This window comes from Aythya marila (assembly GCF_965140915.1).
Source record: "Aythya marila genome assembly, chromosome: 23".
NCBI lineage: Eukaryota > Metazoa > Chordata > Aves > Anseriformes > Anatidae > Aythya > Aythya marila.
In genome coordinates this window covers 3,566,009-3,706,600 of record NC_139064.1, presented here as the reverse complement: position 1 = coordinate 3,706,600, position 140,592 = coordinate 3,566,009, and the positions used below count along the sequence as shown (strand labels likewise).

At 54.2% G+C, this 140,592-nt stretch overlaps 1 protein-coding gene across 2 annotated transcripts; it reads right to left on the bottom strand.

Annotated features, from left to right (window-relative positions):
• Positions 1–33,168: 33,168 nt before the first annotated feature.
• Positions 33,169–114,263, bottom strand: NECTIN1 (nectin cell adhesion molecule 1). Of its 2 annotated transcripts, XM_082778110.1 has the most exons (9): positions 113,134–114,263; positions 75,686–76,036; positions 74,734–75,036; positions 74,264–74,381; positions 71,101–71,252; positions 46,582–46,729; positions 45,240–45,327; positions 44,762–44,872; positions 33,169–33,825 (listed from the first exon to the last, which is right to left on the bottom strand). In XM_082778110.1, exons 1-9 carry the CDS (start codon positions 113,213–113,215, stop codon positions 33,607–33,609), a joined length of 1,572 nt encoding a protein of 523 aa, XP_082634236.1. In that variant the 5' UTR covers positions 113,216–114,263; the 3' UTR covers positions 33,169–33,606. The 2 variants fall into 2 exon arrangements, with proteins under 2 accessions (XP_082634236.1, XP_082634237.1); XM_082778111.1 differs by lacking the exons at positions 33,169–33,825; positions 44,762–44,872; positions 45,240–45,327; positions 46,582–46,729 and adding an exon at positions 63,398–64,129.
• Between the last annotated feature and the right edge of the window lie 26,329 nt (positions 114,264–140,592).

Below are 140,592 nucleotides of genomic sequence, written 5' to 3'. Positions count from 1 at the left end.
CCCCTTGCTTGCTGCAGAGATGGGAAGGCACATCCTCCTGGCTTGGTGAGTAGCTATATCTCTAGACTCAAAAAGGGATTTCGTGATTGAAACAGAGTCTGGGGCCCAACCCCGTGCTCTCAGTTTTGGATTTCCGTGGCCAGGCTGTGCTCCAGCTGCCTTAGGGCCAAGGAACTGGAGAGGTGGTGGAGGAGGAGAGGTGCTGAGAGCCGCTGGAGCATGCACTTGCCCAGCTGCAGTTGTTATTTGGGGGGTATGGGGGATGCTGGTAGAGGCTGGATGAAAGCTGCCTTCGACTCCAAAGGTTCAGATTTTCCTGGCAGGAGGCAAGGTGAGCGCAGGGAGATTTTCGGATTGAAAGAGAGGAGGCTCAAACACAGCACAGGCAAGGGGAGGATGAGGAGCTGCAAAAGGGGCAGGGACCTCTCAGAGCAAAGGGAAAAAAAACAGGGGCAGAGACAAAGCAGCAAAAGCTTCCACATGTCAGAAGTTGGGGAGTGAAGTAATGTGTTGTTTTGTGGGCTACTAGAGAAATATTTCCTCCTACGTGGAAGAGCAGAAGGTTTTCCACCGAGACAGGGTGCTATCAAAGCAATATTGCTTTGCACCAGCCCAGCATCTCCCAGCAGAGCTCATAAAGCATTGCTCCGAGGTACAGCTCCATCATCTTCCTCAGCCACAGGGTCAGCCAGTGTCTCCATGGCTAAATGGGGCCAATGGGACTGTCACCATGGGCCACCAGCACCATCCAGCCCAGTGCTCAGCCTCCCCACTCCTGGCTTCGTTCTGAACCACTTTCCTGTGGGGCTGGGTGATGCCATACAGAAATCTGGGTCTGCAGCACATTTTTCAGTCCCCTGGTGTTGGGAAAGCAGTTTTCAGCCTGGCGCTGAGGTGGCAGGCACCAAAACGCTGCAGGTCAGTGATTTTCAGCCTGCAGTCTGGAGATTGTTGGGGGTCGACAGATTATATCTGAGGAGCTGCAAAAAGGAATGCGGAAAAGCCAACTTGTTGTCAGCAGGCTTAACTGAGGTCTTCAGGGGTCAGAAAAATGATTCCTCAATGGGAAATTTAACAGGATCAGAAATAAAAAAAAAAGAAGACTGAAAGCATGGTATGTGACTGAGGCTAAGTGCTCAAACAGAAGGATAATGCAGGAGAGCCTTGCAGTCCAGTTAATTTTAATTTCTTTCTATTTTTTTTTTCCAGGCTGGGCTCTCCTCAACAGGACCAGGCTCTGTGTTGTGTCCCACGCCAGACCTCCTGAGACAGAGGAACCAGCCCTGAGCTCCCACACTAACACAGCAAATTCAGTGTATTAGGGTCAGGAAACCATCCTCTGCCACTGGCTCTACCTTGGACCAAAATTACATCCCTGCTCCCCCTCCAGGACCAGTCCCAGGCTGTTTGTGCCAGGAGCAGCATCACTGGGAGCGGCAAGGAGCATCCATCCCGTGTTGTGCCTCCCACCGCAGCCCCAGGGGACCCCGCTGCATCTCCACCTTTCCACGCAACTCCATCCTCACCCGAGGGTGCAGGGGGCTCATGTCCTGAAGCTACACGTGGTCCTGGCCGCCTCCATCCCACAGAGTCCCCCTCTTCGTGTCTGTACTAGGTACCCAGCCGAAGGGGAGACGGGGATGGCAGGCTGATAAAATCCTCCAGCAGTTTCAGATGTGCTAACACGTTCTGCCTGCCAGGCTCAGGGTGATGGGAGCATCTGACAGACAGCAGCTTCCCCGCGTGTTAAACATTAATAGCTTTCCAGCTTTGCCTCTGGATTTGCTGTTGCTGAGACCCGAGCTGCCTCTCTGGAGGTGTCAGCCCGCGACAGAGCAATTACTGCCCAGGCTCAGCACTTCTGAAGGGGCCCGACGGCTGCAGCACAGAGAGGGAATGGATCGCCCCGGAGTAATTAAAGGAAATATTGGGGCATGAAGGGATGGAAACAAGGTTGTGTCATGCAGCGGGGGCAGAGGACAGCTGCTGGGATGGTGAATCAGTCTCCACCGAGGAAGGTGAGTGGTCTGATGGTCTGATTTCGGAGAGATGTTATCTCCAAGATCAGATGGCTCAGGGGACCTTGGACACAAGCTGGTGCCAAGTCCAACTCAGCCACTTTCCTCCCCCTCTTCCCATTCTGCATCACCTCCCAGGAACACATCCTCACCCTCACCTGATGCATTTCTGCACATTTTGGTTCTTTTTTTTTTTTTTTTTTTCTTTTTCCTTTTTCTTCTTCTTCCTCCTTTGTATATGATTCACAATTTTGTCTTTTGGGATAGCTCATGCCAGTGAAATATGTCTTTTCTGTGAAATTTCGCCAAGCTGAGGGTTTTCCCTGCTGCAAATATCTGAAGCTGCAAATGTTAGAGGTTTTGGTACAAATCTGCCTTCGAGATTTTCACCATTTGGAACCCATTCAAGATTTTCTTCATGGCCACGTGATCTTTCACATAGGCTAGATCTGAAAACAAACTCATTTTCTCTGCCAAAAAAGGAGGAATCCTTTCATGAAAACAGGATAAGTTCCAATTCAGCAACGATCCATGTAAACACCAAAATACAGGGTGCCATCTTTCATAAATCTAGGCATTAAAAGATCAGCTAGCAGAAAATGGCACGATTGCTTTGAAACCTACACCATTTGCACTGTTGCGTGGAGAAACACGGATGCATGAAACGAAACCAGCAGGACACCGGTGCTAATTACTGGAGAAGCCATCCCTCCCGACGCAGTGCATCTGTAGGTCTCTCTCTGCCTCTCCTGCTCACTTTTTTTTGGCTTTGAACAGCACTTATGTTACTGCTGGTGGACAATTTTTGCTCCTTCTTGCAGACCCTTTCCTCCCAGAGGAGAACATTCTCCTCCTCTCCCCTCCTTTGCTGCTCACGGACGAGCACAGACCCTTCCCCATGCCCATCTCCCCTCAGTCCCACTCTGGTTATCCATCACCTGAGTGCACCTGGAAACCCTACCCAAAAATTCTCACTTGTTAAGGCCATGGCCATGCTCTGGGGGATTACGTGGCCTAATGGCTGCATCCCTCTGCTCTTCCAGTAGTCACATTACTAATACTATGAGAGCTCAGAGTCCCAGAAAAATCCTACAGGGTCACTTGTGTGTTTCCTGCCACACAGCCCTTTTACTCCCCTCGCTCCATGGGCACAAAGCTCTCATCTAGCTCCAGGCACGTATCGCCGCCTTCCAAAGACTGACCTGAATTCATCAGAGACAAGGCCTGTTGCTTTAATCTTTAGAAGAAGTTTGCCTCCACTGTTCCTCCCCCAAATACACACTTTATTATAGTGCAAATGGAAGTGTCTATTAATTCTCTCTCAGTTGTTTATCTGGTGAAATTATTGAAGAGGGAGAGAGCAGGTAGATGCTCTCCTGAATTAAAAGGAAGAGAAAAAAGAAAAAAAAAAAGGAAAAAGCCTGGTGGTATTTCTCTTTCCTGCAGCAAGGGACTGGAGGAAAGGTGATGCTTTGAGCTGGGAAGGACACCAGGCACTGTGTGTGGGGTCCCTGCTCTTTGTGCAGGTCCAGGAGCTGGGTGGGATGCACAGGGCAGGGTGCTGAGCCCTGCTGTAGGCACCAAACCTGGATGAATCCCTTCCCCTCTGCACAGTTGTGCCATGGTCTCCTTAACCACGACCTCACCAGCTATTTAACCTCCCCTGCTGAGATCGACTTGGAGGAGAGGAGGGCAGAGGGAAAAAGAAACGGGGTTACATATTTGCCAGCCTGTAAATATTTATGAGGACTATGAACCAGATTAATTTCCATGCACCATTTCACCTGCGATGCTTTCCTTCCATATTTATGTAAGGGGAAAATAAATAAACAAAAAGAAATCCAAATATCTAGTTTCTTTTAGATGGTGCATGAACTACCTGTCATTTAAATCAGGATGCAAAGACACTTCCTCTGCGTCTTTCTGGCCAGCAGGAATCCTTTTCTTTACCATCATCTGTTTTTTAGGATCCAGAGGCCAATGGGGAATTTTTGGGAGAGCCAACAGCAGCCCTTGCAGGATGAGTTTTCTTACAGTGTATGAAATCCCAGGCATTAAATCAGAGAGAAAAAGAGTTTGCTATTGCTGCAGCATCAGAGGTTGAGGGTATCATTTTAGGGGCAAGTGCTGCCACCACTGCAGCTCTTCAGCCTCATCCCAGGTGGCTGAGATTTGTTACTGAGAAAGACACTGCTGCTATTTGGGTACCCCAGTCCCCCAGGGAAACATTTTCTCATTGTCTCTAGGAGAAACATAGTCAAGTCTGTTTCTAAAACTAGTTATCGGCATAAATTATCATTTAAAACCCTCTACAGTTTACATTTCCACTTATAAAATCTCCTGTTAGGATTATTTGATAATGCAAATTCTCATCTACTGTCTTAATAGACCCTTCAGTGCTGGGGTGGGTTTTGATTTCAATTGCTTTTTTTTTTCCTCTTCTTCTAGTGATAGGATCTGCTATACATATGACAGATTTGTCAGCGGAATTTTAACAAATAATATTAAATGAACTTTAAATGCCATTTGTATTGTCAGTTTTTAATTTCAAAAGTGTCACCCTATTGCATTTGGGGAATATGTAAATTAACAGTTTACCTCGTAAGTTTTATAGCAGCCCAACGTGTCTAGAATACTTTCTGCCGACATTTCTGTTTATTTAATCCTTGCAATATAAGGGAAAGATTAGCTGTGCGTATTTTGTATATTTGTTTTATAATGGCTTGTTTTTTTTCATTAATGAAATGATTTAGAGTTATGCAAAGCAAGGTACAAACTGTATTGGAAGTTGGCTGTGAAACACACAGCTTGGGGGAAAAAAACACAGGCTAAAGGAATGGAAAGATATTGCTGTGCAACAGCATGTAATAAGTCTTTAAACCCCTGCATTCATCTGGCTTTACAACGAGAGACATAAAAAGAGGCACTGACCATGCATGCTGCAGCTGAAGTACAAGCAGGAGGGATGGGTAATTTGGACATCCAGACTCTGTTCCCATTAGGGAGATTTATGTTGTGGTAAACCACTGCTCCTCTTCGGGAAAGAACAGTTTGCACGTGGGTAATGCTTTCCCTGGGTCTTACAAGTGTTTAAGGAACCCAGAAAGACGCAGCAGAGGGTGAAACTTCATTCTGGGGGAAGCTTGCGTAGAACTGTCAATAATACTTAAAAGGAAAAGGGAAAAGGATGGTCTCAGGCAGTGTGGAATGGGCTGAAAACTCGTGTCTGGGCATCGCTTAGGAGAACAGCACCGTGGTGGGGACTCGGTCAAAAAGGAGGCCCTGTGGGCAAAGCCTGAACCCTGCAGGGGGGTTTGGGAGCCCTGGGGACTTGCCTGCAGACTTTCAGGTGCATCTCCATTAATTACCACAAGCCTGGGTACGTGGGGCTCTGGGCACGCAGTGACTGGGGCACACGTTGGTTTGCTCAGACAGAGGCCAGGAATTTCTGCAAAAGGGGAATTTCCTGGCCTTTCCAGGGCAGGACAGTGCTGGCAGGCTTTGGGGTGTGCTGCAGGCAGGGGGACCTGGGTATGGGGTTGTTGGCAGCTGCCACGGCTATGCACAGGGTGAATGTGTCCCCTCAGTGTCATGCTGGTGGAGGGCAGCAATCACTGCCACCTGCAGCAGCTGCCTCACGCTGGAGGTTGAGTTTCGGCAGCCCCTTTACAGCCAGAGAAATAACTCCCTTTGGATCATTTCCTTACACCAGCTTCATGACCCATGCCAGCGTGCTCGAACACAAGAAGGGATCGTCGTGTTAATTGCAATCCTCTTGTTATGCAAAGTCATCAGCAGCCTAATGTCCCGTGTTATTACCGGGAGCTGCAGACACCTCGACTCGAACAGGAGCCAGGATGTGTGCAAGGAGCCCCGGTGGGCGGCAGCTAGAGACGGTGACAGCACCGGGGAGCACAAGGCTGTCCTGAAAAAGCTCCTCTCTTGCTCTGCCACATGTTCCTGAGGCTCAGCATCCTCCTCTTCCACTGGTGCCTAAGTCCTTGAATCACCTGCTGCCATCGCTGCCGGCATCTGTGCAGCCTCGCAAATATAGAAGAGGTTTTACAATGAAGCACTCCTTGCCCTCTGCAGCCGGTGCTTTCCTCCTCTGGGCATATCCCAGGCTGGTGGAGTTTCTTTTCCTAACACTGAACCAAAGATGTGCAAACTGTCACCTCCGTGCCCTGCTGTCTGCGCAATTCCCCAGATTCAAAGGGCTATTAGGGAGCCCTTCATCTGCATCCAAAAAATTGCCTCCCTCTCATCCTCCAGGGCCATCTGTCTGGCACTCAGCTGCTCTTGTGTCACATCATCGTGATCAGACACGGGTCAGAGGTGAGATCAGAGGGTGAAAAGGGAGTGCACAGAGGCACTGAGGAGAGCAAAACTGAGCAGAAGTCGGAGGTGCCCTTTGCCTGCTGAATATATTTAGCTATGGCCAGAATCCATGCAGAGGGATGAATTGCAGCCTCCCTTGGTCCCCCTGTGTTTTTCCAGTGGGTACGCATTCCCCTGTGAAATTTCACCTGTGTAAGCTCTGTAGAGGAGGAATGAAGCCGGTTTTCCTTGTCCCCTTTCACACAACCCTTGGAAGCAGCCCTGGGGGATCGGCTGGCCGCCAGCAGCCAGATGATGCTGTGATGCTGTGGATGGCCGATTCCCAAACCCTGCTCTGAAATACCTCCTCCCACCCAGTTTTCCTTGAAGGTGTGATACCAGAACCTAGTTCAGATCCCACATTTACCAACCACCCCCGAATTAAAGAGCTCTCTCCGAGCTCCCCCTCCTCAGCTGACCCCAGCGCGGGGCTTTGTGCTCTTCAGAGTCTCCACAAGATATTTCTGTCATTTCTGAGCATCTGTCCCAGAAAACGTGGGGTCTCAATCACCCGTAACCAGCAACCCCTTCCTGCTGATGGAGAGGGATGAAGGGAGAAGGTGGGGTAAGGATGCTGCTGTGGTGCGTCACCCACGAGGAGGATGCAGGGAGGGCTTTCCCTGTAAGAACCACGTGGAGAGATGTATTTTTTAGGCAGAAAATCTTTTAACACAAACTAACCTCGTTCAGCTCCTCGTCCCTGAGTGACTCTGTGGGGTGGCTGCTCCCTCCCCGGTACCTGCTGTCTTCTGTCGTGAGGAATCGCTGCTGGAAGAGCACTGGGGGATGCAATAATTCGGATTATTTGCACAAAGGGAGCCCCTGCCCTTGCATGGCAGGCAGAATGGGTCTCAGAAGACTCCTTTGAGTTTCAGGCAGAAGCTCTGGATAAAACATTGCTCGTGGTACGGTGTCAAGTGTGTCGTGGCAGAACTGCTGGCGAAGAGGAAAGGCCAGCTTACAGGGCTCATATTTCTCTCACTGCTCTCTTCAGCTCACAGCCCTCCAAAACTGGTGGCCTCCCAGGCAGTGGGAGAGAGACAATTACCTTCCCGTTTTGGCCCTCTCCTCCCCTCCATGGCTCCTGCTCACACATCCTGACACCTTCCTGTTTATCTGCTTTTTTTTCCTCTCCTTTTCCCTGAACCTCCCTTGCCTTTTCTCTTTAAGCTGCAGTGGCAGCAGTCGGGTTGTGGGAGCCTTCAATTTCCTATTCAGCGCATCATGGAGCAGTAATTTTCTGCACTTCCATAATTAGGGGAATTTTAAGCAAACTACCCTGCGGATGATTACAGCCGGATTCAATTTCTGTTGCTTTGATCACCAAAGGACGGAGACGTTCCTTGAATATTTGGCGATGTGCTCAGCCTCGAGAAGAGCCTCGCACCAGCTGCCTCCTTCCCCCCTTCCCTCCCCACCTTGCTCCCTTCGCCCCCCTCCCAGCCCCAGGCTCTGTCCTGCTGCTGCTTCTGGAGCTCAAGTGGCAGCAAATGCCCCTTCCCGACAGATGAAGCTCTATTAAAATCAGGATGTTTTCCCCGCTAAGAGGCAGCGCGGTCTGATTGGCAGAGCATGACTTCAGGAGAAAGCAGCCAGGGAGTTTAATTTCCAGGCGCGTGCCTCGGTTTCCTTATCTATAAAACACCAGGGCTGAGGGATGGGGCAGTTATTTGGTGCTTGGCTCTGCCAAGGCTCCAACCTGCGCTGTCCCGAGGGCAACGTGCAAGCCGGGCTTGTCGGGTCTGCAGGTTGCTTGGGAAACCCGATGAGATCAAGGTGGCTTTGAAGTGATAATTGCTTCTTCCCGTTTTTATCAGGTTTAACACCCAGGAATAACCACGAGGCCTTTTGCCATCACCTTTTTGCTTTAGCCACGCTCCAGCTATCTCTGTGATCGTCTCCTCCACGCAGCAGGGCTGGGGATTCATCCACCAGAGGAGGGTCCCGTGCAGCGTGAAATCGGCTCTGGTTGCACTCCAGAGCAGGGTGGATGTGCCCTAGGACAACTCCTGTGATTCCTAATCCTCCCTGAATGTCTAGGGAGATCTGCAGGGGGAGGCAGGAGATGAGCAGATACACAGCAGGGTTGAAAGAAGAGGACAGAGCTGGGAAGATCAGCAGACAAGCATCAATCTCAGCATCTCATGGCCGTGCAGAATGGCACAACAACGTGCCAGAGCCACCACCGTCCCTCCCAGGGCAGGGGAAGGTCCCGTGGCAGCTCCCACGGGTAGCCGTGCCCGTGGGAGATCACTTTTCCTCCTGCCTTCCTGCTCCCCAATGTGAGCGCGACGGGCTGTCAGCTCCGGTGTATTAATAGACTATTAACGCTTCCAAGTTTCCTGAGCCGCGTGTATGGGTTTTCCATAGGTTAATTAGGCCATATTTCAGGATAATTACAGCTGTATATTTCTACAGTAATTAAGTGGCTTTAAAACATACCCACAATGTGGCTCACTGAATCATAATTAAACTTCCTCTGCCTCCTGCTATACACTATGGAACTAATACCCATAAAAGACCCAACGCTGCTCCTTGCCAGCAGCAAATTAGAGCTCACAAAAATAATCTTATGGAATGTATCTTTTTTATAGAATCATGTACAAATTAATTCAAAATGAATATTACATGAGTCATCAAAATGCTCCAGCTTCCTTCTCTTTATTTATATTTATCCTCCCACGTGAACTGTCACCTGGGGGGGACGGCGGGGATCCAGGGCGAGGGGAAAGTGACTCACTCAGGCGATGCCTGCCAGCGGTGGTGTGCTTTCCTCTTCCCTCCCATCACGCTGGGGAAGGCTTCAGGTCCACGGAAAATGGATGGGGACACCTCTACCAGGAGCTGAGGTCCGTGGACGCAGCCCTGGTGGCACCAAGCAATGCCTGGTGGCATCTCCTTCTTTGTCACGGTTTGGCTTGAGGACTGAAGTCCCCTCTTCTGTCCTCTGCTGGTTTTAGACACGGATATCAGGTGTCCTTTCAGCCTCCAGTTGTGTCAGACAAGGACGCCAGCCCCTTCTCTGCGAGGTTTGCCATTCCCTAAGCGAGCCAGCAAATGAACAAAATTCATTTCCCATCTGTTATCCCCCATGGTGAAAGTTCAGCAGTTTAAAAAAAAAAAAAAAAAAAAAAAAAAGGTTATAAAAGGGTTTCCAGGCCCTATAGGGTTAGATAAAGGGAAATGTCTTGGCCAGCAGGCTTCAGACAATATCTGTTTGCATTTTTCAGCAGATTGACTCCGGTTGTATCTACATGCCTTTGATGTGAGCTTGCAGCAAACATTCCAGCGGATGAATTAATAATTAGATGGAGCGGTGATGGGTACTCTAGAAACAAAATTATATAGATAGGCAGATAGACGGATGGATCCGTCTCCCTGAGAGAAGTGAATTTTAAGCAACGTTACAGCACATTAGTGGAAATCAAATGTGATATTCTTATTCACCCTGGAAACTCATTCCAGGGGTTGAGTTCAGCCGCTTGGGAGGCAGACGCGGCGCCGTGTGAGCAGCATGGCCAATCCTCAGCAGCTCTCGCTCCCAGCCCTGCATGTTTGCAATGAATTCCTGCTGCAAAGCAAAGCAAATTCAAGCCTTCCACCAGGGCCAGGGTTTCACACCCAGCGTCCCCCTGCCGTTCTCCCGAGTAACCTCACCTAATGAATAGACTCTGGGAGAGACATCTCCGTGCAGAGAGCTTGCCGACAGGAGCGGAAGCCAAATTGCAGGATTATTGATGAATTATTCAGCCCGCTCTGCCTGTAACACTGACATGTGAGTCAGGAGCTTAATGCCCTGAGGCACCACATTCATTGTGGGAGTACAAATCCTGGAGTGCTGGTTTATAATCAACATATTGCATAAACGCCTCTTGCTTGTGCAAATCAATTTTTGCTAGGTCTCAGGCCTTAATCTCAAGTGCATCCTGCTTGGGAACTAAAAAAAATATGAAGTTTTGGGTGGGGCTCATCCCCCGTGGCTCACATCAGAAGTTCATCTCGAGCAAGGAGGGCAGGAGAACTGCTCGGCTCATTCCTTATTTATTTGTAATGAGTGAGAGGGGAAAAAATGCAACAAGACAACTCAGGTGAGGTGTAAGGAAAAGCTTTCTAGTTGTACGAGGAGCGAGGCATGGGAACAAGTCATCCAGGAGTCACCGAACCTCCTCCCTCAGAGGCGTGCGAAGTGGGCATAGCACCTGCCAAGGACGTTTGGACGTGTTTGATTCTGCTCCAGTGAAGGAGGGAGGGACGCGATGTTCTCCCGAGGTTCCTCCCAGCTGTGCACGTCTAAGAGAGAGAGGAAGGAAATTAAATTACGGGTCAGCTGAGACAAGCCTCGGTTTTGATGAAGATATTTCAGAAACATCACCGGGAGCGGGAGACATCAGCCTCGGCAACAGGCAGATTCCCCAGGATGGATGAAACCAGGAGCTACGGCAGCATCCTCAGAAATGACCGGAATGGGGTTGTTGTTGGGCATGCAAGTGAAGATTTTTGAAGCTGCTTGGAAAATCTGGGAGCTGTGCCCCCGACAGCAGGCAGGGAGCCGACCTCTCCTCCTGCCTGGGTTCCTGGCCAGTGCCTGCCACGTGCCACCAACCCAGCTGTGGTTTTGTGCTCGTTCCCGGGAGGGTTTTCTGGCTCTGGTGGAAACACGGGGCCCTATCTCGATGCAGCCTGCAGTGCTGAGATTGGGAAGCGCTGTGTAAAGTGTCAGCCGATATCATTAATCGCTCCTCGGTGTTGCTGCAGACTTTTATGTGGCAGGCAGTGCAATCTGTAACAAGCTACTGTCACTGTAAAAATGTTCCTGTGCATTTGTGGCGGAGCCGGAGGGCAGATCAGAAGGGAAAAAACATTTGCAGCTGCCGGGTGAAGGGGGCTGAGGCTTTGCAGGTGCTGGCAGAGGTGTGGGCAGGAGACAAGGCTGGCTCCCTGCACGCAGATGGACTTCACTGTTGTTTGGAGGGCCTGAGAGAGGCACTCAGGTCTTTTCCTGCAAGTAGACAGCAGCAGTGCTCCTGTGGTGGCTTTCAGCAAACTTGTGGGTCGGGCCATGAAGCCAGATCTTTGGGTTTTGATTTTGAGGGCTGAAAAGCTCAACAGCCCTTCTGCTGCAGGAGGAGGGTCCCTGAGGTTTGGGCTGCAACAAGTGCAGCCTTGGGGAGCCGGTGCCCAATGCACAACAGCTCCCCAGGGCATGGGTGATCTCCCCAAATGGAAATCAAGCTGGGAGAGGAAAGAAAGGAGAAAAAAGGAGAGAAGCTGGCCAGGGACATCTTTCCAGCCAGCAGCTCCTCCATGGCCAAAGGCAGCCCTGCTCCCAGCTCCTGCTGCATCCCTTGTCCCGACACAGGGGGCACAGACCCCAAGTGTGCCATTGGCTTGCTGGTAGAGCTGGTGATGATTAAAGGAGAGAGTGGAAGCTTTTTTTCTATCAGGAAGGCAACCACCTTTGGCAGTTTTAATAAACCGATAATCAAACCAAGAGCAGAGCGCAATAAATTAGCATCTTTTACCAGGAGCCAGGCCAGAGAGTTCTTCTGAAGCCGTCACCGGTGGTGTAAGCGGTGCGAAGGAGGGTGGGCAGAGGAGGGAGCAGTGGAGGGGAGAAGCAGGAGGGGAAGAAAAAAATAATAAAGCGTTTAACCCCGCTTGTTAGACATGCGAATCCTGCGTCTGCTTTGCGACGGCCGTACACCATGTGCGAGTGCTGATAAGGCCCCGTGTGAAATTGGCAGCGCGGCGTCTCCCTGCCACAAAGCGCCTCGCCACGGCACAGATAAAGGAGCGGGGCCGGCTGAGCGGGGCGGCATGATTAAAGGAGGCGGGAGAGGTGAGGAAAGCACCATTAGGGCCGCTATTAGTTAATGAGCACGAGTGTGACGGGGCGCACGGTGTTTGCACGCATGCGGGCACGCCAGATCACCGTGGGTGTGCGTCCTGGTGCATCCAGCTCAGAGCTCTGCTGAGGGCGAGTGGGAAGGGGAGAGGTGTGCAGCCCTTGGGGAATCCCAGCAAGAGGTTTCAGCTCCTGGAGAAGCCAGCTGTCGGTTTCTCCTTCTCCTCTCCCCAGCTGGGGGACCCCAGAGCAGTGCCCGATCAGCCCAGCGCTGTGCTGAAGGGTTTTGAAGCACTTGGCCCCGGGCAGGCTGGCTAAACCCGAGCAGATGGCCACATTACCCCTGCAAAAGAGCAGCAGCGCTCCCGGTGCATCAGCAGCCCCCCGTCCAGCCTCAGCCTTCCAATTTTCTCTGCAAGCCTTTGACAGCTGCTCCCGGGGAAATTGCACCCGCGTGGCGAGCCGGGGTTAGAGAGACGTAGCCCTCACCTCCTTTTCATTACCAATAAACACGCGCTGCCTTTGTCTTCTGAAGCAATTTCATAGCCGGTGCACAAACACGGAGCCATCAAAGGAGCCTTTCACTGGGCTGGCACCAGAGACAATGGGAAGCAGATACACCTTCATCAACAAAGAGACGCATTTCCATTTTGATAACAAATGTCTCTGGCTCCCCATTGAACACCCGCTTCTTGTTTTGCCTCTGTTTTCTCTCGCCTTCTCCAAGCCAGCGAGAGGAGCCCGCCAAGCAGAGGGGCTGCACAATAGCATCTCCCTCTTGCTCCTGATGCCAATTGCTGCGCCGACAGATCTGATGGGCCTGCCCGCCACGGTTTGCATTTCATCCTAAACGGGAGAGAGAGGGGGGAGAAAAAAGGCCTTATTTTCCTCCCTTCAGTGTTATCTTCCTCTTTCATGTTCTCATTACAATGCCACCATGGTGATAGGAACGGAGAGATCCAGGAGCTGCCAGCAGAGACGGTTTCTGCACGTGTGCCTGCCCAGCTGCGGGCATGCAGGGCAAAGCGTGGCTCCTGCTGGCCTGAAGTGCTGCCAGCTCACACCGTGGCCACGCACAGCTCCCCGGGATGCTCTCTTGGGGCTGCCTTGGGGCACGAGGGGCACGAGCACAGGGCTGCGGGCACGGGGCTGCCAGCCACCGACACGCATGGTACCGACAGCATCCCTTTGGGAACGGTGGATGTGGCCCCAGCTGCACAAAGATGAGCAGGTGGCTATTGCAATTAGGGGTCTCCACCCATTTCTTCATCATATTCCTGCTTTGTCTCCTCCAGTAAGCATCTCGAGCATCTCCTCAGAGGATCTCAGGCCCCCTGCTCTGTGGGGGCACGAGCTGAGCCTGCTCCCTCCAGACCCTGCTGCCAGAGGGTCCTGCAATGCGCTTGGAGCGAAGTGGTGGACTGAGCTCCTGCCTTTGCTGCCAGTGAGTGGCAGTCCTGAGCAGGGCTCCAGTGCCAGGAACTGGCCAGAAGGATGCTTGGTCCTTCTTTATATCGATCTCTGGTAGGAAAATGCAAACGAGCACTAGCAACTCCCTCTTGTGATGGCGAAGAGCACATGCATACACCTGCTGCTGTCCTCAGGAGATGGACAGGCTGCGCTCCTCAGAGCTCATTTTCATAGCCACTGTCTCATCTACCGACTCTTCTGGCTCTGCCAAAATTTTCATCCACATCCACAGAGCATTTTCCTTACCAGCCTGATCCTGGGAGGTTGCACAGGTGTTTTCTCCTTCACTGCAGCACCTATGGGTGACATGATACAGCATGGAGAGAGAAGCGGGGTTGGATGGGGAGGCTGGTTTGGAAGAAAGAGAGAGGCAAGGAGACAAGGAAAGAATTGGTAAAACCCACTCTAATCTGAGAAGAACCTAAGAAGAGAGAGAGTGGAATGTGAAGAGGGTAAAGAAAGACACAGGAGAGCTTTTTTAAAGGTAGAAAGGAATGAAGAAAGAGTGGCGAAGTGATGAAAAGAGAAAGGGAGAGGAGAATTGCATATGATGGATTGTACACCAGGAATCCAAGATCAAAATGCCAACTAAATTAGGGTATTATAGGTCACTGAACAGAAACGGCACAATGGCTGAGTCTCTAACAAAGGTTAAAACACGGAACAAAGACAAAGAATGGCACAATCCAGAGTCAGTGACCATAAACTCCAACAAAAGGGAGGGCGTCGCAGAGATGATGGGAAAGCAGAAGAAATCGTTGCTTGCAATCAGTGTTCAGCGGGTCAGATTGGAAATAAATGTGCCTTTCAGAGCAGGCATTGTAGATGCAAACACAGATGCAGGTCTGACAACATCTTCCAACAACGTTATTACACTTAAAACACTTGGTAGGGATGAGAAGCCAATGTCAGCTAAAAAAACAGAGAGAAATATGCTTAAAATATACAGAATTGCATATGAACATGGAATGAAACATCATAAAGAAGCCCTGCTTTCTCTGAGCTGCTGAATACAGCTGCCTGGGAATTTTTCAGTAAAATCAGACTTTGGTTGGAAAATAACAATTTAGCTAAATTGAAGCCCTTTGCGCTGGAAAGGGCGGTTTTGCTAAGCTTTCGGGTTTGTAAACATTCACAGAAAAGGTTTGAAATTGTTGAAGGATGCCTGTGTTAGCCTGGTTTCCTAAGGTGGGGGAGCTTATGAGATCACCCCACATAGAGGTAAGGAAGGTCTTTTTGCTGGGCCTAGACAGGGGGGTCACCACGTCTCACCCTTGTTTTGAGACAACCGGGTCACTGCCAAATGCTGGCAGAAGCAACCACCAGCCCTCTCCCACCCAAAAACCTGGACAAAAAGGCAGTGATGGGATCCTGCTGCCCGTGCTACAGGACTTAATAAACGTTGACATTTTTACAGAGAGCTGTCTACGTATTTTATTGGCATTAATATGATCTACGCAGGATTAATGGGATACCCAAATCGCTCCCCATGCAAGTAGAGGCAAATTTGCTCTTGCCTCTTATTTTGACTACGAGCCCCCTTCCCTGCGGTGCTGTGGTGATGGGGCAGGAGGGTGCAGCCCCCTGCAGCCCCCTGAAGCCCCTTGCCAGCCCCGCTGCTCAGCTCCTCTCGCTTTCCCTTTTGACCTGCCTTATTTTTAGCTGCCTCTCCGAGCTGCATATTTCTTCAGCTTTGATCGCAGTGGCTGAGGTAGCAATAGCAAGTGCAATTTCCAAGCTACGTCTCACGAGTGGCTTGGAATAAAAAGCTCTGCATCCCCTCCTGGACACAACCGTGCAGAGGCCATCACCTTCCTCTCCTTTAATCCCATGGGCGCCTCCTTGAATTTCTCCCCAGCCACAGCATGGACAAATCTCACCCACAGCTGTTTATTCCCTGTTGGAGCAGCTGGGATTTGCAGCTCTATAAAAGCCTTGTAGCAGCACGGAGGCCCCAGGCACCCTCCTGAGTAACATTAGTACAGAAAGGATGTGCCTGGGGAGGACACCACTCAGAGCCCCCGGGCTGCCATTCTTTGAGGTCACCTCATCTGTCTGGTGGCCCTACTGGAGAAGCCAGCCTCAGCCCATCACCTTTCTAATGGTTTTGTACCTAAAACAGTGTTTTTTTTTTTTTTTTTTTTTTTTTTTTAAATTTTTTATATATATATTTTTTTCCCCAGCCTTCCCTGCAAGCCCTGCAGCCCCCTCCCTCCTCCTGCTCAGGTGGGTGAGCAGGGAAGGGCTTAGCCAAGACCCTGTTGAAGCTGCAGCTGGAGAGACAGAGAGGTCTGCACCATATTAAGGGGATTTAGGAAGGGTAACTGTGTAGACCGATGTATTGTGAAGAAGAGGCTGAATTCTTGAAAGGAGCAGGAGCGGGGAGAAGAGGGTTGTTTGAGGAGGAGCAGAAAAAAAGCACAGATAAATGGCCAGGCCAGCTCTGTGCACGGCCTCTGAAGGGTCTCCGTGCAGCTCGGACAGCTGGAGACTCGCACACCTTGCTGTTTTTACGCAGGATGGCACGGCCACAAACAAAGGCCTGGCATTTGGGTGCGCAGGGGGGAGCCCAGCAGCTGGCGAGGGGCTTGGGCCAGATGGCGGGCAGGATTAGAGGCGCCTGATTCTGCAGAATGCATCGGGAACTTGGATGATCTAATATCGCTCCAGATGTGACATGCCTAAATCCACAGGGAGGAGCTGTTTCGGGGGGAGGGATGGTCCCTGCCAGCTCCTTCCCTGGGAAGGAATTCCCTCGCCTCGCAGGGGGCAGGGGACTGGGAGCGCAGGGAAGGAATTACAGCATCGAGCTGGCTCTTCCCTGGCAAACCACACAGGGAGCCTTCCCAATCTGCAGCTCCCGTGCCCCCCCACGCAGCCATTTGGGCTATGAGATTTTTTTAAAAATGCCTTTATTACAGGGATTATTATCGCAAATAGGTTAAACCATCAGCGACAATGCCAGCTACCCCGAGGAGAAAAAAAACAGTGACTCGGTGACCGACGATTTCAACCAGCTGCCCACCTCCCCTCTCCCAGCCCTGTTCTGCCTAATTCAGACCTCAGGCAGATGCCTCTTGGCTATGATCTGCCATGCACTAAAAAAGCCTTATAAATAACCACCATTGTTCCAAGATTGCCATCTTGCTCGCTCGCTCGCTCTCCGAGGCAGATTCCGAGGCCTCTGTTCGTGCCGGGGAGAAGCAGAGGAGGCTGCTCGAATCCTTTCTGCCCTGTGCTCCCCCAGCTTCCAAAGTGTCTCCTGCCCTGCAGCCCTCGGGAGCTCTGCACCCCCTTTTCGCTGCATTTGGGTTTTCACCCAAAACTATTTGATTGTGAGAGATGAGGCTGGGGAAACATCCCCGGCTGCAGATGGCTCCCACTCATGGATGACGCTCCCAGCCAGCCCTCCTTCCCAATTAACTTCATCCCCTCCAGCTCAGCACAGACGGAGACCCTGATTTCCCATTTCCCCGTCCCATCATGTAAGGGCAGGAGGCACGGAGCACCCCGGCACCCCCGGGAGCACAGGCTGCTTGCTCCATGTGTCGGCACGGCACCGGCCCCCAGCAGTTCCTCCCCGTCTGGTTTCTGTGATGGGGAAACTTCAGAGGCAGGGAGTGTTTTCCAAGAAGGATTTTGAGAGAAGGGAAGCAGACAATCCCCCGGAGCTGGTTTATGGTAGTTTTACACTTACCAGCTGTTTGCACATGAAATTGTTTCATGCGATTAGGCAGGTAACAGCACCTTTAAGCCCTGTGTCAAATATTATTACGCAATAAAATAAAACCCTGAAGGAAATCGCCTTGACACACACCCTGATTTACACCCCGCACCGTGAAGATAATTACATTTCAGTTTGATATATAAGAGGCAGCAGAGGAAGCCTGCAAAGGAGCCGCTTCCTGCAGTACCTGCTCACTCTTGCTAATCGCTGTCGTACAGGAATCAGACAAACGTTGGCCTGCAGAGACACCAGGATTACCAGGGAAGGACAGCTCTTGCTCAGCAGATGTCAGGGAGGGCGAGCAGCGTGACCTTTCCCTGCTTCTCCATTTCCTAAATAAGCCCCCCGCCACCCTTGCAATTTTTTCATCACCTCTTTAAAGAACAAAAGCCAGCAAAAGTGGCTGAGGGTGCAGCTGTGAGTGTGTTTGGAGATTTATCTTTTTGGACCAGGAAATATGAGTTCTTCTGGGAGGGAACTCACTTTCTAAGAGAAGGGACAAGTATTCCTATTCCCAGAATAAGGGAATGAGGCTGTGCTTAGGTCTTATTCTGCCTCTGACACAGCTCAGGGGAAGAAGCACTGAGCTCAGTGGTCACTGGAGCTTATCTCTAGTCCACCCTCACCTTGCTTTAGTGCTGAAAGAGTCCTCCTCCTCCTCAGTTATAACGAAATGGGAAATCCCAGGGAGGAGCGGGATTTAACCCTGCCTCATTGCCAAAAGCTCATGCCACAAGCTCAAAAAATGCACTTTATTTATTTTTTATTTATTTTTATTTTTTTTATTTTTCTCTTGGTTAGAGGCTGATGAACCTAATCCTTCCAGGGTGTGCAAAAGGCCAAAAAAACCCGAGTCAACCAACAATCCCATTCCTAACTCCTGCCCTGTAGGGAAGTTTTGGCCTGAAAGTGCAGCTCGGTGGTCGCTGAGCACAGCAAGGGCTGGAGATGAGGAGTGTGTGATGCTGACCATCACCGACTGAAGCGAGCTGTGGAGGACACGGAGCACTTCATTTCTCAGTGGTTCGTAACCCTTCAGCCTTGGCAGCCCCTGCAATTCATCACTTAATGCGAAGGAATATGTATTAGAAATGACAGGCAGATTACACTCTGGGTAGAGGCAAGCCTTCTCCATTTGGGCCTGGAATTGATTTTGGGCTGCAGGAGACCTTGACAGTGATAAATGGTCGGCGTGGTGGCCACTGCCACCTGTGATCACAGCTCATCGAGTGGAGTAGGTGTTTCATTAGCATTATTTTATTAACTTCCCAGTGGGGAGAGGCATCATGTCGTGTTTTGACTCGAGAAGGCACAGGGCAAGACAGAAGCACTGCTGGAGGTTCACAAGGAGGCTCCTCCAGGGACTCCAGGACAGCAAGCCCGAGTCGGTTTGGAAGGGACATCAGTGCTAAAGAGGGGATTTGGAAGAAGCTGGGCCTAATGTGGTCCTCATCAGGCCCTTGAACTTGGCCAGTAAAGCCTGGGCAGGGGGCAGACAGGGTAGGACTGAGATGCTGTTGGTGTCTGGTGAGAGCTGAGGGGAGCAGGTGGAGAGCTGGGGTTAACGGGGCATTGCAGCACCAATTTGTGCTCTGTCCCACGCTCACTTCTGTGCCTTCTTGCTGGTATGAGCATGGATGAAATAGGCAGTGTGATTAGAAAAAGAAGAGAAGAGAAATAAATTAATTACTCATAAGAAACTTTTAAGATCATGGGTTAGGCACTGCCTTCTTAAAAGTCTCCAAATCCCCATGAAAAGCCAGGTCCATGCAATGCACTTTACATACTAACAGAGTCTAATTCCCTGTCTGATAAAAGCAGAAGGAAAGATAAAAAAGCCTGAAGGCAAATAGGATTAATTGTGTGTCAGAGGTGCCTAATTAGAAAGAATGATGGACTGGAAGGCAACACACAGGAGGCAGGAGCCAGCCCGAGCTGCTCTTAACGGCCTCTTCGGTGCCTCCAGGAGCAGCAGCTGCATGCAGCACAAGTGCTCCAACATCACAAATCCCCTTTTTCTGGCCTGTCCCTTCCCTCTGGGGGCTAAGAAGCCCCTTGCTGCTAGCCCCCATGTGTCAGTGTGTCCCTGAGGAGGCTTCACCCAGCCCCATGTTTACCTTTCTCCCGAAAAAATCAATGCATTAATGGGATTCCTGTCCCTTAATCCCTCCCCATCTCCTTCGTGTGTCTGCCCTTCCTAGCCTCTTCTCCTGCAGGTGTATTAAGCATTTCGAATTTCTGAGGCCAAAATTTCTCCTGGCCTCCTGCGAGGACACAGAGCTGGCTTCGCTGGGCTTGCCCCAGGCTGGTAGCAAAGCTGAGCTCTCCGAGGGAATGTGCAGTCCATCAGCAGGCAGTCGAGATGGGGAGAAGAGCTTTTCGGCCCTGGGATGTCAACCATATCGACCAGAGATGCTCTTGGCAGTGTCCCATGGCCCGTTAGGGGAGATGGTGCCCAGAGAGCCTCGTGTGTGAGGACACAAGTGGAGTTTTCCATACGGGAGATCTGGTTGTTACATGGGATGGGCAGGCTTCTGCCTCTTCTCCTGCTCGAGGGCTCAGAGAGCGTGAGTGGGACTAATTTCATTTCACCTAAAGCATTCAGCGAATCCTTTTCACCATGTAAAATCCATTGCAGTTTTCTCATTAATCCTCCAAAGCACAGACACTTACTCCAGGCCTAATCCCACTCTGCTATTGTGTTTCTCTACTGCAGCCTTCCCTCATCAGCTTAACAAATTCCCTCTATTTCAATAGAATATCCAAAGCCGAACATGCTGGGCATTAAACTGAAACCAGCTCCCAAGGGCTGCTGCACCTTCTTCACTGGGAGTCTCATTTCCCAGCCTGGGCAGGGAGGAATCCTATAAGCGAGCAGGAGAGGCGGAGGTCATGAGCTGTGACATTAAAAAATTGCTTCGCTCTGAGCCTGTGTCAAGTGAGACAAAAAATGTATCATGTCCCAGACAAATTAGAATTGATCGCAGCTTGGTTTGGGGTTGGGATTTTCTTTTTTTCCCCCTTTGTCTCTCATCTGGGGCGGATTCTAACTCAGGTGGGGAAATATCTCGAGACCCATGCTGGCGATAAGGCACTGTATCTAATTAAAGACTTTGTCGGAGGCATTAATTAAAGGCTTTGTTTCAGAGGCTCGGCTCCAGCTGCCAGCAGACCCCCATCCATCAATTTTAAGCAGGCCTTTTCCATGCACAGCTCGTGCAGCCCCAAGTGCCCAGGACCCCCAGCATCCTGCTCCCATCTCAGCAAGGAGCTGTTCTCAGGGGAGTCCCCCAAGGGCTGTTTCTCCTTATTCGGGTGCTTGTCTTTCTCTGTGCTCATTTTACTTTCCCTTCCCCCTTCCCAGGCAGGGCCCTGGGTTCCTCCTTTGCTTTGGCTCCTGGTTTGTGAGCACAATATTCATCACCTGCAACCCAGAGGGTTCCTGCCCTTCCGTTTGCTTGCAGGTCCTGGTGAAAGGCTGGAGGACAGCTGTATTTATAATTCCATCTCCACCTGCTTCTGTGTTGTTCACCCATGTAATCTGAGCAGCTGCTTCCTTACCTTGCCCCATGAAATCGCGCTGCTCTCTCCTGGTGCAGGTTGCTCCCCCTCGGTCTGCTCATCACACAGAGGATTTCAAGCCAGGGAGAGCTACAAATCTCTCTGACCCAGGCATTTATCAAGCTGCCGTCCATTAGAAGCCTTCTCACCTAAACGCTAATTAAACAACTAATTACTGACTCTATTCCAGTTGCAAGCTGCCACTTCCCAACAATTTAGTTACTTGAGGCCACATTCAAAATTCTCTAGGGACCTGGCCTGACCTAGCAGCTCCTTCTTCCTATTTCACTTGGCCCTGCATTAGCTCTCGGGATGCACCTACCACGCAAATAAGTTTTGGAGACATCCGTAGCCTTATGCTAGGTATATTTATCCGTGTAAATAATACGAGCTAATGCCATTTGCTATGTTTCCGTTTGCAAGGCATGCTTCCCATGTAAATGTTTCATTTGCTTCTGAAATTACTTTGATCTCTTCTGAATTTTTTATCTCTTTTTATTGCATTCTGGGATCATAATCCTGCTTTATGTCCTGGTATCTCTTGGATAGGCCAAATGCCTGCATGCATTTGTTTTTCAGTCTGGCATTTCCACCGTGCAATTGCTACATGAGCACACTTCTGAGGGAAAGATTCACAGTGGAAATTAAGCACAAAAGACTCGATGCTCGCGTTGAGTGATGAGCTGCTCTGTTGTTTTGTTAAAATTTTAAGACTATTTGGATGGAAATAGTCCCTTTTTTGTTGTTGTTTAGTTTTTACAAATCTCCTCTGAGGAACCATAGCAGCCTTCTGGAAGATGCAAGAAAGACTTGTCTTTTTTAATAAAAGTGAGAAGGGGGGAACAAAATAAACCCAGAAAAGGCTGCACATCCCCTGAAAATAGCAACGCCACGAGCATCCCACTGCAAGAAAGCTGCGGGTGGTAGGGTGACGTGCACAGATAGGGGAGAGGATTTGATCTCAGCAGAGGTGCTCTGAGGACAACGCCGGGTGGAAAGGCGGTGGTCTTATTCTGCTCAGACACAGCCCTGGTGCAATCTCTGTTACAGCTCCATCAGCACTGATGTTCAGCTGATGTGCTGAATTCATGCCATGGTAGGAAATGGGCATCTCCCAGCATGAGGAGAAATATAGGGAGCCAAAGGGATGGGGATGAAGTGTGGGGGAGAAGTAGGCTTAGAGGAGAGGCATGCTGTGCACAGGGGAGAATGTGTAGCTGGTGCAAGACTTGTGCCTGTGCTGTGAGAGGTTCTTGGTTTCTGTCCTTACCATGCTCTGATCCAAAAGTGAGCTCACCTGGCCAAGGGGCTAACCTGACTTCTGAAAAAAAAGACAAAAAACAAGAGCTGTCGATAAAGGAGCAGTTCGAAATTCCCAGCATTAACCTGGTGATGCCTCATGTTTCCATGCAGAACTTCCAGTGCTTTATATTCTTGCTTTAACGTGCTTCAACTGCCCCCGTGGAGCCAGGAGGGGATTTGACCTGTGGGACCAGCCGAGGCACCTGCTCTGCCCACTGCACACACACGTGGTCTTTTATACGTTTTTACACACTGGAATTTATACATTCAGCCTCTGATCCTGAGCCATTAGTAAAACATAAAGCAAGGACAGGTCTGGGGAATCCTAAAAGCACCAGCTCAGCACGATCAAACCTGTCTGCCCATGTTACACCTCAATCCTGTCTGTCTGCAGGTCTCTGGGACCTAAGTACGACCAACGAGACACTCGTGTCCTGAGACAGACAGAGCACAGCCTCGGATGCTGGTTGCATCATTTCCAGAGAAACCAGCCTGCCCCAGCCCCAGCTCGGTCCCCAGATCTCAAGGCTGGCAGGGGAGGCTCGGTGACAGCCTCCTCTTCTGCCTCCGTCTCCCTCGCCATCCTCGAGGCGAGTGGAAGTTTTCCGCCGAGCATTTGTCTGCGTTACAGAGTTATGGGAGTTATTAAGTTTGGATATTTTTATAGACTTCCTCGCTTACAATATACAGGCGTGTGTACGCACACGCGACCCTTTTGCTTTAATTTAGTTCTCGCCTTCCCCACACCCCATCAAGTGACTTCTAATAAATGACCGAATAAATGCATTCAGATAGTGTTGTAATGGAGAGAAATTCAGTGTCTAATGAAGGGATTGTTCGTACCCTGAGACTGTAAAGATGAATGATGGTGACTACAGTTTGAAAACTCCTTTTAGTTTAAAATATTGCTCCACGGTAAGGAAAAAAGAAAGCAACAAGAAAAAAAAAAGCCAATCCTGTATAGTTTTTACCAGGAAAGAGCTGCGTGCACACAGAACAGAACTGTCGCAGCCAAAATTGCTTCATATATCATAGACCAACACCAGGCAGATAATGGCAAACAAGTTCTGATCAGGGAGTGATTATTGCTCGTTGCTCCGAGCACTGATGTGCGGAGAGAACTGACTACAGCTTGATTTTCTTTAACTGAACTGACCTTTTGAGGTTGAAATTAAGAATGTGATCACACTGGCCGCTAAAATGAGGTGTCAACCTGAAGGAAAATTCATAAAAAAAATCAGTGCTTCCTCTCACATGCCTCCTTTTTTTTTCTGTTTGAAATGGCATTTTCTCTTTCTGCATTGTTGCTGTATGTACGTGTGCTCATAGAAGAACAAAAAAAGACGCTGTGATGTGGGAGCGGAGGGGCTTGCCATGGGATGTGTTTGCAGGCAGGGCATGGGGTGCCATGTCTGCTGGCCAGAAATGTGCAAGGAGTGCTTGTCCTGGCTGGTCTGCTCACCCACATGGGTCCTTGCACCTTAAAGACATGTATTTGGGGATATATAGATGCCTGGTATTGCATAGGCATCATCCCAGAAAGGGTAGTGAGCTGGATGAACCACAGAGCGGATCGAATTTGGCAATTCCTATGTGCATATTGTTAACATCCCACTACTGGAGAACATGCTCAGTGAGGAGAAAGGCATCCAGTGGTTAAATGAGCACCATGGGGGCACAGCTCAGCAGGATGAGACACAAGCACGTTACAGGGACCTGCAGTCAGCAAAGGGGGAAGCTTGGATTTCATCCTTGTCTCAAATCTGCATGCTCTGTGCTATGTCGTGTGCATCAGCCTGAGTCTTGCAGAGAAACAGCCAAGCTTGCTGCATCTTCCTTTGGTGTAAATGTAAATCATTCCCTAGAAGCCAAGGAGCTGGAACAAGCAGAGAGAGACCCAGCGTGTTCAGTGCTGATGGCTTTGAGATGGAAGGTGCTGGAGGCAGTCGGACAGGCTCAGCCGTGGCACCCTGCCCTCTGCTCATCACATCCCGGTATTGACAGAGCTGCAGCCTCTGGGGTTGGTCTGCATGTCAGTACTGAAATGGAAGGAATCATGTTGACTGAGGATTTGCAGAGGCTCAGAGGTCTCTGGCAAGTCCCTGCATGGGGCTGAGAACTTACCCAGGAGAAGTCGTGAGCTGGGAGATTAAAGCAGTAGAGAATACAGCAAGGAAAGTCACGCCCAGATGAATCCTCTGCCACCAAGAAAACAAGAAGTCAACTTTCACCTTTCCTGACTGAAAGAGCACATTAAAATTAATTGAACGAGCCCCAGCACTCATGAAAGGGATGTTCTTCCACGGCTGTTCATCTGCATCCTTGCTTCCCTCGAAGACACTTGTCATTAATCCAGACTCGCTCAGCACATGCTGTGTCTTGTAAAGCAGAATGAAGCACACAAGACTCAGGATCTGCTGCAGTTTGTTACCGAGTTTGTAATATGCAGTTGTGGGAATGATTATATCACCAACTGGATCTCATCTGTCCCTGCTCATTCAAACAGGCAAGCTGAAATGAACGGTGACAGGAAAATGTTCTTGTTTGCACACAAACAGTTTAATAACTAGCAATTTCACAAAGAGAAAAGTAGAGGGAAAATAAGTTGAAGGACAGAGAAACTCACGTATTAAATTCTGCAGAGAAGTTAACTCTCAAGAACAACATCATTAGGGTTTGCAGTGTGCCCTGAAAAGTGGTAAAAGCAGCTAAAAAGGTTAATTTTTTTCCCCTAAATCTCTCACCCAGCGACCACTACTTTGCACACCTTTTAAAACAGCCAGGAAATTATATTAATTTCTCTAATGTGCGCGATGCCATAAGTTCCTTTTTTAATTATTATGATCAAAATATTGCTTAAAATTAAAGGCAGCTGCATTTGTTTCTGACGGATATCATAATTGCAATTGTAAATTGGGAAATGTAATGTTTCCTGGTGCTGCTGTGAGTAATGGTTCTGAAATCATTATAGATAGGTAGATATAAATAAACCAAGAGATCTGTGAAAACAGAGCAAAAGCAAGCTAAAAAGGATAATTAGCAGACTGAATAGGAAGAGAAGAGTTCAGTGCTCAGAAAAAAAAAAAAAAAAGTCTAAAAATTTCTGTGGAGTTCTGTGACTGCATTAAAAAAAAAAAAAAGGAATTTTCAGTCCAGAGGAATGCGTTCTGCATCAGCTCAAACCATGGGGTAAAAACCACACAGAAGAGAAACAGTGGGAAAAAGCGTGGCAGGTATTTGCTCTAGCAACACCCATCTATTTTGACTGCAGAGGAAAGAAAGGAAAAGGTAAAACTAACATTAATGTTAAAGTCTAGGGCTGCTTTATTATTATTATTATTATTATCATTATTATTATTGTTATTAGGGAAAAATAAAATAAAGGATTTCTGGTGCTAAGGGCCCGACGACTGGAAAATGGCCAGCCTACCAGTGCCATTTATCAGCACACCCTGAGACATAACAAGCAATCACACTCCAGCTGGTTGATCATCGATAGGCAGGGATGGGCTGTGAGTAACCGTGCTGCAGGCTTTGGGAAGCGGAGGCTGCAAAAGGAGCAGCTGCAAATTGGAGCCCTCAGCCTGGGGGTCCTGCCCTGCGAAAAGTCGCTGGCTCGGCAGCTGCAGGTGGTGCCACGAAACTGCAGCACGAGAGGAGCTCTGGAAGCTGAGGGCTGAGCCCGTGGCTCACCGAGAAGACGAGCAGGGAGGAAGGGGAAAGCTGTCAGCAGCTGTGCAAAGCCCTGGAAGGTCTCCAGGTGGAAAAACAGATATCGCTGGATGCGCCGACCGCAGGGCTGGAGTTGTTCCTGGCACGGGCGGAGGGAGTGGGATGTGGAGGCTGAGCATTTTTTTGAAGATGTTTGCTGGAGATCCAACGAGAGGCACGGGGAGCTGCAGGGAACTGCGGAGCTCTGATGCTCTGGGACAGATGAAACTTGGCTTCTATGGTTTCGCCCACAAAATCCGCTAGCACAAACAGAGCTGAAGTCATTTAACATCTGCTGAAGGGATGCATGTTCCTGGATGTGTAAGGAGGCACTTTGACCTTAACTGGAGCAAAACCAAGGCCCAGAATTTGACTAGCCAGGCAAAATTCCAAGGAAATCCAGTCCATCTCATACAGCTGATTACCAAGAAACGCTTTCCATCTACTGGGGGCAGAAGTTTAGAGTCTTCTCAGGGTTCATTAGAGAAATAGGACCATCGTTTTTCTTCTTCAGCTCACAGAACCACCTCCTGCAAGGATCTCCTGGCAGCCAGGAATGAATCTAACAGGGACACTGACCGATAGGAGAGTCTTTGTGCATTCTGCAAACAGTATTGATTTTCACATTCACAGAGAAATGAATTAGATGCCAATTGTATACGAACTGAGCCATGGTCTCTTGTTCAGCGTGTCTCACTGTCTGTGTGAATAGAAGGACATCTGCAAAACCCCGGGTACCCTTTAGGGGAAAAAGAGGCTGAGGAGGGTGGGATGCAGCTGTGGGACTAAATGGCTGTCTCCAGTCCTCTGCTATTGTCAGCAAGCGCCTCAGGGAAGGCCACTGCTAAACTGATCAGGCTGCAGTATAAAACCATAGAGAAATGGATTCCAGCTCCATGATCACCATGGTATTGACGTAGGTGGTTATAGACTAACCCCAGACCCCCTAGCTCAAGGGAGCCAGAAGATAAATGGTGGGTACCGAGTGAATAATGTGGAACTGGACTCCCCTCTGCTTCGCAGGACCCTTCGCTTGCACAAATCCAGCTGCATTTTTGTTCTTCTGCTTGACAAATGACAAAATAGACTTGCAGGCTATGAGCATTTCTGTGCTAGACACAACGACCTGCCCCTTCCAGAGCTTCAAAACCACCACGCAGGGCAGTTGTCTGTCTCCAGGAGATGCAGGGATGCAGAGAATGGGCAGGGTACCAGGGCTGTGTCCCCTCCTGCTCTGGCCACAAGTGACAAGGGCCAACCCCCGAGCCGTGACAAATGCCACGACCCCGTGCCATGAAGCTCTGTCTCCAGCTCCCATCTTCATCATCGCCATCACCGAGGAGAGCTCAGGCACTGAAGCCAGGACTGGTTTAATCTTCTGCAGACCTGCAACGACTCTGAACCCTCTGTCTAACATCACTCAGCATGACTGCTTAATTACAGTAATTAGGAAGCGTGATAGGAACCTGTGCAGTGCGAAGGAGGTACTGCTCTCAGGAAATGGATTCTCCATCAGTCGGGTCCATTAGGAGGTCAGCCTGCCTGTCATTTCCATCTCCTGGGGCTGCCTGTGCTCAGTCGGGGGAGGCCAGTCGGGGACAAGCTGGGCCAAACCCTGAGTCCTGGGCAGGGATGTGCGATGTCTCCTCTTCCTTCCCTCCCATCCCCGGGACTGCTTTTACACACCGGGACCAGGACCCTCTAGAAGACAAGGACAGAGCTGTTTGGAGAGGGCTGGTGGCAGCCAGGTGTCCTCTCCTACCACCACCCCATGGGACAGGGAGCTCTCCTCACCCAGCACAGGTCCCAGCAGCAGCCAGGTTGGGCTCGGCATCTCCTCCACCACCACGAAGGGCTGATGTGGGACTGCCCTGGAGGAGAGCCCACCAGGGAACCACCCCTCACCCCTGATGGAGAAGCCAGGACATTTTTTGGACGTTCTGCACTAGCACAACCCTCTCCCCATGCCACCCCACTCATCCTTTTCGGTCCTGACCCACCCTGGTGCATAGCCCACCTGCAGGCGTTCCCTTGGCTGCTCTCACTCACAAACCACATCTCTCTGGGCCAGCACCAAGGGTTGTGGGGACATTTCCATTCCTGCCGTGCCTCAGAAACCCCTTCCCTGCCTGCTTTGTGGCCGAGGGACCCGGCTCAGAGCCTGCCCCCAGCCAGGACAGAAATAATCCTGGCCCCACACCACCGCACCGAGGAAGGAGCTAGCGCTCCGGCTCCGAGTTAATGAACCATAAATTCCAGCTTAATGAGTTTTATACTGAGGAGAATAATTAATGTAATTAGTACTGATATGAAAATGATGGTACTCGAGCCCGGATTACGAGGGGGAGGGGGGCCTGGGGCTGGGAGGGAGCTTGGAGAAAGCTGGTTCAGCCTACGGTGCTGCTCACCCAGAGGAACGGGGCTGGATGCGTTCCCGGCAGGTTTTAAAACCTCACCTCCCCTCCGCCATAAAGAGAAAGAAAATAGAGCATGACAGTAGAGCAGGAAAGAGATCAGCCATCCCCGTCTGCAGCAGAGATGTGGAATCTTTAATGCAGCTCTTCCCTACGCTGTCCTTTAATTTGCAGCTCCCCCATTCCACTCCATGCTCTCGGAGCATTGTCTGCCCTCCACAGTGCCTATTTTTTGCTCCTATATGAAAAGCTCTTTATAAAGCTGCCTAGCTCCAAGGATAAAACAACAGCTCTTTAGCTACAGAAGTATTTTGGTAGGGTTTATGTATTTTACACAGTCCGAGAGGCAGTAACAACAATATTTTAATTTTAAACTTATATATTTATACCTAAGTGTCTGTATACACATTAAGTGGCCAAGTAGGAGGTGCTCTGTTCTGGGGGAAGCACTGATCGTAGCACATTTGACAGCAGAGAAAGGCACCGAAAACCTCATCTGCAGTGCTGGCCCTGCAGCACATCCAGGAGTGGTGGGGAAATTAAAAGAGAAAGCAGGAATGGGTGTGTTTGGGAGCACCTTTATTTGAGTAGGTGCTGTTCCCTCTGAACCCACGCGAAGCATCCCTGCTATCAGCCTGGTGTCGGTGCGCTCTGCAGGGCAGTGGTGGGAGTCTCTGTGCAAAAGGCACCTGGTAGAGGTGATCCCGAGTTCCTTTCTCCTGCTCTGAAAACAACAACAGTCCCGGGGGGAGATGCCAGCTTCCAGAAATACAGGATAAACCTGCCTGACTGTGCAAAGCAAGGAGAGCCTTGCCAGAAGTCTGCTTTCACCACCCTGTGCCATTGCTCGGATCTGCGCCCTGTCCTGGCTGTGTTGTCCCAAGGGTGGGTTGGGGCTCCTTGAGCCACTCCAAGAAACCACCAAGAGAAGCTCTGGAGTTGGGAGCAACGTGTGCTGGGGGCCTGACAGCTTATCTTATCTTTTCTTATCTCAGGCAAGCCGGCAGACACCTGCCCAACAGGGATTGCCCCTGGCTGCTGCTAACCCAGGCTGTATTCAGGCCATTGACTGCAGGGCAGCGCCCCTTCTCCCCTCCTTCATGCCCCCCCCACCAGCTCCCTGCCATTTTCCTGCCCAGCTCTACACCAAACGTGTTGCAGAAGATCTTCACCCAGAGGCAGAGGCACTATCCTTAGGCAGTGGAGCGTTTCTATTAAAAAATATCCTGCGGATTTCTCATTCTCGGAGTTAGTGGTTTGGGCTAAAAATTCTCTAATTGCGTATTGATCAAACCTGGCTGATTGGGCACCTCCTGAGGAGGCACGGGCTTCGTGTTCAGCTGGATTTACACGCCGTGTCCCGTGAGCCGTGCCTCCAAGGCCGTGTCACCGCTGGTGCTGCTTCCAGGGCAGGATGCCAGGCGAGAGGCGGCTCGGTGTGCTCCGGAGGGCACCGGGGTGAGCAGGCAGCCTGTGCTCGTGCAAGGACAGAAATGGGTGTGCAAGCGTGTACATTTTGGGATATGAATGCACAGGGGGTGATTTATGTACTGAATGTCTCAGTAATAATTCTGCGTTGGCAGAAAGGAAGAGGTCGAGCCCCTCACCCAGGTTTCACAGCCACGACAGGAGTTATAACTCTTCAGTTCATCTTTATTTAAGGTCTGTGATCAGTCTTTTCCATCTGCAAGAGCTATTGTGTCAATGCCACCAAGATGTGGAGCAGAAATCCCAGCATTTCACCCCAGTAGCAGGAAGAATGGTTTTATGGGAGCAACACCAACTCCTCCCGCACCCTGCCAGCCCACGGACCCACCACCAGGCTCAGCCTGCTCGACTCCTCCAGCCATCCACCCCCAGCAGCCTTACTGGATGGCCCTTTTTCCAGAAAAGGTGTCTTTCCAGATCACTTTACACCATGGCAGGAGGGGAACACCTCTCATTAACGCTGCTGCAGGATCGTCGAGGTCAGCACGACGTGGGCAGCCTCAGCACGGAGCAAAGCTCACGTCCAGCCCTTGGCATCGGGTCCAGCAAAGTTTGGGACCAGCCACTGGGCAAATGTCATGCAACTGTGTGGAAGGGAGGGAGGAATCAGAGCCTGAATTGGAACATTTCTAAATGCAGCTTTGTAAAACGGAGACGACCGGCCTGAATTGCTTCCCATCCCTTTCTTCAGGTACAGATTTTTCCCTTTCCCCGAGGTACAAAGGACTTTAGTGGTATGCAGAGGCTCTCTTTTCCCCTCTTTTTTTGAGACCAACCCATTTCTTAAGGAGAAGAGAGAATGTTAAGAGGCAACAAGAACCAAGACATTCCCTCAGCTTAATGTATGTGCTGTCAAATGACCTCTTTGAATTTAGGCTTTTCTTGTGTTTTCCCTTTCTGAGGAGGATTGAAATCCTTTCACTTTGCTGAAAGGCACAGTAAAACCCTTTGTGGCAGTCATCCGTGGGCAGCTCAAACTCAAAGCTGCACAAGGCGAGCGGAGTCCCTCTAATGCTGCAGTCTGTGCCTCTGCTTTCCCCCTCCCCATCAAAGCACCGGCCCCAGCCGCTGGCAGCAGAGGAAACCGCCTACAAGATGTTCCCTTTCTCCTCTGCCAACAGCCATTTTACCTGCCTGGTTTTCTGTTGCACCTGAAAACCTGACCACATTCCACTTTTTATTTGAATTTTTAGATCCGGCTGAAGCTGCATCAGATGAAGGTTTCCCAATCAAATCTACTTTAATTGCTGCCATGCAGGCGGCATCCTGTTATTACAGGCATGCAGAAAGGGAAATGTGTAAGCTTCTCCTCAATGGTCAGTGGTGCTGGGTTGGCTGCAGGATGTCAGAGAGCCCTGGGTTTTCCCGTGCTGTATCACCTTTCCCACCAGGGTGACCAAAGGCAGATTTGGCAGAGTCCAAAGCACGGCTCCCTTGCTGGGGTGAATGTCCTGGCCATGGTTTCAGCTCCGAGCACACCCATTTTGTAGCTCTGTGGTAACCAGAAAGTGCCCCAAGGTGTGTTGAGGAGAAAACAAGAGAGAAACACATTATCTGGATCAAGACACGTAGCACTCGAGCTTGTCGGTGTAGGGACATGCCTGGCTGAATCCTATGGAGGCTGGCGGGGAAACGTGAGTCCAGGTGACTCCAAAAAGGCTTCAGTCAGTCGAAACCACACGAATGGTATGGGAAAAGTCACACCTAATGCTATAAGGCTGTGTCTGTACAGTCCCTGACATCCTGGGGATGGGAGCACCAGCACACATGGAGGCTGCTGGGCATACAGGAGGCACCGGCCTCCTGGCACTGGTGAGCGTGGCTTCATCCTCCCTCGGTGCTATATTGCCTTGCTGAGTTATAAACCTCTCCCTTACGTACAGATCTATGTGCCAGCCTGCAGGGAAACCACGAGGTAGTGCGAACACGTGTGTGCTTCTCGGTGGAGGGAGAGGGGCAAGCAGGGTGAGACTTGAGGCTGCTGAAGGTGATGGGGACAAAGAAAGTGCATAGAACATCGAGAGCTGCTTAGATTCAGATATACAAAAATAAAAGGGTGCCTCCATCAGTGTGGCACAGCAGGAGCTGGGCTGGAATGACCAGCACAGTGCTCACACCTCCTCCTGGGGAGGAATTAGCTCGGCACCAGGCTCACTTCCCACCTGTAGAAGTGGCACTGGGACGTGGTTTGGGGTCTGGGCAGCAGGGTGATGCTGTGGTCCCCTTCTCTCCCTCCTGCATGCACTCTGCTCTGACATCCTCGTGGTCTCAGCGTGATGCTAAGTGTGCAGTGAGAGAGGAAAGCAAACCCCCGATCACCAGGCAGGCACATCCCCTTGTTCACAACTGTCCCAGCCCTCACCCTACATATGCCATACCTGGGTGAAACAGATGAAATTCATCCCCGAAGCCAAGCTCTTCTACAGGGTTTTCATTCCTTTTTCTCCACTTCCTCTTCTTTGCTCTTATATACATATAAGTGTATATCTATATTTATTTTTTCTCTAATACACGTGAACACAAATGTGATGTGGAGATAAATTCCCTTCTCTAAAACACTTTGTGGTCACAGTAATGTACACATTTGGATTTACATACCCACACACATTCCAAATATCAAAAAAAAATATATAGTCCCAAAACTAAGATACTTTAAAAAAAAAAAAAAAAAAAAAAAAAGAAGTTAAAAGGCCAGATTCCTCTATTGGCTTTTATCCTTCATTAAGAGTGCGAAGATTACCTGAAATCATGATTTTTTTCTTCATATTCTGCCTGAGTTCATTTTGAAATTCCAATCAACAGATGCAAGAAGGAGAAGGGGAAAAGCTAGTGGGGGGTCACACTAGGCTTTGAAAAGGAAAATTAGAGAGAATATTTTTCTTTCTAATTTTTTTTTCCTCTCCGGGTTGCAGGTTATAAGAAGGTTTTTTAAAGGATGCTTTCTCCAAAGCGTTGGCTTCAAATTATGTCCCCATGGCATCTGGATTAAACAGAGTCAATCAGAAAAAATTGGAGTGGGAGTAGGAGGGAATAAAGAAACAAAAGCCCTAAACCAAGCCCTTCTTTCTATTCTTGGTTGGTTCTCAGCATCTTTCAGTGTAAGCATCTTATTATTTGGTTCAGCAACCTTGGCTGTTTAGTTGTTTGCAACAGGGATTTCCCATCCCCACTGCCAAGGGGGAAAACAGTTTTCTCCAAAGGAGTGAAAAAAACAACCTCCAGCCTCAGATTTGGGCACTGGCTGGGCTTTGAAACTTCACAAACTGGAAGAAGGGTTGTGGAGGATCCACACCTGGCTACTCTGGTGCAAGCAGTGCAGAGAGGGACACGAGGGGACCTACGGACATTTAACGGGGTCGGGCACATCCCATCCCACGCAGGGCAGCTGCCACCCGCCTATGCATGCATGCACACAGCCAGCTTGGTACAGGGGGGCCAGCACGAGAGAAGAAAGGTTCAAGAGCTGGATGAGATGTGGGCGAAGGCAGTGCTCCCTTGAGCATTAGCAAGCCAGGCAGATACTTAACCTAATCACGTCGCTTACAACCGCACCGAAATTTAGAAATCAATAAATAAAATAAGCAACGGCAAAGTGTGTGTCGGGGGGGGGAGGGTTAAAAGGCCTTGGCTGTTGAGCGACAGGGTCGGGAGGTGTGAAAAACATTAGCTTCGTCTTTTTGCTGTGCTGACACTTCAGACGTACTGTTCCTTAGGACAGATGTAAGGGGCCCGGGAGCCGGGGGGTGGGCAGCAGAAGGAGACGTCGGGGTGCTGAGGGTAGAGGTCTCGCGGGAGGTCTGACAGGGGGGCGTAGGCGTGGGGGATCTTCTCCAGATATCGCCCTTCGCGTGGGTAGCAGCGGGTCAGGTAATCACTCGCATTCGGTATCTCTGAGTGACACTTTCCAAAGTCCTGGAAGCAGAGACACAAGGCAGCGCGTCAGGGCTCCGGGGCCATCGGGGAGAAAACGCAGCTCAGCTCCTTGCTGAGACCCCCGTGTAACAAGCAGGGTGGGGGATTAAATAGTTCTGCTTACTGCTTCAGCAAAATAGGCACCCGGCTGATAAATCCTCGCATTTTTAACATTCTTGTGTTTTTAACGTCGCGCCTCGCTTCCCGAAATGCCCATTTTGCTACAGAATAAAGGATTTTGCATTCTCTGCCCCTTGCCTGTAAGGGCTCTGCCTCCCTCAATAAAATAAGTGTCATGGCAAGAAAGGGCAGTTTATTTTCAGTCTTCCCAACTCTTCCACACCTGAGTTTGGAAAAAAGCACTGCTTGTACGCATCGCTGATCTAACACAGCCTCGCACTCTTTTATACAAAGGTCACATTGCTCTGACCACAGGCTCTGGAGGCACAATGGGTTATTGTGCCCGGTGTTTGCCCAGCAGCTCCCAGTGCCTCTGCTCAGCTTTACCTGGGTGAGCAGCTCCTTTGTCAGCCACATTTGTGAGTCAAAGGGACTGCGGGAAACATAAAGGACTTGCAAGACAGAGGTGGTCCCAGCACCTTCCTGGGGTGCATGGAGAGTGTTTTTAGGGACGCTTTGCAAAATGTGATTCTTCCTCCCCAAGTGCCACATGAAATGAAAAGCTCCCGGAGTCCAAAGCGCTTTGATTCCCATTGAGGTAATTTTGCGGAGGTGCAGCAAGCAATGCTGAACAAACACTGCTTGTTTGAGTGCAAAAAATCACAGAGACACCTTTTCCCAAAAAAAGCTCTGAGCAAACAGCACGGGCGCTGGGATGGCAGCGTGAGCTCCCAGTAGTGCAGAGCAACCCCCCAGCCCCAGCCCTGCTCCCCAGGGGGTGGCAGCAGGTGGGGAGGGCTCCTCCTGCTCAAACTCCCTTTCCTCCCAGTTGAATCCCTGCAAAAGGACCCAAGCAGGAGGGACGTGTAGCACTCACCAAGGTCTTGGTCTCAATAAGGGCTATTCTCATCTCTAAGAGGCAGCAAATCCACTGGCAATCACCTTTTATGCCTGTGGATTGATTTGGGGCTGGCTGGAGTGAGTAACTTGCCCTGCAGTCCTTCCTTGTTCTCTTTCAAAGTACCAGAAACAATCAGTTTAGCGAAGAGGACAAAGATTTGACCCTCGGGAGAAAAAGCCTGAAGGAACAGAACAATCTACTCAGCTCCTCTGCCGCCAGTGCCTGGATAAATATTTCACCAGGACACTTAAAAAATCACATAGAAAACAAAGTGTCGACAATAATTTATTGATGGTTCAGCCTGCTACAAGAGGCAACAAGAAAGCTGAAGGGCTGCACAGTCTTAGGGCAGCAGCAGCCTCACAGAGAGCCGTGGAGGCCACCAGAGGATGGGAAGCTGGAGCTCCAGGAAAGGAGCTGTAGTGCTAAGGTCAATCTGACTTTCATTTCTCTTTCCTTGGCAAAACGCTGCACCCACTGCTCAGGCTTTTTAAAGTCAGTGATCCTGACCTGGGCAGACAGCAAGGGGCCACAAGTTCGGCTCTAGATCCCTTCTATTTGGAGCTGCTGCGCTGGTATCTCTGAAATTCAAGCGAGCCATTCCCACACCTATCTCCTAACGTTTTCATCCACTTCTGGTTTCTAAGTGCAAAGTGTAAAAGGGAAGAAGCTGGGCAGCAGCATTACAGCTGTTTAACAGGATCAATACAAGCCGGGGACATTAGGAAGCTGCTCTTGGTCCCTTACTGCTAAGGCACAGCAGCACTGAACCTTAACCCCTATAATCTCTTCCCAGAGGGTTTGGGCAGCCCTGCCATACAGCTCTCCCCTTCTCAGGTGGGAGTTATGTTTACGCAGCAAGTCGAGGCCTCTAAAGGACTGAAGGCTGAACTGTGCACAGCCCTGTGGCTGGAAAACTGGGCAGGCTGTGACAACACGCTTAGAGAACAAGGGCGGTTATCCCCCTACAAATCCCATAGCAGGCACAGGGATCCATACCATGATGGGAGAAGGGAACAAAGAACAGCTGATTGTTATTCTTCTGACTGTAACAGCTGATAAAAATGGATGGAGAAGGGCTAACAGTCAAGGAGAGAGGTAACTAGAATGTGCAGAGGTGCTCTCCCTGCATAATCTGCTCTCAGGAAATGTTAGATGCAGCAGAAAACTCCTGAAAACTTCTTTCCATACCTGTGGGGAGCGGGGAAAAGTATTAACCCTGCTCTCCTGCTTTAAGTGGTAAGTCATTAATGGGTAACTGAACCTCCTGGGTAAAGCTAACCTGAAAGGGAAGTGGTCTCAGTGACTGGAGTCCAGTAGGACGTAGCAGGAGAGAGGAGCTCTTAGCCAGCAATCAATCCTCAGTTAATGGGAGGGCGAGTTTATGTGTGTTTGGGGCATATAATGGAAAAATATAGGGCTTTGTACAAAAATGAGTGCTCAAAAGGTCTGGTAGCAAAGAGGCTCTCAGTTAACACAAATAGACATCTTGTGTAAACTGAGCTCGTGGGTAGCATCCGGAGCTGCAAGAAGCACATCATGAGGCGCTACTTTGTGGGATGCCCATTAGCAATGTGCTGGCTCAGCAAATACATCTTTCCCTTTTTCTGTCTAATGATTAATGTGGGCACGAAACAAGCATCCATGAAGCAAGGCTAGAGAGAATCACTGCAGTTCTGCCAGCTCTTCTGGGCAGGTGAGTACAAGCATGCTTTCCTTTTCTTTCTTGCCATTTTGGGCTCACTTTTCATGGGTCAGCAGGGCCAGGGCTGGGCAGCTGGAGAATGCCAGCATTGGGGCAGAGGAAGGGAGTTCCCTGTTTCTTTTCACCTTCCTTTAGCCCAGGAGTCAATTGCTCCTGCTTTGTTCCCTTATCTCATTTCTAAGTACCAAAAGGGAAGAGGAGAGAATCAGCCTGATGTTTATTAACATCTAGCAGCCGGTGCCCTTTGACTTCCTTCCCCAGTCCCACTGTGACTTTTTCCAAATCTAATTTATCTTTAACAAAGTTTGAAATTAAATTAGGGATAATGAACTAATTAAATTGAACTGCCACTTTCCCCCACCTGACTTCTCCTACTTGTCTTTGTTTCCAGTATGGCTGCATACAATTCCTCGTTATCTGGGTTACATCCTCCCCCCCTCAGTTTTATGTTCAAGAGCTTGATTAAAGGGGATGTCAGCAATCTATCCGTTTCAGACAGCCCAGCAGATTACCTTTAAACGGTCTTTATTTGATTGAATTAGAGAGCTTTCATTTCTGCTATGACTTATTCTCATCCCTTCTCCATCTCCTATGCACTTGTGATCATCTCCTTGGTAGGACTAGCTGTGCTACAGCTTTCCCTCCAATCTGACCACGTGCAATACTTCTTATCACTAAATAATCAGCTCTTACTGATCTAAAAGAGAAAAGTTCCTTGTCAAATCTGAGGATTTACCTGCTCCAGTCTCTGGAAAACCCCAGAGCTGAAATTCCCCTGAATTAGGGAAGGAGCTATGATGAAGGATGCACCCACAGATACATGCGAGTACTATTTATGCAGTAAGCTCACTCATAAGGTTGCATTCCTCCTTACAGCATGCTTTTAGCTCTTCAGCTATAGCTACTTACCTGTTCTCTCTTCCTACAGCATCTTAGGCCATCAGTAACCTTAAACCTTTACCCTCATGCTGTTTCCCTTGTGAGCTGTCTCCTCTAAAACTTCACAGCCAGGGCAGGGTTGGTGCCCTCATCCTATAGCTGGGCAGCTAATGGGGAGCCACCTCAGCACTTTGCTTTATTCCTCCCACAAACTGGAAACGGGTTATTGAACAGGGGTGTGCTCAGGCAACTTCTGTGTTGATAGGAAGGAGAAGTGGTAAATGGGAGCTGAGCCAGTGTTTGGTGGTTCTTCAGTATCCCCAGCTCACGCTGTGCCAAATCTGTGATGGGTGTAGATTTAGTGGTTTTATAGTGGGTTTTATAGGGAAAACAGAGCTGGGAATCTGATCCCGGCTCTCTGATTTACTGGAATCTTGATGCAAGTCTCAAGGTTTGAGCTATTCTTGCTCTAACAGGGACAAGAAATTCCCAAACAAAAGTGAGAACAGGAGTGTGGGGAGGTGAAGGGGGAGGAAATAATTAAAAAAGCATAAAAAAATAAAAAATCACCCTGATCTGTGGTGTGTCATAGCAGGGAGATTTCGTGGCGGTGAGATTACACCTTCAAAGCACCATATGACTGGCTTTATTTTTGCTTCAGAGAAGCTGGGAGGATTTCCAAATTTGGATTTAGAGGATTACTGTCCTTTTGCTGACAGTAAAATCCCCCACCCTGGGGAGGACGAGGTGAGACCTCCCAGGATGGATTAGGCAGCGCCTGCCTTGTTCGTACCCAGGCGAGTGGTCCTCTGGTGCAGCCCAAGGAGCCGCAGGGACGCGGAGGTGAAGGCGTAAAGAAAAGAAGCTGCTCCCAACCACAGCCTCCTCCAGCCTGTTGGAGCTGGGCAGGCTGGTGCCTGGCGGCTGAGCACCGGCACAAACAGACCCCAAAATCGAACGGAGATGAAAAAGCAACCCCAAAGTGACCCAGAACTTACTGTCCGCTCTCGCTCGTTACGTCTACGAAGACCTTGATCCTCATTCTGGGAGCAGGGGTGGGCAAGACACCGCAAGAGAGAGAGGTTACCGCTGCGCTCCGGGGCCGGCCCCGCTGCAGGCACTTACCTAGGGAGGTTTTTGCTACAGCAGGGGAACTACAGGGCTCCTTCCAGCACGGGAAAGCCAGGGGGCACGGGGGTAGAGGCAAACTGAACCAGCCCACCACGTGCCTTCCTCTCAGGCTGCTCTGCCCCACTGTCACCCACCTGGTGGCACTGATGTTCCTGGTCTGCAAGGGGACTTCTTTAAAAGTCGTTTTCCTCCCGCTCATCCCCCTGCATAGAGCTATTCCCTTCTAAGGGGATTCCCAAGGTCTCAATTCCCTTGCCACTTATTCTCTCCTCCAACCCAGCCCTCTCCATCCCCAAGCTGCTGTTTCTGTGAGCATCCTCTGGTGACCCCGGAGGGATTTGGGGTGCTGCAGAGCACTCCAGCACCCCCTTTGCTTCCTCCCTTGTCTCCCCACCCTCTTCTGCACCTCTTCATTGACACCCCTGTGGGGCTGCAGCCCCGTTAAGCCCACAGCCCGTTCCTCCCATTTGGAAGGCAGTAAAACAAAGGGGGAGGAGCAGGGTAGAAGCTGCAATCACCATGACTTGGGGAATACGTGTGGACAAGGATCAAGGGAGAGTCATAGCCAAGGAGGGAGCTGCCCATGGCTTTTTCTTGGCCAAAAATGGCTGGCATCACACAGAAAATCTCTGAGTTCCCTCTACTTCGGATAGGGAACTGGTGGCTTTAATTCCTGAGAGACGGGTAAGATTATAGGGTAAGGGGGTGGGAGAAGACCTTGAGGACACCAGTTTCCTCTTCAAATGCCATTCTGCTTCACAGTGTCACTGGTAAATAGAGAGGCCCCAGGACTACCACTGGTGGGTTTGAATGTGAACTGAGTCCCAAGCAGTCCCTGCTGTGGGACCCGAGCTCAAAGGGCCTGGGTGACACTCTGAGTGGAACAAACAGGGAACAAATGAGCTGGTCTGATCTCTTGTTTTGAGAAGGAGAGCACCAAAGGAAAAATCTCCCTCCCTCCCTCAAGCACTCAAACATGCCATCTGCATCAGCCCCGTGCAACGCAAGCTCTTTATTTTGCATACGCAGTCCCTCCCTGGCTGCCTCGCGCTCACTTTCAGATGCAGGAACCTTTCCGTGTTCCCATATTCTCTCACATACTCTCCCACCTTGTTCTTTCACACATGCACATATGCTCCCTCTTATCTATAGTCTCTTCCACGCACACAAACCCATTTTTCTCCCCCCTCCTTCTTTCAGTCCCCTTTTCTCTCCCTCCCCTTCTTGTACTGGGTAGCTTGGGAGGGCCTGTTTAACATCTCTCCCAAAGTTTTGTCCTCAGCCTCTGCATGTCCTAATGTCCTAGTAATGCTGCTTTGCTTTGCAAGAAAAAAAAATGCCCCTAAACAAGCTGTGCCTTTCAAACCCACCTCGTTCCTCCCTGTGCCTCCAGCCCGGCTGGCTGCAGAGGGGCTGCTTGGATCAGAAACCACCCCATTAACGCTTCCCCCACCCCATGCCTCTCATCGCTGCAGAAAGCAAAGGAAAACACTGCAGAGAGCATGCACAGAAGGCGAGGAGATCCCTGCCAGCCCCCCCTGGCACGAGGGGAGCAGAGGGGCAGCATCGCGTGCAGGGCTACGGGGTGGGCAGGATGGGGCCGAGGGGCTGCTGAACGGGGAGGGCAGGAGGTGCAGGGCAAGCACTGGCTGCAGAGGAGCAGGGGGAGGAAGGCAGAGTGCGATCGTGTACCTTGAGGCCAGAATCTGAGGGGAAAGGGCCTAGAGTGACATGCGCTAGCGTAAGTTGGGCTGGATGGTTGCGTACTCGACTAGGTCTCCGCCAGCATGGATGGAGCTCCGAGGGCTGGGTGACGAGGCCAGAGCGGACGTGTCCAGCTCTGCATAGTGGACATCACAGTCCTTGTTGCCAGAGTTCTGGAGAGAAGAGAGCAGCAAGGCGGTGGGGACACAGGAGGAGAGGATTTGGGGGTCGAGGTGGGGGGGGTGAGGACACGGGAGCCGAGCCAAAGGGAGCGAGTGAATGAGGTGGGAGAATGGGGTGTGTGATGGGACGGGGAGAAAGAAGAGAAGGGCGAAGGGGGGAGGAAGAAAAAAGAGTTAGAAAGAGGGAGGGAGGGATGTAATGAACAATCAGTCAGGTAAAATCCCAAATCAAACCACAGGCCCCCCTGGCATCTCTCCCCAAAGCCGCTGGTGAGCTGAGCTCTGAGCCCCCCTGCCCTGCGCCTGCCCCCAGCAGCACCTCACTGCTCCGATCTCCCCCTCACCCCCTCTGGGACCAGCACCTTCCTCACCCGGGGCTGGTTCAGTGATTTCAAGCCTTACAGGCTACCTGAGCTGGCACTCGACCCAGGAATTTGGGGTGAAGATGATGGGGAAGGATTGAGTGTGGGGTGTCAGGAGGGAGATGCCTGCAGGGAGTGGGTCCAGAGCCATGGCACCAAGGGCAGGGGGAGGCTGCAGGCACATTACTGTAGGGAAATGCTACGGCTTAGCCAGTGCTGCTGGTTTTTTTTGCCCAAGTGTGGGGGCTGTAATGGTCTTTTTTACATGCTGTGTTTTTGCACAAGGCTTTACTGCACATTATGCTGCTGCGGATTAACTCTGCAGCGTGATTTTGTCATTGTGGTAATGTAATAGATGCTAAAAGCATCCTTCTTTTGGCATGAAAATATTTACGGGCTTTTCCTTTCTAAGCAGGCTTATCAGCAAGAACTGCATGAATGGAATATTACCCAATTTGTCTGATCACTCCTATCCAGACATCCTTCATGCTTTGCAAACAGCAATGGCCAGAGGACCTCGGGAAGCAGCAGGACCTGGAGCCCTCAGTGCTCCGTGGGGGAAAAGAGCCACCAGCATGAGGAAAGGTGCATTTTTGGGACAGCCCTGGTGATAGTAGCCAAGGTATGAGGGGTGCCCTGGCTCCTTCCCCCATGGAGTTGCTTTAATTTCCATGCTAGCATTCACCAAACATCTGCTGAGCCTCTCTGAGAGGAGAGACCTTGCTCTTCCACATGAAATAGCTTTCACATTTCCCCAGCCTTTTTCCAAAAAGGCCACATCGCACAGAAATTATGCAAAAGGTGTTTAATCCAAAAACGTTTCCCTTCCTTTGGTTTGGAGCTGTCCTCAGCCACGCAGCAGCTGTGGCAGAGCCATTCTCAGGAGTTTATGGCCCTGTAATGATGTGCTTTAATGCCTCTTGCTGGAAGGGGCTATTTGGGGATGATCAGCTCTGGCCATTGCAGATTAAATGTCCATGGATGTTGAAGAGGATGAGTAGTGCCAACTCCATTCTCAAACCTAAATCTATGCCCTGCAGAACTGTCCCCTTGGTCGTTGTGTCTCAGCACCCTCTCCAGCCTCAGGGAAGGGCAGACCAAGCCTTTATCTCCTTCTCCAAACTAGTGCTGCCTTCCCCTGGTGCTGATATCTCTGTGGAGTTCCCCTGCTCTCTGCCACTCCTGGGCTTGCTCCTGCTCCCTGCTGCTTGTTTGGAACAAAATTTATTACAATATCAATAATGTGACTTGTATACAAGGTCTAGCACTGCTACATGCAAGCGCTCTGTGTAAATCATCAACATCGGCACCCTGGTAATTGCCCTGTAAACCGAGAGGAATTATTTTGCTGTCTGCAGCAATGAAACTTTCCTTTCTGCTCCGCAAATGGGTATCGCTGACACTTACACTAATCACACCACAGCTCCCACATGCGCTCGTGCTTCCACCCCTCACGCTCCTCCTCGCTGCCAAGCACGCAGCGTTTGCATGGCACAGGCACTGCTGGGCACGCCTCTGCTTTTGCACACCCACTTTATTTAACACACCCACTGATGTGCATGGATGCCACCGCTCACAGACACACGTCCTGCTGGTAGGTGTCACCTGAAGCACGCACACATCCACCCCATTCACTCCTGCTTGGATGCCCTCGCATCAACCAAAGCTTTTGCCCCACGAGGGCTTGGAGGCAAACGCTGCAGGCAACCTCTTGTACACGTCTGTACCCTTAATTGGCCCCTGCACTGTCCTTGAGTGTCTGTGCCCTCAGCTTTATGTTCATGGTATCTTTCCCATCGCTTGCAGCACCCATATTCACTTGTAGCCCCCGAAGTTTCATGTCCTCTGCCCCTGTGGACATGCCCCAGCCTTTCCCTGCTTGTGGGGCTGCTCCCTCCCCACCTCTCCAATGTTTTCTCCTCCTGGCACCTCTCCCACTCCCCCCACCCTCACTCTTTGCCATCTCCCATCGGTTCCTGACTCCCATTCTCGTGCCATGAAATTGTTGACCCCAGGCAGTGGCTCTCACACAGCCTGGCGATGAAGCCAGCTTATCCCAAATGAGGAGGTTTTGCCCAATTCATTTAAAGCCAAATGTGCCTGCTCTGTTTTCCTGCAGAATCGCTTCCCTTCAAAAAGGGAAATGGGGTGTCTGTGAGCGGTCCTGCAGGGAGGGGGCAGGAGCTGGCTCCTCTGCAAGGCACGGCTGGGCAACGTGATGCGCACCTGGCCCTGGCTGCGTTATCCGAGCAGGATCCAGCACATCCAGCCTGTGCTGGCAGCAAAGGGACACCCTGCCTCCCCTTGCCAGCCACAAACCCGCACAGCCTGCTGCCTGCCCAGCAGATACGGTGATTTAGCAAGAAGCAGGAGCAAGCCTCATCTCGCTCCTGCAGCGCGAAGCCACAGCGCGGTGCGCACGTGTGATGGGAGCCCAGTGGCACCAGCACGACCAGCGGACAGGGGACGTGTCCAACCCACAGATCAGTGCCAAGAGCGGTCACAGCTGCAGCAGCAATGGCCGAGACACCCGGACCCCATCCCCAGCGCAGAGGGACTTTTATCACGGGCCAGAGGAAGCCAGGGCTGCACAGCTCGTCGCCACTTGGCTCGAGGCACAGCGAAGGAGCAGCGAGTGCCAAGCACGGGATGTGGAGATGCATCTTCTCAGACCAGGATTGAGAGCAGCAAACTCTGTTCCCATGGTTACTGAGCAGCTACCCATCAGGCCCCATCTCACATCACTAACTCTGCCACTTAATTAACCGACTGCTCGTTATTTCCCGAAACGAGCTCCTCCATCCTCCTGCTTGCCTGAAACTCAGCTCTCAGATGCTCTCCACAGAGCAGCCCGTCTGGCTCTAGTGCCCTGTTTCATTTAAACCTCATCTGCCACTCAGCGAGGGTTGGAAAGGGCTGGAGACAAGCCCCGGGACTGTGGGAGGGCTCCAAGGGGAAGTTTTTCTTTGGGGACACCAGCCACTTCCAGCTCGGGTGAAGTAAATAAGATCACATCGGCACAGAGCCGCGTCTGAGCCCTTTTATCGCTGAGCCCTCGGCGCCTGCCTTGCTGCAGACTTCTGCTAGCGAAAGGTCACTGGGCCCCATCCTTCCATTATCTGCACAGGAATGCGCATCGAGGGGTCATTTTGGGATGAGCCGGAGGGAAGGGAATAATTAGCTGCGTTCATAAAATATTACTCAGTATTGGCTGGTATTTCTGCTGCCTCCTCAAACAAACGGGCTCACACTGCAGGGGTGCAGAGGCTCATGCACAGGACCCTGAGCCCTCCCTTGTTGTCCCAGGCCTGGTGGGAGGAAAGTTTTTGGTTTTCCCTTCGTGGAAGGACTCCAGAGCTACCTGTGCTCTGTCTCCTATGCCTTTGCCCTTCTGTACCCAACCTTTTCTCCAGCAGCCTCCCTCCTTGACGAGCAGCCCTTCCCGCTAGCAGCTCTCCCTGACCCTTAATCTCCCTGCTGCTGCTGCCTCACATTAGCATCCCTTTCTCTGCGAGGCTGAACAAATCCACACAAAACAAGGGGGTTTAAAGAACTTGTCGATTGAGTCAAACTCTGGCACGCTGTGCCCGGCAGATAATTGCTTGGAGGAGCTGCTGCTTTCGGCTGCAGGCACTCGCGGGGCTCAGCTGCAGGAGGTGACCGGGGTGGGACAAGGGGTTTAACTCTACAGAGGAGGTCCTCTGATGGAGATTTGGAAGAAGCAGGGTGTTTCAGAGGGGAATGACTCCTAAAACCCCAGCTGGAGGACCTATGGAAGCCAAGGGGCAGGTGCTGAAGCAGGGCCACCAGTCTGTGCTCTGGGATGGGATGCTCCTGGCCTCTGAAGGCTGCTGGTGCACCCGCTGGCTTTTGGGGTTTTTGGTTTCATGGGGTGAGGGATCCTGGGGGAAAGCAGTGAGGCTGGGGCTGAGGATGCCTCCTGTCTCCTTACCAGCTTGTCGGTGTAGGGAGAGGGCTCGCTGGCTGCCATGTCGTAGTACGGAGGCTGCAGAGGGAGCTTCTGGATTTCCTCCTCGTGCTTCATGTTGTCCAGGTGAACAACCTGTAACAGGAGGGAGAAGAGGGGTGAGGGGAGCAAGTACAATCCTTCTGCCACAGCCTGGGACACCACACGGTGCCACCGTGAAGGGCAGTGCCTCTTACCTTCTCCCTGGCCATATTATTTGCCTCCTGTTCTTATTTCATTCTCACATTCCTCTTCTCATCACAACCACTTATGCCATACAAAAAAAAGTGAGGCTGCTCAAAAGCCCTCACACCTAAGAGCCCGTCTGAACACCAGCTCGTTCTGAATTCAGTCCCCCCTGAAGGGAGCAAGCAGGATCCAAAGTACCCCTTTCCATTTGCACTTTGGGCTCAAGTTTTCCCTGCCAGGGGAAGGGGCTCGCCGCGAGGCTGGGGAGCCGTACCTGGATGTCTTCTGCAGTCAGGTGGCTTTTCAGCTCCTGTTTCCTCTTCGGTGGAGGGGCAGGCTTGTGGGACGGAGGCAAGTCAATTCTGCAGGTAAAGAAGCGGCTGGTGGTTAGAGGGCAGGAGCAAGGGGTCTCGTACACCAGGACAGGCTGGATCCTGCGTGCACGAAGGGTCTGGTTGTGTTTGTCACCACACTGCCAATGCAGTCACTGGTTCCTCTCCTGGGGCACCACAGAGCACCCAGCAGTGGTAGTGGGTAATTAGCAGGAGGTAATATCACACCCATGGCAAGCTTTGGAGCTGCTCTGGAGCCCTAGCCCCTGCCCCAGGCTTTCCATTAGGGGATTGAATCTTCCTCCTCCATGCCAAAGGGGTTTTGTCCCTGACCCCCCATCAGGGGATCAGCTTCTGTCCCATGGCACAGGGCTTGGCAGCCGTTGTAATCCCAGCCCAGAGCCTGTCTCTCTGCATTCTGTTCGTGCGCGCAGATGTGTCTAATCCTGTTACAAAACTTATTAAAACTCCGATCTGCTAATTAGCCGGCTTCCCCTCTCCAAAATTCACCAGATCTTCTGATAGGGATGGGCGGCTTCCCTGGGCAGCCTAACGGCTTGCAGCATGGGACCCGAATTTATGGGTGAGAGGAGGAGTAAAATGGGTCCCAGAGGCTCTGCAAAACACGGACTTTATGGCTCTAAAGAAAAGAAAAGCTATTAACTTTCCGAGGCTTTGGAGCAAACCCCACAATAGAGGCAGCACCTCTGCAGTCCAGGGCACCGTTGTGTTTCTATTCTCAGCTAAAGTGGCTGTTCCCTGTTCCTTCCTGGAGGGCCATTGTGGGAAGTGGATCGTCTGAATGCATCTCTGTCATGGGGCTGATGCTGTTGATGCAATTTCACCTTGTGGTGCTATTTTTTTTTTTTGTTCGTGTGCCTTTCTGTCTCCCCTCCCGCTTTCTGCGGTTCCCTTCCCTCCCTCCCTCCCTCCCTCGCTATCCTCCGCTGCCCTCTCTCAAATGGGATTAAATGGAGCACAAAATGTGGCCGCATGTAGCAGCGGCGCGCTGGGGAGTGCGGAAGATGAAAGCAACTTGTGGCCTTGGGGCTCTCAGTGCAAGGTGGGAAGGGAGAGGATGCTGCGGCGAGGCAGAGCTCTGCGGGGAGAGGACAGGGAGAACATCTCTGCAGAGGGCTCTGTCCGTGCTGCACTTGGCTCTGAGCTCCACGCCATGCATGGAAAATCCAGGAAAAATATTTGCCTCCTGTTTTTTCTTGCGTGCAGGCAGGGAAAGGACCGGCAGTGCCCCGCGGCACCCGCAGGCAGCACAGCACTACTCACAGGTCGTGGTCGGCGTCCGTGCGGTTCTTCTGTTGCCTCCTGTAGATGACAAACACGGTGACAGCCACGCCGATGATGAGCACCGCGGCGATGACGCCTCCCATGATCCCAATGATGCCGCCTGGGGCGCCCTGAGGTAGCGGCTTGTCTGCAACACACAGGGAAGCGCAGGGCAGAGGGTTAGAGCCACACGGCCCACCGTGCCTCCGAGGGCTGACAGCTTCCGAATTCTGCTATTTGCCCTTAAATTGGGTGGTTATTCCTGGATGTACCCTTGTTCTGTGCTGGAAGAAGGAAGGGTCAGGGAATAAAGGTGCCCCAAAGCAGCCTCCCATGTTGGGCACTCCTGTGGGACTCATGCGGACCGGCCACTCGATATTATTTAATTATCTCAAAAGCATTCTGCAGGGCTTGGTTACAGCCTCTTCATTGAAATCCTGTCCCTGTTGAGATGAAGAAGAGCTTTGCTTTAAATGTAGAGCTTAGAAAAGCTGAGGACCAATGCTTGATTCATTGAGGTGGAGCAGAGGGGACGTGCATCAGAGCCTGGCACCCCTAAACCTTACAAAACGGGTGTCCTGAGTGTAGGATTTGGGGATGAGGGAGGGATGGATCACATCTCGTGCTCCATCTCCTGTCTGGCCCTTTGCTCTGTGGCATGGGACGGCTCCTCAGTGACTACCGTGGACCTCATCCAAAGGAAGCCAATCCCATGGGCCTGACGGGAAACCGCTTTGAAACGTACGATAAAAGGATTTAATTTGCTCTACCTTCCAACCTAATTAAACTTGAAAAGTAGCTAATTGGTACTTTGTACTTACAGCGCTGGCAGTGATGAAAGAAGGAGATAATTGGAATGGAGGAAGAAGGAGGAGGAGGAGGAGAAGGAAGAGAAATCCAGGGAAAGGGAGCAAGACAGGGAAGAAGGAAAAAAGTGCTTTGTAGAACTTGTCTGTCACACCTAGTTTTTGTGCTTTTCTTGCTGCCCTGGCTACTGGCTGCTCTCAGAGAGTAGATATTGGACTATAGATATTGGATAGAGATATAGAGAGAGATATAGAGAGGAGATATTGGAGCAGCCTGGTGCAGAGCTGGCTGCACTGATCCTTTGGCAGCAGCCCCATTCCCAACGCCCACCTCACTGCCAGCCTTCACCATCCATCTTCCCTCCTGTCATCCAGGAGTGAACCAAGATGTACAAACATTTCTCAGGGAAATCCCCTCTCCAGCAAATCGCATCGCAGAGACCCGGAGCATTTAGTGCACCAGCGCCAACCACGGGAATTCCCAGCACCACGCCAGGACACTGCAACCGATGAGGAATTCGCCCCGAGAACCGCCTTGACACTGATCCCGCACCCCTTTTCCCATGACTTCCATGCAAACCTGCTTTTCCTGTGCTTCACGAGGACACCCCAGAGCCTGCAGCAGCTGGCAGCCCCCTCCCTACCTCCCCACACCCCCGCTCCCCAATTAAGAGCTCCAAGCTGGATGTCTTCAAGTGGCAGGATGCCGGAGTCATCAGACGTGAGGTTCCTCTCCCCACCGTCCTCGTCTCCGGCAGTCACTTTTCTCTCTCTTCCCTTCTCCACATTATCTTGTAAATAATATTTCTGCCCTGAGACAGCTTGCTTACAGCCGCGCTCGGGCAGACAGCTGACACGTCGCAATCCGAGCCCCCGGACGGCATTTGAGATTGTGGCAGGGATGGTGACGGTGAAGGATCTCCCAGTCACTTTGGCTGGGGCATTTCCATGATGGATCAGCCCCTAATGGCTCTCGGGCTGGCAGGTAACGAGCAGGGAACATCAGCCTCCTGCTATTGCTGTAAATCAGCAGGTGTGAGTGTGAGAGATGGGGACGGGGGCGGGAGGAGAAAAGGAGGGGTGGGGAGGCAGATGGATAAAGCTGAAAGGAGTCTGCAGGAGCTGGAACGGGGCTGTGCCACAGCCGAAAGGGGGCACGGAGGTTTGGAGAAATGGAAATGCAGCCAACAGGTTGCAGATGTAAGCATAAAGCACTGGGTAAAGAGAGTAAGGGGATGAGGGGAGGAAAAAACGGGGGAGCACAAGGAGAAATGAGTTTTGGGGGGTCTATCACAGCGCATCCTTCTCACCAAGCTCTCACGGCTGTGGTGTGAGCATCCTGCTGTTGGTACCCACTCTGGCTGCCTAAGACAGGGCTGCACAGCCACGCAGCTCTTCCAGAGAGATGGCTGAGCTGTGACAAAATCCTGCCACAAGTCCTGCCCCTGCACGTGTGGGTCTGCTCCCCTAGGGCTGAGCCAGCCTGCAGAAGTGCTGGGCTCGTCTCTGCAGGACTCCAGCTAGAAGAAAAAGAGTAAGAGGCAAAAAGACCTTCCCTTCTGCTTTCTCTTCCCTCTTTTTATTTATTTATTTTTAATTCTCCTCTCATCTGCATCCCCAGCTGTTTGTTTCCTCGCTCTCCCCTTCCTGGGGCAGGGCTGCAGCTGGTATATTGTATATTTTGAGGGCTGCTTCCCCAGGTGCCTCCGGCCGCCTCCTGCCAGACCCCGCTGTCCTGGGGGGCAGGGGGCTGTGGGAAGGCTGCTGGGCTCCAACTGGAGGGCACTGGAGAAACCTCGGGAGCAGATTGTACAAAGCAGTGGCTGAGGGCTCAGTTACACTGACAAGGCTTTTGGGCAGCCCCGGGAAGATGTTTGCAAGGCTTGAGAATCGGGGATCAGAATAAATTGGCAGGACAGCTCAAGGGCCTCCGGAGTGGAGTGGGAAAAGGCTTTGCCAATTAAGAATGCAAAACCCCTCGCTCTGTGTCACGCTCAAATAATTTAAAACTCTCCAAAAAGTTGGTGTGAGACACTTGGCAGGGAGGCAGGTACCAGGGAACCCAAAGGGGCTGAATGAACAGCTCAGCCTTATCTGGATGTCTGAGGGCTGCTGGGAACTCCTCGTTCCTGCTGGAAACTGAATTAATTCAAAGTATTACAATTAAGGAGAAAACAAGGACACCCCGCCCCCAGCCTCCTTCGGAGCAGTTTGGTTCATTGCTTTGTTCTCCCACGGCTCTTCTGGAGATGGAAGCAGACACAGGAAAGGAAGAAATGTGGTTATCTGTCCATAAAGCCTCCTTCCAGCCACCTGGTAGCGTGTCTGGCTTTCCAAGAGGAACCAGCGCTAGGCGAGGATCTTTCTAGCAAGAAGATCGATTGAACCATTTTCCTGAGATGCTGATAGTGTAATCCACCAGCGCGGATCCTCAGTTAAATCACATCCAGCAGCCCAAAGGTGCTGGCTGTCCCCATCTCCCCAAAAAATTAAGGATGCCCACTAGCAGGAGAGCCACACCGGGCGCAATCTCAGCACGCAGCCCACGCAGAGCTTCCTAGCTCTGGCTGTGAACCCTCCCTTGTCCAAACAGCCTCAGGGCTGATGGCTCCGTGGAGCCGTGGCTGTGATTTACTGCCCGGGCCCTGCAAACAGCCGTGGTAGCGTTTCAAACCAGCGAGACAAAGGGATGGAGCTGTCCACACGCGCCGTGCCCGCGGGGTGAAATAGTGCAGCTGCAGAGCGCACCAGTAAATAAAAACAGGGGAACAATGAAGGCTTTGGAGAACCAGTTCACAGGAGAGAGAGAGAGATGTTCCCAAAGGGAACTCGAAGTGAGGCAAAGACGGGTGAACTGGAAAGCTTCCAGAGGAGGGCACGCCGGAGCAGAGGAAATGACTCACATGCCCTCGGCACGGGGGGAGCAATGTGGAGGACTTCACGGGAGGAGCAGAAAGGAGAGATGGTGTCTGCCACGCTTTTGGGGGTAGTCTCCTCTTAAAGATGCTTCAGTGGCTGGGTTGTTTGCATCATGAAGCACCTGGATGGTCTTGGGGTCCTTGGGAGCAAGACCCATCACATCCCCACCAAGGGTCTGTGCTGCCCTGGGCTGGCTCGTAATGTTATCTTGTAATGTCCCTGTGCACAGGGATGTCCCAGGGCACAGAATGGGTCCTGCATGCCCTGCTGGCATGAACAGGGTGGGATGGAGGTGCTGCTGGGCAGAAAGGCTTCATTTATGAGAATTCTGTCCCATCTTTTCTGTCCTGGCCATCTCCCATGGGGCCAGCTGAGAGCGAGCCCGAGCCCCATCGAGCTGCTGGTGCTCAGCCTTCATCCCCCAGGAAATCTGAGGCTGGGTCATTCCCCAGCCCCAGCTCACTGCAGCTCACACTCTTCTGCCTCTGCCTCCTCCTAACTTCAGCCTGATCCTTCAGTGCTTCACAGAGAAGCAGCACAGCAACTCGCAGCACTTCTAATAAACCATTTGCTGAAAGGTCTGCCCGCATCTGTAACCAGCTGCGAAGAAGGGTTCCGTTTCTGCTTATCCCCTCCCCACACAAAACAAATCCCCGTCTATTTCATGGCTGGCTAGCCAAGGCACTCAGCAACGTGCAGCTTTGCTCGCAGACACATTGCAAATCAATGGGAGGGAGTCGTGATTCTTCTCCTTTCATTAGGCTGGCAGCTAGCAGAGCCTCAAAGCTGCCAGCCTTGCTAGAGTTAACGCAGCCTCAGCGCTAAATTGCACCCCTGTTTGGGCACACAGAGCCCGTGTGGCTAAAGCAGGCTGTCCCAGTACAGCACCAGCTCCCAGTAAGCCTGTCTGTGCCCTGGATTGCCGTCCTGATCCAGTGGAAGGGCTGAGCCCTTTTGCTGGACTCCTCCTGCCCGCTGAACCTCCGAGTAACACGATGAGATCAGACGATGCATATTTATAATGCACCCCACCTGACACATTCCAGGGAGCCTGAGACGCAGCGAGTTTGCCGAGCTAAATTAAACCGAGCTGAAAAGCTTGGCAGAGCAAATACGTCCCCGGTTAGGTTTTAAAGACGAGCAGGATTGTCTAATTTGAGATGCGCTGCAGTAGCGCACACACCCCCGGGCACAAGCTGCTTGGGAGCATCGTGGCACCTCGTGTCTGCAAAGGGTTAAATAAATACAGTTAAATACAGTTAAATAAAGGCTGCTCCCAGGGGATGTGGGCACAGGGCTGATGGTGGGATAAGCAGCAGTCCCTGGAGGTTTTAAAGGGATCTTAAGTCCGAGGGAGGTGGGTTTCTCAGGGGCAGCCCCATTCACTGAGTGTCTTAAGTGAAGCCCTCGCAGGGACAGCTAAGTGTCCAGAGGATGAAAGGGATTGGGAAGGCGAGCACACATCAGTGCTCGGCAGGCAGCTTGGGGATTGCAGCACCTCAGCTCCTGCAGGATCCAAAAGCAGCTCTGTTACCGAGTGCTCATCTGGTGACCTAAGCTGGGAGAAACTGGGGGAGGCAGGCCTCAGCCTGGGGAAAAGAGGAGCATTTTGGCTAGCTGAGGTTGCTAGCAGGGATTTTGGAGCAGGAGGAGCCTCATGGCTTCACCTGGTGGTAAAGGCATTGCAAGAGCAGAGCGGATCCAGCAGCCCTCCCCAACCCTGCCCAGAGACTCCACCAGCCACAGAAGGAGCTCAGGACCTCTCCGGCTGCAGGAGAAGATTTTTCTGGTTTTATATCCCCCTCGAGGAGCTGGAGGTGCACCCAGACCCCTCTGCGAGTGACCTGGTGCATCCCCCCCCAAATTGCTCTGCTGGGAACCGAGGGGCTGGGTATCCTGAGAGCATGCAGGGACATGGGTACCCCGCTGTCTGGGCACTAATCGTGACATCCCTTTAAGATCCCTGCCCGTTTTGCTCCCCTCTGTAATTTTTACAAGCCCGACCAGTAATTAAAACCTCTGCAAACCACTCGTTCGTCTCAGATGTGGTCTGGGGAGACCCTGGCAGAGCGGCGGCCGAGCCAGCCCTCTGCGGGGAGCCTCTTGGAGCAGCGTGCCCAGCTGCAAGCAGACACAGGGACGAGCTGGGTTTTATCAGGGATTTCACACACATTCCTGCACAGGCAATCTCTTTGCCACGCACCGCGGGTGGGGGCAGCTCAGCCCTGTCCCATAACCACCAGCTCCCTCCCTTTCCCCTCCTGCATGGGAAGCACAGAGCCAGCCCTGGTTAAGTAGCTGCTGGCTGCAAAAGCATGTCTGGAATGCGGCTTTAACCCCTGCTGACCTTCCCTCGCATGCCTCCCGAGCCTCCTCCTAGCCACTAGCAGGGAGGATGTTGGATTAGAGCAGGGGGAGCAGCCCGTTAACCCCCTGGGATCCAGCAGAGGTAGGGCGAGTTGTGCTGGGAGATGCCCCGCAGGTTCCTCTCGCCACGCTGGCTTCTCTCCTGCTTCTGGAGCAAAGCGTGGCAGCTGTCAAACAGCACCTGGAAACGCGCCCTGACAGCTCAGGAAGGAAGCTCTTCGCTTTGTGGGAGGACAGAGCTCAGCACGAAGAGCCAGGAGACCAGAGGATGCGACAGCAGCTGCGTGTTTGCAGCAGAGGCAGCGCCCTTCTGCACGCACACACTGCACCCCCGCCAGGATCTGTCCACGTTACCTCCAGGCTTTGTGATGTCCCTGGCTCTCGGTGGCACTTGGTGGCTCTAGCAAAGAGGGGGACCTTATTTCTGCTGTCTCCAGCTCTGCCCTCTCTGCAGCCAACACCACGGACTGCCCGGCTTCCCAGGGCATCTCGGTGCAGTTAGGTGGAGAGTGCCCAGCCTGGGCTGGGGGCTGATGAGCCCCGGGTTATCTGATGTTTCCTCTGCCTCCCAACCCTTAATTTTAGCTCTGCTTCATTTCCTTGCAGCTCGGCAGAGTAATGAACAATCAAATCCCTTTTGTAATTTATTTCTCCTGCTGTACAGTCTCGAGGAGGTGATGGCACTTGAAATTGCCTCTCCTGGAGGAAGGAAGGGGCTGGATCCCAACTCCCCTTACACCACACTGTGTCTCCCTGGACCTCGGCAGCCAGCTCCAGCTGCCCAGAGAGCAGCAGGTCTCAAATCCGTGTTTAGCCAGAGATACAGCCTCGCTTCCTTGATGAGCCCATTAAGGTCGTGCTATTACAAGCAGCCACCAGATGAATTGTGTCAGATCAACGGCACAGGGACTGCAGCTCAGGCTCTGTGTTAATAGAGTTAATTTGCTCAGCAATCCTCAGCATCACTCCTGGGAACATCTCACTCTTCTCGGCCGCAGGTCCTGGGCCACTTTTACCTGGTTTTGCCCGCAGGGTGCTTGCACCCCAGGACTGGCGTACCCTGGATGTCCCCAAGGGGTGAGCTCAGCTCCCTGCTGGCATCAGCTCGAGGCTGCTCGGGGCTGGGTGCGGGCACAAGGAGTGCGTGACACGAGGGGGAACTGCTCTGTGTCCCTGTCACACAGCCAAAAACAAAGAGTTGTGCAAATGGGAAGAGGAACAGGGCCACAGCTCTCACAAGAGGCAGCCCAGGCATTGTTTTCTCGGCCTTTTTCCTGCTTTTCTGTCTCCTTCTCACCGGAAGGAAAGACTCCTAACAAAGGATGTCTCCCAACTTCCCAAATGTCTTGCAAGCAGTCTCTGCCTTAGCATGCAACCACCAATATTTATCCACATCACCTTCTCCAGCTGGGCGTGTGCTAGCTTCCCCCACCTCCAGTACAGATCAAACAGAAATGCTGCAAGAAGAAGGACCTGTGAGTACGAATGAGAAGCTGTGAAGCTGTTGATACAAAAGCTAAGGTCACCCTGGGGAATGCAACAGGGGGAAAAAGAATTTGCAGTGCTGCATAGGCACTTTACCAGATGGAGATGGTCAAGAGGGCAGTGATCATTCAGAAAAGGCAGCAGATTTGAATAACTGTTCATGATCTGTCTCGGGAGAGAAACTGAAATTTGTTCGTGGCTTTTGAGACGACAAAACAATTTCTGCATGTTAGGAGATGGCAGAACCAAGCAATTGCTGGACGGCATCTCTTAGGATACTCCACTTATTATAAGAAAATATGTTGGAAACTTAGCCAAAGAGCCATCTAACTCACCTCTGTTAGCTTGTTCTGTTTTTAAATACATTGGGCCAGTTAAATTCTAGAAGGTTAATTCTGGCAGACTGGAAGAGGGCACAGAAAATGACCTGAAACCTGTAGGCTGATTTGCTGGCATCAAAGAAAAAGCTAACACGGGCTGCAGTTAATAAAGAATTAAGAGGCAGGAATATAATCAATGCCAGTCTACATGGTTCATGGAAATAGGTCTTGTCAGTCAAACACAATGTCATTTTTTGCCCACTAAACCAGTCATCTCATCAAAGTAAGCACAGAGATGGAACAGAAAACAGATTAAGAGTGACTAACTGACAGGTCTCAGGAGGAGCTGTCAGGAGGGAATCGCCGCTGGTGGACACGTTTCTGCCCAGGGTAATGGGGGAAGGAGTGGAGGGCCTGATCCAGCTCGGTGCTTTCATCAGGTCTGTGCAGATAATTGCCTCCTGGGTGCCTCAGCGGTGCTGGGAGAGGCAGAGGTTGCTGCATAAAGGCCACAATGGATGCAGGATGCTGTAATGCAATCAGAGTTATAATTGTACGGCTACAGAACCCTGCATCTGCATCCTTACCCTTAGTTTTGAAAGGAAAAGAAGAAATGAGAAAATAATTGAGTAAATCTAGGTTTCCAGTATGTCTACTGCAAATAGGCCTTAAGGGGTGTTCCTTGACACCTCCCTGCAAGAAATAAACTGGTGGCAAGGTGCAGCAAGCGAGGGTTGGGAGCTGCACACATTGCCCCAGGGGCTGCCAGGGCTGAGCACAGCCCCAGGGTCAGGTCGTAACCACCCTACGAGCCTTCCCCATCCCCAAATCTCCTTCTCCCCACCCTAATCCCTTGCCGTGTGTCAGCCTTTTTGGCTCAGCAGTCAGCTGAATGCTGAGAGCGGGGACGTGACCTCCTCTCCGACACAGGGAAGGTGGTGAAACTCAAGAAAAAACCATCCTGGGGAGGGAAAAGGGGTCCTGAGGCTGTTGGGGAGGGTGCGGAGCTGCTCCGTGCCTGCTCCTCTCCTGTTGCTCAGGTAACACTTCCGAGGCAGGTCCTCCAAGCAAATTTTTAGGTCAGTTATAATTGGGAAACCTCGCGTGGAGCTATAAAACATCGGTTAATATGCTGGAACTATCTAGTTAAATGCCAATTATAAAACCCCATAAGCTCCTCAACTCAAATATATTAATAACATAATTAAACATTTATTGCTTATGCAAATTAAAAGTTAAGTTAATCGGACATCAACGAAACCCCGGGAAGTGACCATTTAAGTAACTAATTTCTATTTAATTACGATTCCTTCCTATTATAAAGGCCCCATGCCATTATTTCTGGACTGCTCGGCAGTGTTTACTCGAGACTCAGCATTCCCACCCCGCTATCCATCGGTAATCCCAGACAGCTGCAGCATTCATCCCGCAGCCGGGGCCCTCACACAGCTGGCAGCAGCTGGGCTGGGTGCCCCCGTTCCCTGCTCCTTCTCCCACCTCCTCCTTCATTAAGCTGCTGGGGAGGCACAGCTGGGATTAAATCTCCTCCGTCCTGGAGCGGAAAAGGGAAGGGAGATGCACCAGACCCATGGCAAGGCACCTGCTGGGGATGGCAATGATGTGTGTTGGTGTAGATCCGACAGGCAGAAGGTAAGGATTTAGCTCTTCCGAGCTCCTCCCTGAGCCTTGTCCCTGGTTCCCTCCACACTTTTGCCAAAATCACATCACTTCTCCGCATCACTGCTGGGCCAGGGCACTTTTTGCACAGTGGGGAGATCGCCAGCCTCGGAGGATGTGTTCCAGCTCCTCGGGTGGACAAAGCTGCGTGCCAGCAGCAAGCTCCTGTTCATTACTGTTGTAAAGCGGTAATTGAAAGGGCTGGGAGCTACAGCAGGACAGTGAAATGAGGCTGGGAGATGGGAAATGAAGCATTTCGTTCCTCGAGGGATGGAGATGTTTCCCCTGGCGAGCCGAGCCTGTGAGGCCAGGGCCATACGGATGGACTCCCTCCCTCCAAGCGACAGGCAATCAGTTAAACCTGACAGGTGTGAAGTTGGCAATTTTCTTTTCAAAACTGTGAGATAAACAGGCTGGCAGGAGTTTGAGAGGAGCCGAGAGATAAGGGAGAAATAGAAACGTTCAGGCACCTCTCTCCGTGGGGCTCGCGATGGATGGAGGAAAAAGGTCTGCTTTGCATAGCCCCAGATGTAGATCGGGTGCTAGATTAGAAACAAGGCTCGGTGAACAGGCAGGAATGATCGAGAGGAAGCCCTTCCCCTCCCGGATTCTCAGAGGGTGATGCCCTCGGCCCCACAGGATTTGGTCCGTGTTCATTTCCAGGGATTTTGCAAGCACAAAATTCCTCCCCCTGAGCCCCCCAACAAGCCACAGGGCAGAGCTTTCTGCAAAGGGGCAGAAAGAGCATTCAATGCCTCTCTTGCACTGAGACCATTTTCTTCCCCAAATTCAGACCTTTCAGTCCCCCTGGGGCTGAAGCAACCTTTTCCATGCACATTTAAATCACGTACACATGCACAACGCGGTGCCCCTGCTTTGCTTGCGCAGCCACGCTCGGTTCTCTTCCTTCTGCGAGCTAGTATGTAAAATTTTAGGAGTGCAACACCCGTTGGTATTTTACAGGCTGATCCTTGTTCTGCAAACACTATATAAGAGGGAGCCTGCATCCAAACACGTCCGGGAAGGCTGTGAAATGCCTTGTTGGGAGGAGGAGTGAGCCAGCCCCCCCTTCGCCTTCTGCCAGGCACCACGGAGGGCATCTGAGGCTCAACAGCACTTCTCGGTGTCACAGGTCCCCCAGCTGGAATACATTTGCATAAAGCAATTTCCTCTAACAAATACGTTCACACAAACCAAACGCAAGTTCGCAAATAATCTGAAAACATGGGGGGGAAAAAAAATTAATCAGGCGTATTTGTTACTACAAGTAATTCGCCCAGCTCTGAAGCAGCGAGGCTCTCTCGGTTCGACTTTTCGGGCACCAGCTGTAGGGGGCTCGGAGGGATGCGTGACCTCGAGGGCTCTGCCTTTACCTCTCACCTCGCAGGGAATTGGGAATCTGTGGACCTTGCAGCCACAGAAGTGGATCCCTGGGAGATCCACCTGGTTGTGGGCAGCGTGCAAGGCTTCGGTCCCAGCTGGAGGGGACATTCCCAGGTGCCGGTGCCCAGGGGTGTCGGACAGGTTGCCTGGTAATTCCCTGCTTACGTGGGGCTGTGTCTCACTCTCACTGCAAATCCTGCTCAGGCTACGTTAATCTGCGTGGGTGGCAATGAGCATAACTCTGTCCTAGTCAGGAAAGTCGGGTGTGCTTACACCAACCGGGAGCCTGGCTCTGTACCTTCAACGTGGATATTTCCCTCCTGCACCCTGCGCACAGCCAGCCCCAGGCAGGTACATCTCCTGCTGCTTGCTCGGAGCTCGCTGCTGGAGCAAACACGATCCTCTTGTTCATCCCCAGCCACCCCGACCTCTCTCCTCCACTGCCTCCCTGCTGGCTGCTCTGCTCATTTACCAGCCTCTGATGTTGCTTTTGTGGCCAGCAGCGCTCGCCTGCAGAGCCATGGCTTTGGGAAGAGATCCCAGCCTCGCTGCCACCTTTCCTGCACGCATTTGCTGGCGTTCCTGCCCCAGCGTGCTTCTGGTTTGTTCCAGAGAAACACGAGACGTGGGGGTGCTCCGGGGGAGTCAGCTCCCACCACGCTCAGCGCTCTGCAACCTGAGCTGCCCAGAAGAGGCCCCCTGCCATGGGTTTTATCCATCATCGCTTCGCTGTAAGGCACGGCCTGGGAAATCAGCGCAGCATTTCCCTAGGGCTCATCCCAGCAGCACCACGGGCACAGGCAGCGCCTCCTTTTCTCCTTTTTACCATCCTCGACCCCCCAAAAAAACTACACCTCCAACTTCTGTCCTTCCTAGGAGGGGCTGGCAGAAGGGGAAAGCAAAGGCGGTGATTACAGGAGCGCACAGATCCAGCCTGGACAGTGGTCACAGCTCCCTTGGCCATGCTGCAGGCTGATGATAAGTCTTCCTGGGTTTTAATCCTTCACATTTGGGGGCGATGCTCAAGGACAGGGCTCTGGGGAGCTGCCTGCCAGGCGCACACAGAGCATCTGTCCGTCTGTCCGTCCGTCCATCCATCCATCCATCCAGCTGCTGTGCCTGCAGACGGGGAGCCCACGGGCTGCACCAAACCTCTCCTTGGTGCCTAACCCCAACCCTTCCCTCTCTGTCCAGCTCATCCCTTCATGGAGAAGACCAGGCCAGGCTCAGATGTGGCTCAGGATCCCCCATCCTCTCCCCCAGTGTCAGGGATTTTGGTTCACGCCTCCAGCAGCCAGCCACGTGCCGCAGTCAGGCACAAAGATGCTTTCCCTGGGAGCCTTCTCCAGGCCAGAGGCACGGCAAAGCTCCTGTTGGTATCAGCACGGGGAAGAACGTGCACATTTTCTCTGATCTCTCGCTTCCTTTGTCTCTCACTCCCTTGCAAAACCCCGGGACTCGCAGGGCTGCCCGCCTTGATCTTTGGGAACAAGGCTGCCTTTGCAGCGTGTGCTCACAGCCACGAAGCTGGATGAAAAGGGGAAAGGCAAAGCAGCGACCTGACTGATCCTTCCTCCCGAAGCACCCTGGGCATCCCTACGGCTTTTACATGGTTTTGGTGCCCGATCACCACGGTAGCCAAGCGCTGTGCTGCAGGAGCATCCTACAACCTCAGCCCAAAGGTTGGCCCTGCCCGGTGTCCTGGCCCAGCCACTTAGCCCTGGCTAAGTTTCAGCCTCAGCAGCATCCTTTGACGAGGAATTTCACTGTTTGCACTGTAAACAGCGGGAAAAAAACAACTCCTTTTATTTTTTTTTACACTATAAACAGGGAAAAAAGAAAACAAAAAAAATCCCATCTTATTTATTTTGAATCTACTGCCCAAGAATTTCTCATAAGACCACCCACTCCACTGGCAAAAGCCATCGCTCCGCGTCCCCTTTCTGGGGTGCTGTTTTTAGGAGGCTCCCAAGATCTCCAGACTCGTTTCGGAGATCTCCTAAGCCTCCTCCTTCATCCGCAAGGAATTCCCACAGCAAAGCACTGCAGAGCACGGGAGCAGCCCCGGGGTGCTGGAAGCAGATCCCATTCCTGCCCCCACCACCCCTGACAGCCACGAGCCACGGGATGCAGAAGGACGCAGCCAGAGGTGCACAAAAAGAGGAGAGTGTTTCTTTTTTTAAAATTCTTTATTTATAAAAAAGTACATTTTTTTTTTTCCACAGCTGAGCCACTATTGTTTTTTTTTTTTTACAAGTAAAAGGAAGGGTGATGCAACACCCCGCCCACACAAATTATAACCATGAAAATGTCCCCCTGGACCCCAAACAAACAAATCATTACAAAGGATGGAAAACAAAAAAAAAAAAAACAACAAAAAAAATCATAAAAGTCCATTACATTATTATTATTTTTATTTTTTATTTTTTACAAAAGCACTTACAACACAGATTAAAAAAAAAAAAAAAAAAAAAGAAGAAGTGGGGTTGGGGCTGTTGGTCTGTCTGCAGCCTTTATTCCACACTGACAATTACAGCAAGGGGAAGAAGAAAACGAGATAAAATCACCGGAGTTAAGGAATCACGTTTAAAAAAAATAATAAAATAAAAAAGGCAAAAAGAAAAGAAAAAAAGCAGATCCTCAGCGAGAACACCTCGGCCAGCACCGGGGTGTGCCAGCGAGGATCCTGCCTGTTGCCTTCACCCCAAGCACATTTTGTGGCTCTGGTGATCTCCCCGTGGCACCGGGTGCCACCGCGAGCCCCTCACCCCCCTGCTTCTCCCCGTCCTGGGACCCCCGACCCATTTCGGACCCCCTTGAGCTTCGTGAAGCCGCCGGCACGATGCCCTCACCCACCTCCCGGCCTCTCGGCCATGGGGGCTTTCCCTCTGAGCTTTGAGCCCCAAACTGCCCAAATCCACGTGTGCGTGCTTGTGTAGGGGAAAGGCAAACAGCGGAGGAGATCTGCAGCCCCCTTTCTAATTGCATTCCCTTCTCTAATTGCTTGAAGATCAATCTTTTGAGTCTCTCTCTCTCCCTCAACCCCTCGGTGATTTGTGCTGAACAGTTGTGTTTCTTTTTTATTTTTTTTTGACTCAACACCAGGAAAATGGCTCCCTTTGTCCCTCGTGTCTTTGCAATCAATTTGGTGCTACCATTTCAGTTTGATTTTTTTTTTTTTTTACTAAAGAAATCTTCAGGTTTTATTTTTTTTTCCCCCTTGACTGAACGAAAACGATTTTACAACCGGGGGAAAAAAAAAAAAAGTAATTAAATAAGGGAAAATAACATCACTGGGGCGAATTGCAATGAATAATCCTAGACGTAAACCCCAGCAGGAAAACTGCTGGGGTGTCTGTACGTCAACTATAGGATCGTTTGGGGTTGTGACACCAATGTGCCAGCTCCTGAGCACGTGGAGGGAAGGAGCTGGGGCTCGGCTCTTGTTCATCTGGGTGAGCTCCACCAGGATGCCCGGGGGGCTCGGGGCAGCCCCCAGCTCCCTGCTCACCTCTCCTGCCTGGCTGGCTCCGGAGGTGCTCTCTGGGGACCCCTTCCAAACCCAAAGCTGACTCAACTAACGAGCTAAAGCATAAATTGGGGCATTTCCAGCAGCTCCTGGCACCTCAGCAAGGCAGGGCAGCGCCGTGCCCTCAGCAGGTGATGGGTGGGCGAGGACAGGGATGTGCTCGGAGGGGGTCCCAGCCTCCTGCCTGCCCTCGGTTGGGCCCAGCGGGGTTTTACACCTCCTCAGCACTTTTTGGTGGCAGGGGAGTGGAGGAGCAGGAGGCTTGGGCTTGGGTTTGGGTCAGCCGAGACCCTCCTGGGAAGCTGGGGGGGCTCATGGTGGGACCCCTGGTGCCCAGGGTATCACACCAGGGAATTTTGGCGATGCCCTACCCGCTATCTCCTCTTCTTCCTCCGAGCCCACTGTTCTCCGGAGCCCCCAGATGGGCAACGGACAAGCCAAGGGGGTTATATCCCCAAAACGACACCTCAAAGCGAGGGTAAGAACTACGGTGTCAGCAAACTGGGAGCAGTTTGGGGCTCTGAAATGCTGGGGAGGCGAATTTGCCTCCTAGAAGAATCGCTGCTGGACCCCGTGGTGTCCAATAGCCCCATATCATTTATTACAGAGGGATGGCAGAGATTTCATCCCCTGTGGGGGCTGCTTGGTTCTGGGGTGCTCCTGCTGGGGTTGGAGGGACACGGGAAGGTCTGGCCGTGTTTTGGTAAGGGTCAGCTTTAGGGCTGAGGTGGCCACAGGGCTTCCTGCGGCGCGGGGCTGTTCTGCCAGCAGCCAGGAAGCAGGAAAGCACCGAGGAAAGCACCAGAGGCTGCTTGGATCAGAGCTGAGCTGGACTCATCTGCGTGGGTCTGGCTCTGCAGCAGGATAACCGCTGGATGCTGGGGAACAAAACCCAGCGGGCAGGGCAGGAGGAGAAAGCAGCCCTGCTGGTGTTAGAGGGGCGTGATAACACAGCGCGGAGAACTGGGGGTTTCTTTTCAAACAAAAGATTTATTTATACATCCAATTAAAAAAAACAAAACAAAAAAAAAAATAAAATAAAAATAAAAAAAAAGAAGAAGAAGAAGAAGAAGAAGAGCGATAATCCCCAACCCAGTGAATCTGATTTGGATAAGGTCAGTGTCAGAGGGCCCGGGAGCCTGGAGTCCCATTTACCCACGGAGCAGAGATAGCAGCAGTCCGAGCCCCCATCCCAGCGCGGGGGCCCGGGGGAAGGAGGACGAGATCAGAAGCCCGGGCTCACTCCCTCCTGCCCCATCTCCCGAGGCTTTGCTGATCAGAGGGAGAGGACATGGGAAAAGTGGCAACCAAAGCAGGCCAAGCAACGTACCCACGGGCTCGGGCTGCTGCTAGAGGGATTAAGCGCCGCCCGCATGCTCTGACCGAAAGAAAGAGGAAAAAAAAAATAAACAAAATCAAGTGTAAACACATGACAATTAAGTCTTAGTGGTATAATGAAAGCACGGGGCCTGTCCCCAGCCCCTGCAGTACGGTGGGCAGGGGGGGAGCGCTGCCCCCCGGGTGCAGCCCGGGGCTGGGGGCTGCGAGAAGGGGCCAGGGCTGCTTCGAGCCATCGCAGGGGGGGAAAAAATAATGTCAGCAATAAATACTCCTCGTCTTTCTTTTATAAAGAACGCTCCGACAAAGACGGAAAATGAACAGGCAGGAGGTGATGGATGGGAGGAGGAAAATGGCAGCTCCGCTTCCCTGCCCTGCTATCAGCCCGCGCACCCGGGGCTGGTTTTGGGGCTTTCCTCCCCCCTTCTCTCCTCATTTTCCTTTTATCGAGTCATTCCAGCCCAGGAGGGGATCCCCCAGGCGTGCAGCGGGCGATGGGGACAGGCCCAGGCCCCGCTGGGAGCAACGTGCTCAGGAAGAAAAGTCCTTCCAGCCGGCCGTGGCACCTCCGTTTCCTTCGCCACCAGCTCCTCTGGCCTCTGTCCTGCGGACAGCCCGGCCGGCCCCCTCCCCGGGTTAAAACAAAGCAGAAAACGACAACATACAAACAAATTCCAGTGTTTCAGGGGTGCCGAAGTGGGAGGAGGAACCTCGGGGAGGGACGCGGGGCCGAAGGGCCCCCTGAGCTATGAAGACACGAACAGAGTGTAATATACAGGCTGGGCACCAGTCGTTAAAGCAAAGAGTAACACCTACGCCACCGACCAATACAAACACCACAGAAGGGGACGAAAATTTTCCAGAGAAATTAAAAAGGCAAAAACCAAAACCGAGAAAATAATTACCCGACCTCCCACCTCCCGTCCCCCCCTCGCCCCCCCAAAAAAAAATAAAACAAAAAAAAAACAAAAAACGATCCGTAAGCAAAGCTTTCCCCCCCCCCCACACACACACACCCCCCGTGTCCCCCTCCCCAACCCGCTCGCCAGCGCCGGAGCCTCCGAAGTCCTTGGGGGGCGTGCGGGGGGCTCGGGGGGCCCCCGGGGGGGCTCGGCGGCGCCTCGGGGGGAGCTGGCGGGCGCGTGGCTGCGTGCGGGCGCGTGGCTGGAGCCGGGAGGTGAGCTACACGTACCACTCCTTTTTGGAAATGAAGGAGCCGTCGTTCTGTGACACCATGTTCTCGGCGATGTCGAGCTGCTCGGGGTCGTACTGGAAGCCGAGTGTCCGCTCGTCGTAGGGCTCGGGGTGCGCCTCGCCCTCGTCCACCGTGAAGTAAGGCCGCTTGGCGTCCTCCTCGTACTTGTTGGGGCCGCCCAGCTTGCGCTCGCCGCCCGCGTCCTCGTCCTCGTCTTCGTAGGTGCTGCCGCCCAGCGGGCCCGGCTTCTTCTCGTCGTCCGAGTCGTCGGGGTACTGCAGGTTTTGGGCCATGGGGGGGTGATGCTGCGGGATGCCGGCCTTGCTGTAGCCGTTGCCGTAGACGTGCTTCTTTGTGCTGTAGTCACCCTTGAAGGTGTGACGCCGGCGCCGGAGTACCACAAAGAGCACCACGGCCACCACCAGGACCAGCGAGACGCCTCCCACTATGCCCCCGATCACGGGGGTGGGGATGTTCGGCTGCACCATGGATTTGCGATCATCGATTGGAGACGGGGTGTAGGGAAATTCTGGGTAGGAAAAGACAGATGGAAGGGGGAACAGTGTCAAACCATGCGGAAACGCGCCCTCCCTCCATGCTCTCATTGCCTTTTTTTTTTTTTTTTTTTTTTTTTTTGGGTGGGGTGGGTGGGAGGGGTGGGAAGATGAGGGTAAGGAACAGGGAAGGGAAAAAGCAGGGAAAGGGGAGAAGGGTGCGTCAGAGCAGGGGTCGGGGCAGGAGCTCTGCCCCGGCGCGGGGATGCGGCCATGCCGTGCCAAGCTGCCCAAGCTGCATGCAGGAGCCCAGCAGGCTGGAAGCGGCGTTTCCCTCCCCACCCCTCCCGGTTCCTCCAGGCGTGCTCGGATCCCACACCCCCAGTGCCATCGGTCCGGGTGTTTTCCATTTCACGGGGAGCTTTCACGCGTCCCCACAGCCCTACGATGCTCCAGCACCGGGAGCAGGACCCCAAACCCACCCAGTGGTGGGCACCGAGCGGCTGCGGTGCTCCGTGTCCCCCTCCTCGGCACCCCAGCCCACCCTGACCCATCCCCGAGGGCAGCAGCACCTCGTTGTCCCCACACACACCCCACGGGCACGCGGTGATGCTCGGGGTCGGGGCTGGCTGCCCGGCGGCGCAGGGACACCGACCTCCCCCCCTGCGGCCGGCGCGGTGCCACGGCTCAAGCTAATCTTGTTCCAGCAGATACCCCGACCCCCTCATAAACAAACAATGCCAGAAAGAGTAGAAGAGATATGGGAAAGCGGCTCCCTGCTCTCTCACGCACTTTGAGCCATGCTTTTTGGCACGGATAAAGTCTGACCCAGGACGTAAGTCACCCTCCCCAGCCCTCCCTCGGCACACTTGACAGCCCCTGGCCAAATTCTGCTCTTTTTCTCCAACTGCCCGTCGAGCAGCGGTGACCGGGAGGCTTCAAGCACCAAGTGGCTGTCTCTGTCCTTCACCTGCCTCCGAATTTCAGCAGCAGATGCCAGGTTAACACCCCCTGCCACCCCTAGGTATTGTTAAGGGGGGTCCCCAGGGCCCATCCTGCGTCATGCTGGTCATTTTGGGCTCTGCTGTGCCCGGACCCTCCATCCCTGACCCCCATCCATGTGGGCAGGGGGAGAAGAGAGGGACAGAAAGCCACGACAGCACGAGCAGACCACGGGACCAGCACCCAGCAGCATCCCAGGACCAGCAGCACGGCACCTGGGCTGCTCCGACCACCAGCCCTGCCCTCGCACACCGAGCTCAGCCCCCTCACGCTGCTCCCTCCACGTCCCAGCCCTGTCTCCCAGCCCTGCTCGGAGCCACAAGCCCTTTTATTCCTGCTCAGGACCCTCCCAACCCTCACTTTATACCCGGCAGGCACCGAAGGACCTCAGCACGTCCTCCACAAGAGCAGCCAGGATGGGCGATGGGCTGGGAGGGGTTGAAAGAAAGCGGATCCGGGGCTGGATCTGCTTTTTGTCCCCTCGTCACGGGCCTGTGGGAGTCTGCTGCTGGCAGCCAAGTTTCTGCAGGAGGGCAGGAAACCCTGAGCGAGGCAGAGCAGTGCAGGGAGCTGCCCTGCAGCACAAGGCAGCCCAGCCACGAAGGGAGAGGGGAGAAAAGAGTTTGCTTCCTCTCCGCAGAGGCAGTTCCAGGAGCAGCTGCACGTTTTGGACACGGGCTCTGAATCCGAGCAATCGCCGGCCTGATCTTTTTGGCACAAGCGTTTTGCTCGTGCCTGGGAGCTGTTTCACCCCTGCCTTTCCCGAGACATCACCCCAGCCACGGCACCGTGGTTTCTGCAGCGCTGCCTGGCCTCGAGCAAAGCCTCACGAGCCTGAAAGCAGGCGCCGAGCAGCACAGTGGGCAGGACGGGCTGGGGCGCAGGCAGATGGAAGGCTCCCTGCTGCAGCCAGAACCAGGAGAAAGATGCTGCGCAGGCAGGAGTCAGCATCTCCTTCCAAAGACAGCCCTCGGAGCAGGAGCGAGGGCATGCATTTCAGCACGGGGAGCTGAGGCTGGGCTCTGGGAAGCCAAAACCACATGTTGCTTCACCAGAAGGCTTGTCAGAGCCAGCTGCTGAATGCAAAGCCTCTCTGCCGAGCCAGCAAGAAATGTCACGTCCATCCCCTGCTAGTCCTGGCTGCCGAGGGCTCCGCTTCAACCACACGAGCATCCGCGCAGCATCCAGCCCTGCCCGTGCCAGCTCCCACCCCTGCCCTGCAGACCCCAAAGCCTGGAGCTGGAGGGGTGCAGGGAAAGCCCAGCGAGCTGCCCCACACCCCGGGGACGATGTTGGTGATGTTTTCCCCCACCCACAGCTCTGATCTGAAGCTCCGTGCACTCCTTCCAAAAGCTCTTGGCCCACTATCCCATGACGAGCCTCTTTATCAGCCCAGGTTGGAGGCACGAAAGGCAAGGGCGAAGGTTTTCCTCCCTCTCCCGTGTGTATTTATTTTCTCCTGCCCTTTGTGCTGCTCGCCCCTGAGATAACGCTCGCCTACGGGCCACCCCCGTGCCAGGGCCACCACCGCGGCCACGGCAGCCAGCGCGCCGCTCCCGGGCTTTTCACACCTTTTTCTGCTGAATTTATTTTCTGCTCAGCTCCCGTCCACGTCCTCCTCGCCGTGGCCCACTTCCCATGCCGGAGAAACCAAAACCGAACCGTGGGAAGAGAGGGGTTGGGCAAGTGGGAAGCCCGCAGCCCAAATCTCCCACCTTCCTCCCCAAACCGCGCTCCGAGCCTGTGGGACCGAGGGGCTCAGGGGGCGCAGTGGGGGAGCGTGGCCAAGCCTGGGGCGTGGGGGGGGCGGTCAGAAATGGGTAAAAAAAAGAGGAAAGAGGGATCCAAGGCAGGCCGAGGCGTGCCACCGCCGCTGGATGGCGGTGCAGACCACCGCTGCCTCCCAGCGCCCCTCTCCATGGCCTCTGGGCACCACCCCTGCAGGGTTGGGACAGGGACCCTTGGGTGCCCCTGCCCTGCCACAAGGACACCGAGGACACCGCCAGGCTCCTTCGTGGCTCGGGATGGAGCAGGTTCTGGGCACGCAGCCGCTGCCAGCAGCCCCACAAAGGGGAGGGGAGGCAGGGTGCTGCCCACCCGCTTTTCGTGCGCGGGGCGTCAAGGAGGGGGAAGTGTGGGAACAGGATCCCCCCCCCCCCCTTTTTGTGTCCGAGGGGTGCGTGAAATTTTTTTTTTTGGAGAGCGGTGCGGTGCCTGAGCGCGCTGGGGGCCCTCCATGTGAAAAATCCATTAGGAAGAGAGTCTGGAGAGAATTAAAGCCGCTGTGAAAAGCGGAGTGGGGAAACAGGAGACGGCGGAGAGCGGGGAGGGGGAACAAGCCGGGCTTTAATGCCAGCATAAAGAGCCTGTCCTCCTCCTGCTCCCCCCTCCCCAGCCCTCATAAAAACAGGGAGCGCTGTGTGAATAGGAATTAGAGCAGCAACACTATCTGCCCGCTGCCCGGCTCTGCCAGCTGTTGCTTTCAGCCCAGCTCCCTGTCCCCGTGCCAGCTCCCGCACGGCAGCTGGGAGCGAGGGGGCTGGGGATGGCCCCGGGGCTTCGCTCCCCTTCCCTTTGATCCCACCAGCATCGTCCTGCTCCTGCCTCCCCCAGGAGGGGGCTCGGGGGCTTCTCCCGCTGCTGGGAGCTGGCAGCACCCAGGGGTGACGACGCCGACCGTCCCCATCACGAGGGTGGCTTTGGAAAAAATACAGGTGTTAAAATCGCTCCTTTCTGTTCATGGCTGGTTTCCAGCACAAAAAAATAGGGAGCTATGCAGATCACGCCGCCCGCCCATCCATCCCTCAGCTACGGCTTTTTGAACCCGCTGGCCAATTTCGGTGCTATCTGATGGAGAAGGAGCAGAATTATCCCCACCACGCAGCTCTCGGAGGTGGGATCCCTGGCAGAGGTGGGACCTAAACCTCATTAGACATCAGAGAACCCACAGGGACAAGAGCCTGCTCCCAAGGGCAGGAAGGGCCCTGATCAGAAAAAAAAAAAAAAGAAAAAGGTATTTTTAGCCACCAGATTATTCTTCTATGGTATGCAGGAAAGGGTTTTACAAAAGCCCAGTGCTCATCGTGCTGCTTGGGTGTTTTATAAGGGGCTGCTTCCTGTGGGAACATCTCCTTGTGGAGTCACAGCCCCGTCCTCTTCCCTTCAATCAAGGGCCAAGGAGAAACTCAGCACCAGCCCCCGATGCAGCAGCAGCTGGTAGGGGCGAGCAGCAGCTCTGGGGAGGAGCAGGAGCCCTAAAACCAGTGGGTTCCCAGCTCCCAGCTGGCACCAAGCAAACAGAGTGGTTTCGTTTTATTATTTTTCGGAGACAGATTGCTGGCGGCAACCCATCCACGCCAAATTATCCCGGGACTTTGACCCGTTCTGCTCCTGAGTCACGACAGGGAGACACCTCAGCCCTGGCAGGGCTGGTTGGAGAACCTGGCAGCTTTGCTGCCCTTTTCCCTCTCAGCATCCCACCTCCTGCAGCGGGGGTGCTGCCTTCCCGTCCCCACGCAGGGCGCTCCTGCTCTCCTCGTGCCGCGGCGGCGCAGGGAGCAGAGGAGGCAGAGGGGGGAGAACAAACCTCTGGCGACCCATCCAGCAGTGCAGCAGCTGCCGCTGGCGTGTCAGAGGGTGACGGCTTTCAGGCCAGATGCCAAGCCAGCCTTAGGTTTTAATCTCCTGCCAGGTCACCTACCGCTTGTCAATCAGGATGCCAGCAGCCGGGGTGCAGCAGACGCCGTCTGGAGGGTCAGCACCAGGCAGAGCCCCCCCCATCCAGCTGCCCGTAGCCCCAGGGCTCCAGAGCTGCAAACCCCCCCCGAAATTTGTACGCACCCCCGTGTGCCCGAGGGCCAGGGCATGCAATAATCATGTCACGGGGCAACAAAAGCTGCTGCACCCCAGCACGTCCCCGAAAACACGTGCGTGCTCACACGTGCGCCGATGCTCACGCACGGCTGCGCAGCAGGGCAGCCCCGTGCCAGCGGGCGGTTTTTGGGGTCGCACAGAGCCGTGCAGACGGAGGGGAGCTCCCCTCCACACGCGTGTGCAAGCACTCAGGGCAGCCCCAGGCAGTCCATACCCCCAGCTTTTGATTATGTCGCCCTCCCGGCCGGAATAAAGAGCTACTTGTCACACTACATGGCTTGGCTGCCACTGACAAAGGTCCTGCAAGGCGGGAGAAGCTATTACAGGAACAGATTGCAGGAATAAAATATTAAATTTCCACTTATCCATCCCTTTAATACGCTCAAACTCCAGCAGAAGCATGCAGCCGTCTCCCCCCGAAATGAATCGGGGCTGACCCAGCCCTGCTCCTCCTCCCGGGGGCTGGGATGGAGGATGCTGGGCGGCTGCTGCAGGTTTTTCTCTGCATCAACCTTCCGTGGGTTTTATTTATTTATTTATTTTCTCCCCAGGCTGGCTGCTCACTAGATTGAGCTCCGTTCACGGCATGCATCTCTTGAAAGATGTTTCGTGGTCCGCTGACAATCCCGAAATTGTCTGCAAGACCCAAACAAATGTACCTGTAATAGCTGAGTGAGGGTGGCTGAGCCCTCCCAGGCACTGGCCTAATCGGTCCTGAGGGAGAGCTGGATAAACATATTCAGATCCCATGAGTTATTAAAAGCGTGGTGGTTTTTATTTTTATTTTTTTACATGCCCTGCCTTAGCGTGTTGGCTGCTCCCTGCTCCTAGCGGGGGCTGCTGGTGCGTCCCTCTGTCCCTCTTGTTCAACCTCAAAAGCACCACAATTTGGATTTTGGGGAATAAACTGGGAATGCAGGCAGACCTCTACCCAACGTTGTGTGCTGCCCTTGTGGGCTGGCAGTTTGCGGAGCCCCAGGAACACGGCGCTCTGCTGGGCACCTCCAGCAGCTGGGTGGGTTTTGGCCACGACCTTGCCCTTTTTTTGGGGGTTTTGGGCAGGGATGGGGCAGGGCTCAGCATGGAGCTCTGTCTGTCTGGTTCCTTCCCCCCCGGCAAACAAAAAATCCCCCAGAGAAAAGCATGTACCGGGAACAACTCAGCAGGCACGGCTCCAGGACAGGAGGTGTGAATTAAAGGCCTGCCACAGTGATAATGATCATAAATAAACGCTTCGTAATTAGCATCTAATTAGCACATCCCATCCATTGACCTCCGAGCGCTCGGATAGAGGAAGATTTGCCCGCTTCCCCCACGTCACAGCGAGGGGACTGCCCAGTTCTCCCAGTTTCACCAGCTCGGCGCTCACCACTGCAGCCCCCCAGCCCCTCTGTGCACCCCCAGCCCCGGGGGGCACAGCTCTGGAGCCCCAGCACCCCTGTGAGCCCGGCTAGCTTGTGCTGCCTGGATATAGTCCCCTGGGGACAAGGGACACCAGGAGGAGCCCACCACGGACCCCCTGTGCATCACCCCAGACACCAAGCGGGTGTCCCGCGGGGCTGTGGCAGGTGTTTGATCCCTCCTGTGCCCCCCTAAGAGCTCTTTTACCCACAGCAAGCCTCCCTGGTGCAACAACTTATGGTCACTGCCCAGCCATCACCTCCTGACCCCGTGCAGCCATCGCTCCCTTACCCCAAAGGAGCGGGGTGAACTTCCCTGCCTGTTTCTGGGCATCACCGTCTTCTCCTGACCTATCTGTGTGCTTTTTTTCCTTCCCTCTGTCCTCATCCCACTCCTTCCACCTTCCAGCAAACACCTCCCCGACACATCTCAGCTCGTAACACGTCCAACGAGCCACCCGAGCCCGAAGCAGAAAAGAAGACGAGGGGAACGAGACCGAAGGCCTCTTGGTGTAAGAAAGGAAAAGATGACGAGAGAAAAAAGAGAAAAAAATCCAAGCAAACCCAGGAGAAAGCAAAGAGCCCCTGCTCCCTTTGCACCAAGACTCTCCCCCAAAAGGGACACCGGGGGTTCAGACAGACATTGAGAAGACATCGCTGGCTGGCAGAGGTCAGCAGCTCACCCCCACCTCCTCTCCCCACCTCCTCCTCCTCTTTCAGAGCTTTCCTACCTGTGACATTGACTTCCACCAAGCCCGACCGGGTCCCGATGGCGTTGGAGGCCTCGCAGATGTAGGTGCCGGCCACGCTGTAGGAGACGGGCCCCTTGAAGTAGATGGTGTTGTTCTGGATCTCCACGCTGCCGGGCAGCGTCCCGTTTGGCCTAGGGGAGAGAAAGACCATGGCAGAGCCCGGAGGTGGTGCTCAAGACAACCAAGGAGCCCTGCAGGGGTGATGCTGAAATGCTGCTTCTGCTCCTGCCCTTGGGCAGGTCCGGGTGCTGGTGGTGCTGGCTGGAAAACACTTGGCCACATCTACGTAGCCAGGCTTGAAACCAAACCCTGGGGCTGAAACGTTGCAGGGAAAAGTCTGGGGTGTCTCCGGGGTAAATCCTTTGCGTGATGAGGATCAGCTCTTTGTATGGATCTTTTGTTCTCAGTGATTTCAAGGGAGACTGGCAATATTTGGGTCACAGCTAGCCCCTTGGGTTTGGCTAATGGCATGCGGAGTGCTTTTAGACCATGTTCTCCCTATCCAGAGCACAGCCTGGGAGCTTAAAGTGCTTCATTTCCCAGCACAATCCCCACGTGGGTGCAAACGTGGGGTACAACAGACAGCTGATGGGTTTGTTTCAGGCCGCTCACCCCTAGCAGGCCCACCTTCAGGGTGTTTCTCCAGCCTTAACTTCCCATTTGATGGAAAATACGGGAATGGGACACCAACCTAACCCTGCTTTACTCCACTTTCCTGCCCGTGTAACTGCTGGCCGATCAGCCGGTGTTAATTGTGACTCCAGCTCGAGTAAAGTGGTGCTAATTTACAGCCCTGCCATCGCTGGCCTGCCCGTGTCAGCAGAGTCAGAGAAGTGTGAAGCTGGAACCATGCAAAGCTAAGTCTAGAGGTACACAGAGTAAATGAACAAAGGCAGATAAAAATAAAAAAAAAGCCTGTGTGTGAGGAAACGACACACATGGCCTGGTTATTCTTAATTACTGAAGCAAAGTAAAGTAATTACTTCTCTTAGGCAATTAAAAATTACTCAAGTAGTTCTTTCCCCTCCTCCCAACAAAAATGTGCACATATTGTCAGCAATTTGTAAGAAACAAAAGCCAATAATGGGGCATAATTATATTTGCAAAGAAGTGCCTAAATGCACACGGGCAAATTTTGCCTGTCTATATATACACACGGGCACACGCGGAGAGCAAACAGCTGGGTCAGAAAAAGGGGCACTCCTCCCCAGCCACCCCGAGCCAGGGATGCTGATGGAGGAGCAGAGCAGCCTAATGTTGGTCCTCTGCCTGGGGGTGAAGTAGGGCTGTGAATTTACAGACAAGGCACACCTGGAAGCTGCTGTGGGGCTGCTTCTCTCAGCTCCTCGCTGGGAAAGGAGAGGAGAGGAAGCAGGGCCAGCCTTGCTCGCTCTCACCCTCTGCTTCCCTTGTCTCCTGCCTGCCCTCTCCTCACCTTCAGCTGCAGTCCAGCTTTCCTTTCCGTCCTCTTTCAGGTCAATAATCCTATTTTCCGTCCTAACTGACCCAACAAGTGTGCCAAAGGGAGAGGCTGGGAAATTGGATCGAAGAGCTGTTGGGCTTAGAAGCCTGTACTCTCTAATTCCGTGCTCTCCCTCTCTCCCTTCCTCTCCCCACAGGCCCTCCTCAAAGCCAAGTATTGCTGCTCCCTCTGCCTCTGAGCTGTACATCAAGCAACCCTCACCAGGACAGCGGGTTAAAGACAGACAAATGGACACACTCACAGCTCACGGAGAATTCACAGGAAAAGCTTTCTTTCCAGTGTTAAAAAAAAATAAATCATCAACCCCACAAGCACAGAGGAACCAACTCAGTGCCTGGCTCAAAAACGCGAAGTTGCCAAGAATTATTTCTACCAGAGCTGAATTTATTCCCCCCACCGTGCCAACCAGGTGTGGAAACGAAGCGCCGGAGCCGGTGATGCTGTGCCGTGCTCAGCCCTGACACCTGCATCCCCTGCTGTGCTTGAGCCCAGTCGGTAGCTAACCCTTTTTCCTGCCCTGGGCTACGAGAACATCACCTGGCTGAGAAATCTGGCAGCGGGTTGCCCCGTGCTTCTGCTCTCAGCCTGCCTTCAGCATGGCTGCGGGGCAGGAGCTGGAGATGCTTGTGCCGCTGGCTGTGAGCTCCTGCCGCGGACAGCCTGGTGCCCAGGAGCCCAGCAAGAGCTCAGCCTTGCATGAAAGAGCAGAACAAAGGGATGACTTGCCCAAAAGCTGAGAGAAAACCTGCCTCCTGTCCTTGGCTCCATCCCACAGGGCTCACTTCAGCTCAATTCTTCAGCTCTGCTGCATGGAGAGCCGGCATCTCCTCTGCCTTGGGTGCCACAAGGGGCACCTCTGCCTCCAACACCTTCCTGGCAATGCTGAGAGGAACCCAGAGAGACCCCTCAGAGCTTAAATCAAGATAGAAGAACCACCAGAGAGAGCTGGGGATGAGAACAGAAAAAAAAAGGCAAGAAAAACAATCCTCTTCAGGCTTGCATTGTGAGCAGTTTGATCTGGAAGCAAAATGAGAGACAATATGCCTAGCTCCTTGCAAAGCCATTTTGAGAGCCTCTTTCCCGATGACAAATGCCAGATGAAAAGAAGAAAGGATCCATTTTATCTTTCTATTTTTTTAAAGCTACATAAGTGCTTATAGAAAAGGCAGAGAGGGAGGGAGAACCACCTCAGGTTCCATCAATTCCCACCCGGCTCCCCGGGCATCCCCCGCTCGCTGCTCAGTCCCTTCGGTGTGTTCAGCCAAGAGCTGGAGCCCTGGAGGATGAGGAATTACTTCTGTTTAATGTCAGATGCGTGGGGATGAGCGCTCCAAAGGGGAGCTCCTGCTCACAGCCAGGGCTGCTTCCAAGGAAAGTTTGGGTTTTTTTTTTTTACACGCAGAGGAATTTTGCGCTATTTGTGCCCCTTTAAGGAAGGGAAATCCCTTGTTGTTTGGCAGTGGAGCGATGATATACGCAGGGGCACTGCGAGGTGATGGTACTAGGAGGTTATTCTGGGTGCTGAGGCTGCACTGGTACTGGTAGCAAGCTCCAGCCCAGAGGCAGGGGGTCAGGATCCTCCCCACTGCCCTTCTTCCTCCCAAGGAAGGTGGCTGGAAGGTGACATTTGGGGACAGCAGGAGCACTGTGGGTACTTACAGCTTCCACTCGTAGGTGTGAGCGGGGGGGTTGGCGTCAGACTTGCAGATCAGCTTCACGTCCTTCCGATTGAGAAACCAGTTGCCATCGAACCCCTCGATAGTGACTTCTGGCTCATCTGCAGGGGGCAGAAAAAAGGGAAAGCAGGACGGGAAAGCAGAGGGAAGGGTTACGGGGAGGGAAGGGGAGCAAGCAGGAAGAGAAGAGGGGGCAGGGAGAGAGAAAAAGGTAGGAACAAAGGGATATGGTAGAGGCAGCGAGGGAAAGGAGGTAGGAGAAAGGGAAAACATCATTATTCCAAGCGATCACTTCCATCTGCACCCTCCAGAACAAGAAAGCAGCCCCCACTCCCACCCCTCCACCCGACCAGCACCACCCCTTCAGCAAACCCCTCTTTGGCCAAGTTTTATCCCCCGACCCATGCACTGATGCTGGATCTCGGCTCCTTGGCTCTGCCCCAGCTCGCTTACACTGCACGTTGAGGGTCATGCTGTCGGTGAAGCGCTCCAGCTGGTAGTTGACCACGCACATGAGCTGCTGCCGGTGGGCTTCGCGGCTCGGCACCAGGCGGTAGCGGCTGATGACCGTGATGGTGCCGTTGCTGTTGCGGATCTCCTGGAACTCCGCTTCCCCTTTGAGCTTGGTGTCCCAGGTGACGGTGCTGGGGGGCTTCCCGTTCGAGGAGGTGCACGTGGCCACCAGGATCTTCTCCGTCCTGCCAGCCTTGGCGATGAGGGGCCGCGTGGTGCCCTCCATCCGATTCGTGGGCTTGGCTGCAAGAAGTGCGAAGGAGGAGGAGGAGGATGAGAAAAGGGTGCGAAGGGATGGTTAGAAAAGCCAACACTACCTTCTCTGCTACAACCCAAGAGACATCTAGCACCACTGTGCCTGTGACAGACCCTGTCGGGAATCCAGAACTGGTGCAAATTGCTAGCAGGGAAAGACTGGTGGAGGTGCCCTGGATGCACAGATACATGATGAAGTTGGTGCTTTCCTGCTACAGGTTTTCAGCCCTGTTTCTACAAGAGAAACCCCAGCTGGAGAGCAAATGAATCATGTAGACCTTGGGTGGGGTCTCTTCACTCACAACTCTAAGCTCTCAGGGCCTCTCTGTTGTCTTTTCTCCCTGTTCCTTTGACAGATACAGGTACATTAACTCACCACTCCCCTGGGGAACAGGTCACTTGTACTGTGCCTGCGGTAAGTGACAGGGGAGCTGAGGCCTGGAAGGAGGAGGAGACGTTCCCAGGACCTACCCTGTGTTCCCAGCCCTTCACCTCTTCACAGTCACCTTAAAAGAGGTAACATTTACACCCAGGATTCGCCTTCTCCCTGAGTCCCAAGGAAGGGAGCCTCAGATCCCTCTAGGTGTGCTTAACCAGAGGAAAAGGTCTGCACCCCAAAACCTGCCCAGTGTCTTACCCAGCACGGTGAGGTTGAGCTGACCTTCCCGGTTGCCGGTAGGGAAGGTGGCAAACTCGCAGATGTACACCCCCTCATCCTCCAGCTCCAGCCGGGAGAGCTGAATGGTGCCGTCCTTGAAGGACGGGTTGCGGAAAGTCACCCGCTCTTTGTAGGGCGAGAGGATGGAGACCCCCATGGCCGGGTTGTAGATGGCCACATTCTGCTTGCTGTTGTTGGTGGCTTTCTGCCACGTGACCTGCGTGATCTTCACATTGGGGAGTGGGTTGGTGAAGCTGCAGTGCAGGACCACGTCCGTCCCGATGTACCCCGAGACTGTGTCATTGACTAAGACAGTCTGAGCTTGCACCCCTGCAACGACACGGGAAGACGTGAATATACACACGCTTCTTGGGGAAGGAGAACAAAAGAACAGCTGGTGGATATTGGGCCCGTGAACTCCTTTATTTATTCGCTCTCTTCTTCTCGTCACGGCCGATCGAAGAGCAGGCTATGGCTACAGGCTGGCAGCAACAACCTGCCTCCACCTCCAGCTCCGTTCCCGTTTGGAAGCACCTCCTGCCCCACCGCTGGTGCTCTGCCCCCACCACAACCAGCCCCAGTGCTCTGCAGCCTCCCTGGGGCTCGGGATCACCAAAAGGCACGAGGCTGGATCAGGAATAACTTCCCTTCCTTTTGCCTTCAACCTTGGAAGGCTCTGCATCAGTTATTGCAAGTTACACACAACTTGTGTGTCTGTAGGCATACGAAGGCGCAGATATTTATCAGCACAGCATGTACTAACATATGCTAACACACACTCAGGCATCCATTTAATCCTATTGGAAGTGCACCAGTAATTAAATGAGCTGCAAAGACCGAGGCCTGGATTTCAGAGCAGCAACAGCTCCCGGAGAAGAGCAGATTTATGGCGGTGCCCATCCACCTTGCATGATCTATCTGCATGATCCGGATACCTTCTGTGGCCTTTTTTTTAAAAAAAAAAAGTACAAACAAACAGAAGTGACTGCGTTTAGGAGCCTTCCATCTTAATTCTGCAGAGGGAAGACGAAAGGTGCTTGGGAGAAGTGGTGGCTGGTGCTCACGACTGCGATTCTGTCTCATTCGATTCCTCCCCTGCCAGATGGAGAAAAATGTCTCCCACCAGACTGACCCCGAAATTCATCTTTGGCTGCCACCGTGTCTTTCCCTAATCTGTATGTTTAGAGATAATGCGCTGGTAATTACACAGCCGGTATTTATATGAGAAATACAATGGAGGAGCGAGGTGGTGAGAACAAGAAAAGCGCGTTCTGCTCACTCCTGGCACAGCCTGGGCCGGGATGTGTTCTGGGAGGGGAAAGGGAAGAAAGGGGTAAGAAGAAAAGAGAGATGCACAAAGAGGGAGGAACATGAAAGGGTAGTGAAAGAAAGACTGGGGAAAGAGGAAAAAAATAGATGGCAGGAGAAACGGGACAGCATCTTCTAGCTGAGGGGATGGAGCATTTCTGGAGTCCCCCAACCATGTTCCTGCAGGGACCAAAGGGCTCCCTGAGTGCTAGGGCAGCGTAAACTCCCCGCTCCCAGCCCCCAGCACTGCTCCTTCTGCCTTCCCCACACGAACATGGCCTCGAGTGGCTCCTTCCTGCAGCTTCCCACGCAGCCAGAAGCACCTCATCTCGCCCACAAACACCACTTCTACCTCTCTCCCCGCCGTGCCGCCCCCTCCACGCCTGCTCAGCCCGATCTCAGCCCCCTTCCCACCTCGGCCTCTCCTCAATCCCCTTCTCCTTCACGCCGAGCCCGTGACCCCGAGGACAAGCCTCAACAACCCAGCCCGGCCACGAGACGCCAGCAGCTGACCACAGTCAGCAGCAATTAAGCCCGAAACTCAGTCTCTGGAGCTTTGTGTGAACTTGCCCCCTTCCTGAGTCAAGCGCCAGTTGGCCCCACACCCTACCACGCCGGCTGGGTGCTGAGGAATGTTTTTTTTTTCAGCACAGCCACAGCAAAGCACTGGTGCCCTCATGTGCCTGCATGCATGAAGCCAGCGAGTCCTGGGAGATGGCAGGGGAGCTGCCGGGGCTGCACCATCCCCTCCCAGCACGGCCAGGGCCGTTTTGGGATGGGTGTCCCACCAGAAAGCAGAAGGAAGGGATGTTCCTGCTCTGATGGAGTCATGGCTGGACCAGCTATCTCCGTGCCACCTCAGGCTCAGGCCTCCAGAAGGTTCAGGTCTCCAGAAGGCTCATGCTTCCAGGATGTCCAAGCATTTAGACACCACAAAACCTTCCTGACACCAGCCCAGCCTGCACACTTGGCCCAGAGGGGCCTCCTGATGAAACGGGGGCAGCGGGTGCAGATCAGGGCTGGGTTTGGGTACGTTGTGCTGGGATTTGGGGCAAGAACAGCTAAAAGTGCTCCTCACCGAGGAGCCTCTCTCCGAGCTGCCTGCACCTGCGGGGCTGAGCCCCAGCTCTGCCAAGCGGCCCGGCTCTGAAGCCCTTTTGCGCCTGGCGAGGCGTGTGGGAGCTTGCCGAGGAGCAAAAGCAAAAGCAATCCTGTAGCACAAGCCCTGGGAACAACCCGCGGTGTGCTCAGCACGCCCTCCTCCTCCCAGCGCCGCAGCGGAGCGGCTTCATCAGCGCCGGTCCCCACCTCTTTTAGGGCCCCCCGAGCGGGACTTGCCCGGGGCTGGGGCGCTGGTGCTGCTGGCCCCGCTCCCACACGAGCTCCCTGGCCCCCCACGGGCCCCAGCTGCTCGCTCGGAGCCACGTTTTCGAAATCCCACTCCAAGAGGCCACGTCGGTGGTGGCCTCATGGTGTCACAAATGCCAGAGGCGGGCTGGACCCCGCAGAAGGCCGGGAAGCCACCGGGCCCTGCTCGGAGGTGCCTTGCAGGGCTGTGTGGGCTCCATGGAGTGGGCAAGGGGCACGGCATGAAGGAGGCTGTGGCAGGCTTGAGGCCAAGGGGATGGCCACCAGCGGTGTGTCCCTTAATATATAGCCAGCCAGGCTGGCAGGGGTGGGTGTGTAGCATGAGAGGGGTCAACCCAGCCCCTCGCTCATCATTACGGCATTCCTGTTTGTGCTATTTCTCTGAAAATTAACCAACCGCCTTCTCACAAAGCCAGTGGTTCTCCTTGACCTTGGGTGAGGAGCTCCCAGTTCTGACCTCCCCCTTTCGCCCTGCTCCTGCCATGGGATCCACGCATCGGCACGGACCGTACTGGGACGCAAACTGGGGAAAAGGCAAATTTTTGGGCTGATGATCCTCGACCACAAAGGTGCTGCAGAGCCCTCAGCATCCCAGGTGCAAAGTGTCAGACTTTCGGCCGGGGAAAAAGCCGGTGCCAGCTGCAGATTGCCTGCCAAGGGCGCAGCGCTGCCAACGCCACGATTCAGGCCCCTACACGCAGCAGCTGTAACAAAAACAAATTCCAAACTTTCTAGAGGCTTCAGGGGAAAAGGGAAAAAAAAAAAAAAAAAAAAGCAGTGAAGAAATAACAAACAGCAAAAAAAAAAAAAAAAAAAAGAACACAAACACCGTGCGGAAATCGCGTTTCCTTTCCAGGTGACTGAATAACTCACGGCTCTTTTGCAAGACAGGGTAAAGTCCTTGTGTGCTGCTCCTCCAAACCTCCCATCGGGGGCAATAAGGCACCCATTGCGCTGCTCCACACCGCAGCAATAACACCCACACCCCAGCAAGGACGGCGAGGAACAGGAACAGACGGAGGAAAGGGGTTTTGCAAGGAGCTGGAGTTGCTTCCCATGCTCCCCATCCTAAATCAGAAGCCAGAGGGCAAAGCGGGTGCTGTCATGCTCCTGGGAGGGTTCGTCTGCAAGGTGACTGAGCCGGGACGGCGGGTCCTTGCCCCGTTACACACTCAATAATTCATCAGGGTGAACGCATAGATTATTGATGGCACCGGGTGTGCAAGCCAGGGAGAGGAGGAGAAACTAAAATCCCTAATCAGCCCCTGGAGAGGCTCGGGCATATTAAGCAGGATGTGTGTGTGCATGTGCCGTGCTGGGGCTCTTCGCCTTGCTTTTTCTCTACTGAATGATGTGTGTGGTCGACGTGGCAGAGAAAAGGCTTGGGATACATACTGCCATTTCTATGCCAGATCTCCCGGTGCCCACCGATCCACTCCGACACCTCCCAGGGGCAGCCAGCACACCAGGAAGGATGAGCTGTATAGGTTGAAGCTTGCCGAGCTGCAATTTACTCATTAGTTTTTTTGGTGGTGTGTGTTTTTTTTTTTTTTTGTTTCGCTTTGTTTTGTTTTTAAGGGCCAAAAGCAGTAAAAAAGGCCCAGCTGAGCGCCAAAGACATGTTGGTGCCAAGACCTCATTAGTGGAGACCTCTGGGATCCTACTCCTCCACCCTGGCTTCTGAAGTGGTTTGTGTTGCTGCCTTTCCCCACGATCCCGAGCCCAGATATTCACTAGGTCATGCAAGGCCTTGGGGGCTCCGTGCAGAGCTCGGGTGCCCTGCGGCACAGGCAGGGGGCTGGGAGCGAAGGTCTGGGCACCCTGCGTGAGGTGGTGGTGCTCCCTTCGGAGGCTGGATCCTGAGAAAGAACCAAGGAACCTGCTGACCCTTGAGGGCTTTGCAGAATCCTTTCAGCGCCGAAAGGGGACCAGCGCCCAGCTGCTGCCTGGTGCTAAGTGGGAGGCAAAGGCCAAGAGGCAGAAAGAGAGGAGAAAAGCAGGAGAAAAGCCATGTGAAAAGCGCCAGTGGAGTCCTGCCATGATCAATAAGCAATAAGCGCTCAGCCTGGTGAGGACACAAAGGTTTCAAGGCCACTAGCTGCCATCAGGGCATCATCTCTCTCCTCCTCCACTCCACCCAGCTGCACGTAACGCCACCATGAGCAGAGGTGGCTGACTCAGCCAAGGCAGCTGGTGGCTCCTGAACCTTGAAACCTTTCTCCGAAGAGCCCGGGAGGTGCTGTTACGTGGATGCTCCCACACTTGCAAGACCTGGTTCCTGCTCCCTCGTATAGAAAGCTCTGGAACTGATCTCCAGGCATTAGCGAGCTCTGTCACAACAGCCAGCCTCCAATCAATGCCTCTTTGTTAAGCACCATGTGAACTCCACTCTGCTTTGCACAACCTTGCCTCCGCTGAGCCTCTCGCTGATTTCTCGCTCTCCTGTTCCCTGATACTCATCTCACCCCGAGGGCATTGAAACAGCCCTTGGCAGCGGTGTGATGAGCCGCCCTTTGGTGTGGCAATATCACGGCTGATGCAAATGTCAGAGGATCCATCCTAATAGACTTGGCATCACTGAGAACTGAAGGGGATGTGGAGAAGGTCACAGCAGCTGGACCTCCCACAAGGACAAGGCGATGCCTCGTGCTGCCACCTACAAAAGACCCTGCAGCAAGCACCTGGCTTCGAGCTGGCCCCTTGCCCTGCACCTCGGTATGAGGGATGCTGCCCGAAACAGGGGCTTGCACACCTCAGAGACACTTCAAGATGTCCACAAGCCCCTCATGATGGTGTACAAATGGGATGAAACTTGAACTTGAAACTTTCCAGCTGTTGGTAGTCGTTTATTTTTCTCCTGATATTCCTGAATTCCTATTTCAAGTCCCCCCTGTTTTTAAGCGGAGATCAAGGGCTGAGATGCAGCACACAGGGCAGCATGCACCCAGCATCCAAAAGCCCAAAGGAACACCACAGGTGCGTTAGGCAGGGTGGGAAATGGGAAAGCAAGATCCTAAAGCCCAGCAGGGGAATTTCAGGTGGCAGGAAGCAAAGGCTTGAGCTGGCGCTGGGCCATGATGTTGGGGTTAAAAACCTTCCCTCTTGCCAGGGAGACCTGGTATGGGTTGCCAGGCATATTCAGTATACCCTGCTGCTCTTCCAGAAGAGGACAGAGCTCGCCTTGCCTGCTTTGTAGATGGCTTGGAGCTCATTACAAAGCTGGAGATGTCTCTCTGCCCAAGTTTCCTGCAGCAGCACACCTCCCCTGCAGGTCTCCATCCAGCTCAGCCCCCTCTTACGTGCACCAAAGGGGTTAGGAGGGGAAGGCTGCCTGCCCAGCACAGCAGGATGGGGCCTCGGAAAGGAGAAGTGGGAAGATTGCAGCTCCAGGTGACCCAGCTGCAAGGGAAAGGCCTGAGATAACAGATGGGGTAGGGGCACGCCGAGAGGAACTGTGAGCCTGAGCATCCCTTGCCCCCAGCCGCGAGCTGGGAGCTTTATAGGAGCTGACAGGAGATGGCAGCGTGCACAATGGCCCACCTGGCTCTCACCCAAGTACCTTGAGACAAGAAAAATAAAAAAAGAAGGGAAAAAAAAAAAAAAAAGGAACAGGCTTGTTGCTGGCTTGTGGGGCCTTGTACCCTGGGTTCATGTCCAGGGCCAGCACACAGCAGTGACAGCAGCGGTGTTTGAGGCTCGCACTGGGTGAGCTCTCTTGCCAGCCCTTCAGTGACTGTCTGCTGGGACGGGACAGTGGAGATGCCTTTGGGATAAAGCAGGGTTGCCTTCTGCTGCCCATGCAGTTTTTCCTCTTTGGATAATGAGAGCACGAAGCAGCCTCGGGATCCCCTTGGATGAAAGGTCTTTCCCAGGGGGTCTGATCCCCCGATGCTCCCCGCGTTCTCTGTTACGGTTTGGGAAGCCTCAATCGAGCCTTCACAAAGGCCCCAACCAAGACCAAAGCCACGCTTGTCCTGGGTGTTCTCCATACAGAGAGATGAAAGAAAAGCAGACGCCGGGGTGAGACCAAACAGATCAAACAGCGGCGAGGAGCGGGGCTGCACCCCAGTTCCTGCTGCCCGTGCTTCCCCCTTGCAAACAGCCCCAGCTGCAGCCGGCCTCCTACTTCCCCACCAGGGCTGCACCCGGGAGGAGTGGGAAGGCAACAACCATGCCTGCTTTGCTCCCGGCTTTCGCTCCTTGCCGTACCTTCCCCGACTTTCACACAGCTGCTTTGCTTCGCCCCCGAGACCAGGGGAGGGGAACATGCCCCGTGGCAGCAGCGGGGAGGCTGGCAGAGCAAGGGCTCTGGCTGCAAGTGCTGACGCAGCGCTGGGAAAGGCCTTCCTGCAATAAAGCCGCCAAATCCCGTGCTCAGCAACAAAGCACAAAGGCTCCTCAGTCACGGCGGAGGAGCCAGCCCCTGCTGCCCGCCCCGCCTCGCCAGCACGTCAGCTAATCCCTCGGCCGGTTCCCACACACCTGAGCAGCCGCTGCCCCTCGCCGCTGCCTGGCGTGCACCAGCTCCCGGCCGAGCAGCCCGTCCCTCCGGGCTTTTTGGGGCTGGACTCCGCTCCAGCTCCTTCCCTCAGCTCTTTTCCCACCGTGTGCTCTTGCTCATACCTGTCCGGTCCTTCTCCTCCCCTCGTGGCCTCGTGGGACACCCCGAAGCTGAGGCACATCACCCTCCTGCCCCCCACCTGTCCCCGTCACTGAGGAGCCTCTCATTTGGTCCACAAGGCTCCTTTCCTTGATTTGTCCTCTCTCTATTCGAGCCTTACAATTTTTCCCACCCCTCTTGTGTCTCTCCACCATCATCACCTCACTTTCCTCTTCCTCTGGACGGGCACCAAGTGGATGCGTCCAGGGTCACAAGTCGGTGCTAGGAAAAGCAGGCAGGGGGCAGGAAGAGGCGAGGGTGGGCAAAAAACAACACCTCAAAGACCTTCATCCCAAGAGTCATCCCTTGTCTGTCAGCAAGATATAACCTGAGCTCCTCTTGCTTACCAACTCTGACCTCTAAGCAAGAGGGAAAATTGATCCTGGGCACGTCTGATGGCCTGAGAAAGGGGACCAGACTCAGAGACAATGTCTAATATGTCTACTTGGAGCTTGGGGGGGGAAGCAAGGGCAGAAAAGAATGACACAGCCAGAAAAGTGAGTACAGGGGAGGGGAAAGAAGCTGAAGCCTTGAGTAGGGGAAAGCCAGTTCAGCTGAGACTGAAGGTCATGACACCTTATCACGATGGACTGAGCCCCTAAAATGTGCATGAGTATTTTCTCTGCCTTGCCTCTTCCTTGGTTTTCTGCAGTACCTCAGATGTTGCTCAAAGAGCCCCGGTCCGAGGCTAAATATTCTCCCTATTAGAGCTCTCCAGGTGCCGAGGAGGAGGGATTTAATGAAGAGCTGTGAAGAGGGGATCAAGATAGCAACCCATAGAGAGTCTCATTTCCGAAATGGAGGAACTTGAGTCTGAAGAGATTCAATAATAAAAAAAAAGAAGAAAAAAATAAAAATAAACTTGACGGCACAGAAGGAGAGAGCACGAAATCCTTCCCTCCCCGGGCTGCCAGCTCAGAGCAAGAAACCCGGCCCCGCTGGTGACTCACTCGCCTCCACAATGGGAACGCGACAAAGCCGAAACTCTGCTGACTCAGGTGTGACTCCAGCGCAGGGGTTAGTGGCTGGCAGCCCCATTTTGGCTGCCCCCACCAGCCTCGGTCCCGGTTCCCTGTGTCCTGACTCGAACCAAACCTCTTCTATCAGCAGGGGAGGTGCCGGGTCGCAGGGAATTACAGCACGCACAAACCCTCCGCTCCCCTGGCCAAGGCATGGTGAAAAAAAGCCCTGCCAAACCATGCTGGTGGTGACCGGGCCTGGAATTTCTGCGGAGGAGATCAAAACTCCTCTTTGCTTTCCTGTAGTTTAAAGGCTTGCTAACCAGGCACAGCTTTCTGACTTGTGGTCTCGCTTTCCTCTTGTCTTTCCTCCCATTATCCTTTGGGGATATAACGTATTGCTGGATATTTCACCAGCTCCTAACGTTAAAGAGAAATATTTTCTACAATGGCACGTGGGAATGCCATGCTCTTTGCTAGTATAATTTGTCCACAGACAGAAGCAGTTCATTTCTTTTTTGTGACCAGACAAATGGGATATAAGTTCTGGTGGCTCACAACCCGTCAGAGCTGTCAAGAAACCTTTGCAAGCAGCATGAACACAAGCATGGCACGCCCAGATGCCCAGGACAGGCACCCTTCACTGCCTGCCTGCCTGTATTTTTTCTTATAATGCATTTTCTCTTGCCCTAGAGATCTTTCTGCAGGAAAGTGGAAGAGACCTCCCAACTGTTTGGGTTGTTTGAGGACTCCTGCCCATGAACAGCAGGCTGTGAAGAACAGTGTGTACATGTAAACCAAAAACCCAGTGCCCAGCCTGACTGCCAGGCTGCTGCTGCTCGGACTTCTTATCACAAAGTCCCTGCACAAGGAAACAAGTTTACAGATTCCTCCTTTTCCCAGATTTATGATCTCCACAGCACTGTGACACCACGTTTCAGTCCTACCCCCCCTGCCCCACCTGTAGGAATAATTTTGCATATTTATGGACAGCCTTGCATCTTCAAAAGGCTTTTCAGAGAGTACCTAATTAATCCTCCAGCACCTGAGAGGCAGGTAAGTATTATTACCCCCTGCTTTCAGGGATGGGGAAATCAGAGGTGCTGAATGACAAAGAAATGTGCCCAAGGCCACCCAGGTAATCATTGGCAGCCTCACCTTAATGGCTTCGGCTTGCTGTGGGCCTCTGAATATTCTGGTGACAACTCTCACCTCCCTGCCCCACCTACAGCTCGTGCAGACCTCAGGTCACCTTCACTTTTACAGCTGGGGAAACTGAGGCACGGACAGATGAAGTGGGAAAGCTCTGCTGCCAGAGCCTGGAAGAGACCCTAAGCATTATTCATCTTAACAGCTACGCTAAAATTCCCGAAATACGGCTCGAGTTCTTCCTGGCAATGAACAGATCCATGACATTTTGTGTTAACGTGCCAGAAATGATGAGAGGCACCGCGGCTATGAGGGCTGCTGTTAAGGTCGCGGCCTACATCGCAGCCTCCCTCCAGGAGGATGCAGGAATGGCTGCTGAGCCTCAGAAGGGTCTCACAGGTGGGTTTTGGGGAAGTCTGCTGAGTTTCGGAGACGTGGGGCTGTAAACAAGGGCCAGGACCACCCATCGGAGGCAGCCCCGGTGAGAGCAGCGAGGGTCAGAGCTGGCGGGAGGCCCCCCATGAGGGGTCACGCTCCCTGCCTCCTCCTGCCACTTTTTTGGGATTTGCTTTTTGGGAGAGGTAGATAAGTGGGACCAACACTGCTACATCCACTCATATCAGCCAGCAAGGGCTCAGGGAGGCAGTGCTCAGCCCAGAGCAGAGGGCAGGGCCGGAGGAGCAGGGGTCAGTGATTGCAGTGCAATGGGAGAAGCCAGAAAACCCCCGCGAAGAGAAACCCGGGACTTTTCCTGCCCTCATTATCCACCCCCTCCTCAGACAAGGTGGCTTTGTGCTTCCAGGTAGCCCCGGGGAGGAAGTGAGCTGTGACGGAGCATTCAGGGAACTTGCTGCTAAATCGAGTCACTTGGAGGTGGCTCCACATGCTGTGTGCTCTGTGACTCACCGGGGCTCCTGGGGCCCCAAAGCAGAGATGTCCCTGCATGAAACTCAGTGACACTGGGGCTCCTGTGGCCCCAAAGCAGAGATATCCCTGCATGAAACTCAGTGGCACCAGGGCTCTCGTGGCCCCGGAGCAGAGATGTCCCTCCATGCACATCCTGGAGCATCTCAGCTGCACATCACCCTGACCCTGATGGCTGATGCCTCAACAGGTACCAATACCAAGTCAATGCTGGTTTTCTGGCTGATTTTTGAGGTCTCTCCCAGCACAGAGGAGGCTCAGCCTCAGTTTTTTTCCCCCCCTAATCTGGGGATGCTCGAGCAGGAAGGCTGGGATATCAGCAACAGCGACAGGAGCTGTGGGTAGCTACAAGGCTTGAATCTTGATGGCGTGCGTGATTCACATATTTCCTCTAAACCTAAGTGTTCCTAATGTCTAAATTTATGATAGAGACAAGCCAGAACCAAAAAGCAATCACTTCCCCATAAAGATACATTAACAGTCGACAAGACAGGGCAAGCTGAGAGTACACATCCCATTCCCAGCCTCACTCTGGAGAAACTAAGCCCAGGGACCGGGGGTTAAATAGCTCTGTCGGCCCTAATTGGCGTATTTCATCGCTGTTCAGAGTTCTTTCATTGACTCCTGTTCAGACTGCAGCAGCACTGGGCTCCCTGTGTCCTTCTCATGCAGAAACAGGCGGTGATCTGAGGGTGGCAGAGCTCTGGAGGATTGCCCACCCTACAAAACCCCAAGGGCAGCTGCTCCCAGGGGATGGCCGGGTGCTGGGTCCCAGCAGGGACCAGGGACTAAGAGGCCACAGAAATGGGAAGCATGTGAAAAAGAGAAACTAGAGCTAGTGGAAAATTTTCCAGCACAGCATGTTTTTCTGATGGGAAGTGCCACTTGGTCCAAGCCAAAACTATCCAGTGGAACGTGCTGATTTTGACAGAACTAAAGTCAAAAACTAAAAAGCCTTTTGATAAGGTTGAGATTGGTTTGTGCTAACCTTGGAACAGAATGTTTCCTTTTTTTGTGGCGTTAGAGTTTCCCACTCTAAAACAAGTTTTCTGTTCTTTTTTTCTTTTTGAAGGCCTGTATTTATTTTAGGGCAACTTCTTCTGGACTCTCATTCCTTTTAAATGGTGTATGGCAAAGCACTGACCAGAACTGCAACCAGAATGAAATGCTTTGGTTGTAACGCCATGAGACACTTTGGATTACAGCAGACCCATGTTTTCTTCAGAAATTTCATTTCTGCAGAAATTCTTGTACGTCCATTTGTTTCGAGGCAGAAACAAAGCTCAGGCTGAAATGCCCAACATCCCCAGATGCCAACCTGATCCAGTCACCTCCAGAGCTCACCTTCCCAACAGCTCTTACACCCAAGGACAAGGCACCTCCTGCATCTCGTCCCCTTCAAACACAAAGCAGACCAGTACAATTTTTTTTTAGCAGACATGACAACACGGACACAGTTCCTGCAGAAAATCCTACATTTCTTAAAGATAAACTTTACCCCAAAAATGTCAGCCAGCTCTCCTGGTGGGAGATAAATGAAATAATAATAATAATAATAAAAAATCCTGGTCTGAGTGAGGGCAGCACCGCTGTGATGGATTTCCCTGACCCCCCCCATGCCAGGTCCCACGGTAGCTGAGGACCACCAGATGGCCACCACACAGCTGAGGAGGGCAAGGAGGGAATGAATCCCTATAACACAACCTAAACCTGGGCTCCCAGCGCTCCCCAGAAGGGGATGAGCCTGCCCAGGGCTCCCCTTGGGGCTTCCCAACCTCTGGGCACAGCAGCTGGGCTTGAAATGCTCACAAGCTGCTCGGGTGTCCCTTGTTGGCCACCCCTGCTCGAGAGCAGCCACTGCTGGAGCTAACAGCTGCTAAGAAACATCCTCACTTGTTGCTATCTCCAAGGTGATAGATAGAACACAGCTGGATGCCTGAATACCTAAAAAGACAGATGGAAGGATATAAATAGCCGAGAGAAAAAAAAGAGGACAAAAAGTCCCATCTCCAACCTTGTAAAAAATGACCAGAATAGTAGCGCAGGAAGGCTTCCAGAAATAACCAGATGGGTACTGAATGGATGCAAATGAAACATTAAAAAAAATAATAGAAAAGAAACCAGGGAAAAGAGATCAAAGAAGGTTTCTTAATGTCTCTGAACAGTAATTCTCCCATCAGGGTCAGAGAGCTAATGTCATCTGGGTGCCACCACCAGTTCCCGGCAGTCCGGTACCCAGATACTGCAGTGGGAGAGGCAGTGGGAGAGGAAGATAAGCCTAGAGATAAATGTCATTAACTCCTATTAGTGTGTGTCAGGGAGTTCAAAGGGTCACTGCAGTGACGGGTGGGAGTCTCAGGGGCTGTGCCTGGCAGCAGAGGTTTGTTTGCACAGCCTCGGAAGGAGGTGAGCTGGGAGGGAAGGGATGCCAGCTCTCACGGTGCCATGCAGAAATAATTGCCACTTGTGGGGCTGAAGGCAACCTAAAGGGCCAAACCAGTGTCATCCCCGAGGCTGCCTTCACCCCCGGGGGCTACAGGAGCTCAGCAAGCACCAAGGCAAGGGCTGGGCTTTGGGCTGTGGATGTTGGACAGCCAAGGACTCGACGGGGCAGCAGCAGGAAGCCCGAGAGGAAGTTTACAGCTGGCCTCGGGAAGGTGAGCCTGGCCTGGCCTCCAAGAGCTTCCACGTCCCACAGGGAAGTGTAAGAGCTTAGATGCAAGCCTGCACAGGGCCCTGTGGGAGCCTGAACCTCGGGCTGACAGCTCACTGGCGCGGTGTGAATCTGAAGTAATTGCACTGTTTGCTCTGGGAATACTCCAGATGCACTCGGCGTAACTGAGAAATAGACTCCACGCTCCCATTGCAGGACCTGAAAATCTTTGGCTCTTCCACATCCTTCTAGCTAGGACTTTTTTTCCCCCTTTTTTTTTCTCCTTTTTTTTTCATATTCTCTTTCCTTCCATTGCCCTTATTCCAGGAAAAAAAGGAAAAAAAGGTGTTTGAGTTTCTGCCCTCCCTCCCTCGCTGTTCCACGCAATCCCTGCATCCTCCAGACTTGCCCTGCAGCTGACGGGTGCTGTGCACCAGACGATGAGCTAAGGGTCCCTTGGGCACGGAGGCACGCTCTGTGCCAGCAGCTGTTTGGGCTGCAGGGTTAAGCCGTTTTAATTACCTGGAAGCAGAGCCCCAGCCAAAGCCTGGGCAGCGCATACAGCAAGCCCTGCTGTCCCAGCGGGCTGGGATGGCTCAAGCAGGCTGCCTGCTGATCTCCGGCTAGATTAAATTCTTCTGCAAGAGCAGGACCACAGCTTTATGGCACTGGGGATAACCTCCTTCCTGCACCTGGGGTCCTCTGTTTGCTTTGGGGCAACGCCTGTGGCCCAGGACAAATGCAAAGCCCCAAGCCCTGTGCCTTCGGCAGGGTCTGAAGCTGTCTTTTTCCATTCGTAGCACTGCAGAGAGGCAGACCCCACTTCTCCAAGCCTTAAGAGTTTCAGATCAGCAGTGTGTCATCCCAGAAAGGGCCACTGGTAGGGCAGACACAGCACATGCCATGGCTAGCACAGAAACCCCAAAAACTGCCACGCAGCTTATGAAGAGCGGGATTTTTTTTTTTTTCTAAACAAAGCAAGGACAAATTAATAAGGAAAAAAAAAAAGCCAGACGCGTCCTGAACTTCCCAACCTGTCTGCTGTTTGTTGTTTGCTGGAGGTTCAAAGGGTTCTGGTCACCTTTCTGCCTCCTGGCCGCCTCTGCAGTCCCCGCTCTGGCTGGCACCGGGTGTGCAAGGTTTTGCCCAGCTGCTCTCGCTCCGAGCAGCCTGCTGCCTGGACAAACACCCTCACCACGGCTCAGCGGGGCTGAAACAGAGCACGGGACTGAGCTGTGCCAGGGGAACCCCTCGGTCAAGCTTCCCTCGCTGCTGAAATCCCAATTTCTGCCACGGATTTCTGCTGCAGGCGGCCCAGGGGACGGAGCCAAGACAAGGGGTTGCGAGCTGGAGAAGGCACCCCAGGGAAATGCCCCTTCAGTGCCTGCTCAGACCAAATAAAAAAGGAAAGGCTGCGATCTCAAACCACTGCGCAGAGCTCCGGAGCTGCCCCACAGAGCTCAGATCCCATCTCAGCCACCCGCAGGCTGCTCGCCCCTCGGGGCTCCCCGTGCCTATCTGATCCCATCCGTCCCCATCCCAACCCCCAGCAGCTCCCCGTGGCTCCTGCACCCCCCCTGGATCCCTGAAATCTCCCTGACAAGCCCGCAGCACACCCAAGTGAAAGACAAACGTGTTTGGGTGCGTTTCTCTGCGGGCAGAGGGCAGGGAAGGATTTTTCCCAAGGGAGGCAGCGCTGGGCAAGGGGCATTTCCCTGCAGCTGAGTCACCCCGGCCACAGGAAGCCACACGGGGCCGTGGCAGCGTTCCCCATCAGCAGCTCAAATAACCCCCACGTGGCAGGCTGCTCGGCAGGCTGTGTTTCCATCCCAGGGTTTGCAGACGCCCGGCTCCCCTCTCTGCTCTCCCCGCGCCCCTTCCCCAAACACCCCGCAGAGCAGCTGATGGCGATGTTATGGGGTAAACCTCTTCCCCCCCTCCTCCAGCTGCTCAGACCCCACGCAGAGCTCCCCGAGGAGCTGCTGCGGGCTCCCTGCCTCTTTTCCTTTCTCTCTCCACGCTTGCAGGAAAGCCCCAGCCTGGTCCCACGGGACTCGGGGGCTCCAGCACGCTCCCTTTCCTCCTTCCCTGCCACGCGGGGAGCCGCACCCTGACCCCTTCGAGCTCCGACTTGCTTTTCCAACTTGGGCTGGTTCTGGGCAGGACGTGCTGGGGCCTGCCTCCTCCTCCCGGCCCTCTGAGCACAAACACGTAGGCAGCGAGGCACGCGGGATGCAGCTGCACACCGCGGGATCCAGCGCTCACGCTTTGGTGTGGAAAACGCCGAAATCCATGAGTCACCGGGATCCGGCGGGGCCCTCTTCCCTTCTTCCCTCGCCCCGTGGGACAGCCGTGGTCCCCGGGCAGCACGTGCACCCCCTTCCCGATCCTATAACCGGCAGGAGCTCCTAGGGGGGACAGGTGCTGGGAGCGGGATCTCAGCCCCAGAGCTCAGCTGCTGGAGACGTCGCATCGCCGGCACGGCCTGGGGACAGGGGAAGGGGAGGCCCCCGTGCCATCTGCTGTCCCCAGAGGGAGAATTAGGTGGTGGAGATCCAGCCCCAGCACTGGGGACACCACCGGAGACAGGGGGTGCAGAGGAGGGTGGGAGCAAAAAGGACATTTAGGGGGAGAGAGGGCGCACGCGGCGTCGCACCAGCTTTTAGGGCCTGGCACTTGTTTCTCTGATTTGTGCAGAAATCCCCCCTCCAAGGCCATTTTTGCAAAGAGGCAACAGCCACCGGGCAGAGACAGCCCACCAGGGGCAGCCTGCCCCCGCTGCCCCCTCGGTGGAGCGCGACACAATGCGTAATTAGGTTAATGAGCTAAGCTCGGATTTTAATTGGGATTCCCTGATTTACTGGTCTATCTCCTCCTTTTGTTTTAGGAGAAGGTTCCTAAAAGCTGCCCTTGCTAATGGCTCTGATATCAGAAAGGTCTTACGGATCTTTAATTGTATTTAATCATCAGGGTAATTAATGATCCTTGAGCAAAATGGAGATTGCATCTAGAGGAGCTCCAGTCTTGCCCTTCAGCGTCTGTTGTGTCTGGGCAGAGGCATCCTACAGACACACGGGGAGGGGGCGAAACGAGACAAAAGGATGAGAGAGAGGGGAGGCACGGGAAAAGGCTTGGAAAAGCAGGTGGAAAAGGGCTGAATGGAGGTAAGGGAAGAGGAAAAAGGGAAGTCTGGAGCTCCTGGGGGTGGCTCACCACCCCAACCCCTCCATCCCCAATAGGCGCTCCATGCTCAACCTCCAGCATGTTTCTGCCCCTAAGACAGAACCACCTGCCTCAGCCGTTCTCCTTTTTTTCCGTCCCTGCTTCCCTCTGGCACCGTTTCACGCCCTTTTCTGCAGGAAGACACCTCCAAAGTTCAAACCCCTGGGAGGGAAGCGGGGAGAGGGGGAGCAGCGGGCAGCAAGCTGCGGCACGTCCCCCTCTCCCCAGCCCCAACCGTGCGACTCCGCTCCCCAGCGGGGCCGGCAGCCAACGGCCCCGTCTCTCCCAGAGCACAAACAGAGCCAGTCCGACCAGAAACCGGGCTGCCTGCTCCGACTTGCCCCAGAAATGCAGCTTCAGTCAGAAATATCAGCGAGGAGGGCCACGGAGCCAGCCCCCGTGGCGTGGGGACCAAGGGCCAGCAAAGACACGGGGCAGCGCGAAGCAGGTGGAGGTGTGCGTGGCCGTGCTGGCTGGACAAGGAGCGTGTCCCAGCTCCTAGCTGAATGCCAAGGGATGGTTTAGGGCAGGGAACCGCTGTCCTTCCTGCTCCAGCCTCAGGGAGTGAGGCCAGGCTATGCTCAGCAGCCCTGGCGCAAGAACCAAGGAGAGCTGCAAGCGTGGCATGGGAACCAGAGCAGGGACTGGCGGCGCCTGGGGGCACGGTGCTGTGCAGGGCTGTGACAGTCCTCTGCAGGGGAGACATCCAGCTGCCAAAGCAGGATGCCCCAAAAAGCTTTCCTCTCTGATTCCTTCAGTGCCGGGCTCTCTGCAGCTGAGCACGAGGGCAAAGCCCCGGCACAGTGCTGGAAGGAGCCCGGTGGGGCACCCACTGCAAATTAGCCCCAGCGTGGCTCCAGCTGGGCCCCGGGCGAGCTCGGGGAGCTGAGACCTGCAGAGGGGAGCTGTGGAGCTGGGCTCACATTTCCCCCTGGGCACACACTGGGGTCACAGGCTCGGAGCAGCCTGAAGGCTGAGGGCAGGGGGTAGAGCTTAAAAGGACCGAAAGGCCAGCTCTTCCTGGAAACCCTGGGCCCCATTTCCATGAGAAAGGGCCGTGCAGAGCTGGTTGGGACAGGGAACCTGCCCCTTCCCGCTCCGGAGCAGCCTCCTCACCAGGCAGGTTTCAGCTTGCTGGGGCTGTCAGCTTGGCGGCTCTCGCTCCTAGTGGTTTTTTTCTCCTTTATTGCCTACGTATCCACCCCAGGGCCTGAGAAAAGGCAGCCTCCTTCTTTGCAGCATTAGCAAACATGCCAATTTTCCCCACTTGGAATATTTCGTACACAGGCCCTTTTCTCCCACGTTCGCTCCCTCTCCACCCTCTCCATCCCGCACTGGGCTGTGGCTACCGCAGCAGCTCGGCAGGTGTGCGTTCAGGTGCTGGCTGCTCTCCCTGCTTCACCCCAGCAAATCCGAGCCAGCAGGGATATCAGACGTGAAATCCAGGCTGGGACAGAGGGCCAGGAGCTGCAGGGGAAGGGGTGCAACCCAGGAGCAAACCAGCGCGATGCACGGCAGACAAAAAATAGGAGGAAGGTGCAGGCTGGCTGGTGCCTGACCACCGTGCTGGGCTTCAGAAAGCGTGGCACTGCTGCAGGGAGAAAAAAAAAGGGCTGGAGAAGTGGGAAAGGGATCTGGTTACAGCCCTGCTGCCCTCCCTGCAGGCAGAGCAGGGTCTCTGTCTCCCTGCCACGGCCGATCCCGGCAGCCCCTGACCCTGGGAACGGCTAAGCTGATTGCAGCAGCAGTGAAGATCTGCATCAATCCTCTCCTCCCTCCCAGCGCGGAAGATCAGGCCGCCTGATTGTGTCATTTATTCCCCTGTAAACAAAGCAGCCAAAAGAAAAACCCAGCCCAGAAATGAGAAACCTTCCCGGAGACGCAGCTCGGCGGCGCGGGGCAGAGCGGGGCCGGGGCTTCCTGGTGCGGACGGTGGCCAGCCCAGAGGGCTTTTAGCCACTGCTCTGGAGGAAAAAAAAGCACGTTCAGCATCGCAGCCCTCCCTCGTGCTGCAGGGCAGGAGCTAGGGCCAAAGCCAGAAGTCGGTCTCCAGTCCTACAGTCTGCTACAGTCCTACAGTCTGCCTTGTTTTGCATCCTATACAGACGCTTTGCCAAGCCCACACACCCCGTTGGGATGAGGGATGCTTGTAGGGTGACCCAGGGAGCGAGCCCTGCTGCCCACCGGCCGGTCACACACCAAAATGGTGGCAGCAGGGAGCTGAGGATGCTCCCTTGACCCCATCCCGCTGCAGCAGCCCTCCCCTGCTGACAGCGCCTCGAAACATCACAAACACGAAGGCGAAGATGCCCAGCAACAAAAAGCACCACCAGAGGCTTTTTGAGCCACGGCTCTTCAAAGAGCCCGGCTGCCTTTGTTTGCTGCTGCCTGCTGAGGAAGGATCAGGCCCAAGGCCCCTCGCAGTACACGGCGAGGTGGTTTGAAAACTGATCCCAGCCCATTGCCTTCGCTTTTTCATGAAGTGGAAACGGAGCGAAAGGTCTGCAGGGGATGCGGTAAAGTCGCCGGCGAGATGCACGGCCTGCAGAACCTCACCAAGACGCGGTGGGGCCTTTGAGCCACTGTTCAAATAGGTTTTAAATGGAGTCCCGGGCCTCGCCGCGCTGAAGGTGATGGAGAAGAAAATGAACCGAGCGTTTCTGAAGGGGCTGTGCGCTGAGGACAAATGGCTTTTTCATTGGTAACGCCAGGGGCTGGAGCCAAGGGATTCATCAGCATGTTTTGGCATCCCGAGGGGCTGCAGGGCTCTGCCCACCCTCACATTAAATCGCACATTAACAGGAGCAGAAGTGAAAGGAGAGCGAGGCCTTCCAGCAGCTAGAAATCCACGTCAGCCGCTGCCAGAAGCACCCGGGGACTTCAGCTTTTGGATAAAACAGCTCCTTTAGATGAACAGACACCCATCCTCCTGGGCTGTGGACACCAGCCCACTGGGTTTGGGCTCTCCCCTGCCCCACATCACCCCCGGTGGGCACAAGAAGCCGAAAGGGAGGCGATGGCTCAGCTCCTGCCTGGTTCCTCCTGCTCTAACTTAGCCACAGATTTCTCTGCCATCGTGCCCGGCCTGCCCAGGCTGCGTGCTTTGCTCTTCATTCCCCTCATGAAGCTCCTCTCAGCCTCTCCATCACTTTAATGTGACTCCTGGGACTGAGTCACTGGCATGCGGGAGCCCAGGCAAGGAGATGAATCTTGGAGAGACATTAATTAGTCCTGCCATATTCATAAATTAATAAATCTCTCATCTATCCTCCAGATTTAATTTCCCATCCCTGTGTTTTCCCTTCCTGTCACACAAACACTACCAAGAAATAGGGGAAGGCACAAGGGGCGATCGAAAGGCTCCACGAAAGGGCCCACCTTCCACAACGCAGAGCTCCTGAGCATCTCCAGGAGATGCCACCAACCCAGGGAAATGCTCCTGAGGTCGCAGGGGCAGAAAGGTGAGAGGAGAAGAAACCCTGCCCTCTCTGTGTAAAACTCTGCATTTTTTGCAGAGGTGACTTCCTACCCCGATTTCTAAGCCAAGCTCTGGGCTTTTCCCTTCTCCCTTTGCAAGCTGCCCCTCTCTGAAAACCGACCCTGCGTGCGGATCACGTTCCCGACTCATCTCTAAAAGATGAAGCCTTCGGCCCCGTGCTCAGTCCAGCCTTTGTAAAACGATGCTCGGCCCCTCCGCAGGTGGAGGCAGCGCTGAGCCAGCTGTGTTGGCTTTAGGGGAGGAAATTTGTGACCCCCAGCCTGATGCTGCTCCCCACCTCGGCAAAGGCTCAGGAGGAGCAGGAAGGGGAGGCTCCCAAACATCCCCCCCGTGGTCCATCAGCTCCTTTCCTTCCCGGAGGCACACACCCTACCTCATAGCCCTGCACTTCCCAGCCTCGCTCGCCGTTTCTTGCTGGCAAAAAGAGGGAAAGTGAGGATTCTTGCCCCAAAATACGCGCCCAGATCGGGAATAAGAGCGGGGGCACATCCTGGGCACCGGGACGTTCACCTGGCTCAGACCCAGGGCAAAGCCAAGCTTTTCCTCCCTCGTTGCTTGGGGAAAGCAGAGGCAACCCCCCCAAATGCAGCACGAAGCCATTGTGCAGGCGGCGACCTATATTCTGGCCACATGCAGCGGAAAAGCAACAACAAAAGACGGCAGCCCTGCCCCCTGCCCCACTCCCCGCAGATGTCTGCTGTCTGCTGGCTAATCCGCCAGGGGAACCAGGCACCGAGCTCCCTCCCGCCTCGGTCAGCGGTGTCACACTGCAGGAGGTCACGGCAGTTGGCCCCAAGCCCTGTTCCCACCCCCATTCCCATCCCTGTCCTCATCTCCATCCTCTTTCCTCATCCCCATCCCCATCTGCACCCCCCATCCCCATCCCCATCCTCTTTCTCAGCCCCTTCCTCATTTCCCATCCCCATCCCCATCCCTATTCTCCTCTCTCACCCCATCCCCATTTCCCATCCCCATCCCCAGGGATCTGTCCCCTCTCCCCACCCCGAGCATCCCTGAGCACGGGGAGGGGGCTCAGCAGAGCCGGGGGAAGGGGGGGCCGGGCGGGGGGTTGGTTTTATCATCTGGGCTCCTGCCATGAGCAGGAACAAAGCGATGGGGCCAGGAATGCAGAGCAACCAACAGCATTTCTATGCTAATGAGCGCTCCGAGTCAGATCCCGCCGCCTGTGGCAAATTGAAGTGAAAATCCAGGCTTGGAGAGAGGCAACTTTCATGGCCGAGGAGCGTCGCTGGGCTCCAGCACCGCTCCTGCTCCCTGGGTTTTATTTTTCATTGACTCCTACGAAACCAGAGTTCTGAACAGAATGGTTGTTGCAACCAAAAATCAGCGCCGTACGGTGCTAACAGACAGATTTTGTGCTGTTTGCTCCCTGATCTCCATCCCCAAACCTCAGCAGCTCTGCCCAGAACAAAGGATGAGGGGATGAGGGAGAGCCGAGCCCTCCCTGCAACCCTCGCCTCCCCTCGTGCCTGTGCGGAGGATGGGGACGGATCCTGCCCTGCACGCCGATGGATGGGGCTGTGCGAGGTGGCAGACGGGAGCAGACCTGTCCCACACGGCCTCCAGAACCCGTACAGGATTTTCCCTGCTCCTCCTCTGACATCTCTAACGGATCTGGCACCCAGGACACCAGCAATATTTAGGGAAAACCGTAAAATCTGCCCTAAGCTGCAGCATTTCCATGCTTTGTCCGGTCAAGGGGACGAGGCAGCGATTTGGTGGGGCTGTAAAGGGTGCGGGTCTTCTCTTGGCTTCAGAAAGCGCGTTCTGAAAATGCATTTTTCTGGTGCATTCACTGCTTCTTTTATGGCCTGAGCAACAGCTCAAGGAGACCCCAGGGCGACGATACCAGAGCGTGGCACGGTGGGCTCGTCCCAGCCTAACGATGGTAGGAAGCAGGCACCCGCTGCCTCTACCAGTGGTGAAAAAACCCCAAACCCAGCACTGCATTCCCATCCCCGGCATTCCCTCTTCTTCCAGCCACCCCCAGCAGCTGCTGCCCTTGGTCCAGCGCCGTGCTGCAGCCCCAGCTCCAGCTCTGCACCCACCGGCACGGCCGGCACCCAGCGCCCTGCTCCTGCAGAAACAAGACCTGACAAGGCTCTGACCCCTGCGGGTGGGCTGCTGGCCTCCCTGTCCTAATCCAGGCGCTGTTTTTTTCGCAGGCACCGATGTTCCCATCAGCAGGAAGCAGAGCTGACGTGCCGGCGCTCGGTGCCTCTCGCAAACAAACCGTGCCCTCCTACACGAGGCAAACAGCAGCTGGGTAAAGCCCCGGCCGTCCCGCTGCTTATTCCCAGGGGATGGTAATCCAGAGGCCTCGCGTTGCAAAACGTCCTGGAGATCTCCACGGATTGCCAAATTCCTAAAGCGAGCCCGAGTCAGGGTGGAAATGCTGCCAACGGGAGCGAGCAGGAGCCCGCGTGGGCGCTGCGCAGGGGCGCAAGGAGCCAGCAGCTGGGCGCGAGCTGTGGGGTCTGGCGGCTCCCAGCACGGGCAGGGTTCGCCCCCGTCTCCCTGGAAAGAGGCTGTAGCTGGAGGTGAGCAGCAAGGTTTGAAGGTTAGCGTGCCAGCGCCTCTCCAAAAGAAGGGAGAAGAGGAGAAGAGAAGCTCCCCGGGGCCCGGGAGGGGCAGGATGCTGCAGCCGGGCTGCTGGGTGGTATCCTGCCCGCGGCACTGCCTCAGGCTCCGGTCTGGGGACAAGGAGAGCTGCTGGATGCTCGCCTCTGAATGCTTCAGCTGCCACCTTCCAGCTTGGCAACGGGCCCCCCAAAAACCTGCGTGCCTCTTCTGTGGGCTGACCTTGGCCCGAAGGTGGCTTTTTGTGGGGAATGGTAAAGCAACGACCCAGATGGTCTGGCTGCGGGGCCCAGGATGCTTCCAACCAGAGGTGCCCGCTGCAAAGCGTTTCTGTCGGTGGCCAGAATTGCAAATGGGGGAATCAAAGCTCAGCTTTTCTCCCCCAGGAGCCTGCGGCAGGGTTTCTGCACTAATGGCTGTGCAAAGCCTGGCTGCCTAACGCCACCAGAGCCAGAGGGAAGGCTCGCTGGGAAAGCCAGGTCCTCTCCCTCCCACCTGCATCCAACCATGCGAGCAGACCTGCAGGAAAACCCCGAGGAGGAGCAGGAGAAGGGACACAGCACTTCTATAAATAATACTCCTCGCTGGGTGCCAGGCATTTCAGCTGCTCTGGCGTTTGGTAAGGTGGTTCGCTGGGACCCGAGGTGTTTGGGAAACCTGTCACCGAGCAGCACGCTGCAAGCTGAGAACCACCGATCAATTAAAAGCTGACCCTGAGCTTTTCGGAACGGCTGGACCTAGCTGCCTAGCTCTACAACCAGAAAAAGTGATTTTCGTGTTTCGCCGACCAACCGAATCCAGCTCCAGCCCTCCGATTAAATATTAACCGCTCCGCGCAGACCACAAGCAGGATCCACAGCTATTTATTGCTCCGAAGGCAGCTGCAGCAAGAAGCAAAACCAAACGGAGCCAGCCGGGAAGGAATGGTGTCGTCCCCAGCGAGCCTCCCATGCGCTCCTGAGTCAGTGCGCAGCCAGGAGGCATTTCAGAGCACGTGTCACTGGGCGCAGCGCTGCTGCTGGGGGGGATCTCTGCTGGGAACACGGGGCCGAGCCACCGACAGCCCCATCCAGGGCTGCTCACGTCAATGCTCTCCCCTCCAGACCCCGCTGCAGAGCCTGGAGAGCTCGCACGGCTCCGGGAGGGTGAGGTGCTGCCGCTTGGTTCAGCCCTTTTGTTCCCTCGGCGAAGGAGGGTGGTGGCCGTGGCTTGGAAATGATGTTTGGGGATGTAAAATGAGGTGAGAGTGGGGTGGTGGGACCACGCTGAGCGGTGCTCAGCCAGCACCCAGAGCCTGCAGCCGCAGGAAGCCACGCAGACACCTTCCTGCATCGCTCAGCTTTGAGCAGGGACAGCAGGGACACAAGTGTGGGAGGTGGGTGGGAGGCAAAGGCAGAGCCCCCAGGCCAGCACTGCCCATTTTGTGCTCCTCCTGCAGCATCCCGGGGCTCACAGCCAGGCTGTGCCCGCAGCCCCAGCTCGCCCCGTGCCACCCGTGGCTGGGGGATGCTAACGCCACCTGCGCGCCCCGTGCCATGCTTTGAAGGCTTTTCCCCGGGCTTCCCAGTGTCGCCTGATGCCCTGGAGCAAGAGGACAGGTGATTGTTCCCCGTTTTATTTCTAATTGTCATCAGAAATCAAAAAGCAGCCGTGCTCCTGGCGTTCCTGCCCCCGGTTTCCCAGCCGTACGCTCGGGTTTCTGATGCCCAGAGATCAAATAACCCATCACTCGGGGTAGGATATTATCCCCTATTACCAATTCAATGCAAACGGCTCTCCTCTCCCCCAGATTAAAAGCCAATTAACGAATGCTGCTTTTCAAGGGGAGAGGGAGCCGGGAGGAGGTTTTTTTTTCATGTTTTTTCTTTTCCTTTTGGTCTCTGGCAAGGAGGCGATGTCCCACCTCTCAGTGTTACCAAAGAGTTCTCTTCACATCGTATTGATTTTGCTCAGAATATTTTGGGACTCTCTGACAGCAGAGGAAAAGAGAAACCCAGAAAGGCCAACAACAGAACCTCAACAACTCGCGTCCTAAAATAGACAAAAAGGAAGAAATTTGACTTCCTGGGGGATCAATGGTGTTTGCTTAAGTCAGCAAGCGGTGTTTTGGGTTTCAGACCCGTCTCGGGGCGAGGAAGCCGTACTCTCAAGGTGAAGAGCAAGCTCATAAATCTGGGAGAAGCTTCGAGCCCAGAAGATGCTGATTCCCCGCCGCGGGGAGGGCAGAGCCAGCAGGAAAAGGGCATTTGCTCTGCAAACAAGGCGCAGGATGAGCGCTTGTAAATCGCGAGTCCCAGGGGAGCAGGTGACATTCAGCCCTGCTGCACTCGGATCTGGGACACGAGAGGAGGGAGGAAGGTGACTTTATGCCAGCTCCGTGTTCCTAAGGGCCACGGGGCTGGTTCTCTGCTTCCCACAGCAATCGCTGGGCCACTGGGGTTGTATTTAGGGCCGCAGGCTCGGCTCTGGCCCAAAGTGCCCCCTCCTGCCCCGGGAGCAGACAGGTCCAGGGACGCGTCCAGTGGAAACCTTAAAGCCAGAGAAAATCCCCCAGCAGGGACGGCAGCCAGCACGGCGGGCCTCCAGCGCAAGGTACACAGCGATAACTCACTTAATCGATCCCATTTCCCTAGATTTAGTAAAAACAAACAAAAAGCCTCATCATCGAGCAGCCCCGGCTGCCTTTCCAGCCAGCATCGCACCCAGGTGGGGAGGGCGAGCTTCCTCGATGCCTGCTGCCCCCCGCCTGGCTCGTGGGCACCAAAAAACAGGCTCCTGCCTTCCAATCCCATGCATGGCCCTGCGCTGGCCTCTCCCACGGGAATTTGGTTCAAAAAAAGGCATTTAGCACAGCCGTCTGCTTCGGCAGGTAGGCAGGCGACCTGACGAGGTCCTCCGCAACCCGAATTATCTCCTGTTTCCACAAGGATGCTGAAGCGGCGCGCAAACATGTCTGTCTCTCTGTCAATCTGTCACTTTGCGTTCGCTTCATTTTCGTCTGTCACACGTTAGCCCGGATCTTGCCATCTACAAGCAGATAGTTATTTGTTGCTTCCTCTTTCGTTTGCTTTTTAAAAGCCATTTCCACTCGAATTAGACGCAGCCATGCGCGGATACATGCACCCATGTACGGACAGGGGCAGACCAGCCTCACTCTCTGCCCTGAACTTATTTAATGCAAAAAACCAGGGGCAGCTCGCTCTGAGCAGCGACCCTGTGTGTAAAACCCTACGGCCAAACTCTCCCCAGCCTCCTCCAGCTCGCTTTTGCCTCCGGTGCCGGGGCAGAGCAGGCACCACGAGGCGCAGCTCGCAGCCCGCTTGCCAGCACTTGCCCACCTGCAGACGTGTTCCCCTGCGACCGCAGGCTTTGCATGGCGAGAGGAGGGGCCCCAACGCAGCCTGGCACGCAGGAACCCTAAATTTTGCTCCCATTGCCAGGGCTGAGCGCGAGCAGACGCTGGGGACGTCCCCTGGCTTGGAACCGCAGCGGTGGCTGCAGCCTGGGGAGCCACCGTGGGTAGAAAGTGGTGGGACAGGGACATTGCCACGGCTTGGAGGGGACAATGGGGACAAAACGGGTGCTCCCTGGCTGGGTGCACGCTGATATCGTGCGTCTTGGGGTTGGGAGCAGGATGGGAGCATCGGGGGGAGGCAGGGGCCGGGACGCAGGCTCCGTGGCTGGATCCCTCCCTCTCCCCTCCATTTCCGCCCAGGAAAAGGAAGACTTCTCCCCGCCTGTGTTATTTTCCCGGCGTTCCCCCAACCGCTGCTGCTGGTGAAACCCCAGCTCAAAGCCTCCCCGTCGCCACGGCAACGGGCCGAAAATGAACAGATGGTCCTGGGCGGCCGGAGCCCACCCCAGGGGGAGCGATGCGGGGCCGCGGCCGCACGCCGCGGGGACAGGGACGTGCCCACGGGGGGACCTGTGTGCTCCCCTCCCGAGGGGCAGGAACCCTCTGGGACCCATCACCCATGGACTCCCCATCCTATGGGGCGAGCTGGGTGCTGCCAGGCCCGTGGAGCATCCCCCTGCCCTCCCCAAACCTCGGTTGGGGGGATCACAGAGCGGGAGGGCGCAGGGCTCAGCTGCCGCTGGGTCTCCCAGAGGGGTTCAGACTGGGATGGGTGACGATAAAACCGGGCTGCTAATCCCCCTGGGGATTACATGGGGCTGTGGCACGGGACTTTGGAGCCACTAAACACCCAGACCTTCCTGGAAATACCCCAAAATCACAGACTACGTGTGGGAAGATGTGCAGCACGTCCCCCTGGCGCACGGGGAGGATGCACGGGGGCCAAACGCTCCTCCCTGCGCCACGCCGCTGCCTTTCCCGCAGCCCTGGCACGGGAACGGGGCTCCTGGCCTCGAGGGGGGGCCTGGCCTGGCCCAACCGGCTCCCAACCCACACCCGTGAGAAGAGCCGGAGCCCGTCCTGCCTCTCAGGTGTGGCCCTTCGCCTCCGGGCTCCTGCTGCTGCCAGCCTGGATGCGGCCGGGAGGAGGGAGCGGGAGGCGCTCGGCAGCCTCCAGGCTCGGATGGGGGCGTCCGCAGCACCCCCAGCTCCATCCCCCCGCCCTGGGATTTTGGGTTTCTGCTCGGGGTCAGACCCCTCGGGAGGCTGTGGGTTGTGGCACCCCGAACGTGCTCGGTGATGAGAGCAGGTCTCCAAGCAGGCACAGCGCTTCGCCCCAGCCAGCTTGGGGGGGGGGGGGGGCAGTGACAGAAATGGGTACAAACCCCAGGTGTTTGGGTTCCTCCGCCACCAGAACCCACGCCTTTACCAACAAAGAGCCAAACCCAGCCTCCCACGGCCAGCGGGCTCCCGGCCCTCTCACCGGGCTGGGCTGCAAGAGGGAATCGCGCAGCCACAGCCCCCAGCGGAGCGGAGCACAGGGCTGGCGTGCCGGCCCTGGAGCTGCTCCAGCCCTTTCTTCCCCAGCCCGGCAAGCCCTAAAACCCACAGCTCGTCTCTGCAGAACAGGTTCAGCACAGCAGCAGAGCCGTGCCAGCTTCCCACGCAGCAGCACAGCCCAGCCTGCCCCGCACCCCCTGCCCCAATAGCCCTTTTTTTTTTTTTTTTTTCCCTCCCTGCTCTCTTCCTGGATCAAAGCTGCCTCCCCTCCCCGTATTACAAACATTATTCGGCTCGGAGATAAGAAGCTCTCCAGCAGCTCTTTATTAATCCCACTGGAGGCAGAAGAAGGCAGCGAGGAAGGCCTCGGCGTGGCCAGGACAGAGACAAATGGCCCACAAAACACCTCTGCAGCACAGAGGCATGTGAGGGTTTGCTTCTTCTTCCAGCAGGTCTCACGGGAAGCACGGGTAATAATTAACAATTATCGAACTTTAAACTTTCCATTCTGTCCCGACAAGGCTTTTGTAATAACTCACCAGGCATGGAGCACTGCCAGCTGGGGCAGGGGGGGCTGCAGCAGGAGGCTGGGGCTCAGCCCGCTGCTCCCTTGCTTTTGCACCGAGCATCTCTGCACCCCTCACCTACCACCAAAACACCCCCCCAGGTAATGACTGCAAGCCAGAAGCGACCCAAATGCAGCGTTAGTGGGGTGGAAATCAGAAGGCCTTTGAATGAAAGCAGGCAGGGAAGGCAGTGGACCGCGTCCTCCCACCTCCACGGCTCCAACCCACGCAGCGCGCACTCAGAAACCCTGGCAGAGCATTGGTGCAAATTGTGCAAAACCGTTCTCAAGTCTAATTGTCTTCTAAAATCCCTGGGCAGGGAGCTGTGCGATCTCTGCAGGCTGAGGAAAATGGCAGAAGAAAGGGGAGTCGCCTTCCCCCGTGCCTTTTAGATGATCTCCAGCTTGAAGGGAGGCACGTGGGCATGGCGAGGCGCCCTGATGTGGGGTAGGAGACGAGGACAGCCAGCAGCAGCTCCGGACAAGGCAAGGCACACGGAGGAGAAAGGAGCTGGCCAAGGATATTCCAGGGAGCTTGTGGCAAAGCCAAGAAATGCTGCCAGCCCTCCTGAGCTCAGCCTGCCTTTGCCATCACCTCCAGGCCAAGCTTTCCCTTGAAGTAAAAGCTGATTCACGCCTGGTGGAAGCCGGCGTGAGGCAGCGGGTCCACCCGCTGCCAGCGAGCACCATGGGCACGCAAGGATGCAAAATAGCCACGTATCCAAAAAGAATGACTTTAGCCTCGTAGTTCTGAGGTGAATTTAGAGCCCGTGAAAGGCCTGGGATCGATAGCAACAGAGCTGCGAGCTGGAGTCCTCCCCTTAGCCGCAGACAGGGCACGGCTGAGGCAGCATCTGCACAGCGGGCCTCGCTCCGACCTTGCCGGGTCGCCTTGAAGAGCAAGAGGGAAACTCCCCCTCCTTCCTTCCTCCCCCTTCCGAGCAGCTTTTGTTCCCCGGCACCACGAGGAGACTTCACCCTGTGCTCTGTCTGGAGGAGAGGCCGCGTGCGGACAAACCCCGCGCCCGCCCAGCTGCCACCCTGCCCCGTGCACAGCCAGTCCCACGGGGCTCAAGGCCGTTTGGGAGCAGATTTTGAGGCAAAAGCAGCCCTAGAGAGAGTTTATCTATGGCTCTGGCATGATGCTCTGCTACACACAGGCCCAACAGCATAACATCTGGTTATCCAGACGAGGCAGGTATTGGCAGCCCGGACCTACTCGCCTCCCCAGAGCCTGGCCATAAACAAAACTTCAATAATTAGAGTGCTTGGGCGGAGATGCAGGCTCTAAGTATTCCTAGGCTCACGCAAATAAAGGAAATAAATTCTTGGAAGGTGCCAGGCTGGATGGGGCAGAGGGAGGCTCATTTTCCACATCACTTGAGAGCAGCCGCTATAAATCTCGCTGGAAGATGCACCTCCCCAGGCTAGCGATATTTTTAAACTCCAGGAGAGAGGGGAGAGGAAAAAAAAAAACAACAAAAAACACATCTTAGTATTTACACCACAGGCGAAAAGAGTATTTAAAAATCAGGATACATTTTTGAAAGCCTGTTCCTGCCATGCCAAGGAAAAAAGAAAGATTAGACTTTCTAGAGAGTGATAAGTGGAAAAATCAGCCCCGGAGAATGCGTTCCTATCCCCATCCTGCCCTTGTAGGCTGCAAAGTCGAATTCCCAGCAGGGCTGGGGGGTCGGGGGATAAAGGCTCTCCCACTGGCAGCTTGCTGGTGCATCTCCCAGCTGGACCAGTCCCAAAGGCAGAGCAGCTCCCCTGAATCCTGGGGGTGACTCCGGCGCTGCCCCTGCTTGCACCTGGGACAAGGTCCCAGGGAGAGGAGGTGACACGGCACCCCCCCGGGATCTGCAGCCAGGATTACTGGGCTGGGAGCCCGAGCCTGTAACCAGACGCAGCGGGGATGAGATCAGGGACCTGCTGCTGGATGTCGAGTGAAGGACATGGCCCTGGAGCCAGCACAGCCCCGCGTGGTTTTTCCCCCCTCGAGCAGCACGTCCCAGCCATGCTGCACGGCAAGGCCACCTGGGCTCTGGGGCAGGGGAATGCAGGAGGCACCCTGCTCTGAATCACCATGCCTGTTTAAATTTCTGATAATTTAATGTCCCTGCTGGTTAATGCTTCTGTCCCTGCACAGAGCGGGGAGCGAGGCCAGGTCCCTTTTGGGCAGCCGTCTAGGAAACCCCACTGACAGAGCGCAGGTGAAGCAGCCCTGCACGGCCACAGGGGGAGATGCAAAGTCCTCAGCCTTGCTCTCTGGGTTCCTGAGGATAAACCAGACCCTGCTGGAGCATCCCCATCCTCTGCAACCGCTGCAGCACTCCTCCTGCGTAACTCTGCCCCTAATTGCCCCCGGGTCCTCAGGCTCTGACAGCATTCCCCTTTTTACGAGCTGTGCTCTGTGCAAGCCTCTCTCCTTCCCATCCCTCCCACCTCCTTCCAGGACTGCTGCCATCCTCCCAGGAGGATCCCATTCCGCCTGTATCAAAGGGATACACGAACACACCCATCAGACATCAGAGCACCAAGCAAATCCCCAAACAAGCCGCCTCTCGAGATCACAGCGCGCTGCAATCATCCCTCTGCAAGGAGATCCCACTAAGCCTTGCCCCGTCCCTGGGTTCCCGCTGAGGTAGGTTTGGCAAGCTCAGACCCATCACCAGAAAAAATCTGCACCAAACTTGCACCAGAGAGCTCCAGGCCTCATGCAGGTCCCCTTTCAGCACGCCGTGGATGTCCAGAGGCTGTCCCTGCCTGCAGCAGGGCGATGCTGCTGCAGGGGCCTCACGTCCCCCTGCAGCAGGAGCTGAGCTGGGCCATGCTGAAGGTGTCCTGAGCCGTGGCAGCACATCCCCTCTGCTGAATACCCCCGGGACCCAGGGGAAAAGCAGCACGGGGTGCCCGGAGTGCTGCCCGCGGGCTGGACGTGCCCGCGCTGGGGCAAGCACCGGAGCAGAAGTGGCGCGGCGCTTGCGTGTCGGTTCACGTGTTGGTGCACGAGTGCCTTTCATAACCCTGGCCTCGAAGGGAAAAGCCAGGAGCTTTTTCTCCAGGCTTTCGTAAGAAACCATGTGCACTCTGACACAAGGAGCGGCGCGCTTGGCTTTGAAGCCGTGCCGGTCGGTGTCCTGCAGGTTTTGCCCCCCCGAGCTGTGCTGCGACCACCCCGTTCAGCCCCTAACCCCCAGCTCTCAGCCCCAAAATCCAAGAACGTGAGCTCAGCCCTCCCAAGTGAGATGCCAAGCGTGTCCAGCGGGGGGGACACCACAGACTGCAGCACCCAGCAGCACTGCCAGCAGAGCCCAGAGGGGTCCCGTATCCCGTGGAAACGGCGGCAGCTGATCCGAATTAGGAGATGGCAGGGAGGCTGCCGTGCGACACGGCCCTTTCCAAAATGCCTATACATGGGCACAGCCTCGCTTCCCCCCCGCGTCCCCGAGAAGCCGGTCGGTGCCGAAACCCCGTGCAGATGATGGGAAGAGCACGGGCAGCCCCAGCACGAGCAGCTGGTGCCGCCGTCCCCGCTGTGCTCCGCCAAACCACGACAGCCCCAAGTGGCACAGGCTTCGAGTAGGCGACACGGGCAGGAGCCTGCGTGCTGGGAGCTCCCTGGAGCAGGGGAGAATTTTTTCCTGGGGTGCACTTCCAGACCCTGAACAGACTTCTACGCAGACCATCAGCACAAGGGCTCTGGTGGGGAGGTGACTCAGGGCTGGGCTACAAGGGGTCTCAGTTTGGTTTGGGTTAGGGGCAAGCTGTGACGCCACGGGGCGCTGATAGCTCAGCCAGCCCCGGACTCTGAGCTCGGGCACTTTGTGTGGACTCGTCAAGGACGGGCAGGGTTCATTCCGCCCTCGCTGTTCGCCCCTGCCCCGAGTGCCGCCGTGCCTCATGCAGGCAGCACCACGGTGAAATATTGAGCTGCTCGGCACAGAAACCGTGAGAATACGGTGACGGAGATGCCGACCTTTCTCCTCACCTAGCCAGCTCTGTGTTTGCCTCCAGTAATCCCCGCTCATCGTATTAAACTCTCCCCTGCTCTATGACTTCTGCCCATCAGGGACGGGGTGTAACCCCGGCTTTGCTAGGACACTCGGCACAACATCCCCTCATCAAAGGGCTCTGCTTGGCCTCTCGAGTCCTATCAGCCTCTTCTACGTGCTAGCATCAAGTCCTTAGCCACAGCTCGGCCCCCAGACCTCCTCCTCGGGCTGTCTCTCTTCCCAAAAACCCTTCCCAACCAGCACACCCCTTGGTCCAGGGGTATCTTATTCCATAAGAAATGACAGCCGTGTCTGTGTGACGTGGCCACAGACCCCCCGACAAGGCTGGCTTTGCTCTCAGGTGGCCGTGCCAGCCCCGTGCCTTGCACACTGCTGCGTCTTTGCTGCATGGCCCCTCTGTCCTGCTCCTGCCTCCCTCCAGCACGGGGAGAGGAAGGGATCTTCCACGGGAAAGGAAAACCAGGCTGGAGCTCGGTCCGATCACGGGGGTTTCCCAGGTAGGGAGAGAAGTGCTGAGAAGAGAGATGGAGGCAGAGATCTCGTGGCTAACCAGGCTTGGGAGCACCTTCTGTCTCCGAGCCAGGTGGCCCATCTGGTACCTGCTGCTGCTGCAAGGCAGTGATGTGATTTGAGGGCCTGTCCCTCACATTCCTGCACGGTTGGGAGCAGACGGAGCCACTTTGCCATCTCCTGCAGTCGGGAAGGCACCTGGCCAACCCTGGGCGGTGGTTTTCGGTCACCTCCTTCAGCCCCTTCCCTTCCAGAGCAGGGGAATGGAGACGAGAAGGTTCAGCAGCAGGTTGGGTCCAGCCCCAGCACGCCACGGAGAAGCCAAAGGGACCGGAGACGCTGGCCAAGCTCCCCAAAACCCGTGCCATGTGGGGCACGAGCAGCCTGGGATGGGCACAGAGCAGGGACTGCAGCTCGTGCTCCCCCTCTCACACCAGCAGCTGCTGCTCATCTGCCTCGGGACTGCTGCAGAGCCGAGAGCTGCTGCAGATTTTACCACGCCAGCCTGAGCAAATGCTGTTACCAGCCCCGGGGACGGGGAGAAACAGCAAATGGACAGCAGTGCCTTAAACCCCTCGGGTGCCCGTGGAGGCAGGGAGAGGCAGAAATGGCAGCAGAGGGCATTAACGTGACTCGGTGCTGGCAACGACAACCCCTGAACCTGCAGCTTTCACTTCCCTCCTGTTAGTGCGTGACAGAGGGTGGGAATGGAGGACTTGAAACCCGGCACAGGGGCACGCTGAAAGGCCAGAGAGGTGCCTGTCTGCCTGCCCGGGGGTTTAACTTGCAGATCAGGCAGAATTGTCCTTCCTCTCGTGGCCAGCACTTCTGCATTTGGGCAGCTCGGGCAGGAGTTCCTCCTCTGTCACGGATTCCCCGTGGAGCCAGGCTGCTTTGGATGCTCCGTGCGTCACCTTCACCTGGGCTGAACCTCCCCTGGGAGCCGAGGAAACCGAAAGGCCAGGAGGGTGCCTGCAGCTCGACAGCAGGCGGAGGGAAAGCAGAGGAACATTTCACACGAGGCTTCGTGCTTTACTTCAACAAACGTTCACCTGCAACATCGCTCTGGGTTCAGCGCAGAGCTCCAAATTCTCTGTGCTGGGCTGGGGAGGCTGTGGTAACACCAGAGGTGTCTCACGTGCAAACTGGGTCCCAGCTCCAGCAGCTGGCGGCACCAGCTCGCCCTGCATCGGCTCTGCCCTCAGTTTATGGCGTGGTTTTGAAGGCAACATCTCCGGGGGTGGCAGCCCCTGTGTCCCTGTCTCGCTTTTCGCACCGCTGCACCTTGCTGGCTTCTGAAAACGACACCAAGAGCCACCACAACCTTCAGCAATGCTGTTGCGAGACGCAAACCTCTTCTCACAGGCCCCGAGGACCGAGCAGCTCCTCCCTGCAGCCTTCTGCTCTTCCCCAAAGTCCTTTTCCCGGGTGCTGCCCCCATCCCCCCCCGGGGATGGCAGTGCTGTGCAGCACCCCGGGGTGCTGCCGATGGGAAAGAGCCTTCCCCTGGCTTTGTGGCTGCCATGGCCAATTTGGGATGGGCTGTCCCCGCTGTCCCCAGCCTTAGCGGCCCGAGCAGAGGGCGCGGGGTGGCCGTGGACGCACGGCCGTGGGAAGCAGGTCACACCAACAGGCTCTTCTGGTTCCATCTCCGTGATTCAGCTGAGGCGTGCGCGGTGCCCAGAGGATCCTTTGGGTGCCTCCCTGCAACTCAGCGTCGTGGCCAGCCCCGGCTGCAGCCCAGAGGAGGGGCGATGCAATGCGATGCGATGCGATGCGAGGAGGGATGCGCCCGGCACCGCCACCACCGGCACCTCGTCGGCCACCAGCTGGCTGCAAGCACCTGCCCGGCGCTAGCCACGACGTGGCGATGCCCCTGCTTTGCACAACCCTTTGCAAACGGGTCTAAAAATTCGTCAAAAAGTGATTAATGCTGCTGGAAGAGGGAGCGAGGAGCACAAATCCCAGCCATGCCCTGGCTGCTCGGGGGCTCGGCTGGCTCCCGGCGCCTCGCTCGCCAATTCACGCCGGGTGAGGACTCGCTGGGTCGGTTCCACTGCAGCGAGCTGGGTTTAATGAGGAAACATCAGCCAAGGGCACTGCCTCGCTGCCTGACACGGCCTGGTGGTGTTTTCCCAGAGTTTCAGGAGGACAGGAAAATATAAAAACGAACCAAGCAAAGGCTGAGCAAAACTTCGGCGACTTTTGGCCTTCTGGAAGCTGTTTCGGGACATTAAAGGGGATGGGTCGGCTCTCCCCCACTGGGGATCTCAAAGCACTTCGCTGAGAAAGACTCGCAGGGCCCTGCCTGAGCCCGAGAGGTGGCTGGTGGTGGCAGGCAGGAATTTGTCCCCAGCCAGAGGGGACAAAAACAGGGCCTGTGCTCCTCGTGGCTGCACCCCGAGCTGCACCGAGCATCACGCGGGGATACACGGGCAGATTGTTGCAGCTTGCAAAGCAGAAATCCAACCACAAGTGTTGGCAGCCTCTGACAATCAGCTGGCGGGGATCTTCCCTCCCCAGCACCCTACGGCTTTACCACGGCCCCTGTTTGCTCTAACACCTTGCCACCCCGATCCCACAGCCAGGTGGGACCTGGCGAGGGGTCCCAAGCAGGCAGGCAGGCAGATGGGCATGGAAGGCTGCAGGAACCCCGCTCTGAACCCTTTTTGGATGACTGAGACGACTGCATTAAGGATGATTTGTAAAGCAGGTTTTTACAGGGGCTCCTTACAGCTGCTACAGCGGGCAAATCCTATTTCCTTGTCAGCAAGAAGGGCAACGTTGGCAGAAAGGGGAAGCAGTGTGCATGGATGGGAACAAAATCAAATGGCATTGATCAGACGGGCACAAAAGGCTTTCCAGAAAGCCCGTGGTGCCTCCTGCCTTCCTCCCATCCTTCCGGTGCTAGGCACCAAGCAGCATTTCCCAAAAAAAAGTCCACAGCCACTAATTGACTTCTAGCAGAGAATCCTAAGTTACCCTCTCCCCTTCTCCTCGATGAGCAAGCCCGTCTGCGTTCGGCGCTCACATATGGCTTGTTATATATATATATATATACACATCCCCCCAGCTTCTTGCGGCACAACACGCTGCCAAACCTGCCTCGGCGTGCCTTTCAGACCCTAATTCCAGCAAGGGCCACGAGTACGGGGTGGCTTTGTGCAGCACCCAGCACCCCAACGTGCTGCTCCCCCCCCTGCAGCTCCGGGATGCGCCCGCAGAAGCCCCCGAATGAAGGGGAGGGCTGAGTGAAGGAAGGCACAGCGAGCACCAGGCAGATTCACAAATGTGCTGCAGCCACCCCCAAACTGGTCCGGCCGAGAGCGGCGCCCACGCAGGCTGCAGGGCACCCCGTGATCCCGACGGATGGGGTCGGGGGGGGATTTTTCCTGCCCGTGCCCTTCGCTTTGCTGGGTGCACCCAGTGCTGGCTCGCTCCGGCGGAGCTGTCAGCAGGACAGGGCAGGACAAACTGCCAGGCTACCACGGAGTGGCAGGAGACGAGGTTGGCCGAGTGCTGGCAGCGCAGCCCCAACGCCAGCCAGAAATAGAAGAAATGGGGAGAAGAAATCTCCCGTGGCAGGGCAAGGTGAAATGCCAGGCTTGCCCCCGAGCGCTGCCGGTGTCTCTCCTTGGTGGAAGCAATTCCTGCGGGGATTTGGGGGAGGATAAACCCCCCTCTGGCTAACCTGGCACCGTCACCGCCGCGTCACTGCAGCCCCAGCGCCTTTCCCAGGGCCGTGGGGAGGGTTTTGTGCGTGGTGGAGGGGCAGGAGGGAGGCAAGCCCCCGGGAGGAACTGCACGGAAAGTTTTGAGCCTCCTCCGGAGCTCAGCCAGGCACCTGCCTGCAGCACAGAGCAGGCAGGGAGCCCCAGGCTGTCCCTTCCATCACCCCTTTTTGCAATGCACAGCAGATCCCTTTGTCCTGGCAGCACAGAGGCATTACCCAGCCTGGATTTCTCTTCGCTCCCCTCTCCCCTCTCCCCCATCCTCCTGGTTTCTCGCCCAGCCAGCCCCTGTTTCACCCCTGCCTTTACCCATTTTAGCCGGACCCCCCCTGGGCGCTGCGCTCTGCCCACCTCCCGTGCCCGGGGCGATGCCACCTCCAGCTCTGCCAGCACCCACAGCCCCCAGGCCCTGGTGTTTGCCCCGGTGGCCAGAGCTTTGGCTCCCACCCTGCTTCCAGCTCCCAGCCCAGCCAGCCTGGCCGCTCCTCTAGCCCCAAAAGAGGAGGAACAGAGGCAATGCCACAACTTCTGCAGACGCAGGCTGCCCCTCGCCCTGCCCGGGGGTGGCACACGCGCCCGCTGCCCCCTCTCCAGACCCAGCCACCCCCAGATTGCCTCCAAAAAGCAAACCAGCGTCCTGCTTTCACCTCCCAGCTCATTCACAAGCCCTGCAAACCCAAAGTGCTGCTCGCCCTGCCATGGGAACGTTTCCACAGCCCTCCAGGGTGGCGTGAACCAGCAGAACAAACCCCCCCCCCCCACGGGCACGTTATGCAGGGGGGTCACCCACCCACTGCCGAGAGCTGGGCTGGAGCCCAGGGCAGCACCGAGCCCTGGGTGGGGGGACACAACCCAAATCCTTGCCCATCTCCTTCCCAACAACCCCAAGCAGGCTCGCCGAGCACAAAGCAAGCAGGGGAAGAAGCTCGGAGACCTGGGAGCTGCCAAAAGGGCCCGTGGGAAGCCTGCGTGAGGAGGGAGGGGGCTTTTTTTTTTTTTTTTTTTTTTGGGGGGGGGGTGGCTGAAACCTCGCTGCCTCCTCCCGAAACATCTGGGCTCAGCACCCAGCCTCGTGGCTCCCTTCCCCGGGGCAGCCCGGCTGCTGCGCCTCGCCAGCCGTTTGCTCCAGCCCCAAAAAGCAAACAAAACCGCCTCGGTTCCCAAACAAACCTTCGCCTTGTTCCTCCCCACTCCGGGGGGGGGGGAAACCGGCCACGACCCCCCTCCCACCCCCGGCCAGATGCACCCACACCCTCTCCAAAGGCGCACCCCAAAAAGCCTCTCCCGTCCTCCCCAGCACCCTCCATCCCCCCCAAACACCCCAAAACCCACTCGGGGGGGTTGCCCCCATCCCGAAAAGCCTCGACCCGGAGCCCGGGGGGGGTCCGGCCGGCAGCGGCTCACCTGGGGAGAGCGCGGCCGCCAGGATGCAAACTCCGATAGTCCACCAAGATGCAGGGCAACTTGTGTGCAGCTGTGAAGCCATGAGAGTTCCTTCCGAGAAATGGGCAAGGGGCGGTCTGGCAGCGTCGCTGGCCCCCCCCCTTTAGCCCTCCCCGCCCGCGGTGCTGCTTAAAAAAAAAAAAAAATTAAAAAAAAGGGAAAAATGGAGGTGCGGGAGGGTGAAGAGGTAATAGGGGCGGCTGGAGAGCAGGCAGGAGGCTGGGGGGGGACCGGGGAGCTTGGCACATCCGCGGGGTCCCCCGGGGCTCGGAGGGGAGCGGGGATGTCCGCCGGGGAGGCTGGTTGGGAGGGGAGGGGAAATCCACCCAAAAAAAAAAAAAAAAAAAAAAAAGAGAAAAAAAGGATGGGGAAAAAAAAAGGAAAGGGTGAAAAGAGGAAGGAGAAAAAAAAGGGAAAAAGGGGGAAAAAGGGGAAAGGAAAAAGGAGAAAGGTTGAAAGGTAAAAAAAAAAAAAAGGGTTGAAATGAGGGGAAAAGGTTAAAGGAAAAAGGAGAAAGGTTAAAAGAGAAAGGGGAAAAAATAAAAGGGTTAGAAAAGGAAAAGGGTTAAAGGAAAAGGTTAAAAAAGGAAAAGGGTTGAAAGAGGTTAAAAGAAGCAAAAAGGGTTAAAAAAGAGGGAAAAGGTTAGAAAAAAAGAGGGAGAAGGTTAGAAAAAAAAAGAAGAAAAAGGTTAAAAGAAGAGGGAAAGGTTTAAGGAAAGAGGAAAAAGGTAAAAAATAAGAGGGAAAAGGTTAAAAATAAAAGGGAAAAGGTAAAAAATTAGAGGGAAAGGGTTAAAGATAAGAGGGGAAAGGTTAAAAATAAGAGGGGGAAGGTTAAAAATAAGAGGGGAAAGGTAAAAAATAAGAGGCAAAAGGTTCAAAAAAGAGCAAAAACCTTTTCAAAAAAAGGCAAAAACCTTCCAAAAAAAAAAAAAAAAAAAAAAAAGACCGAAAAGCTTTCAAAAAAAAAAAAATCGGTGTTGTAAAGCAGCCGAAGAGAAGCAGGGAGCAGCCCTGGGCCGTGCCGTGGCTCCGGCGGCGGGGCTGGGCTGGGAGCAGCCCCCGGCCGCTGCCTCCGCTCGGGGTACGGGGCGGGGGGGGGGGGGGGGGGCGCCGGGAGCCCGGCGGCGGCGCTCAGGGGGCCGGGACCGGGGTCGGAGCCGGGGCCGGGGCCGGGGCGAGCCGGTGTCGGAGCTCCATGGCCGGGCAGGGGCTGTGCCCGGGCGGGCAGGGCACGGCCGGCCGCTGGCTGCGCCGCGCTCACACTCACACGCGCGCTCCCGGGCGGGGCGGAGGCGGCGGCGCTCGCCCTCTCCTCCGTGATGTCAGTGCGGAGCGGCGGGGAGGAGGGAGCCGCGTTAACTCTTTGCCTGCTCCGCAGCATCCCTTTCGGGAGCCCCGGGGCTCGCTCGGGAAGAGCCGAGGTTGTGGGCGAGCCCCGGCCTCGCTCCGTGCCTCCCCGGCTCCTCTGCAGCCTCCTCGCCGCCGCCTTTTGTTCCCCAAAGCCGGGGGAAGGATGGAGGCTGGGCGCCTCTCCAAGGTGTCCCCTGCTCATCTCCGCTGCTTCGTCAGCCAGGTTTTTGGGGGCTCTCCCCCGGTTTTGGGGGGTCTGGAGGCTCGCCCCCCCGAATTTCCCCGGCGGTGCTGGCACGCAGCGGGTAAATGCACCTTACACAAACCCTGCGGGAGCTGCGTGCGGCCGGCGTGTGGGATCTGCAGCCACACTCACCAATATATCTATTTTTTATTTTTTTTTGTGTGTGTGAATCCCAACCTACAGCGTTTTCATGGAGGAAGGAGCCTGTTCTGGCCACGCTCTGCATGCCTCGAGAAGGGAAGGGCTTCCCAAGCAGCACAAGGGCTGAAACGCAGGAGGAGGGAGGCTCTGCTCCTCCGCCTCGTAGCAGCCCTTGTTTCGTGGGCACGGCTGCAGCCTTCGTGGCTCCCTTGCTCAGGAGGTGTTCAGCCTGCAAACGGAGCCTCCCGGGCCTCGCCGAGGATGCTGAGCCCCAAACAAAGATGTGAACGGCAAGGACAACAACCGCCAACAGAAGTCCTGTTGATTGCAAGCTCCATTAGAACAACGCGGGAACAAATCAATGCCTGGCGAGCAAAAAAAGGACAGAAGCAGTGGGGAGGGATACCACACATCGAGGAGAAGGGAAGCAGAGGTGGGGGGGGGGCAGCCAGCAGCTATAAAAAGACACCTCGAAGGACCCCTCCAGCAGTCTCCTCCTCCTTTTAATTCCCTCCGAAGTTAATTCCCGTTCAGGGGAAGGATGGGCAGCTCTGGAACAAAGCGGATTAGCCGGATGCGAGGTTTGGTCTAAAATAACAAAAGTTATTACGTAGTAATGAGGTTTAGTCAATAAGATACACGGTTCTTTAGGGCCAGTGGGATTCCTCTGGAGGTCCTGCGTGCCGAGCAGAGGCTGCTGCCCCCGTGCCTGCTGCCTCCTGCACACAGCTGCAGGAGCACAACCCCTGCCCTCGTGGGCAGGGAAGCTCTGGAGAGCCCCCGGCTCCCTTCAGCAGTAGTTTCAGCCCTTGGTTTTCCAGCCCTCGTGTTTTATCTGGCTCAGTTTCACCCTTGATCCATGGGTTCTCATCATTTCTTTTCCCAACTTCATTTTAAATAGGGCTTCACTCAGAAATCACCCTGGGCAGGTCTCCCACTGTCCCCAGGTCCCCCACGTCCACCTCCCATTGTTCCCAGCACGATGCTCTCCCATCTCCTTTCTAACACATTGCCACCAGCACCTGAGATGCTGGGGGCAGGCCGGAGCTCAGCACATTGTTTTAGCCTCCTGCACACCCCCAAAAAGACATCCTGAGTTGGTTCCCGACACCAAAACTGCCCAAATCTGGGCTGGGAAGGGGAGCACTGCTCCTGGGGGCTTGCAGTGGCTCAGGAGAGCCGTGGAGGATGCACCAAGTTCGAGGGAAGGAAGGCGATCGAAGGAAGGTGACTCTTGAGTGCTGGATTTAGGGCACAATTAGGATTTCCCTTCAGGGACACGGGGAGATTTGATAGAGCCTTGGGCCTTGGCCTCCCAAATCACAGCCTTCGAACAGAGGAGACAAAAATGTAAATCCGCCAGCAGCAGCAGCAGCAGCGGGCCATTAGCCTTGGTGCATCAGGCCTAACTTACTGAGCCAGAATGTATTATTTTCAGGACCCTGCACAAAGCAAAACCCATCACATTTGGCACAGTTCTGGCTGTTAACTTCTAAGATTTATTACACAGTGCCATGGGGCCCCTGTTCTGCAGCTTTTTGTGAGTCCAAAATTTCCGTGAAGCCCAAGGGGACTTCTGCATGAGCAGGAAAGGCAGGAGCAGAATGCTTTGGTTTGGCAGTTTTTTGTTATTTCTAAGGGAGGAAGATCATAATGTGTAACATATTTAATTGCATCATACTTATTTTTTTGATTTGGGGAGGTCTCTGTGTGCGTGGCCTGCGAGGGGCTAATGGGGCTGCCTTCTGCTTTGCTGTATCAGCCGGTTTTTCTTTCTCCCTTGCTTGTAACCCTCCCAGCAGTGGGTTTCTGAAGCTCGTCCCAAGCCAGAGAGGTGGGAGCAGGAGCCCTGAATACTTTTTATGCCTGCAATAATAATAGGGCAGGAGCCGCAAGGGTTGCCCGTCCTTTCCGCTCCTAATGCATCAGCACAGGCATGGCTCTGAGGCTCAGAAATCCCTTTCATGAATCTATAAATATATTCTACTACAGACAAAGAGAAAAATACAACCCAGCACACTGACTGTGCTTCAGGTAGTCCGAAGGGCTGGGCTGGGCTGAATCCCCCTCTTTTCCAAGGAAAATCATTCCCAGTGCTGTACAAAAGTGTTATTTACCCCTTTCTGGTATCCAGGGATGGCAGAAATCTCATTTTAGATGGCAGCTGGCCATCCAAACAGAGCCCCCAAAGTTGTACAAGCCCCTTCCTATACCCCCCTGTGAAATCTGCTTTAGGCACAGATACTAGAAGTGGTATAGTAACTTGGCCGGCACTTATATAAATTGTCATGCTAATATAGTTCTTGAAAATTGCAATTACAGCATGAAACAACATTTGGCTGAATTAAAAAAAAAAAAAAAAAAGGCTTGCTTGTAGCGAGCACTGTTTTGTTCACCCAGCATTTTGGCTGTTCAGCCAGCGCGAGAGTTTTCTGCTGATGCTGACATGTGAGGTAACGTCTCTGCAGCAACCTGCTGTAATAGGACATTCTGTGTGCACCTCCCCAAATCCTGCCCACTGGCTGACATGGTCGAGCACAGGCTTCCTGAAAACGTGCAGGGCACAGGCTGGGCTCGGTGTGGGGTCAGCAGCGACACAACCCCTTCGGATGGGGTCTTCCCTTGCCAGGAGATAGACATCGCTCCCCGGGGCTGAGCAGAGTGCTGGGTTGGAGTCTGGGCACAACAGCTTGGCCAAAGCTTTGTAGAAGCAGCCCCTATCTGCTCCGGGACCAGCAGCAGCTGGGAACAATGGGGCTGGGCTGATGGATAGCCCCCAGGGGAGCGCTGCCTCTCCGCCGCCCTGCCATGGAGGAGAAATGTCACCCCAGAGTGAAATGTCACCCAGGAATGAAATGTCACCCTGGAATAAAAAGTCCCCCCCAGTATAAAATGCCCCCCCAGTATGAAATGTCCCCCTAGACCCCTTCCACACCAGTTCCCCACCGACGTGGGGCTGTGTCCCCGCACCCACCCCGAGCAGTGGCCGCTTTCCAGGGGCTCCCTGCGCGCACACGCGCTGCGACTTGAAAGGCTCAGTGGGAACGGGTACCTTATATTATTTTTTTTTACAATTACGATTACCAGAGGGGATTGGAAGGAGGGAAGAAGGGGAGGGAGAAATTGCTCTTTAAAACATTCCTCAGTGATGTTTTTTTTTATTTTTTTTCAGCTGCTTTTGTTTGATGAAGAGCCCCCAGCAGAGGCCTGTCATTCTGCGCTGGGAGCGCATTTGACACTCCTGTCTCCACCGTGTACCTGGTGTGTATTTGCTGCAGTGCTGATTACATTAACTCCTGTGTTTATAAACATTTTGAATCAGTGCAGAAGGCTGTGCTGAACAGAATTTTAAAGCCAGCGTCAGTTTTATTTTTGCTTTTTCATCTGTAAACACACATAATGTGTCTGCGGCGCAGTCAACAATGAGGGATCAGAGGTGCAAAGGGCTTCCAGAGCTGATTCTCTGCTTGGCTTCACTTCTGAGCTCTCCTGATACAGCCTCCCACATGCTTACACGAACACACCAACATGCGCTCACATACACACCGCACAGAGCACAGGCACCCCTGCAGGTCTGAAAGCCCCATCCTTTTGGAAGGCAATTCAGGGCCGACAGTTTCTCCCGTCCTGCCGTTCTCTGGGTAGTGCCAGCAGTTGGAGATGAAATTAAATCTGAACTGGCAAGAAAATTGCCTTCCAGTTAATGGAAGCCGATGCAAGTTCTAAGCAGTTTGCAAACAGCAGTGTTTGTTTCTTTCTTTCTTTTTTTTTTTTCCTTTTTCTTTTTCTGTCCCCTGCCATTGAAGGGTTTATAATGGCCTAGCTGCAGTGAATCTGAGTGCCTTAACCCTCTCGATCCCCACAGCACCCCCTTGTGAGGCAGGAATTACACCATAATCCTCATTATACATGGAGAAAAGAAGCCCATGGAGGTTAGGAACCCCAACTGCAGAAAGCAGTGGGGGTTCTGCTGTGGGTTTCAGTGCAAATGCCCCTGGAAATGCCCAGCCACAGCTTCTGGGTTTCTCCCAACCCTACAGCCCCAAACTGGAGCTGGGTTTGGGCTGGAGGGCGAGACGCTGCTGCAGGCAGCATCCACGCCTTGTGCAAAACAACTGCACCATGCGGCAATTTGGTCAGCTCTTTTCTTCTGGGCATCCTGTCCCATCGCCAGCGAGCATCCTGCTGGGAGGCGCCTTTAGCTTTGGCTCCCCTCTGAGCTAGGCAGAGGAAGGGACGGAGCCTCCATCCGTGGACAGGTCAGGAAAAGGGCGAGCAGCCCTCCCCCGAGCGCCCTGGTGGTGCCTCCCGGCTTCCAGCTGCAGGACCAGGGGCGCAGCTGCAGCCGGGCCGGCACCTTGCGAGGAAATAGGGCGGGCAGAGCACCAAGCACAACCGCCGAGCACCACCTAGTGTCAGCGGGGCCGCCGCCGCTGCCCCACCGAGGCGGCCGCAGCCCGGGCAGGATCCGGCCCTGCGCCCCCGTGCGCCCCCGTGCGCCCCTGGGGCCATGGGAAGGGCGGCGGGGCCGGGGACCGGGGGTGCTGGTAGAGGAGCCGGCAGCAAGGAGGGCACGGAAAGGGGCGCCGGGATCCCCCATGGGCACCTGGTGTGTGCTGGGCATCGTGCGTGTGTGTGGGGTCGTGTGTGGGTTTGGGATTGTGTGTGGGTTTGGGATTGTGCGTGGGCTTGGATGGCGCATGCAGTCGGCATCATGCATGTGCTTGGGATGACGCATGAGTTTGGGATTGTGCATGAGCTTGGGATTGTGCTTGTGCTGGGGTTTGTGCATGTGTTTGGCATCATGCATGTGCTTGGCATCATGTGCACTCTGAACTGTGCATGTGCTTGGGATCCTGCGTGCGCTCAGGGTTGTCCTTGGGACCGTGTGTCCCCTTGGGATCGTGCACGCACATGGCCCTGCACAGAGGTGCTGGGCAGAAGGTGGAAGGTGACATTCACGGAGATGCCATGGCACAGGGAAAGAAAACACAGAGGGGAAATATACAACAGAACCAGCAGGAATATTTCAAAGGACGTGTGTTGCAGGCATTGTTAACGAGGTCCAGCAAGGGAATTTGCCTCTCCTCTCCTCCAGGCTCGTCTCTCAGCTCCAAAATCTGAACCGATGCACACTCCAGCCCTGGTGCAGCTTGCTCACAGCATGCACGAGCCCCAGCAGCTGCAGTATTAGAAAATAGCATGCATTATTGAACAGCACCACAGCTCTGCCTTCCTGAGAGCCTTGGCCATGCCCGTGCGTGGCGGGGAAGGCAGGACACAGAGTCCCAACCCGGTACCCAGAATAGCGTCTGGCAGAGGGTTTAGAAGCTGCACTGCTCAGCCAGGAGGGAAAAGCCACAGAGATTTCTTCTGCGCTGGACATTCACTGACTTCGGATCTGAACCAGGATCGGGTTTTGCTGTAGACTTCCAAGTGGAAGCAAGCCCTTTGCTTCCAGTAGCCGGACAAATTGGCTTCTCTCCGTGAGTAAGCTCTGCTGGGACCTGGTCTCCGGATCACAGGGCAGGCAGGCAAGAGGTGTGTGGGCCCGTCTCATTTGCAGACCCTTAGGTCAATAGCATGAGAGCATAAATTTGATGCTAGGACATGGAGTAATGCCCCTACAGCCAGCGCAGGGAGCCTGGAGGGCACGTTGCCATCAGCAGGGTGACTCCCCTGTCCCCACGGGAACTGCTGGGGTCAGACCAGACCATGTCCTCCCATCCAGATGTGCCACTGGAGCAGCTCCAATGCATCAATTTCAGCAAATTTTGGGGTGAATCCAGCCTGGGAATGGGAATCTGTGGTGTGAGCTGAGTTTAGCACAGTCGCTGCTATGAACACGGAGCAGCCCCAGCTGGTCACGGAGCTGTGTCACGGAGCCCCCCGTGTCCTGCTGCTGTGGTGGGACCCCGGGGGCAGCCCAAGGCCCATTCCTGGGTGGTGCGGCAGGGTGCCAGCTTTATTAAAATCCCCATCCGAGTGGGAAACAGTTCTTCTTCCCCATTCAGCCCCTGCCATTTGCTTCTGAGGCACAGCCAGCAAAGAGCACCCTCTGTCTCCGTTCGTCCCCAGCTGTCACAACCCAGCCTCTGCCCCCCTCCGCCCAGCGAGGCAGGCATCAGCCTTGTCAGCATCGCCATCGGCCGCAGGAATCAACACATCCCGGTGATGCTGATTTATCGCCCTCTAGGTTGTCAGCATAAATACTTGATAAATAGAGATATGAATAATACAGCCTGAGTTTACCTTGTCGGCATTAATGATTCTCCCCTCGGTGAGCAGGGGGAGGCTGCTGCCGGGCTGTGCGTGCCGGGGAGGTCCCTCGTGCGTGCCCTGCCACCATCCAGGGAAGGCAAAGAGGGCTTCTGAGAACCTGGACAAATCCCCCTGGCAGCCGGTTTTGGAAATGCCAAAGTGGGGTTGGCTGATGTCTATTTGGGGGAATTTTGCTGCAGTTTGTGGTGGGAATTTGGAGAGGCTCCAAGGGAAATGTTTCCATTATCCCAGAGTCATAGAGGTGGGGACAGTGAGGTGACATTCCTGCTCCCCCTCCCAGGACAAACCTCTCCTCGTGGGCCAGTTTCCTTCAGTCTCTGGCTCTGGAAGGAGCACCCTTCCTCCTCCACCTTTAGCTCCTTCCTGCTGCAGATGCTGGAGGCAGGGGGTCACCATCCTCGTGCTGAGCTCCCCAGAGGTTTATTTGCAGACCCATTCCTCCCAGTGCTCAGGGATAACTGGGGACCATAGCGAGCATCCTTCCCAGCGCTGCGACACCCTGGGCGCCCAGCGAGAGCTGCAGCCCAGCTCCGTGAGTCATCCCTTCCCGAGCAGGGAGAAAAATGTCACATTACATTTTTGTTTGCAAATTTTCGAGTGTGTAGTTGGAGCTCTCGACACAAATGAGCTCGCAGTGGAAGCTGTCTGCGGGGCTGAATTTTCCCCGGCCGGGTTTTTTTGGTGGGGGTTTGGCAATGCTGCTGCCTTCCAACCCCCCTCACGGAGTGACAGCTAAACCAGCACCTACGTGGAGCTTCGTGGTAGTAAAATCCAACGTGTCTCCTACGGGTCTGTGGGAAGGAGGCAGAGATGTTTCAGCAGCAGAAATAACTCCTCAGCTCAGCCTGCATTTCTGACACATATTTTCCTGTGTAATCTTCTGGGTGGTGTTCAAGGCCAGTTAGGGCTTGGGTATAATTTTTTTGCCCTGATATGGATGGTTGGGACGAGAAATCACTTTGCAGCAGAGCCACCAGCACCTGTCTGTGACATCTCTTCTGCCTCCGAGCACCTAAATCCTGAGCTGGGGCTGAGCCTTCACCAGTCCCTGCCTCAGTTTACCACCAGCCAAAGTGGCTAATGGGAAAATTTAGAGGCCAAAAGCCATCGGTGGCTGGAAGGTGCTCAGCCAGAGCCTGGATAAGAGAATAAATAGATGGTCTCAATAGATGGTTTCCATCTGGAGGATTTTGGGAAGCTGGACCTCTTCAAAGGTGATGTGTTGTGAGGTGGACAACAGCAGGGACAAGCTGCTAAGGGCTCTCTGTCCTGTGGGCACCAAAGGTTGCTGTTATCTTTTGAGGTAACCCGAGAGGAGCAGCTCTATGGACTCACTCCGTTTGTTGAGTCATTTTTTAAGCGTATTTAAATACTTTTGCAGTGGCTGTTAATGAAACTTTGGTGACCCTGGGGCTCCTGAGGGAATCCATCTGCAGCTAAGTGATGGAAAATGAACTCGTTAATGGCTGGGGCCGTCCCGTCAATATGGGAAATCAATGCCTGGTGGGGGAGGGCTGAGTGGGAAGGGGCTCGGCCAAGTGGGTGCTATCCTCGGGATGAGCAGGGCTGGGTGGGTGCGGAGCACTGCCTGGTGAAGAGGAGCAGGCTGGAAAAATGCCTCATTTTCACTGCTAACTGCAGAGATTTGGAAGGTTTTGCCAAACGGAGCGACTTGTGCCTGAAGGACATGTGGGAAGCCTGTGGAAGATCCGATTACGATCTCTCTACCTCTCGCTTTGATGCTTGCACAGCACCCAGCAGCATGGGGGGCCTTTCTTCCCTCCCTCCCCAGTTCCCCTCTGGGAAGGGGCTGTCTCCCCAAACCCGTCTCCATCCAACCTGAACTCCTCCTGTCACAAAGGAGTCGGCGTGGGGAGGGAGAGCAGAGCTAGGAGCGCTCACACTATGGGTAATAACCAAGAATAAAGGTCGGCTCTAACAGAAATCCACCAGAAAACCATGGAGAAGGTTCCTGGGTCCTCTGGAAAGTGTGGTCACCTCCAGCTCCCCCTTTCCCCTGTGAGCTCTCTGCACGGACACAGGAGCCCCGACCTGCTGCCAAGCCTGTGCAAGGGTTGGGGTCACAGCTCCAGGGGTGCCTGGCCTGGGGGAGTCACATCACGGGGGAAAAAAGCTCATCCCTGGGTATTTGGCAGCCTGCTGCGGGATGGGAATCATCCTGTGGCATTGGGCACTTGGGAGGAAAGGTATGGAGATGGGGGGCGAGGGGCGATGAATTGAAGGAGGGAGGAAAGGAACAAAAAATATGTTTTTCTGCATTTGGGGATGTTGTGTGAGGAGCTGGCGTGCAACCCCCCCGTGCACACCATCCGTGCATGGGTAAAGCCACTCAGGGTCCCTTTAGCAGGCTGCTTTGCCCTCTCATCTCCCACGCAGGGCAAACCACGCACCCTGAGCTGGGAGCGGGGCCCCAGGCTGCACAAATTGGTCCCATCCTGCTGGCTGTCAGCACAGGGGCGATGGCCCGGCGAGATCAGAGCAGCAGGGCCGCCACGCAGGGACCCTTCACCCCCTCTCCATGCCCCGAGGGGATCGCCCTGATTTGGAGCAGCTGAGCCCTCAGGGAGCATGTGGAAAAAGGCGAGCTTGGGGACGGGAGCGAAGCTTTTACAGCTCCGGGCGGCTGCAAAATGCTTTGAGATCTGCGGCCGGCGCTGAGCAGTGTGATTACGGCGTGCTTGGTGCTCTGCCCTCCAAAAACATGCACGTCCCGTGGGTCAGATCCTGGGCTGATAAAAGCTGGGCGAGCTGAATTGTTTTACATCCACCGAAGAGGAGCTACGGCGAGCCCGCGTCGTGCCACTTGATGAAGAGCCCGCTCCCTCTCTCTTCTCTCTCCACTCGCCTTTAGTCACTAAAATCTGCTTCATTAGCAAGCCCTCCCTAATCACTGCTCCTGAGCAGCGGAGCACTCTGCCCAGTGGGGCTCTGCACGAAGCCTCTGCCCAAGGATTGCTCCAGCGAGTGCGACGTGCGCGTTAATGGCTTTGCTGCTCCTCGGTGAGCTGTCGGAGGACACGGAGCCGTGATTCTGCAGCTCTCGCTGTGCCGGGAGTCTCTCATGGGTGGCTGGCTCTTAGCTGTGCATCTGCTCGTGTCCTGAACAACAGCACATTTCCCCTCCCTGAGCAGAGTCTTTCAGCCGAAGGTGTTTTTGCAGAGTCAGGCAGCGAAGAGCAGGAGGAAGTGGAGGTGATGCTGCAGGTTTTAGGAATGTCCTGGAAAGGGTTTTGGGGTCTCGAAGGATTGGGGTTTTGTGCCAGGATTTGGAGAGAGATTTCTGAATAAAGAGATCTTCCAGGAAACACGCTTGCCTGATCTGGAAGCGATTAGATTTTGGCTACGATGTAAAGGAAGGAGAGGTGGGGATTGCAAAGAGCAGGTTGGGACCTGCAGGTGCGATGGGGATACGTGAGCAAACCCTCGGCAGATGCTCACCGCCCTGATCCATCGGCACGGGCTGACGGAGACCCACACCTAGCCTTGCGAGGCGAGGCGAGGAGGATAATTCCAGCTCTTCTATTCCCATCCTGGCGTGGAGCCCTTCCTCTGAGACGTAAGAGTCTCCCCCACAGCTCCCTGCCGCGGGGAGCTCGTGCGGCGCTGCGGAGCCGGGGGCGCAGCCCACGCGGCATCAGCCCGGGGGTGGCCTGGGTCTCATCCTGCCCACCCTCCTGCTGACGAGCAGGACTATTTTTCTCCCCTTCCATGTGCAGAAATAGCTCGCCTTGCTCGTGAAGCACCTCGGTGAGTCACCGGTTGATCAGAGGCAGGGCCCTCTCCTGGGTCTGAGGGGAAGACGTGGTGCTGCAAGAAATCTCTGGGAGTGGGCACGAAAGGGAGTTTCCAGCAGATTTAACGAGAAAACCTCACCTTCCCCTTGCATTTTTCCACATGGCTTGAATAGTATAAATTGCAGATTTTAGTGGCATGGCTGGAGATTCCTGATTTTGGGTCACTGCTATAGGTATTTCTGGGTGGTGAGCAGCAGCTTCGTGCCCTAACCACGTCTGGAGAGGAGCAAGGGGAAACAGGGACACACCATGTCAACACGTGCCGTGCACCAGCAGGCAACACAACACAAAATGCAGGATCTGAGGAGCAGAGGGGGGCACAGGAGGTGTGGGGGGATCGGGCAGCCCCCCGGCCAGCCCCCAGGAGCTGCAGCCCTCCTCTCTCGAACCCCTGGCACGTCTGAAGGCAGCCTCTCCTCTCCTCTCCTCTCCTCTCCTCTCCTCTCCGGGAAGGAGGGGATCAATGGCTCTCGAGTCAGAGCCTGAGTTGAAAGCCGAGCAGATGAAGGGTTTGCCATCTGTGAACAAGTTGTTCTGATTGAATTAGGGAACATTTAACATTTACAGATAATTAGAAACAGCCACCCATTACAAAGGGAGCGAGCAGCAGCGGGGAGAAGGGAAGCTTTTGAACGGCGATCGGAAGCTCCTTGGCACATCAGCCCGGGGAGCCGCTCAGACACAACTTCAGAGCACTTCCAAACGCTTTGTGCTCGCCCCAGCCCCACACCTGGGAGCCAAGCACCTACCTGCAGCTCTTTCATCAGTCCTCTCTGCTGTTTCGGAACCGCCTCTCGCCTTTCCCTCCCAGCACCTGGTGCTCAGCCTGTCAAACGGAGGGGAGGAAATTTGCTTTTCCTGCTCCAGGACCAGCACAGCCTCCTCGGCCTTGCTGCTGTGGGCAGGGACATCTCTGAATGCTGGGTGTAACTGGACGTAGAGCTGGCTGATTTTTTATCAAGCCAAACTCCTTGCACAAAAATATAAGTACCCTGGGAACTAAAAAGCAAAAATTTGTTGTTACAGATTTAGTTAAATAAAGCAAAATACATAAAACAATCCCTTTTTCATTGATAAATATCTTCCCACTTTCTATTTTTTTTTTTAAATCTTGTGTTTCTGTAGTATGTTTTTGTACCAACAGTTATAAGAAAAGTGTCCTTCTCCTGCTTCTCCTTCGAGAGAAAAAGAAGCCAGTGGAAAGTCAAAATTTCCTGAGACGCAAGAAGAGACGGTTTCCTTCCCAACCTTCCTCCGAAAAATAACCATCATTTCTCAAGCAGCTCGAGCAGTAATTGCACTTACATCAGTGCTGGTAATTGCACTGCATCTGCTGCAAAGAGTTGCCCAAGAGGTGGAATGGCGAGGCAGCAGCTGTCCTGGCGCGGGGAAAAGCCTCGCGCTGCCTCTTGGGCAGCGGCTGCTGGACGTGATCTCGGCTCCCGGCACCCCTCCAGGGGAGGCAGCTGCCTCCAGTGCCCCGTCCCGGCTGCATATTGTGGATCTGGAAGCTGGCACAGCCTCAGCAGCTCCTCAGCTCCCTGCCACGTGCAGGGCATCTGCTGGCCTCCTCCTGCGGGCAGGAGCGGGGACCCGACGGGGACCACATGTGTGTTTGGGTGGCGGTGGCTGCCTCCTCCTCCCAGACAAGCTGCCACCCTCCGGAGCCTGCCAGCCCTCCCGGCATGTGCAGAGCTTGGAGGAACAGGGGTCGGGGTTGTGATAAATGGAGAAGGAGCCGCTGAGGGCTCCCGTCCCCGTGATTTATCTTGTGGGGCAGCAGTTGCGGCGTGAGGGCAGATTCATCGCTCCCTTTGGGATGGACGGACACAGCTCCCAGCAGGACCACAGCAGGTCCCCCAGGCTGGGCAGGCTGAGCCTGGAAGATGAGGAGAGCAGAGCCAAAAAGAGAGTGGAGTGGTGAGACAGGGACGTGCTCCTGGATGTCTACAGCTGGGAGCTGGTGAGCTTAGGAAAGGACACGCTCACTTGGGAGCAGGACAACAAGGCCATGATGTGGCACTTGCAGGGCATCCTCACTATTCACAGGAATATTTTTTGTCCTCGTAGCAAGTTCCTACAAGGTTTCACACTTGTTTTTGCGCTTGGCTTGTATGGGAACAGCACCTCTGCTGTCCATGTCCCCGTGGCAGGGCAGCAGTGAGGCTTGGTGGTGAGATATTCAGATAAATCGCAGGCTTTGGGGAATAAAAGTCCCTTGCGTTGGCATCCATCTGGTGGGAGGAGAAAGGGAGAGCCCCGTGGTGTTGCAGCGTTATTTCTTGGAGAGCCAGGCTGAGCACAGAGGACTGGCTCACCCCGCACAACCCGTCCCAGTGCCACTGGTTTCCACACCGCTGTCGGTGGGGAAGGCGCGGGGACGGAGGGCAGCCCCGTGCCAGCAGGGACAGCGCAGGCTGGGGGATCTGCACGTGCCCACATCTTGGCTGGGAGCAGGAGAAAATGCCCCCGAGGGGGTGTCAGACACAGTTACAGCGACACATGATATTTATAACAAAGTGTGGGGGAAGGTGTCACATCGCATTATGCTGATGCTCCGGCACCAGAGACGCGGGGACAGCGCGGCGGAGTGGGACGTGGTGAGGGCCGGCAGGGAGGAAGATGGCTTCGCTCTGCGAGTGCTGGTTCTTCTCTGGAATGGTAGAAAAAAAAAAAAAAAAAAAGAAAGAAATCCAGAAACCTTAGTCCTTAAACACTGCTCTATTTTTTATTTTGTGCGTCCGCATTTCCCACTTGCTTTTGCATCAGAGCAAGGAGGCCAGCCTGGGAGCTCGACCTTGCTGGTGGAGCTTCCCTTCCAAGCTAACATTAGGTGCTGTAATCTTTGGAATAACTTTTCAATAACAGCCTGGCTTCCTCCAAAATTGTCACTGCAAGCAGCTGGGGTTGCACAACTCCCTCCCTGAGGAGCGAGGCTCTCAAAGTGTCAGGCCCTTCTGAATTCCTGCTGTCAGTGCGCCCAGAAGCAGAAAGCTGAAGCCAAGGCCCTGGAGCTGCATTTTCCCTGTGCTGCAGGGGGAAACCTGCCTCCTAGTGCCAAAATACCCACACCAGGTCAGAAGGAGAGCAGTGGGAGCTCAGCACCCGCAGGGACTGATGCTCTTCCCAGGGTGGCTCAAGGCCAGCCAGAGCACCGTGGCCCCATCCAGAAGTGGGGAGCTCAGCCCTGCTGACAAGCCAGAGCCAGCTTTTATCCTCATTTTTTATCCACTCTTGAGTGCAGGCGTGGGTGACCTTGACACCTCTGCAGCAGGGGCTGGGGGGCACAGCGCAGTGGCCGTGCACACATCCATCAGGGGAGAAAGTGGCTCTTAGCTGTCCTAGGGGAGCAGATGCTCCCAACCTCAGCCCCGACCCAAGCAGCCCCAAACTCTCTCCAGCTGCTGAGCGGGGTGTGCAGGGGATGTGGGAGACCTTCATTAAGCTTTTCCCAGCCCTGAGTGCCTTAATTTGAGGCAGGACATCCTTGGCATGAGGAAGAAGGCATGGGCAAGGCTGGGCATGAATCCGGGCAGGGCAATGGGATGGAGTACCTGTAGGGGCTGCTTTTGGGAGGCAAAGGGCTGCTGGACAACAGGGGGACACAACAGCCATATGGGCACAGAAAACAGCCGGGTCCCTGCGCACCGCCTCCGTACGTGGGTGCCACATCCAAGCATCCTGCCCTGGAGATGTTTATGCCAGCACCTGAATGCAGACATCACATCCACGTGGCGTGATGGGCTGGGGAGGGATGATGGGCTGGGGAGGGATGGCATGTGCGTGGCTGGAAGGCATCGCAGCTCCCCGCAGCCCCATCTGCAGATGTGTTTGTCTGCAGGTCCCCAACACACCCCGTGTGAGCCGAGCAGTGGGTCAGGATGGCCCTGGATGCCCGTGTGGGTCCCCAGCTGAAGGTGCCTGCTTCTCAGGGTGCCTTCTGTGGTGTGCATGTCCCCTGTGTCCGCTCCCTGTGTGCCCCCCAGGCTCCCACCCACCCTGTCCCCACGGCCGTGCCCGGAGTGCGGCCGCTGCTCCCGCACCGCGCAGGCAGCTTGGAAGAAGCCGTCCTTGTCCCGCAGAGCCGGTGATTCAGGCAGCCTGGCATTTACCCAGGATTTATTTGGACACTCCAGAGCCAGCTGCGCAATTTATTTATTTATTTATTTTATTTATTTATTTTGGTCTGATTTCATGCCCTTTTGGTGATCGCTTCTAGCCCTGGCTGTACGGGACCAACCCTCGCTGCTGTCTGGGGAGGGAGAGCCGTGCAGCATCCTCCAGATGCTGGCAGACCAAAAAGGAAGCAAGCAGAAAAAAAAAAAAAAAGAAAAAGAAAGAATAGCAAAGCTCGTGCATTATCTGCAGCATGTTCTTTGTACAGCTCCCTTTGACTTTTTAGGGAAAGATTTATTTTCCTCTTCTCCATGACAGCAGGGTTTGCCGTGTTCCTGGGAGCCTGGAACAGCCCAGATTAACTGTGCATCGTCAGTGTCTGATTAGCTCTGTTTGCTGTGTTGTTATTGACCTATGCGAGGGAGAAACTAGGTCAAGCCCAGCTGATGAGGCTCGAGCTGGCTCGGCGGTACAAACGAGGCCATCCGCTCGCTGAGCCATCAAATCCCGCTCCGGGGCGGGTCGCCTCTGAAGTGTCCAGGGGACATCATTAGGAACTTTCCCGAGCTGCCTGTCAGAAGTCAAGTGTGGTTCGGAGGTAGAAGGCGGGCGGATTATTTCAGAGGCTTCTCCTTGTTTGTGTGGCGAGGAGCATTTTATCAGCAAGCGGGTGAAGCGCAGGCGCTGGGGTGGCTGCAAATAGAAATGTCTGTGCCTGCCCGCGACTCCTGCACCAAGGCTCTGTGGATGGGGTGAAGATTTTTTACAGGAGCAGGAGGAGAGGGGAGAAACCTGTCGCCAGCTACCTCGCTGGCACTTTATTGATGGAGGGGGAACAGCTTTTGCCACGCAGAGGGAAGGGCTGCACAAAAGCTGGTGGTTTGGGTCTGCGGGGTGGGCTCAGCCGTGATTTCAGTGCACAGGGACAGAGCTCTCAGCATCTCCCAGACTCTTTGGGGACCTCCCGTAAGTGTCAGGCCACAGATGCCTCGTTCTTCATCCCTGTGAATATCTGCAGCCCCTTGCCATGGAGGGGATTTCAGGTGGTGCAATCCGCAGGGCAGTTTTGGGGTGTCCAAAACCCGCTGCTGTGAACCATCCACTGTCATCTGCACAGCTGTGCACCAGCTCTGTACCACGGGTGTCAAACGTGCAGGAAATCCTATTTCCCCGGGGAAAACAGGGCTGGGAAAACGAGGGGAATGTCAGCTTCTGTGCAGAAAGGCAGAGCTGATGAAGCCTGGCTGCTAAGAGCCTGCTGGAGCTGCAAGGTATCCGCCACTGAGCCCCAGTGTCCGCGCAGCTGAGTCAGCCTCCACGGGGATGCTTCCCAGCTCTGTCTGCACGATGCTGCCCCTGCGAGGTGAGCCCAGAGGCCGATGCTGCCCCTTTTGAAGTGGGGAAACCATCACGGGCACCTCCACCCCTGCAGCACCCCGACCTGGCCCTCCTGGCTGAGCTGGGCAGCCTCCTGGCGTGAACGATGGCCCCGGCTTCCCGGCTGCGTTCCCATTCCCCTCACGTGCTGCTGTTTGCCTTCCCCTCCTTACTCTGTGATTTCCCGACGTCACAGGCATTGAATTTACGGGAGGCTGAAATGATGAGGAGGGAAACGAACCCCTTGCCACCCCGCTGCACGCACCCAGGCACCTCGCTCTGCTCCCCTGCACCGTGATGGAGAGGGAAGAGGAGCCACGGAGACCCCAGCTGGTGGATGGAGGACTGGGGAGGATTTCTGCTGATTTCTGCTCCTGTGTGGCTGCAGGCAGAAGTGAAGGTCTGGTTGGTGGTTAGACGAGGGCTTGGATGCCCAGGGTCCCTGGATGCTGCCCGCAGACCTGTTGGCACAACAGCATCTCCTGTAATGTGCACTCCTGGGTTTTGCCACATGTCTGAGAGGAGGAGCAGGCTGCAGCAGCAGGGGAGCAGGGCTCCTGGCTTCGTTTCCCATTAAGTGATGTATTCCTACTTCTTCTGGGCGATTTCCAAACTGTTCCCAGCAGGCATTCCTCAGCTTCTCCATCACCTGCCCCTCCTCTCCCGACTTCACCTTCTCTCCAGCTGAACTTCTTGGATAAGCTGCGAGATCAGGAAGCCGAGGAAAGAAGGAAAATCAGAAACGGGAGCGAGCGCACAAGTCGTAAGCCAGGCTCACGACAGGGCACAGCTCCACGCTGCTCGAAGCACGGCTTCGTTTGTGCCTGGGTGTGTTGGAACATCTCCATCCTCGGGAGCTAATTTAGGACGTCCTCTGCTCTCTGCCTAGGGAGAAAACGGCTTCTGTGCAGAAGGCACTTGTCTGTGACAGATCTCTTGTAAACAGCGTGATAGCTCCATGTCAGACATGCTGAAGACATCTTTATCAGGTGCTTCGCCAAAGCCCCTGGGGGAAGCTGCGGGACAGACCTCGGTCAGCAGAGATTTCCAGGCACAGGCTGCCGCAGATTCAGAGCCAGGCTGCACGGAGCCCGGGATAAGCAGGGGCTCGGGCAGGCTGCTGGCTGGTAATAAAAAGGCAGCGTGTGTCACACCGCCCTGCTGCACAGCCCCAGCTGCCTCTCCGCAGAGGAACTTTGCTGAGATATTGTAGGCAGGGGCACTGAAGATGAGATTATATCAAAAATAAGGCAGGTCAGAAGAACAGGCTGGGTAGAGGATTTCCAGCTCGGGGGGAAGGTCAAAGATTTTTTTTTTATTTTTTATTTTTCCAGAATGAAAATCCTGGTGGTTTTCATCAATCATCAAAACCCATTTCTGTCTGAGCTTTATCACAACAATTCAGCTTTGTGTAGCCTTTTTATATTTTTTTTCCACTACTCCTGTACGTGCATTAGCTACCTGTGCAATGAAACATCTCTTCATAGCAGCAGTCCCTGAAGTCTTGCTTTAAAAACTGGAAGAAAAAAATCACTACATTCTTTTTCCACCAGAATCGTTATTAAGAGAGGAGAATCACTCTTGCCTCTTCATGGACGATTTTGGGGTTTGGTGTTTTGTGGGAAGCTGAGAGCAGAACAATTTCAGCGGGCTTCAGAGCTCCTCTGGTGCTGTGCTGGTCTCCGAAAGCAGGCAGCCCTGTGCTGCTGCCAGTCCGTGCATCCATCCCCATCCCTCCCCGCGTGCCAGAAACCCCTCTGGCCAAGCTGCAACACACCGAGCTGCAGAAATCGTGTGTGAGGTGGAGAAATTGCAGAAGCAGAAGGAGCCCTTACAGCAACCAGTCTATTTATCGATATTTTATTATGCTGTTTAGCAGGACCCTGGTGTCTGTAATAAAGCATTAAGGAAGTGCAGCAGCACATTCTCATTGATCCCATTCAGCGCTGTGATCTGGGCGTGAGGGCTGGTGACAAAGAACAGAAATTATTCTGTTCCCTTCCCCTGTGCTGAGCTGCTGATGGCGAGGTGCCCGGCGGGCCAGGAGATCAGCTGCTTGTGCTGTCACCCCGGCTGAACGGGCACAAAGGGCATGGAAAACGGGAAAGGTGTGCAGAAATCCCTGATGATGCAGGAGAGCCCGTGGTGGTTCCTGGCTGAAGAAGGAACGGGGATGGGACGGTCCTGAAGAGCAGCCGGGGATGAGCTGGGAGCTTCTAGGTGTGATGGAGATGCCGTGGCTGTGTCTGCTCGGGATGCTCAGCGAGGGATGAGCCCCTGAGGGATAACAGGGAGATGCAGCCCCTCTCCCAGCCCTGCTGCTGCTCCCCGACATAGGGACGAGCCCCGTGGCTGCTGCTAACCTTCCTCCTCCACCCAGTCCCCACCTGGGCACTTCATCTCCTGATGCTCCTTTCTCTCCTCCCCGTGCAAATTAGGGTAATAACAACAGTAGCCCTCGGGATGGCTGGAAGATGATGAATCGTTAGCTCCAGCGCTGCTCCCCAGGGCCTAAACCTCTCATTTTGTGTGTGGTGGGGTTCACAGCAGCACGAACCTGCTTCCTCCTATCTCAGCAATCTCCGCATTCCCCCACTGTGACCGTGGGGACAATTAGCGGCTGCAGTCGTCTGCGCGATGTGCGAGGAAGGAAGGCTCCAGTAATACCTGGCTGGGATTCGGCGCGGATTAATTAGCTACCATTTGCACAGCGCTTTGAAGCTGCAAACCTATCGGAGTGTAAGCATTATTATTAAAAAGTGATCCATTAGTTCTGTTCGTTGGCCACGGCCTCTCCGTAGCTCTCGGCTCTCACTTTCTACAGCGTCCTGTATTTGTCTTTGCTATTCCACAAAAAAAAAATAAATAAAAATTTAGTAAGGAGACACTGCAGTAAAGGCAAACCTGCAGGTTTGGTGTTGGCAACCCCACTCCTGATGGCAGGGTTATTGCTGTGCTAGGCAGCAAGAAGGGCTTTAATACCTGTGCCCTCCTGGATCCGTCACCAGCTCCTGGGCAGCAGAGACCCAGGTGAGCTGAACACGCTGCTCTCATCACGGAGCTGTGTCCTGCATGGGGTATTACAGGGGGGTTAAGCCCTTTCCTGCTTTGGCAACGGGAATTCTAGCTGACACCAGAAATGGGCGAGGAATGTGTTAGCTCAGAGCTCGGGGAAAGCTCTGATGGATCCAAATCAGCCCTGAGATGTGCCCAGCTGATTGCCACGGCCGGGCTGGTGACCCACGGAGCCGTGGGGATGGGTCCAGAGGGATGCTGCTGTCAGAGCACGGCACCAGGGCTCGGGGGAAAGCAGGGCTCCCCCATTCCCATGCACGATGCCACGGTGCTGGGGTGAGCTGTAAAGGGAATGGAGCTGCCAAGCTCCCTGCGAGCCAGGAGCAGCTGCTGGAGCCAGCTGAGGACCCTGTGCAGCTGTGGCCTCGCTCCTGGTGCCACCACCGGGAAGGGCTCACGGCCTCTGGCACCGACACGGGTACACGGGTGCGTGCTGCTAGCTGGGGCTGAGGTTTTATTCTTGAAAACATTGTATTTATTATTTAAAAAAAAAACACAACACGCAGGCTGCCGAATGCATATTGCACAAAAAAGCCATAAACCTCCCGCTAAAGAGCCGGAAAAATGCTCTGAGGAGAACAAACCAGGCATATATCACCGTGTTTGGCCAATCTTAAACCCAGCCATGGCATCACAAATAAAACGCGCCGGGCTCCTTTCACCACAAGAGTATTCTCAATCAAAAAAGAAATATATATAATTCAAGATCTGATACACTCTAAATCAAGATGTGGCTTATGTTCAGGAAGCACAAAGATAAAAAAAATAAAATAAAAATCTGGGCAATTTCAAAATCATTCAGGTCTCCGACTGCTCGTCCTTCAGCTGCTGTTTAAGGGAGAGGCTTTGGGAGCAAGCAAAGATTTTTAAGTGGGATCAGTAATTCAGGATTGCCTCCAATTCTGAGGCTGCTTCCACTCCGCTATCACAACAATGAAGGCAGTCGATATTGCTGCCTGCTTCTGAACAGATTTAAGCTGTTCCCCGCGTATTAAAATGGTATCTCTATGGGATGGTTTAACTCCTGCTCTGCCTGATGCAGGCTGGAAATCTCAAGGATGCTTGTAAGCCCACAGTTTCCTCTCTGGGGTCCTGACTTGTAGGCTGTCAGTCCTTTCAGCCCTTCTTATTTCAGGTCAGATTGGGTTACAGTTTCTAAGCTGGGGCAGAGAAGAGGTTTCTTGCTAAAATGACCATTTCCCAAGGAAAAGAAGGTTTATCCAAAAACTCCAAACTTATTTAACAACACCATCTCCTTTCTCATACATACAATGCTCCTCATTTTTTTCAACCCACTGGTTTAAAACTGTGCTCTGCAAGTCTGGGCAGCTTTTGGGCTCTCCAAACGGTGCCGCAGTGCAGAGCTGCTGCCTGCCTGTACCCGGTGCTGCTTTGGAGCTTCCCAAGGCGAGCTGGACTTGGTCTGCAGCCCTTCGCTGTGCCATTTGGGGTGTTTCTGAAGCAGTTCTCTAAAATATCAAAGCAGAGCCGTTATCCAGCATTTGATCCTTTTTCCTTATAATGGGATGGGTTTTAGTGGGATTTTTTTTTTTTTTTTTTTTTTTTTTTTGCTTCCAAGATTTCTGAGCAAGAGCCTGCAAATTTGGGTGGGGACCACCTCAAACGGTGTCTGCCTGCTGCTCCATGCCGAAAGCAGTGAAAACTGGTATTTTTATGACCCCAATATTGTGGTGGACCTACCCCAGGACGTGGCTGAACCTTACCCCGTTGGCGTTTTTAGCCTAAATCCCATTCCCAAGCTCAGGGTGCCCAGGCAGCCAGCAGAGAGGCAGAGCCGAGCGGGCAGGGCTGTTATTGCTGCTGTCGTACAGCTGGGGGCTCTGAGCCACAGCAGGACCCAGGGCTCTGCCCACAGCCCTGCGGGCTGCTGCTTTGCTCCTTTTCCACGAGGAAAGCCCTGCAGGGACCGTGGGGTTTCCTTGGCTCCATCAGACCAGGGCTGAGGTCCCCAGGAGGCACAGAACCACACAGCACCCATGGGCAGCGCCTGCCTGCACCCGCTGCCCCTGCACCCACTGCCCCTGCGCCCTTTGGCTCAGCACCCTTTGGCTCGGCACCCTTTGGCCCCTCTCGTAGCACGCACAGGGCTGGGAGCTTTGCCTTCACAGCTTCTCCTGCGCTTTCTGCTCGCGGCGTGGTTTATTAAACACACAGTTGGGAGTGAGGCTGCATCTCCTCTCCTTAGTCTTGGAGACCCTGCCTGCACACATGTGGTTTCAATATAAATACAGCCTGCCGGGAAGCTTTTTTCTGACTCGGGGAGAAGGTGTAAACCCTTGCAGGATAAACATACCTCCATCAGGAAGGGAGAATGACTTCACTTCTGGCTCACAATCATTGCTTATGTGAGCTTTAATCATTCTGCTCTTTGTACTAAGTGAAGCCCTTATGATCAATCAGAACTTTGAAGTTTTGTTATAAAAATGTAAATGAAATGCATTTCTAAATGAAGCCTTTTTTTCTGCCTTGCGCGCCTCTCCATCCTTCCAGGCACGCTCCCAGGAAGCTCGCCGGGGCTGATAACGGCGATAGCAGCACCGGGCTGTGTCACCACGGCTCCCTTCCCTGCCCCTGCTCTTTGCTTGTACAAGAAAAGATAGAAAAAAAGGAGCGGAGCTGCCCCCCGGACGCTTCCAGACGTTCTGATCTGGTTGGGAGACAAAATGTTCTTTAGTTCGCGGCTCTAAAAATAAAGACGGGCTTGTAGGGAGAGCGTTGTGCTGTCGGTTGCTTCTTTTTCGATGTCAGCCCGCCTCCCTGGGGAGGCAAGGTGTGTGCAACCTGCTGTCTGGCTGCTTCGCTCCGGTAATAACTTCTGGTCCCACTGGCCTCGTTCCCCTGACTCTCACAGCGAGAGAAATGTCTCCGAGGAAGGAAATTCCCACAAGCTTCGGAAAATCCCATCTGTCCAAGCATGCTGGTTGCGTTCCAGTACCTGAGACGTGGGAAAACAAAATCAGCATCTCCAACAAGTTCTTCCTGAGCCTGGCCCTGGAGATGCCCAGCTCTCATCCAGCTGGCTGCAGGCCTCTGAGAAGCACTCCTCAAGGCTTTGGCCAGGGTCTGGTCAAAGCTGGTGGACCTGTGATGGTTGGGCTAGGTGGAAGGAGGAGAAGAAAAGCCCGGTATTTAGTTTCAAGCTGTTTCCTTCATTTCTGCTTTCACTGACACCCTTAGGAACTTCCTGCAAAGCAACGCTGGCCAAGTCTGGCAGATGTCTGGGAGAAATACAGATTTATCATGACCTAAACTCTTGTTCTGGCCACGTGGGTGGATTGTTTCCAGTATTTTTCTGCACTCAGTGTTTTGTTGATGATTTGGTGAAACCTCCCAGTGACAATAAACCCCTGTTTTTCTGGAGACCTCTGCAAAGCCCTCCCTTGAGCATCAACATGCTGCCATGCACCCCTGCAGGGCAAAGCAAGGTTCAGCGGGACCCATGGGACCCCCACCTGGGAGCAAGGGGCACACATGAGCCACGTGCCCTGTGCTGGCATCAGATCCAAAGCCTCCCATCATTGCCCAAAGAAAGAAACATCATCCTGGCAGCAGGTGGATAAAGATGCCCTTCCTCTCCGTGTTCGACTGATTTTGCTTTTCCGTTTATTTATTTAATTTATTTTCAGAATCCAGCTGCGGTCTCTGCACACACATGCACACCCTGAGGGGCTGGCTGTGCATTTTCACCTGCAAACCAGCCCGATGCATGATGCTCCCCTACACACACAACGACAGCTCACGCCGTGCTGCTCCTTCTTGTGATTCCCTTTCCGATGGCCCTCCCTTGAGCCAAGCCTCCAAAGAGCTTGGAGTGACTGCAGTCGGTGTGGGAAGCCACAGGGCAAGGGGAAGAGCAACTCCAATTTCTTTTCTCCACTTTTCCCCTGCTGCAGCACTTTCCCAAGGAGCTGATGCCCGCTGGCACCCCAAGCCGTTTCGTGATGCACACAGCATCCCTCTCCCATCGCTGCCGGCAGCAGGCAGCCTCACCTGTCCACGAGACAGTTAGGGAGACTAATTGCACACCTAAAAGTGCTGACAGGACAGAGCTCTATCCCTTCACTTGTAATTGGTATCGACGTGGTCCTCCCCCAGCCCTGGGGTGCTCCGCAGCTGAACAGGCTTCAGGCTTTCAGTCCGGCCAGCTTGCTTTGTAAAGGCTTTCTTGGATGTAAGGGGGGATAATCCTTTTTTATAGGAATGCATACAGATAACTATTAAGTGTTTTATTTGTTCCTTACTGCAGTCAAACTCAGCAGTGTTTTTAGCCCAGCTCCATGTCCCTGCCTGCCTGCCAGCCCTGCCCTTCATCAGCCTGACCCCGCTGCCTGATTTCAGCAGGTCCAAGTTCAGATGGGATTTGCCAGCTGGAAGAATGAGCCCAACATTACTTCCCCAGCTAAAAGGAGAGCTGAAGAGTGAGCACAGCAGTGGCAATAGCCACCAGAGAGCCCATAGAGGCCAGGGGCAGGCTGATTGCTTAGCCCAGAGAAAAGGCTCCATCACAGCTTGCGACGCATTTGTTACGGGAGAGCTGTGTTGCACTGAGCCTCCCCAGCCAGCTAATGCTTTGTTAGCTCATGGTTCACAACGATACTTCTTTTTTTTTATGCCAGCTGGATGTCTTAAATCTGGTGTCATGTTTTTAAAGTGCTGCAGGTCCCGGCACCATTTTGAAAAGGCTCCTGACTCACTGGCCACAAGAAGAAATTTCTCTTTTGATCTTCTATTCCTAATCCAGCAGCGCTGTTTATTGCTGAGCAAGGAGCTTTGTTCTCCTCTGAGCACTTGCATGGGACTGGCAGGTCAGCAGATGCACCAGGAGATGTTTTGCCTCGTCCTATGTTGTGTAGCAGCACATCAGTGCTGGCTTTCAAGCTGCAGTCCACGGGCTCCAGGCAACCCACTGACTATCCCCAATTGTTTGGTGAAAACAAACCAGTTGGCAGGAGACTTGTGTTTGCTATATCAGGATCTGCAATTCCAGGAGAAAATTCTAAGGATTCAGCAACAGGGGGAGGGGAAGGAATGAAAGAAAGGGAAAAAAAATGGAAAAGTGCTCACCCAGGCTGATGCATTTTGTTATCTAAGCCAGACATTAGGTTTTAGAGCGGGTTTTGATTTTAGTTTGGATCCAGCATAGATCAGCTGATTGTAATGTCCACAGACAACAAGGCTGGTGAGAGATTTCTTAGATACTAGTTGGTAGACTCTGCAAATTGATAGTGCAGCATCCTCACTCCGAAAGTATTTTACTGAGCATTAGATTTATGCCATTTACTGCTTTTCAGATAAAACAGTCGCTATGTTTGAAACCGCTGATGTACTTAGAATGGGGAATGGACTAGCTTAGTGGTTGCTGAATTTGATTGCTTAGAGGCCGTTTTATTTCTGGATTGGAGAGCCTGTGTTCTAAATTACACAGCTACAGCTTTTATGAATCGAGCGGTGCATGGATGAAGCAGGTGAGGGACTGGCTGCACTGACTGCTGGCTCCACAGCTTTCGGGATGAGTGGCTGAGGTCAATTCGAGTTCATTACACTGGAAGGAGTTTATGATTTCTTTGTTATGGAGGTTCAATACAAATTGATTTTAAAATAAACTCTTTTTGACCATTTTAATAAATTCACTTTTTTGTTCAGGCTTTGATGTGTTTCTTTATTTTATTTTATTTTATTTTATTTTATTTTATTTTTTTGTTGTTGTTTTGTTTTATTTCCATGTGATCAGCATAAAGCATTTCCCTTGCTACCCCCATCACTATGAATATTATTTAGACCTTGCGGCTCTTCTTTTCTTCTCTTCCAAAACTTGATCAAGAGGTGGGCAATAACTCAAACTCATTTGAGGCTTAGCTCCAGGTGCCAGTCTTTCAGCTGTGGTTCAGGAATTCAGCCAGTACAAGACAGTGTAAGGAAAACCCTTACGCTGTAAGACAATATTTTCCCAGGTAGTTTTGTTGGAATTAAATAATTTCAAGTCTTTTCAATGAGTATTATATAGGTGGAAAATTTCAAATGCTCAATCATCGTTTACATCACAGTGCAATTTTGATAATACTTGCAGCTATTCCCTGGGGACATTTGAGAACCAGCTTGACATGGGGGGTTCTTTTCCACCCATCCAAGCAAGGAATGAGAGCAAAGAAACCTTATCCATGTTGCAAACCTAAATGCATTACAAAGTAAGTCCTTGCAGCAGGGGAACCTGTGGACTTCTAATTCCAGAAATGAGCTTTTGGAGAACTTCTTCAATGCCTAAAGGACTCAAGCTGTAGCTTTTCCTTCAGTGGAGACTCCTAGGAACTGTTTCTCCCCAGCCCTAAAACGGAGAAATCTGTCAGAATTTTACTATTGTATGCTGTCCCCTCTCCTGTGGGAGAAACAACAAAGCACCAGAAACACAGACAACAAAATCATTTCACCACGAAGCAGGTGAGGGTGGTGTCAGCCTGGCTTAGGCACGCAGCTGGCTCAGTTAATGGGGACAATGAACTTTTCTCCTTAGACTTCTCGGGAAAATTACTTCTCCCCTATTCACGCCTCGTTTCTTCAATCTACTAAAAATCACCCCAATTCGCTCCCTTCCACCTGAGATCTATGTGCTGCAGAGCTTTTTGCCCAGGTGTTTCCAGCAAGGCCCTGGGGCTTCACAGGCAGCACCTGGGGGCACTGTGCAGGGAGGGTATTTATGGAGCAGCTCAGCCCTTCCTTAACTTTTTGTATGGCAGCTACAGGGCTGTCTGCTGCCTCCTGTCCCTCTTGGACTCAGGCTTTTGGTTGTTTTTATTTTGTGGTTACATCTCCCAGTGGCTGTAGGGGCAGCCTGGCTCCTGGATCTGCTCAGCTCTGCCTCCCTCCACCTCCCAGCTGCGTGGATAAGGTAGGAAAAGTTTCTGTTGCTTCTATTTTTCTGTCTCATGCGCCTCCCTGCAGCCTGGAGTGCTAGGGCAGGCAGTGGAGAAGTGCAGCAGATCTGTCAGTGAGATAAGTGTG

Excerpts from the sequence above, each read along its gene's own strand:
- NECTIN1 (XM_082778110.1), bottom strand. The coding sequence starts at position 113,215 with ATGGCTTCACAGCTGCACACAAGTTGCCCTGCATCTTGGTGGACTATC. Across the intron at positions 71,253-74,263 it reads CACACCTACGAGTGGAAGCT|GCCAAACGGGACGCTGCCCG; the intron begins GTAAGTACCCAC and ends TCTCTCCCCTAG. Across the intron at positions 33,826-44,761 it reads CTCCCTACACCGACAAGCTG|GACTTTGGAAAGTGTCACTC; the intron begins GTAAGGAGACAG and ends CTCTGCTTCCAG.